The following is a 140,961-nucleotide window of genomic DNA, read 5'->3' as shown; positions in this document are numbered from 1 at the left end:
GCACCATGAGTTTCTACTAGTGGTGCACATCTGCACATGCCTCAGTGCATGTAACAAAATTTATTCCACACATGGATGGAAAAAAATAGAGAACATTGCAGGCAGCTCAGAGATACACATGGATGGAAAAAATTAGAGGGATCCTGCAGGCAGCTCAGAGACATCATTTTCTGCCACAAGGGAGAGAGAGAGACGGAGCCCGTGTGCTGACTGAGGCGTGAGCCTTGCTCCAAGTTCAGACCTTTCCTGCTGCCTGGAGAGAGAGTCCGAGACTGTACTGATCACGCCAAAAGTGTCGCTGCCCAATCAGCTCTTACCCCACCTCAGAGAAGCTGCGTGGGACAGGAACCCTGTGGGAAATTGATCCTTCCACACTCACTGCCCCCGGGGAGCAGAGACCCCGCCCTGCTCCAAAGGAAACATGGAGCATTTGTGCATGGGAAGCAGGGTGGGTGGGCTTAGGACTAATAGCCTGTGAGCACGGGGGCTGGATGGCTTGCGTGTTGGGCAGATCCTAGGCAGAGGGGGCAGGTTCCTAAAGGGAGCTGGCTGGAGTGAGGGGGTTGTGGGAGCGGACAGCACAAGGTGGGAGGTGAGCTGGGTGGGGTGGCCCGTTTTTTCACTGTCTCTGTGATGTGAGCTGTATAGACTCCGTACAATTCTAGCAGGAAAGGCTTCCGCAAACAGGCGCAGCAGTGGGCGGGCCCCAGATAACAACGAGTAATTTGCTGCTCAGTTTTAGTCTCTACGGTGCCCCAGGACTACTCCTGGTACAGACAAACAGAGCGACCCCTCTAAGATTTCTTTGCAAATAATTTACTCAGAAAACATTCCAGCTCTCTTCCTGCTGGAGCCAGCAAACTGCAATTCCTCTGGCCTGATGCCTGTGTGAAATCACTGGACACATTTTTTTTTTTGGTGGGGGTGTAATTCTTAGGATGGATGGTTTGTTATCAGCAATATTTGATGGCCCAGTCTCAGCTGCTTGGGTGAGTGGTGATTGGACACATAGAGTTTTCTCCGGTCCCTGGCACAAGAGGGAAAACTCATGCTGAGTACAGGGGCTTGAAGAAGTTCTCATAGGGAGAGAGACAGGTCAGCAGGGTAGGAGAGAAGTGGATTGGGACAGTAGATCATTTGCAACCTCTCCCTCAAGGCAACATTGGCTTCCCCTCCGGATAACTGAGGCTGCCGCCAGATTCATTGGCTGGACGCAGGCTTTCAGTGCCTCTTTCTCTTGCCATATTTGCACCCCGTAATCTCAGGTGCGACCAGGGTCCTCTCAGAGTGTGTCTGTGTCAGGGCTCCAGTGGGGATTTGGGAGCCCAGTCCCTGTCAGGATCTCAAATAAAACGGTGGTTACCGCCCACGAGCGCACCATGAAGAGGAATAATCACAGCAGCAGAGGCTGGAGAAACTCGTCCACCAAGCAGCCACGCTTAAGCCCCCGGCAACATGCAGCCAGCCTCAGCCACAGTGCCGGCCTAGGGCTGTCCTCACAGCCGTGCCTGACTGCCAGCCGCCGGTCACCCCGATCCACCAGGCAGAAATACAGCTTGGCTGAGCCCGCCGTAGCTGGTGTCCTAGGGGAGTCAGGCACCGGGGCATCCCTCTTCCTCCCAGAGGGGGTAGCGCAGGTTGTCAAGTCGGAGGCCGATGAGGATGGAGCCAGCGTGGCAGGGGAGGCAGGCTCGTCCGGGGGTGACACACTTTCAGGCTATTCCTCCGGGGTGGACGGGGAAGCTCCCAGTGAGCCAGCGACCCCGGAGGGCATGGAGGAGGAGGAGGACGAAGAAGAGGAGGAGGAGGACGAGGAGGAAGAGAGTGATAGGCTGGGGCGCCCTAGCCCGCAGGAAGGGGGCGCCCAGCATCCGATGCTGATTGCCTCGTATTTCACCGGTGTCCTGAAGCCGGGTGATCTGCCCCTCTGGAGCGGGGGCGACCTTAGTGCCGGGGCGCGGGCGAGCACAGGGAGTGGCAGGGCTGAGCGCTCATCCCACGGCATCGGCCCCCTGGCCACCTGCCTGCCTGCAGCGGCCACGCAGGGCCCTGCTCCCCGGAGGTACCACCGGCAGAAATCGTGGGTGTGGGAGTATTTCTCCATTGACCCCGGCAACCCCACCCGCGTCACTTGCATGATCTGCCAGCAGATGGTGAAGCGCGGGACGGACCCCAAGCGGCTGGGCACGTCCTCGCTGGGAAACCACATCAAGCACAACCACAGCGTCGTCTACATGCGTCAGAAGCACTTGGGGGGCCCGCAGCCTGGCGGGGCAGAGCCCCCCCATGCACCACGTGGGGCTGCCCCGAAGTGCAAGCAGCGGAGTGGCACAGGCCGGGCCCCCCCAGTGCCCAGGGCACCTGGGAGCATTTACGCCCAGCTGTCCCTCCAGGAGAGCTCCGCGAGGGGCAGCAAGTACCCGCGGGCCCACCCCCGGGCTCTGGCACTGAATGCCGCCTGTGCCAAGATGCTGGCCCTGGACCTCCTGCCTTTCTCCCACGTGGAGGGCGAGGGCTTCCGGGAGATGATGGCGGTGGCCGCCCCACGCTGGCAGGTGCCCAGTCGCTCCTTCTTCTCCAAGAAGGCTGTGCCGGAGCTGGGCCGGGCCGTGAAGATGGCGGCGCTCCAAGCCCTGGGGGGCTGCGAGGGCGGCCGCGTGCACCTGGCGGTGGATGTGTGGACGGGTGGGCAAAGCACCGACTACCTGTCCGTCAGCGCCCACTGGGTGAGCATGAGCAACAGCAGCATCTTGCGCCAGCACGCCACCCTCACCCTCTGCGGCCTGGAGAAGCCGCACAGCCCTGGGCAGGTGCTGGAGCGGCTGCGGGGGGTCGTCCGGGAGTGGCTGCTGCCTCTCTCCCTCTCCTCGGGCTTCGTGGCCTCGGACGACAGCCAGAGCGTGCGCCGGGCGCTGCGAGACGGCGGCTTCCCCCGTGTCTCCTGCCTGGCACGCTGCCTGGGCCGGGTGGTGCGGGAGTTCCTCCGCAGCAGCGAGGAGGTGGAGCGGGTGCTGGCGGCGGCGCGGACGATCTGTGCCCACGCAGGGCGCTCCGCCGCTGCCCGCCACTTGCTGCGGGAGCTGCAGGCGGAGAATCAGCTGCCGCGGCGCCGGCTGGAGAAGGAGGCGGGGGCGCAGTGGGGCTCCACCCTGCACATGCTGGAGCGGCTGTATGAGCAGCGGGCTGCTGTCCAGGCCTTCTGCCTGCGCCTTTCCGCCCCGCGGGATGCTGGGCTGCACCCGCCCCACTGGCCCCTCGTCCGCACCTTGTGCCAGATCCTGCGGCCTCTCGACGACGCCACTGCGCTGGTGAGCGGGGCCGAGGCCAGCCTCAGCCAAGCCATCCCGCTGCTGTGCCTGCTGGAGAAGAAGCTGCTGTCGCTGGTGCGGCAGTACGAGGGCGAGGGCGAGGAGACGGGCCAGGTGCTGGCCCACGGCTTGCTGCAAGCCCTGCGGGGCCACCGGCTGACGGCGGAGATCCGCACGCAGGAGCATTACATCCTGGCCACCTACCTGGACCCCCGCTTCAAGAACAGCATGGCCTCCTTCCTGCCCGAAGGGGAGGGCGGGCTGCCCCGCTGGACGCAGCGGCTCGTCGACGAGGTGGCCCAGAACATCCGGGTGGCCCGTGACCGGCGACAGGCCCCGCAGCAGCAGCAGCGCGAGGGCAGCCGGGGCCGGTCCCTGTGGGACAGCTTGGAGGACTTTGGCCTCATCCGGGCGGCCCCGGTGCTCATGGACTCCGCCAAGGCCCAGGCGGCCCAGATGGTGGAGGGCTACCTGCAGGACACCGTGGTCCTGTCGGCCAGCGCCGAGCCCTTGCTGTACTGGCAGCTCAAACGGGACGTGTGGCTGCCCCTCTTCCAAGTGGCTGTGCAGCACCTCAGCTGCCCGCCCTCCAGCCGCTACGCCGAGCAGCTCTTCGCCACGGGGGGGGCCATCGTGCGGAACAGGCGGGCGAGCCCGGCCACCGGCAGCGTGGAGAGCCTGGCCCTCATCAGAATGAACAAGCACCTGCTCCCACGGGCGTGCCAGGGGCGGGAGCATGCAGCCAGTGGCAGGGACTCGGCCACACAGGACGTGGAGGAGGAAGACGAGGAGGAGGAGGAAATAGAGGAGGAGGAGGAGGAGGAGGAGGAAGATGACATGGAGGGACTCTGATCCCTGATGCAAGCTCCTTAATGCTCTCGGGTGCCAGATTCATTTGCACCGAGCACCAACATTGTCTCTCTCTCTGGAGACCAGCTTTCATGCCGGGATGGGGGTGGGGCGGGTGAGACAGGGGTACAGAGCACAGAAACGGGCCAATCACAATCTCATTCCTCCCCGGCTTTGCTTTTGCTGGCACTTTGTGGACATTTATACAGAGCTTGGCAAAAGGTTTTGGTCAAATAGTTCACACTGAAAGGGCACCGTGGGGCAACGCGTGGCAAATTCAGGTCACGTTCTGCAAATGGTTTCAGCCGAATCAAAACCAATGAGTCAAAATGGTAGGAGGTTTTTTTTGACATTTTGAAAACAAAATGTTTTGACTTTTCATTTCAAACTGATGCTTCATGCGACATGTTGCTGGATTTAGTTTAACACGTGAGAATGAAATGGAAAACAGAAAATGGTGGCAGCTTAAGCTAAATGTTTTGCTTGATTAGAAATAATTTTTTTCTGATTTTTGGGGGTTGGGGGGAGTTCTGTTATGGTTGTATTCGGCTGCATATTTGTGTCCAGTGCTGGTGGGACGAGTGGTCCCATGGTTTTCACTGTACTTACCATTATCCCTCTCATTGTATATCTGTGTATATATGTAGATGTGTGCATAGATAGATCTATTTTGCAGTGTTTTAATCTGTCATGGGAAAATGTCGAGTTGGAATTTGCTGACAGAATCCTTCAATGTATGGGTATTCATTTGCATAAACATGTGACCAGCCACAGTCCTGCCACTGGTTTGGCCTGAACGGTCAGGAGTCCAAGAATGCCTTAGGGGAGGAAGGTGGGGTGTGAAAACAGCAAAGCCAATTACCGCTTTAGAAGCTCTGCATTATGGGCCTCCTGGCCTTTGATTTACAAGGCTTCAGCTCCCTGGCTGCAGGAAAACATGTCCTAGAAGGGATGAGATTCTGGAATCTTTTGGTGTGCGATCCCTGTGGCTGGTCTCTGAATTGTCTGAAGAAAATGAGCCGGAAATTAAGGTTGATATTTTCAAAACCTGGGTGATTTAGATGCTAGCATAGAGAGGAGAATTATGAAGTTTGCCGCTCATACCAAGCTGGGAGAGGTTGCAAGTGCTCTGGAGCATAGGGTCAAAATTCAAAAGGATCTGGACAGACTAGAGAAATGGTTTGAGGTCAATAGGATGAAGTTTAATAAAGACAAATGCAACATGCTCCACTTAGGAAGGAACAATCAGGTTAACATACGGAATGGGAAGTGACTGTCTAGGAAGGAGTACTGCCAAAAGTGATTTAGGGGTCATAGTTAACAACACGTTAAACATGAGCCAACCATGTGACACTTGCAAAAAGAAGCAAACAGGATTCTGGGCTGCATTTACAGGAGTGTTGTGAGCAAGACACGAGAAGTCATTCTTCCACTCTGCTCTGATTAGGCCTCAGTTGGAGTATTGTGTGCAGTTCTGGGCACTACGTTTCAAGAAAGAGGTGGAGAAATCAGAGAAGGTCCAGAGGAGAGCAACAAAAATGATGAAAGGCCTAGAAAACATGAGCTATGAGGGAAGGCTGAACAAATTGGGCTTGTTTAGTTTGGAAAGAAGACTGGGGGGGGGGGGGGACACAAGAGCAGTTTTCAAGTATCTAAAAGGGTGTTACAAGGAGGAGGGAGAAAAATGGTTCCCCTTGGCTTCTGAGGACAGGACAAGAAGCAATGGGCTTAAACTGCAGCAAGGGAGGTTTAGGTTGGACATTAGGAAAAAGTTCCTACCTGTCAGGGTGGTGAAACACTGGAATAAATTGCCTAGGGGGGTTGTGGAATCTCCATCCCTGGAGATATTGAAGAGCAGGTTGGACAGACACCTATCAGGGGTGGTCTAGATCAGGGGTGTCCAAACTTTTTTCAAAGAGGGCCAGATTTGATGAAGTGAACATGCGTGAGGGCCGACCATTTTGCCTGACATTTTTTGAACCATTAAAATTAAATGCAAATTAACTATTTTATGCAAAGTTTATTGCAAACGGCATACTTTTCATTTCGTCACATGGATGACAAATCTAAACAGGTGTTAAATCACTCTGCCTTTCATATCTGAAGGCCAGATGAAAAAAAATCCAGGAAGCTGAAATATATGTCAGGAACATTGTAAAGTACATTACATATTATTGGTAATAAAGGTTGTCTGTCAACTTTTAAGTTCAAAAAATATGAACAGGAACATAACACCAAGTATAATGTTGTGTCCAAATGTATTTATAACTGATTTAGACCAACTAACATTAACTGAGATTTTACAATGTATTCATCTCAATACATATGGATTCGTTGGGGGCCATAAAAGACAGATATTGCCAAATTACCTGTGGGGCCGTATTAAACCGGAACACGGGCCGCAATTGGCCCGCGGGCCGGACTTTGGACATGCCTGGTCTAGATGGTGCTTGGTCCTGCCGTGAAGGCAGGGGGCTGGACTCAAGGTCTGTTCTAGTCCTAATGTTCTACGATTCCATGATGCCAATTAGGGGTCTAACGGTGACATGTTTGAAAGGGTCTAAGCACGCGTCTGGCTGAGTTTCTGCTCCTAACGCCTGTAGATACTTTTATTCAAGAAAATGAATTCTGACTGGGGCAGGGCTACAGGGATGATCAGGAGAATGCAGACACTGACTCCCAGCAGGCGATCAAAGAGCTTAGCAGAGCCACGGCTGAGGAACGGGGATGCAGTTGCTCTCCCTAAATGTAGCCGGGAAGGGAGAGAAGCTACCAAAGCGAATATACAGACCAAATGGGGATAAATGGCAGCGAATGAATCCCTGCTGGAAATGAGGAGGCCAGTTCTAACCAAGAGAGGAGTGAGCTTCCTATGAGCATAGTGGGCTGCCTGCAGGGTTACCAGGTGGCTTCAAAACAAATACCAGACACACTTGATCTCAGATGGTGGGGGGCTGGCTGGGAGGAGGTGGGGAGGGAACCGGCCGGCAGGAAGGAGGGCTGGTTGGGGGAGCAGGGCTGTCCAGGGGAGGGGAGCAGGGGGAGAGAATTGGCCGGAGGGGAGCGGGACAGACCCGGGGTGCATGCAGATCCCGGGGTGCTGCCCATCCTGCACACGGTCCCGGGGAAGCATGAGGGAATCTGGCCCCAGAGAGTCCCTCCCGCCCTGGCCCGCCCCACCTCCCCCGTGTAGTTGCGTACTGCCTGGCTGGTAGACATACTCACATAGTGTGAGCGTTTCTACCAGCCAGGCAGTTCGCAACTACATACTGATACTCATGCTAATAATAAAACGTATCTAATTAGAACATACCGGACATTTTATATCAAATATCGGACTGTCTGGTTCAAAACCGGCCACCTGGCCACCCTAGCTGCCTGTGTAGCATGGGGCTAGTCTCAAGGACCCCCCAGGCCATAGACTCACCGACTCAGAGGGTTAGGAGGGACCACAAGACCCAGCTCGTCTAACCCCTGCCAAGGTGCCAGGTCTGTCATGAGTGAATCAGCCCAAACAGATGGTGCCAGCCTCCTTGTGAACTCCTCCCCACCAGTGAAGGAACATCCAGGAGATGTCTAAATTAGGAAATTATTTGAAATAACGAAATTCGAAATAACTCCCGACATAACGGTTTCAAAATCAGCTTATTCCCCAAGGCAAGCAGGAGTACAGCTTTCGAAATAATGGTAGTGCATAATAAGGACACTCCACTTATGATGTCAAATTAGGGGGGGAGGGTTATTTCAGAACAACTCCCTAGTGTAGAGCAGGCATGGATGGTCGGTAGGGAAGGCACAGTTGTCCCGAAACTACCTCCATGACCGACTGCCTAAGGCTGAGGCGGCTGCCAGGCTGGAACTGTGGCGCGGGTCGCCTGGCTCTACCCCCCGCCCCACCCCCCGGGGAAAAGCAGTCCAGCTCAGCAGCCTGGCCGCTGGGGGGATAGGGTCACGGTGGTGCAGCTTTCCCCTGCCACTGGAGAGGGCTAGGCCAGGGGCATCACGATAGCCCCAGCTCGCCACATGGCCAGGCAGGATCTGGCTGGGAGGGGGCGGGGCTTGGCTCCAGGGGCGGGGCCTCGGGCATAAGGAGCAGGGCTGGGTCTTGCCTGCCTCAGCTGGGCTTTCCCCCGATGCCCATGGACCAGGCACAGACTCCTGAGGCCGCTGGTCCATCGCCTGACTGGTTTTAGTTAGGAAGTTTGTCCCGCGATGTAATCTGCAGCGTCTCTGCTGGTTTGCGCCCCCTCCACAGCAAGCCAGATCAGCTTTGCTCCGCCTTGTGTATGGCCGCCTTTCGAATAGTGGCCTTTGTGCCTGTCCTGTAGCCGTGCGCATGGCTTTTCCCACTAAACACAGCCCATTTGTGCAGCCTTTGTACGTCATCCCTTGGCTCATTTTTCTTGCCCCACAGCCTTTCTCTGCACAGTTCACCGGAGCGGCCTACCCCACGCCAAGCAGCGCGAGCCTGTCTCCGCCTGAGCCGTGCATGCGAGGCCTCTGGTGATGTCACCTAAAACTGCATTTCCCTTTTCGGCACAGCCAGCTCATGCTGAGGTCCGGCTCCAGCACAGCTACAGAGCCTTTCCAGCCATGCTGCTGCCAAGCCTGTTCGTGCCCCTCCCCCGGCCCTGGCGCTGTACGTGTGCAATTGCAAACGTGCTCAGTAGGCTTCCTTTCTGTGAACAGTTGACTGCAACGCTGTATGATTATGGAGGTGCCGAATTATGGAATCAGATGCATAACGCTGGACACCAGTCTGTGACACTAATGGGCGGGGCATCTCCCAGCAATGCGCTTGGTGCTGTGTGCATAGTGCGTGTGCTTGCTGTGCAGTGCTGAATGGGTTCCTCCCCAATCATTTGCATAAAGGGTAGCTATTTGAAAGGCGCAGGCCTCCACCCAAAATACTTTAGGAACATAAATAAAAGACGGTTATTTGCTTTAATTTTGCATAAGTCCTGTGTTTGCTAGTGTCCTGTGAAGCCATTGACCCTGAGATAGTAGACTACTTATAAAGCAAGATTTGGCGCTGTGCTCTTTTGCTTGCCACAAACAGGAGTCTCATGTCACGTGCCAGAAATGATCTTTTCTGTGCCTTGCTGTCCAGAAGCCACCTGGGACTCTCGGCGCTATGGCGGGAAGTGGATGGCTGAAGTGCGCCTAGTACAGGGGCAGGCAATACTCTTTGATGGTTGGGGGGGGAGGCGCATGCCAAGAATTTGGAAAGGGGTCAAAAGCTGCACTGTCTGATAGTAAGGGAGGCGCTGCAGGGTCTAGGATGGAGGGTGGGTGCAGACGGGCACGTGGGGCAAGCGCTTGGGCTGCAGGAGGGCATCTGGAGTCTAGAGGGGAGTTTGGGTGAGTGTGAGCTAGGGCAGAGGATAGGGGTGCAGGGTCTGGGAGGGTGCATGGCGGCTGGATGCTGTGCTGGGGTGGGTTGGGCCAGGATGTGCGCAAGGGTGTGAAGGCTCAGGCTAGACCAGAGGGGTGGGCATGGGGACCCTTTTATGAGTCAGAGGCTGCTGACCCACAGAACTAGCAGTGGGGGGCCGTAGACAAGTGAGAGGCAAAGAAGAAACAAACAAAAGCCCTGCACTGACTGAGAAGGAGAAAGACACATTCTCCTCACACACCAGAGCTGGGGGGCCGGGGGGGGGGGGGGGTGCTGAGCCTAGTAGAGTGTCTGTGCTCCAGCCCCGTGTGGGGATAGCGGGGCAGCTGGAGGCCAGCGTGAATTCCCCAGTGCTGGGGGAGACGGGCCCTGTGCCTTGGGGGCTGGAGCCAGACACGCCAGGGGCCTCTGCGCCTTAGGGTTCCCACCCCTTGACTAGACAAAAGAAGCTGACACCCTGGAGCCATTTCCCCCACATTGTGTCCCCTGAGTTGTGTTTGTTTTATGGCCGCAGCACCTGGCCCGGTCTGGCTCCAGGCCCCCAGGCAGGATTGTTACCCCTTCCACAGCTGGGGCATTGAGAGCGGCAGAGGCTGGTGCTGGAGGCAGGAGCTGAACACAGTCCCCCCCCCAGAGCCCTGCCACCATGGGCCCCGCAGCTGCTGCTGACATACAAGCAGCCGCAGCCCAACATCCCCCCAGCGGTGACTTTCCCTCTTTTTCATCCCTAACCTGGGCCCAGGAGTCAGCAGGGCCGTTGCTGCCTGCCCCCCTCCCCCCATTCAATGACATTAGGGTGTAATGCAGCCCAGTGCAGTAACACCACCTCGGAACGGGGGCACATAACCCAGCCCTACAGGGGGACACGAGCCGGGAACGCAGCGACACTGGAAAGGGGCTAGTAGGGGACGTACTGGACAAGCAACTAACATGAGGTTTCCAGCGCAATGTGATCCCAGGGGAGTCGGGAGCTGCTATTACCTCTGAGGAGCCCAACACTAGAGTGTAAGAACGGCCAGACCGGGTCAGACCAAAGGTCCATCCAGCCCAATGTCCTGTCGTCTGACATTGGCCAGTACCTGGTGCCCCGAAGGGTGTGACCAGAACAGGGAATCAAGCGATCTCCCCTGTTGCCCGTTCCCAGCCCCTGACAAACAGAGGCCAGGGACACCATTCCTGCCCATCCTGGCTAATAGTTATTGATGGATCTGTCCTCCATTAATGTATCTAGTTCTTTTTTGAACCCTGTTAAATTCCTAGCCATCACAATATCTTCTGGCAAGGAGTTCCACTGGTTGGCTCTATGCTGCATAAAGAAAAACTTTGTTTTAAACCTGATCCCTATTCATTTCATTTGGTGACCCCCTCTAGTTCTTATGTGATGGGAACAAGTCAATCACTTTTCCTTATTCACTTTCTCCTCACCAGTCATGATTGTATAGACCTCTATCCTATCCCCCCTTAGGCTCCTCTTTTCTAAGATGAACAAGCCCAGTCTTCCAAATCGCTCTTCATATGGCTCCTGTTCAACGCCCCTAAAACGGCATCTTGTCCTGGTGTCCTCAGTTTAGACGAGCATGTGACAAACTGGAGTGGGTGCAGAAACGGGAGTCGATGCCCTGTGATGACATCATGCAGGAACTCAGGCTGTTCAGCGGCTCACAAGCTGTGCCATGGGTCCCCAAAGTGGGTTATGGCCCTGTTCCAATGTGGGGTCATCAGGCTGGATGAGACTTGCTGGGGCCCATGGCTGACCCCTGAGCCCCACTAACCGGGCCAGGGTCAAAGCCAGATTCCAAGGGTTTTAGCCCTGGGTGACAGGCTCTCTGCCTAGGGCTACAGCTTTGCCCTCCAGAGTGGCAGAGACTAAGTGGGGTCAGGCCCGCTCCTGGGCGCCTCTCCAGCTGGGATCCCCACCCTGCCACTGGCCTCTCTGCCACTAGCTCAGCCGGGGCTCCCTGGAATCTCAGTTTTCCATCCTGCAACCTCTGGACTGGGTCGCTCCAGCTGGCCCCACTGTTGCCAAGGCGCTCTGAGGTTCCTGAGCTCACCTGCCTTCTTGTTCTCTGGGGCTCCCCCACTTCCCTGTCCTGCTGGGACAGATCCCCTGGTCTCCCCCAGACAAGGCACCGAGTTGGGGTACCCACCCCCCTGCAGCGCAACGCAGACACTGAACTCAATTCAGCGCTAGGAGGATGCAGTTCTAGGACATCCAAGAAACCAACCCACAAAAGGGATCATCCCCCCCAAATAGACCTGTATTTCTGTGTGTAAAAGTTTTACACAGGGAATGCTCATGAGGCTGTTCGCCCGCTTGATCAATGAGAGTGACTATGCAAACTGATTGCTCCCCCCCAGCTAACAATTATTTACACCTGGCTTGAGAGTAAACAAGGGTGTTTTTATTAAGCACATACAGCAGGAGTTAAGTGATGCAAGTGAAACCAGACAGAACAAAGTAAGTTACTAAATTAAAATGAAAACACATAGCTAGTTCTAATTCACTAAAAACTTATTGCAAGCGGATTTCTACCCTAAAGAGCTGCTCTCATTTCAGGCATAGTCAGAGACAAAGCCTTCTACTCTGACTTGGGTCTTCAGCCCTCTGCGTGTATCCTTTTGGAGTGTGTCAGGTAAGCAGAAGACAAAGGGATGATAGCTGCCCATTGCTTAAATAGACTTTACCCCAGGTCAGGAATCTTTTGTTTTACATCCCCCTTCCATGGAAAAATACCAGGGTCAAGTGGTGTGGTCACATGTCTTAATAATCCAATCACCTTTGGACTCACAGGACAAACGTGCCTGTTTACAAATTGTTAAGTTTACTACCGAGATGTTAAGGCTTTGCGCGGGGAGGGGGGTGTAGGGGAGGATGCCTCCAGTAATGATTCCCTTTAGCACATTTAAAACTATACACAGTCTCATACTTCATATTTCTAACTTCTCACACAAGACTGATACATGCACCAAAATAGGATCTCCAGCTCCAGCCGAGTCTAATATTATAATTGATTGGTTACATGAGGTATTCAGTCCAAAGCATCACCCAGTTATGCGTATTTGTAGTCGTAAGCCAATTGCCATGAAGCTGGATTCAGAGCAGGAAAAAGGCACATTCTACCAGAGAGGGTGACTAGGTGGGAAGGAGCTGTGAGATGAGGGAGGAGAACAGAGACTTGGGGGGGAATGTGCAGGACGGGAGCATTGCCATGGACGGGTATAAGCTGCTCAAGGCAGACCAGGAGGGGGAGAAAAGGTAGAGGAGTTGCACTGTATGCAGGAGAGCATTAGGATCACTCAGGAGAGAAGCCCATTGAGAGTCAGTGGGTTCAAATTACAGATGAGAGTAATGAGGGTGATGTCATGGTGGGCGTCTGCTATCAGTCGTACCATCCGTAGGATGAATCGGAGCAGCCACCCCAGCTCCATGATGTTGGGGGTCCCGCGGTGGCTGCCCCAACCACCCTATGGATAGGAGTGACTGAGGGGGCTATAGGGCCCTCCATAATCCCCCAGGCTGCATTGCTCAGGGGAGGGGTTTGGGGAAGGCTGGGGGCGGAGCAGGGGTGGGGCTTGGAGAAGGGATGTAGCAGGGGCAGGGCCTGTGGAGAGGTTGCCCTGGGGCGGAAGAGTTGTACCAGGCCCTGCACCCCCTTCAGGATGGCCCTGTCTGCTATAGACAGGGAAGTGATTATTCCCCTTTATTCGGCTCCGGTGAGGCCACATCTGGAGCATTGTGTCCAGTTCTGGGGCCCCCACTACAGAAAGGATGTGGACACAATGAAGAGGGTCCAGCGGAGAGCAGCCAAAATGATTAAGGGTCTGGATCTCATGCCTTACGAGGAGAGGCTGAGGGATTTGGGCTTGTTTGGTCTGCAGAAGTGAAGACTGAGGGGGGATTCGATAGTAACGTTTAACTCCCTGAAGGGGGATTACATAGAGGATGGAGAGAGGCTGTTCTCAGTAGTGACGAATGGCAGAACAAGGAGCAATGGTCTCAAGTTGCAGTGGGGGAGGTCTAGGTTGGAGATTAGGAAAAACTATGGGTGGCGAAACACTCCATCCCTGGAGGTGTTTAAGTCCTGGCTTGACAAAGCCCCGGCTGGGATGACTGAGTTGGGGCTGGTCCTCCTTTGGGTGGGGGTTGGATCAGTTGGCCTCCTGAGGTCTCTTCCAGCCCTAATCTTCTTTTCAGTCACCACTGGAACGAACTCCCAAGCAAAGTGCCCATTCTCCATCTCTTGATGTCTTCACATCCAGGCTGGTGCCTTTCTGGAAGGGATGCTTCAGCCAAACCCAAAGCTCCTGGGCGTGATACGGATAACGGGGAGAAACGTAAAGGCCTGTTTAGACAGGTCAGAGTAAAGGGCCTAATGCTCCCTTCCGCCCTACACTCTCTGACTCAATGATCCATCTCTTGGACGGACCGAATCCCAAGTCAGCCTCTCCCGCTCGACCGGCAGCCCCAGCGGAAGGAAAAGACAATAGAAAATCCCCACCTGAAGGTCACAGGTGACTGAAGCTGTCTCATGGCCCAGCCAGCTGCACGGGAAGGCCCAACTGCTCCCTCTATATCATCTCAGGAAACTAACATTTTAGGGCCTGGGCTTGAGGAAGAGATTTGGGGCAGGTAGCTGAGCAGGAAACAGCGGATAAGAGACAGACTCGGGTTTCCATTTAATAACGATACTTTACAAAGGTGCACGTGACACACATCCAGCATCAGCGGAGCAGGACGAAGCAGAGCGTCGGCAGATACTAGAAGAGCATCGGCGGCGTCTATGCAAAACAGAAACCCTAGAGGAAGGGTACGTTCGGGCTGAGCAGAGAAATCAGGGTTTGGAGCAGGTAATGTGTCTGGCGGCTCTTGACTGCCCTACAAGCAGGCACCAACCATACTACAATGGGGGTAGTTTACACAGCACCTCATTTCGGTGTCATCCCTGTTCCCTGTGCTCATAACAGTCCAGATCTCAACAATGATGCAGGCTGGGGTATTCCAAGGTGCAAGAGGCTTTTCAATAGAACGTTCTCTATAAAGCGTCCTGTATTTAACATACTTTGCAACTACACACGTGGCATAAACAACAGAGACAGCGGGGAGCGCCCACACACCCAGACTCCCAGGGAGCAGCCGCTCCAGCTTTGGTCTCTGGGATTCTGCAGGTGCATCCCCTGAGCTGACCCAGGGGTGCAAAACCACAGCAGCATCGGGCTCCCTGTCCTGGGGCCCAGATGCCAATTAATGGGCCAGGCATGATATGAGGAGCAGGGTGACGATGGCTGGTGGGTGGGGTGATCGAAGGGGAACGTAACCCACCTCAAGGCACTTTGCTCCCACCTGGAGAATGGGGGAATCCCCAGGCCCTGGCTCCAGCATCTTCTCACTTCGGCTTCGACGCCAAGGCAAACTGGAGCTGGGGGTGATTTGGGGCCCAAAGTTTCCATCACTGGAGATTCATTTGCCTGAGGATGGAGCTCAGAGCCACATGCCACGGGCAGGCTGGGGGGCAGCACAGGGAGCCAGCAACATGGGGTGGGGGAGAACCTATTTACACAGGAAAGCAGGAGTGAGAAACCTTCTTTGCTAAAGGCATCAGCACTGATGGATCTGCCCATGTCGGGAATCAGTGCTGGGGAGAAGCCGAGCTGAATAGCCCCTTTGTACCCTCCCAGCAGGGACAGGAAGAGCAAGCTAAACCCAGACCAAGCTCCCAGTTTCATAGCTCCAGATGAAGTCTACAGGGCTTCCCTGTGGTTTGGGGCATTCAGATCTGCAGGGCTTCCTATGTGCCTCCTTTCTCTGTGGACTGTGTGCCAGGGGATCAGTTTGGTGGTATCCACTCGTGCTGTACACACCAGGCAAGCTGGGAACAGGGCTCCGCTCTCCGCCTCCACTCATCCTTCCCGGCCAATGACCACGTGAACCAAGTACAGAACCAGCTCTCTGCTGAGCCCCAAAGACCCGTCTCTTTATCTTACTGCTGTCCTGTGCCCTGGCTGTACCGTGGTAAAAACGACAGTCAGATCTCATCCTACAGGGCTTCAGCCGCTCCTCCGCAGGGGCCAGAGATGAATTTTTCCCCCGATGCACCAGTGGCCAGATGTATCTGGGTTTCTTGTTCATCTTCCCTGAAACCACAAGTCCCAGGACAGGGGAAGTGAGCCAGTGCTCTGAGGCAGCCAGATTCTCTCTCTAGATGCCTGGCTGGTGGCCTCGCTCGCATGCCCAGGATCAGACTGATATTCGGATGTGAGGTCAGGGAAGGACAGTCCCCTGGTGCAGAGACTTGGGGGGGTTTCACATTCCTTGGTGGCCCAGGGGATGGATCTTCCGCTGGGATCATCTCTCACCACCCATTGCAGGGGGTCCCTCGGTTTCTCCTGCTGCCTACTCGGACTCACAAGAATTTAGCCTCTTACGAGCTAAAAGTTTAAAGTAACCAGCCTTGATATAGTGACATTTGAGTGAGATTCACGATACAGGGGCTCAGACAATCTAACTCTTCCCTATTCTCTGTGCAGTGATGGTTGTTCCCTGGGTCTAAGTGCATTAGGCACCCAGATCCCATTGGCTCTTGGGAGGCAGGGAGCCTCTGTTGTGTTTGTGCTGCACTGAGCACAGAGACTTCCTGTCCGTGATTCAGGTGGCTGCACACTGCCACATCACAAAGAATAAGTAATACTCAGGGAATTTGAGCAGTTAATTCCTTACTGCTCTAATGAGACACACAACCCACGCCCCAAGCTCCCTGTGGCCCAGTCTTACAGGTCTCAAGATGTAGCTCCATTCTGCACCACAACGCCTAGCTGACTTAGGAACCTGGGTCTCATTGTAAGACAATGGGGATTTGCTATTGAATCACGCTGGGGCTTGTGAAAAACTTGGTTCCTGGGCTCTTAGCTCCCCGCTGCCCAGAACCAACGAGATCATTTCAGTATGTCTGGCTGGGGTAGGGCCACAAGGGCAGGAAGGACACGGGGTTCTCCCCAGAGTGGGTTCTCTCGTGTCTCTTGTGGTGGGAGCTGCGACTGAAGCTTTTCCCACAATAAGCACATGCATAGGGCTTCTCGCCTGTGTGGATCCGGTGGTGCTGGGTGAGGGTGGATTTGTCAGTGAAGCTTTTACCGCAGTCAGAGCATGTGTAGGGTTTCTCTCCCGTGTGGATCCTCTGGTGTCTGATCAGGTTGGAGCTGACGTTGAATCTTTTCCCGCAGTCGGGACACTCGTAGGGTTTCTCGCCCGTGTGGATCCGCATGTGTTTGACCAGGTCCGAGTTCTGGGTAAAGCTCTGCCAGCACTCGGCGCATGTGTTGGGGATCTCGATGGTCAGGTGTTTTTTCTTAGATACTTTAGTTTCTTTCACCTTCCCAACAGTGGCACTTTCCTGGTGGGTGCTTTTGTCCTGCCTCTTTGCCGGAGGGCTCCTCAGATGTTTCTTGTGCTGGGAGCTGCGGCTGAAGGTTTTCCCACAGTCGATGCATTTGTAGGGCTTCTCACCTGTGTGGATGCGCTGGTGCTGAGTCAGGGTCGACTTGTCTGTGAAGTTTTTCCCGCAGTCGGAGCAGTTGTAGGGTTTCTCCCCTGTGTGGGTTTTCTGGTGTCGACTCAGGTTGGAGCTGACACTGAAGTTTTTTCCGCAGTCGATGCATTTATAGGGCTTCTCCCCCGTGTGGGTTCTCTGATGGTTCAGAAGGTCTGAACTCTGGGTGAAGCTTTTCCCACACTCGATGCAGATGTTCAGCTTCTCTCCTGCATATGTTTTCTGGTGGATGACAGTGTCTTTGCTCTTCCTCACGCCTCTCCCTCGGATGGCAGATTTACCCAGATTGCTCTTCTGTAGCTTGTCTGACTTCTTCTGATTCTTGAGGGACTTCTTCTGGCTCAGCCCCTGTGAAACGTTTCCTTTGGTTCGCTTCGGAGGCATCTTGTCCTCAGCTGCTTTTTACCAGCACATGTGGATGAAGAGGTTTCCTGCTTGCTCTTGCTCACTGTGCTATCCCCTGCTGGGACAGAAAGAGAGAGTCATTCCCTGTGCCGGGGGAAAGGGTACCACAGAGCGGGAAAGGCAAAAGCAGCACCACCACACAAGAATTTGTGGATAGATAATGTTAGACTTAATTATGGGGCAGCTTTGGCCCCGCTCACCAAGACTCAAACCGCTGCCAAATTCTTAGCCTGCCTCTGAAGTCACAGTGTCTGATACAAACACTGCCAAAGAGCAGGCTCCATGGAGTCCGGAGAGGAGCAGGCTATTAGGAAAAACTATTTCCCTAGGAGGGTGGCGAAGCACTGGGCTGGGTTCCCTGGGGAGGGGGTGGAATCAGTCCCGGCTTGACAAAGCCCTGGCTGGGATGATGGAGTTGGGGCTGGTCCTGCTTTGGGCAGGGGGCTGGACTGGATGACTCCTGAGGTCTCTGCCAGGGTTCTATGGTCTATGAGCCACTTTGGGGGCGCTTCCTATCTTGACCCTGTCCCTACATCCCCCCAGCAGCGCGGGACCAGGCAGGGCCTGCCTTTTCCTCTCCCCGCTCCTCCCCTCGTCCCAGGACAGTCACTGCCCCGGGGGCTGCAGAGAATGGGGCTGGGTAGGGCCGGGAGCCGTCCCCCCCCCCCTGCCCGGCTCTGCCCTCCCGCCTTTGCCCGGGCGCGCCCCTCACCTGCACACTCGGGCTCTGGGCGCGCAGGGAGCGAGCTGGCTCCAGGGGCGCAGCGGGGCCCGGGCTGAGGCGCGCAGGGCCCAGGGCGCAGCGGGCGCAGGGGACGGGACGGGGCTCCCCGGGGCCGGCGCACGCAGGCAGCGCAAGGCTGACCCGGCAGCTCCGCCCCGGCCCAGTCGAGCCGCGGCACCAAGAGCGCGGAGCAGCCCCGGCCGCCCCGAGCTGCCGCCGGCAGAGCCACCTGGCGGCCACCGCGCGGCAGATCGCCCCCTCCCCTCCTCTGGGACGGGTCTGGCTCTGCCCGCGGCGGGGACCCGTCGGTTCTGCAGCCTCCCAGCGAGGCGCCCAGCCCCGGCCGATGGCTTCGCCTGGCTCTGGCGGCCTGGGCAGGGCTCCCCGACCGCCCCAGGGGGTCCCTTCCCACTGCCCCGATAGCCGGGCTGGAAAACAGCCCTTTGGGGGCTCCCCCGTTACAAACCTGCCCCCCGGCCTGCTGCTGTGCTGGGTGGGCTTTGGAGAGAATCCTAGAACACTAGAACTGGCCAGGTCAAGTCCAGCCCCTGCCCTGGCGGCAGCACCAAGCACCCTCTAGATCCCTGTTTCTCAACTTTTTTTATATAAAGTAGCCATCTTTCAAAAAAAAAAAAAAGTACCCCCCCAGTCAGGCACCCCCATCCTCCTCCCACTCTAACCCAATGCCCTCCCCTCCCCCAGAGCCAGGCACCCCCATCCCCCCACTCTAACCCAATGCCCTCCCCTCCCCCAGAGCCAGGCACCCCACCCCCACTCTAACCCAATGCCCTCCCCTCCCCCAGAGCCAGGCACCCCCATCCCCCCACTCTAACCCAATGCCCTCCCCTCCCCCACAGTCAGGCACCCCCATCCCCCTCCCACTCTAACCCAATGCCCTCCCCTCCCCCAGAGCCAGGCACCCCCATCCTCCCCCAATCTAACCCAATGCCCTCCCCTCCCCCAGAGCCAGGCAGCCCCACCCCCCCACTCTAACCCAATGCCCTCCCCTCCCCCAGAGCCAGGCACCCCACCCCCCACTCTAACCTAATGCCCTCCCCTCCCCCAGAGCCAGGCACCCCCATCCCCCCACTCTAACCCAATGCCCTCCCCTCCCCCAGAGCCAGGCACCCCCACCCCCGCACTCTAACCCAATGCCCTCCCCTCCCCCAGAGCCAGGCACCCCCACCCCCCACTCTAACCCAATGCCCTCCCCTCCCCGAGAGCCAGGCACCCCCATCCCCCCACTCTAACCCAATGCCCTCCCCTCCCCCAGAGCCAGGCACCCCCACCCCCACACTCTAACCCAATGCCCTCCCCTCCCCCAGAGCCAGGCACCCCCACCCTCCCACTCTAACCCAATGCCCTCCCCTCCCCCAGAGCCAGGCACCCCCATCCCCCCCACTCTAACCCAATGCCCTCCCCTCCCCCAGAGCCAGGCACCCCCACCCCCCCCTCTAACCCAATGCCCTCCCCTCCCCCAGAGCCAGGCACCCCCACCCCCGCACTCTAACCCAATGCCCTCCCCTCCCCCAGAGCCAGGCACCCCCACCCCCCACTCTAACCCAATGCCCTCCCCTCCCCCAGAGCCAGGCACCCCCATGCCCCCACTCTAACCCAATGCCCTCCCCTCCCCCGGAGCCAGGCAGCCCCACCCCCCCACTCTAACCCAATGCCCTCCCCTCCCCCAGAGCCAGGCACCCCCACCCCCCCACTCTAACCCAATGCCCTCCCCTCCCCCAGAGCCAGGCACCCCCACCCCCCCACTCTAACCCAATGCCCTCCCCTCCCCCAGAGCCAGGCACCCCCATGCCCCCACTCTAACCCAACACCCCTCCCCTCGAGCCAAGCACCAGACATATGATAACCCTGCCTTTGACGTGCCTGCTCCCTCCCTGGCTTGTCTGCAGGGAGCAAGTGGGCCACCAGCGCCAGGCTTGCTGCGTGGGACTGTGCACTCCCACCCCAGCCCAGCACCCCCCTAGCATGGTGTCTGGGGGCTACTTCCCCTTTGCCCCCTTCACTACGCCACTGATGTGGGGGGGCGTCCTTTGGAGCAAAGCTTATTGTGCCGCTTCACCGCCTTTTAGCTCCTCTCTGCAGCGCCACGGGGATGGAGTGATGGGGATGTGTTGTACTGAGCTGCTGGTGGGGGTGGGGGCGGGGGCAATGTGTGTCTCCAGGTTCAGCCGCCCTCCACGCTGGAGCACCCTGGGGAGGCTGCTGGAGAGGAAATGAACTAGAAGAGGCGGCCAGGAAAGTGATTTTTTTTCTCCCCGCCCAAACACGCCCCCCAACTTGGAACTGCCCTGGATCTCACCAGAGCCCCCGCCGCAGCCACACGCTTTCCCCGCCAGGCGCTGGGGCATGTGCACAGAGCGGCTCTTAACATCCAGGCACGTGGCTCCGAACGTTCAATCTGACAGGCACATGCCGCTGCCCCCTCCCTGAGCACTTTTGTGGGGCAAAATCCCTAACGTTTTTTGCCAAATTTCACTTGCGTTAGGGTACCCCCCAGACTTCTCTTGCATACCCCTAAGAGCACGCGCACCACTGGTTGAGAGACACTGATCTAATCACCCCAACAAGTGTCTGTATAATCTGCTCTTCTGCCTTCTGATGTCGTTCCTAATAGAGCACCCCTGGAGTGGGCATCATTAGGGTCTGATAGGAACGACATCAGCCAGAAAAGGACTGGCACCAGCACCTAGACACTCATTGTGTGCCGAGTTTCCTTGCTCCAGGGCCCAGGGATTCTAAAGGACCTGGGACTTTGGGTACTGCCACTGCAGCAGCAGCGCTGTCTGGAGCCCTGGGCCCTTTAAATTGCTGCTGGAGCCCTGCACAGCTGCTCTGGTCAGCACTAGGAGTTGGGGGAAGGGGGCAGGCACAGTCAGTTCCATGCTTTTCAGGGGGAGAGGGACAGACTACTGATTTTTGAGCATGAGGACACCAAAACTGCAAGAGTCTCCAGTAGAGCCAGGCCAAAAAAAAAAATCAACTTTCATTCACCAAAAATGCATTTTAGAGTACGTCAAATTATTTGTTGTATTTGAGTTGGATTCAACAAATTGTTTGTCAGAATTTTTTTAAAGACTTAAAATATTTTGCTTTGACTGTTTGGTTTGAAATGGGGCTTTGATTTTAAATTTGTCCAGCTTTTATTTTAAAAAAATCAAACAAAAGGCAAAAAAAACCCCACCTGAAATGACCAGAATGAAATGAAAAATGCAAAATAAAAATTCATTTTGAGTCAATTGAAAAGTTTTGGTTGATGCCAAATATTTTTTTCTTTTTTCAATTCAATAAAAAAATGAAAAATAAAATCTTTTGAATAGGACTTTTTGGTCCCGATTTCTCAGTTCATCTGTGATGTTGTTTGCTAGCTCAAGCCCTGCACTGTCCTCGCTATGTCCAAATACCAGCCTGCATTGGTGCTCACACCCATGGTGTCAGATGCTGCCTGGCAAGCCACTGTCCTAATGAAGTCAGCGCATCAGGAGGCTGATGAAATGAGGGCCAGATGTGCAGTCAGCAGAAAGCATCAAGTGGCATTGCTAGGGCCTGGGGACACGGGCAGCATTACCTCTATGTCACAGATGGGAACTGCCTGGTGCCAGGTGGAGAGATGAACTGGCTGGTTTTGCAGGCTTGTTCATTCAGCAAGGACTGAAATCGCATCTTGCACTCACACGACAATTGCACTCTGCTTCCCTGGCTGACAATTGGGTGATGCTTCAGAGTGGAACTTGGGAGGCTCGGCTAAACAGCTCCTAAGGTTTTATTACAGCCTGTGAGCCACAGGAAGGAGCAGGCGCTCGCCACCGCTGGGCCGCTGCCTGGTCCCCTCGCCACACAGCGTTCAGCAGCACAGGGTAATCTTTGTTCGTTCTGAATAGTAATATAGAGGTAGCCATGTTAGTGTGATCTTGCTAAAACAAAAGGAAAAACTATGTAGCACTTTAAAGACTAACAAGATGGATTAATAGGTGATGAGCTTTCGTGGGCCAGACCCACTTCCTCAAATCTGAGGAAGTGGGTCTGGCTCACGAAAGCTCATCACCTATTAATCCATCTTGTTAGTCTTTAAAGTGCTGCATATTTTTTCCTTTTCTTTGTTCATTCTGTTACACATCATGCACTATGCCTGAGCCCACAGGTCCAGGACAGGGTGGTGTTGGGCCTGTGTAACTCATGCTGTGTGCGGGCATGTTTTTAGCTCTGGCTGTCCAGTGCTAAATTTCTGGTGGTGACCAAGATGGCTTTGTTTACACAGTTGTATGCATGCAAACTGTTCGCGCCAATGTGCGGACCTGGTGCACGAGACTGCAGCTAGCCCCAGAGGACATATGGAACAAGGTTCATTCTATGCTTGATTTTAATGCAATGTCTGCAAAGCAAGAAAAGTGCAGGAAAACTTGCCACATTTCATTTTGGAGTTGGGCATCATTTTTTAAATGGATTTTTTTTCATACAAAAATAGCCTTTTTTTCTAAACTGAAATTTGTCTTGAAAATTTTTCAACATTGACATTTTTCCAGTTTCTACACAAAAAATGAAACATATTGATATTTTTATTGAAATTACTACTGAAAATGTGATTTTAGATTTTATTTTTTAAAATGAATACCCAGTTTTCGGTAAATGAAATGTTTCAATAATTCTTTTGGAAAAATGATTATATAAAAAAAAATTCGCAAAAAAAATCACTAAAAGAAAAAAAGTCAATTTCAGGTTCTTCAAAATGAAAAGACATTTAGTCATTTTTGGCAAAACATGTATCAGGGGTGATCTCGATGGTATTTGGTCCTGCCACGAGGGCAGAGGACTGAACTTGATGAACTCTCAAGGTCTCTTCCAGTTCTAGTATTCTAGTTTTCCTTTTTTTGACCAGCTCTGCTTCAGAGGTCACTTGGTTCTCTCTCTGTCTCTCTCTTTTTACTTGTCCCACATTAAAAAACAAATGTTGTGACTTTGTTAAACAGTGAGGACAATGTATTTTCCCACTCTTGAATAACTCCAAAGCAACTGAACAAACTGAGCTAAAATGTAAAAAAAAATAGGCAAAAGCAAAGCTTTGAAAATGTTAAAAGTTATTTGTGTTGCAGGGGTTATAATGGAAATATAATTAAGGATTACAACCTTAACTACAGAGGCCACAGCCAGATTTCACAATTATTAACTATTATCATTAAGAATAAACATATGGTGCCATAACATGGCATGGTGCTTTACAGAGATTAAAAATCTTTATATGCTTCCTGCCCCAAAGAGCTTACAATCTGTTTGATTTTAACAGTCCCATTGACTTTAGCAATGAAGGATCAGGATCTCTGCGAGCTATACCTTTGGACTACATCTAGACTGGCAAGTTTTTCCGCCAAAGCAAATGCTTTTGCGGAAAAACTTGCCAGCTGTCTACACTGGCTGCTTGAATTTCCGCAAGAACACTTGACGATCTCATGTAAGATTGTCAGTGTTCTTGCGGAAATGCTATGCTGCTCCCCTTTGGGCAAAAGCCCTCTTGCACAAATGCTTTTGCGCAAAAGGGCCAGTGTAGACAACGCGGTATTGTTTTGCGCAAAAAAGCCCCGATCGTGAAAATGGTGATCGGGGCTTTCTTGCGCAAAACCATGTCTAGCTTGGCACGGACGCTTTTCTGCAAAAAGTGCTTTTGCGGAAAAGCATCCATGCCAATCTAGACACTCTTTTCCGCAAATGCTTTTAACGGAAAAACTTTTCTGTTAAAAGCATTTGTGGAAAATCATGCCAGTCTAGACGTAGCCAGGATGTAAAGATAATCAAAGAAAGGAGGCCGGGAAAGGGAAGATGGGCATTAAGACAAATACAAAAGAACAAACACAATAACAACACCCGGTCATACACACGCTGATATTTCCAGAGATCAGGGTAGGAAAAAACAGCTCAAGATGTGGGAGTTGATGGTTTGGCATGGGGTGGTGACAGCTAAGCAATACACTGATTTTGTTGTGCATTCTGCCCACAAAGGGCATCTAATAATTGAACCCTCCAGATGCCTCAGGATTCCAGAGAAACATGTCCCGGTTTCTTCCAGGAGTTTAATTTCTTCTGTTTCACTGAACGGGCAACATTCAGAACCAGTCCTGTACTGAGAAGACTGGGGAAGGAGCTGGTTAACTTTGGACTTTTACTTTGCTAATGATCCTTCCTAGCTAGAATACAGAGCTTCCCAGTGGTTCTAGCCCTGGACTGTTCCAATTATTACCCTTCGTTAGCAGGCCCCAGCCATGGCCAGGCACCTGTTGGGCTCTACAGACACAGAACTGACGTCTGTGATCCCCCAAAAACTGACAGTTGAAGCTCTCCCGAGATATTGGACTTTAAAATCATGGCAGTAGTTTACAGCCAGCTTTAGAAGTAAGATGCATGAGTGCAGCGTCCCTCTCCCAGGGCGCCCTGCACAGTTACTCTTAAGGTACTGAGCCGGCCTAGTTTTAAAGGCAGAGGGATACGGAAAATAGCATTGACACAATCGTTGGAAAATGGCTTTAAGTGCAATATATGTAGACAGACAGGACTTCTGTGTTACAATTCAAATACTATTATGAAACTGTAAGAACTGGGGACAGATAAAAGTAGATTTCTCCCCAGTAGAAAGTCCCCATCAAGAAATAATGGGATAATGAGCTCTCCAGTTAAAAACAAAACAAAATCCAAGAGTTACATTGTCTGAACTAGTTCTTACATAGTTACAGGGATGTGTTAATGGGAGGTCAGGTTGGGGAAAGGAAATGACCTAGCAAATCTCCCTAGATTGGAAGGCTACAATGCTGTACTGCTTGAAATAGTGTAGGCTTCTCCTTCTAGAGAAATGATAAGATACTGGCACACAAAACAAAGTAGAGCCAAAGTTCTGATCCAAATCCTGGAGGGCACACCAGGGCATCAGAGGTTGTCTCTGTATCTTCTGGGATCACCCCAAGCCAGAAAGCTCCTGGTCTGATGTTGGAGAATGAATGCACAAGTTATTTCAGAAACCCATTCCCCAAATCTCGAACACTCTGGTGTCCAGGAAAGGTTCAAGGCTGCTGAAATGAAACAAAGGCAGAGGCCTATTTAGGATTTTTGTCGCTGCTTGCCAAAGGGTATAGAACAAAAGGGTGTCTGTGGGAAGGTGGGTGATCAGAAGAGCCAAGAAGCACCTCCCTGTCTGTGTGAGATTATCTGTGAATGCTCCAAGGCTACATTCACACTGCAGGTTTCTTGCGAAAGAACTGTTTTGTGAAAGAGTTTTTGTGTAAAATGTCTTCCACAAGAGAGCGTCCACACTGCCATGTGCTTTTGCACAACATCGTCCATGGCAGTGTGGACACGCTCTTGCGCAAGAAAGCTCTGATGGCCATTTTAACCATAGGGGCTTCTTGCACAAGAAATTCATCTTGCCTGTCTACACTGCCTTCTTGTGGAAGAGCTCTTGCGCAAGAGGGCTTATTCCTCGTGGGGAGAGGAATAACTCTTCCAGAAGAAGCCCTGTTTTCCAACACTGTGCTGTAAATTTACTTGCACAAGAACACGCGTGCAGTGTAGACGCTCTGCAAGTAACAGCTGTTCTTACGCAAAAAGCCTGCAGTGTAGACGTAGCCCAAGGGAAGATGGGGCAAATGAGTTGAACAGAAAAAATCAATACAATTTCTTCAACAATTTGGCTGCCTAGTGAAATGCAGAATGTGTTCAGGGCTGACCTTACCATGAGGCGAACTGAGGCGGCTGCCTCAGGCGGCAGACTGGGGGGGGGGGGGGGGCACCACTAGGACCCAGAGTATAGAAAATTGTGTCGGCTGCTGGTGCAGATGTATTCTCTCTGCTCTAGATGCACAGAGATGGTGGAGTGCTGTGCTGGAGGAAGAAGGGCATAAGAGACATAGCAGGCAGGCAGGAGAAAAGGGGGCATGGGGGCGTCATTTGAGCTCCCTGCCTCAGGTGCCAAAATGTTGTGGGCTGGCCCTGAATGTGTTCTGTCTCTGCTCGCCTGTAGTGCTTCACCTTTTGTATCTGTCACCTTAAAACAGTGCCCCTTTGGGAACCCCATCCACAGAACCTATCTCAGACCGCAGCATGGCCTGCTCTGCACACTCTCCATTAGAGGAAGCTGTACTTTCCACAGATGGAGTTCGTTGTAAGTGCAGTTTTGTTATCAGACTCACCATGAGCAAGCCAAAGGAGCCTGCATAGAGGAGAGACTTCTGCAGAGACTGTGATGTGAAGTTTCATTAGTGCCTTACCAGTGCATCCAACAGGGTATTTGATTTGGCCCCGCAATAATAAACAGCATCTTTAGGCTGAGGAGCATAAAAATCTGTAGGTGAAGAATTCCTCAAACTGAAGACCAGCTTTTAAATAGATTTGTGCATGCCCTGTTATTTGTGAACAGTTCTACAAACAAAACTTTGCCCAGACCAGCGTTCATGGTCAGAAGAAGAGATGAGTTCAAGGAAGGAACAAAATTTGTTTTGCAATGAAAGGCAATGAATTGTGGATGGAAGCCGTTTATAAAAGTCAGGTCAGTCCACCAGCTGGGGAGCAGAATCTGTACCATATGATATTCCCCTATACTGAAACACTGTGGAGGCGTTCATACACCATGGTGGCAGGAGCCATAGATAGATGACCCAGACAAATGACACAGCTCAAAGCAGGAAATCACAACCACTGAATAAGTGACAGAAAACTTGCTACATTTTGCAAACCCTATTTCAAATATGTCCATAAAGCCTACTTGAGCCATTTCAAATATATAACCATTAACTTAGAAACTGTCAGCTGGTGGCAGAGACTTTACTCACAGAGAAAACGGCTAACTCCGCAGGACTGCTGCTTTTGGCCAGTTCTCTGAAACATCAGCTTCCTTCCCGTGCTGCTGGCCAGCAGTCCTGCTAAGCACTGCAGACATGAAACCCAGCAGTTTGGCCATAACACAAAGGAGAATCCTGTGTCCAGCTGGAAATGCTGCAGGCGTTCCTGGGAGACAGAAGCCGATTGTGCCAACCCTTCCACGAGTGCTGCTCACCAGGATGTTCTGTTGCACAGTGAGCCCGGGCGGCATGGTGCTCCTTCCTGCATGCTGAGCTTTCAGATGCCACGTGGTCTCAGCAAATGGACTGACCATGCTGCAAGTTGGTGGCTCTGCTTAGGCCAAAAGGAACTTGTGTGTAGCTGCTCTCAGTCTAGGACAACAGAGACATGCAAGGCAAGCCCAGAGAGGGAACATCACAGGGACTGTCTGAGCCGGCAGCTGACACCACTCATCTTGTATTGCTGCAGCTTTCTTACGAAGAAAAGCAAATGCTCCCAAAGGGGCTACAAATGCCCAGTCAAAAGTCAGGGCCACAGTCTGGACATGACATGCCCAGGCTTCTAAGGACGCATCATGTTAGGGAAAAGACTCGATTTGTCTTTGTCCCTCACTTCTGCTCTGGAGATGCTGCCAGGGAGGAGACATGCTGCAGCCCAGCTGGGAGCATCCATGCACCCGGCCTCCCTGGGAACAGCCACTCCAGCTCTAAGCAGCCTCCAGGCCCCATACGGGCCCTGGGCTCCAGGGTTCTGCTGGCGCCATTGCAAGTCCCCTGAACTGACCCACTCTCCCAGGGAGGGAGGGGGAGGCACCAAGTCTGGAGACTGAGGCCCTAGGGAGTCGGAACCAGGGGAGCAGAACCACAGCAGCATCCAGCTCCCTGTGCTGGGTGGGGCAGAGATGTTAATTAATGTGCTGGGCCTGATATGGGGGCTGGGGCTTGAGTAAGGGAGTGTAACCTACCCTGGGGCACTTTGCCTCTGGCCGCAGAATCAGGGAATCCCCAGCCCACCAGCCTCTCGTCAGCTCAGCTCCGACACCAAGACAAACTGGAATGGGAGGGGGGTGATTTTTGGTTCAAAAATGTTAATGACAATTTGTACCCTCTGTGCATGCTGCTTGGCCCCAGGTGTCATGGATGGGACAAGGGGGGCTTCTCCCACTGCAACAGCTGAGGGTGCCAGCACAGGGACCACAGTGTTAATAAATGTGTGTGGGAGGAGGGGGTTATTTACACAGGAAGGCAGGAGCGACAGCCCCTCTTTTCTAAATGCAGCAGCACAGGGGGATCTGCAAGATTGCTGTCGGATCCGACCAGCTGCACAAGATAGGAGGCGGTGCTGGGGGGAGCAGCAGGGTTCAGTGGCCCTACATGATGCTCAGCAATGGCAGTGCACTCCAAACTGAGCATGCACGCACACACAAACACATACATACACACACACCCGCCCCAGCCACTCACACACTCTCTTCTTTCCTGTTCTGCAGGAGAAGACGGACGTTCAGTTTCTTCCCCATAAAGGCTTCTGCCTTCCAGCTGGCCCAGCTAGTCCTGAGCTTGATGCGGGGATGGTTTTGTTATGTAGATACCTGAGCCTTCTGGGGACAGGGCTGAGACCCTAGAACTCATTCCATACAGGCCAGTGATGTGTTAAAACAAAAGGCCTGGGTCTCACAGACACCAAAGCCCCGGTATGTAGCTTAGGCAATGGGCAGGAGCTTTATAGACTAACAGCATGTTGGGAGCCATCAGGAAATTGGTCAATAATAATGCAGGAAATATCATAATGCCTCTGTATAAAACTCTGGTTCGTCACACTTCCACTACTCTGTGCAGTTCAAGTCACTCCATCTCAAAAAATACAGAATTGGGAAAAAAGAGAAGGGCAACAAAAATGATGAGGAGACTGGAACAGCTTCCATCCAAGGAGAGATTAAAAAGACTGGGATAGAGCAGCTGGGAAAAGACATGCCTGAGGGGAGATGCAACAGATGTAAATAAAATTACAGGTGGTGTCGAGAAAGTGAATTAGGAAGTGTTATTTACTTCTTCACTTAACACACCAACTATGGTTTAAAAGAGATTAAAAACAAATATCAGGAAGTACTTGTTCACACCACACACAGTGGGCATGTGGAACTTGTTGCCAGGTAAGGTCCTCTTGGAAAGAAAGCCAAGGGAAAAAGGGAGTATAGTGAGTTGGCACTTTCTAAAAGAGACAATATTAAAGACTCACCGCCTGCCTCTAAGTAGAATAGCAAGATACCAATATAGCTGCACCAGGAGCTCTTTAATGACCCGAAAATCCAAAAGGCATGGTACAAAAGGTAGAAATAAGGACAAATTGCTAAGGATTAGTACAAAGAACAGCACAAGCATATAGGGACAAAATCTGAAAGGCTAAGGCACAAAATGAGTTACACCTAGCAAAAGACATAAAAGGCAACAAGAAGAAGTTCTGTAAATACATTAGAAGTATGAGTAAAAAGACAGAAAGTGCAGGTACAGTATTCAAAGGGGAATAAAGAGTAATAATGGATGACACATAAAAGGTTGAAGTGTTTAATGCCACTTTTCCTGCAGTTTTCACTAAAATGGTGAACTATGAGCAGGTGATTAACACTGTTAATATTAACAAGGGTTAGGAACACAAGCCAGCATAGGGGAAAATAAGTTAGATCAAGTATTCAAGTTGCCAGGGCCCGGTGAATTTCATCCTAGGGTGTTTAGGGAACAAGCTGACACAATCTCTGATCCATTAGAATTATTGTTGAGAATTCACAGAAGATGGGTGAACATGGTACCTATTTTTAAAAAGTGGTGCAAGGGCTGGGGGGGGGGGGGGGGAGAGGGGGAGGAATTATAGGCCAGGCACACTAACTTCAATATCCAGAGAGATAGGAAACAAATTATTGCACAAACAATTTGTAAGCACCTAATATGGGGTTCATAGGGTGAGTGATAGCCGACAAATCTTGCCAAATCAACCTAATTTCCTTTTTTGATAGGGTTACTGGCCTAGTGGCTGGGCAGAGGAAGTAGAAGTAATATGGCTTGACTTTTGACACGTTGTCATATGACATTGTCATAAGCAAACTAGAAAAATGGGGGTTTAGATGACATTATTACTATACAATGAGTGCACAACGGATCGAAAGACAGTATTCAAAGAGTAACTATCAAAGATTTGCTATCACACCAGGTATACGTATGAAGTAAGATCTCACAGGTCTGTTCTCAGTCCAGTACCATTCGATGTTTCTGTTAATGACTTGCATGATAACTTGTAAAATCTACAGATGACGCCACGGTGGGAGAAGCTGCAAGCACTATGAAGAAGAGGATTAGAACGCAAGATGACCGTGACATATTGGAGAACATGCCCAAAATTAGTAAAATGAAATTCAATAAAGACTTAGGAAGAAAAAAAAATGAAAATGCACAAAGACAAAATGAAGAATAACTGTCTAGGCAGCAGGATAGCAAGAAAGGGTCTGGGCTCATACTGGATCGCCAAGTGAATGAATCAACATGGTACAGCTGGAAAAAAACATAATTTCACTCTGGGACGTATTAACAGGAGTGTCAAAGGTAAGATATGGAAGGTGTTTGTTCCGCTCTATGCAGCTTTGGTGAGGCCTCAGCTGGAGTACTGTGACTAGTTTGAGAACCATAGTCAAATTGGAAAGCGTCCAGAGGACAGCAAGAACAATGGCAAGAGGTTTAAATTACAAGAACTAGGCCTGTTTAATCCCGAAAGGAGAAGACTGAGAGGAGGTCCAATAACAGTCCCCAAATGGCTGGTTTAAGAGGATGGTCATCCATCAAGGTCCACTGAAGGTGGGAGGAGAAGTAATTGGCTCAGCTTGCAGCAATGGAGATTTAGGTAAATATTAGGAAAAACTTTCTAACTATAAGGTAAGTTCAGCGCTGGAATAGGTTAGTAAGCAACTGCAGGGAGTTCCCATCAGTGGAGGTTTTAAAGAAGAGGTTAGAGCAGAGACAGTCTAGGCTTCAGAACAGGAGACAGATTATACGGGCTCTTGAGAGCCCTTTCAGCCAATGACTTTAATAATTCTGTAAAGCGCGCGCGTGCGCACACACACACACACACACACACCTCTGAAGCCATCAAATTTCAATATCGCTAGGGTCCTCACCAATCATTTGTCCTACAACCAGTTGTCCCCCACACAAGTCCCTCACATGAGCAGGCCAGACCATGCCCTCCCCTGTCCCCATAGCCCTTCCCTTCCCACCTCACCCCTGTCTCTGGGGGCTTTGTTGCCAGAGAGGTCAGTGACTCTAGAAGTTCTGGCCAGGGTAATGCCACAAGGGCAGGAAGGTATCAGGGTTCTCGCCGGAGTGGGTTCTCTCGTGTCTCTTGTGGTGGGAGCTGCGGCTGAAGCTTTTCCCGCAGTAGATGCAGATGTAGGGCTTCTCGCCCGTGTGGATGCGCTGGTGCTGGGTCAGGGTGGACTTGTCTGTGAAGCTCTTCCCGCAGTCGGGGCACTTGTAGGGTTTCTCCCCGGTGTGGATGCGCTGGTGCCGGGTCAGGTTGGAGCTGACGCTGAAACGCTTCCCGCAGTGGGTGCATTTGAAGGGCTTCTCGCCCGTGTGGATCCGCATGTGCTTTATCAGGTCTGAGTTCTGGTTAAAGCTCTGCCAGCACTCGGCACACGTGTTGGGGGTCTCGATGGTCGGTGCCCGCTTTTTGATCTTGATCTCTTTGGCCTTGGGCAGGGTGGCCTCCCCGCCACGGTGGGAGCATTTGCCCCGGCCTTTGGCCGGGGGGTTGCGCAGGTGCCGCTTGCGGTGGGAGCTGCGGCTGAAGCTCTTCCCGCAGTCAGCACACTTGTAGGGCTTCTCGCCGGTGTGGGTGCGCTGGTGCTGGGTCAGGGTGGACTTGTCCGTGAAGCTCTTCCCGCAGATGGGGCACTTGTAGGGCTTCTCGCCGGTGTGGATGCGCTGGTGCCGCACGAAGTTGGAGCTGACGCGGAAGCTCTTCCCGCAGTAGCTGCACTCATAGGGGGTCTCGCCGGTGTGGATGCGCTGGTGGGTGATGAGCGTGGAGCTCTGCCGGAAGCTCTTGCCACAGTCGGTGCAGATGAACGGTTTGTCACCCGTGTGGATGCGCTGGTGATTCACTAGGTCTGAGCTATGCAGGAAGCTCTTCCCGCACTCGGAGCACAGGTTGGGCCTGTCACCTTTGGGCGGCGGCTGGTAGACCAGGGTCTCCTCCTCAGGCGGGCTGCGCTTCGGCTTATCCGACTTGCGCTTGTTCTTGGGCTTCTTCTTCTCCAGGGCTTTGGCCACATTCCCCTTGGACTTTTTGGGCGACATCTCGGATGGTGATTGGCACCCCAGGTTTGGGGCCTGCGGAGAAATATTCACCTCCCTGTGCTCACTCACAGCGCTGTCATCTGCTGGAACAGAGAGAGAGCCTAGGCGTGAGCCATTACGTCAGGGCAGGGACTGTCCTCTGCTCTGTGCTTGTACAGCATGTGGGCCCCTCTCTTGGTTGGTGCTGGGTACCCTGGGTGCTGGGTGATAAATGTGATCATACCCCTTACAGTACTTCGAGATCCGGGTTCAAAAAGGGACTCGCTAAATGCATGGGGGGTTAGGTCCATCGATGGCTGCTAGCCAGGATGGGCAAGTGTCCCTAGGTTCTGTTTGTCAGAGACTGGGAATGGGTGACAGGGGAGGGATCACTTGATGGTTCCCTGTTCTATTCATTCCCTCTGGAGCACCAGGCGTTGGCCACGGTCAGAAGACAGGACACGGGGCTAGATGGGCCTTTGGTCTAACCCAGTGTTGTTGTGCTAGGCGCTGCACAGACACACCGTGGGGGAGGGTCCTTTCCCAAGATCCCACAGCAGGAATAGAAAGTAGGTGTCCAGGCTCCCAGACCGGACTTCAGGCCACTGGTTCGCATTGCCTCTGTCTGCTTAGCGAGGTATTTATATAGCCCCTATCACTGCAACCACTCAGCACCTCGCACGGTTTAATGTATTTCCCCTCACATCCCTCCAGGAGGCAGGGCACAGCTCCTCTCCTCCCCCACTCCCCGGCAGAAGGGAACAGAGACACGGAGAGACTGCCCACGGTCATACAGAGCATCTGCCCATGCTGGAAATGTAAATTAAGACTGGGAGTCATGTTCAGAACACTGTGCTTGGTTCAAACACGAGTCACTAAGCTTGATTTACCTGGGAGGGTCCCCAGCCCACGTGGTGCAGATCAGAGTAGAAAAGCACCATGGGCCCTTCTGGCCTTAGCCTCAATAAGCCAAACACACTTTATTCCAGCCCACAGCACTCTACTAGCCCAGCCCCTCGACCCAGGACTGGAAGACAGAAACCTGAGTTTCTGAGAGGGAGGGGAAATGCGAAAACAAATGAGAATCCTTTGTCTTGGCATTCCCTAGGGTCTTCCCAGCACTAGTCAGAAAACCAACCCTCCAGGGAACAGAGTCTGACTCAAAGCAGTCGCTTTGAGGGATCCCCCCAGTACTATCCCCAGGGCAGCTCATTCCCGCAGCAGCACAAGGACTAGGCAGAAGCAAGACCAGTTAAACCTGCCTGTCTGGGCAAGTCATTCATCATTTCTCATTTGCAGGGCTCAGATAGCATGCTGATGGGCACAGCCACGAACCTGAGCAGAACGGTGCATTTTCCCAGGTTTCCTTTACACAGACTGTCCTTGGACAGGCAGAAAAATGCTCAAACCTGCTTGTTCTTCAAAATCAAGGGCACAAGGTGACAACCGCTGCCACAGCAGATGGACCCACGGGTCCCATGTAGCCTGGTACCCCACTCTCGGACCAGTGGTCCCTCTCCATCTCCCCACTGCATTGGCTCAAGCCGTGATCACATCAGTTTCCAAAAGCAGAGAGCTGAGAGGAAAGTGAGAGGAATCCAGTCACAGGCAACTACAGAATAACCTGCACACAAGGATGCAGTTTCTCTAAGCCCTGGCAGTCAGAGGCTGATTTATGCCTGGAAGCAGGAGCACAGATGTCCTTTATACACTCGCCCAGCTAATGTCACTGGCAGTGTTCTTCAGGGAGTTGATCTGGGCTCACAGACTGTTCTGAGTGGCGAGCACTGTGGGTGCTATGCATGCTGATTTTGATCACTACGATGGTGGTGATAAAAAATAACAACTTACCTCTTGGACCAAGTCACATGGTGTTGCTTCTATTCCCCGATTGGATGGCGAGGCTTTTCACGGCAGGAGCCCTGTATAGCTAACACCCAGCAGATCCCAGCAGAATATGACAGCCAATGCTACGAGATGAAATTGGTTGGTTAGATCCATGAATCAAGTTGAGAAGAAGCAACACTACATGACCCCATGAGTAACCAGTTTTGAACTGCACCATATATGGTTAGCTTTGTGTTGGCCTTGTCTATCAAAACATCTCTACAGCATCCATCAGCAATGAAAATGAGCACCCTCCAGTGTGCCCTCCCCACTCCTGTTGAGGTACCACAGGGAAATGTTATCTCTGTTTTACAGATGGCTAAACAGAGGCACAGAGAAATTCAAGGCCAGTAATTTCTGAGGTGAATAATGATTTTGGGTTGCCAACTTGCCACACATGAAAGGGGCCTGATTTTTACCAACCAAGTGCAGAGCAGCCACCTGCTGAAAATCAGACCAAACATTTTGTCCTGGCTCAAGCTGTCACTTAGAAATCACTAGTCACTTCCAGAGCTCTTTGTGCAGGTGAGGTGCCCATGCAGGTGCGGGGAGCCTCAGACATAGCTGGACCCACCCGGTCTGAGAGTCCTGCAGAATCCTATGCACAAGTCAGACCAGCTTTGCAGCAGGAGAAACTGCAAATGAGCCAGAGGGACAAACAAGCCTTTCCCAAAGGCGCTGGGGGTGCCCAGATGTTCAGGGGCACGGCCTGGGCAGCTGGACAGGGGCAGAAGAGAGGCAGGGATGTGGCTGGGACGTAGCTCAGGAGCAATGCCTCTGAGTGAATGCACCCCAGGGCAGGGGGAGGCTGTCCTGGCAGCACTTCCACCCCGCCGCTGCCACAGGGCGTCGGTGCGGGCAGCAACCCCCGCCCGCCCCCGGGAGTAGGGTTGGGGCGAGGAGGGGCCGGGGAGGGGCAGAGTCACGTCCCTGCCCGGCCCAGCGCTGTGCGCGCCCCTCACCTGCAGGCTGCGGCTCCGGGGCTGGGCGCGGGGCTGGCTCCAGCCCGGCCGGGCGCCGCGGGGCGCTGGGATCGGGGCTCTCTCCCCGCCCGCTCGCTGGCGCACACCCCGCGGGGAGCAGCGGATCAGCTGCGGGCAGGAATCCGGGCTCACAATGGAGGCAGCAGCAGCCTCTGACCCAGGAAGCTCAACCCCCATCCTGAGCGGAGAACAGAGAGAGCCGCCTCCCCGCGCCAGAGACCTCTAGCGACAACGCGCAAGGGCCCGGCTCCGGCAGAAGCACGTGCTCCAGGAAGGGGCAAGAGCAGACGTGTGGAAACCTGCCCCCAGGGCGCCTCTCACCCTGCGCTCTCGCAGCCTCCATGGGGTGAGCGCGCGTGCGTGCTAATGCCCCTCCAGAAAGGTTTGCTGCGGGTGATTATGGGACCCCTGGATAGCCTTGCTTCTCCATGGCAATGTCCCGTCCTGCTAAATCCCTGGTTCTCAACCATTTCCTGAGGCAGTGAGTTCCCACGCTGTGAAAACAGCATTTTCCCTTCGTTGGCTTTGAGCTTCTCACCTTTTAATGTTGTGGGGGGTGTCCCTTGTTCTCGTATTATAAATCCGGGAGAGCAGAGACCCAATCCCCCGTCGCCAGATGGCAGAACAAGGAACAGCCGTCTCAAGTTACAGTGGGGGAGATCTAGGTTGGATATTAGGAAAAACTATTTCCCATGGAGGGTGAAGCACTGGGATGGGTTCTCTAGGGAGGGGGTGGAATCTCCATCCCTAGAGATTTTTCAGTCCCAGCCTGACAAAGCCCTGGCTGGGATGGTGGAGTTGGGGTTGGTCCTGCTCTGGGCAGGGGCTGGACTCAATGACTCCTGGCAAGAATGGGGGCTTCAGGGCTACACCAAGGGACCTGGGACACTTGGAAGGTCTCCACAGCAACCCTCCCTGTCTCACAAAATAATTTGCCCACCAAGTGTTCTCCTGTGTCCTTCACCTTCCCTTGCACCCACCATCTCCCTGGCTCCTTCTCTGCCTTGTAACAAGATAGTGGAGAGCTGCTTTTCCCTGCAGGTGGCTGGCTTCTGCCACACTGGCAACAACGGGAGGCAGCTGCCCTCCGCTCGCCTCCATGACACTTGCAAAGTGGCAGCCGTCTTCACGGACGTTCTGCTGAGAACAATGCGGGGAAGTGGGGAGCACTCTGAAGATGGGCAGGGCTGTGTGAGTTTGCTCTTCGTTATCCTCAGATAGTGAGAAAGTTTAAAAACACACAGATGTGATATTGTGAGTCACCATAACATCACCAGTTTTCAGCCCATCGCCCCCAGCCTGGGACCAGAGAGTTAGTGCCCCTACAGAGCAAAGGCCCCATGTCCTATTCTTCACCCCAAAGCCAGCCAGTTCCCCCATTTGGGGCCAGACTGGATCCAATGCCTCCTAGAGGGGAAAAGCCCCATGTCCCATTCCTCTGCTCTGAGCCAGTCAGTCCTCCCACACTGGGACTCCATCAGAGCCAGTGCCCCTACAGCGGAAAGTCACCATGTCCCATTCCCCACTCTTGAACCAGCCCATTCCCTTACCTTGGGACTAGATAGGAGGCAGAGCCCTTGAAAAGTCCCTGTATCCAACTTCCCACCTCCCTGAGCCATCTCCTGAAGAAAGAAAGAAGCTGAAAAGTTAGTGAGAGCAGCCCAGTGTGGTTAAATGCCAAGGTAGAAGTTTATTTGCGCTCAGCAGAAATCACACAGTGTAAAGCCAGCCTGTGGGCAGCCAACAGAGAGGAACTTACATGGCGAGGTGGGAATTGAGAGGGAGGACAGGCAATCTGGAGGGTCAAAGACATAAAGACACACATCTGGAAATGCCTCACAAACCCCAGAAGCAGAATGGCTGCGCAAGTCCATGGGCCCATTCGACCTCGACCTCTCAAATCTTATCACACCTCTTAACAGATTGTCTTGTGTCCAATTTCCTATCCTGATCCCCATTGCCCAACCCCCACCTCCCATCCCGTTTCCTGACACCACTCCTATTTCCTCTTCCTTTATGTACAGGGGCAGCTAGCCTGGCTCCTCCTCTTTATTCCCAGTGACTTTTCAAGGCTGTCAGGCTCTTCTTTGCCAGCCACAGACATCTGGGGAAGTAGCTGTTGGCAAGCCAGGAAACAGCCAGCTGTCTGGACAAAAGGCCAGAGTTCCTTGGCTGAACTTGGGGAATAACTGTCCCAACACCTGGCTGAAATAGCAGCTCTCTCGGAGGGCAAGGACTTTGCCAGGAAGCCGTGGAATTTCTCTGCACTAGGCTTCACCCCAGGGAGTGTTGTGGAGCCCAGGCTCTCTCTGCAGGTAGCAAAGATAAGGCACTGTCAGAGACTGAGGTGTCAAAAGAGGAGGTTCTGGCACAAACACATCTTTTGCACTACACTAGTGCTACCTCCCAAAGTCCTGAAAGATGTGGCTGAGCTGCTACCCAAAATGCTGAAATATAATGTGAATCCATTCAAGTCACCTTCCATAGAGGAGGAACCAAAGGGGGCTGTATTACAAGATTTTACAGAGGAGGCAGAGATTACAGACCAGCTTCCGAACCAGCTACATGGACTGAAACAATCCAAACCTAGGTGAAACGAATATGAGGGGATCTGACCAAATGAACCTACTGGGATTCACTAGAGTGCCTCAGCAAGATGAAGAAGAGCCGGGTGATGCTCTTAATTCCAGCTTCCAGAAAGCCATTGGCAAAGTTCCTCCAAGCGCCATAAAGGAAACAGAGGCATCATGGGGTGACTGGTGAAGCATTGTCATGGCCTGGATACTGGGAAGGGCCAGGGCATGAAGAGCAGAGCTCACAGGTCAGTTTTCCAACCCAGAAGAAGGTTGGCAGCGGGAGGACAGTGGCAGGGGTTGCTGACTGATGCGTGGGAAGCAGCGTGGTCCAATGAATGAAGCATTGGCCTGGGACCCATAGACTGCTCTGTTCCTGGCTCTACGCTTGACCTGCTCTGTGACTTTGGACAAGTTACTTTTCCTCCCTCATCTATTTGGATAATAAGCTTTATATACAGACAAGAGGATTATACGGAGAAAATGCCAACCCTCTCCATACAGCTTTTGGAGGGGCTATGATGCCTCATTCTTCGGAACAAACATGATTTGGGGTTGAGAGGAAACTATTCCTGGAGTGAGTTGAGCCTGTAACTGCTCACTGCAGAAATTCTTCACCTTCCTCAGAGGCATATGAACTGGCCACTATTGGAGGCTGGACTAGATGGATCATAGAATCATAGAGCTGGAAGAGACCTCAGGAGGTTTGGGTCACCATGATTTGACCCAGCCTGCCAATTCCCATAGCCCCATGTTCTTTGGGGCAGGGTCTGTCTCTCACTGTGTGTCTGTGTAGCGTCCAGAACGAAATTTTGATTGGGGTTTCTAGGCACTTATCTAATACTAATGAAATATATGGACTAGCGTTATACTGTGAAGGTCTATCATCAGCCACATTCCTAAATGCAGACAGAGAGTTGTTGACTGGATGAGGCCCAAGTTAACCATTTGGAAGGAGTTCAGTTAGCATCTCTGATGGATGCGTAAGACACTTCTTGTGGATCTGTCCACAAAATCCTGGGTAATTGCCTGTGTGAGGGGCGTCAATGACTGAGAATCACTAACCAAGACATATATCAAAAGAACTGAAATACTGGGAAGTTCTTTCTTGAAATACAGATCACAGCAGGGAAAGACCTGGGGGGTTAAAAGAGATGGATGGAGGACATCTGAGCTCTGACAAACAGAATATTAGGCCCTAAAAACAGGAAAGGTTTTTTTTGTATGGGTTAAGGTGTGAATTAAAGTCAGCATATATATCACACCACATGGACAACATTCCAGTTAAAACCAATTTGTTTCTGGTTTACTTTATGTCCCTTGGGACAGGTTTTAAAATAAGCTGAAAAAAATCACTCCTATACTAAAATAAAACTTTCTACATGGGGGTTTAACTGGTATAATAGAACAACGTTTATTGCTGGTAAAACTTTCCTGTGTAGAGAAGGAAGGGGCACTGCTTTTTAGAAATTCAACATATTTTCCTTTTAGTCTTCTGTTACCAAGAGCATATCATCTACTGAAGATTACAAGCGATTTAAATCTAGATATATCATGCAATTAGATTCTTTGGATTTACTAGAATAGTTTCTCTATTTTGAGTGTATCTGGCTTGTTTTTAAGGAGATGGTAGGAGTAAGAATGAGTAAGAACAATATTCTTTGGGTCATTTCACTATGAATACCCCGAGAGCAAAAACAATCTATTCCAGTCCTGCCACTGGTCTGCTGGGAGACCTTGGGCAAGTCCTTTACTGCTCTCTGGGTCTCTGGTCAAGTCTACACTATAAACTTACATCAGTAGAACTACGTTGCTCAAAGGTTTGAAAAAATCCACAGCCCGAGCGACACAGTTAAACTGACCTAACTCCTGCTGAAGCAAAATGCAGGACAATGTAGCACTTTAAAGACTAACAAGATGGTTTATTAGGTGATGAGCTTTCATGGGCCAGACCCACTTCCTCAGATCAAATAGTGGAAGAAAATAGTCACAACCATATATACCAAAGGATACAATTAAAAAAAATGAACACATATGAAAAGGACAAATCACATTTCAGAACAGGAGGGGGATGCGGGGGGAGGAGGGGAGGAAGGAAGGTAAGTGTCTGTGAATTGATGATATTAGAGGTGGGGAGAGTGGGACGTCTGTGAGCTAATGGTCTGGCCCAGAAAGCTCATCATCTAATAAACCATCTTGTTAGTCTTTAAAGTGCTACATTGTCCTGCATTTTGCTTCAGCTACACCAGACTAACACGGCTACATTTCTATCACTAACTCCTGCTGTTACCTACCACTTCTTGCAGAGGTGGATTAATTACTCCAATGGGAGAAGCTTGCCCATTGGCCTAGTAGTAGTGTCTTCACTGAAACTGCTGCAGCATTTTAAGTGTAGACCTGCCCTCTGTCCTGCTCCCACCAATCACACTTTGTCTGTCTTGTCCACATAGCCTGTGAGCTCTTTGGGGCAGGCCCTGCTCAGTGGGGCCCTGGTCTCCATTAGGGACCCTAGGCTGGACTGTAATGCAAACTGAGCATGCTGACAGCTCCTACAGCCCCACTCCCTGGCTCCCAGGGAAGGAGAGGGATTAAGAAGGCTGTGAAGGGGAGCGGTGGGTCACAACAAGGCACGGAGGGAGGCTGAGGCAGCAAAGAGGAAATGAGAGAGGTGATGAAGCTGACAGGTAGGGCACCCTGTGGTTCAGATTTAGGGCTTGTATTTAATTTATTTATTACTGATCTAATGAAGAAGGGGAGCAGTGATGTGGCAACAGTTGCAGATGACAATTATTTTAGGCTAGTCTCATACAAAGGAGGATGAGTAACTACAGAGGGATCTAGCGAAGCTGGGGCAATGTGACAGGCAGAGGGAATTCAGTGCAGATAAGGGTGAGGTAATGCACTGGACAACAGCATGCCTTCATTTTTAATTAAGATTCAGTTTAGCTAGGAAGTGCTTAGATACTACAGTGATGGGTGCTATAAAAACCCTACTATTGAAAGATAAGAGATATCTCCATTCATTTGATAAGGAAGTGCTGCTTAAAAAGGAATGGCAGTACATGGCCAATGAAAAGGAACAACATCTGTGAAGAAAGACCTACAAGTCTTGGTGAATGAAAATCTCTGAGCAATATGCAGCCGGGGCTAACAAAGAAACACGCACACAGAAGACATATAAACAGTTGGACAGAAAATAATACTGAGAATATTCTAATGCCACTATATAAATTAGTGATGTGTGCAGTTCTGGTCACCCCATCTCAAAGAGGCTACAGGAGAAATGGAAGGTATTCCGAGATGGGTAACAAGAATAATTACAGGCCTGGAAGAGACTTTTTGTAGGACAAGAGACTGAAAAGACTGGAACTGCAGCAGAGAAGAGATGAATGGTATATAGAAAATGCTCTTATTTGCCCTCTCTCTTCATACAAAAGCAAGGGAACAGTCAGTGAAATTGAGAGACAGAAAATGTAAAACCGACAGACATGCTATGCTACACACTGCATAAATACAGGCTGTCCTCGCTATAAGTCCAAGCTATGTCCCAAAAAAACTTGGACTTATAGTGAAACAACTTAAAGCGAGTAATTTTTTTTCCCACGGCTGACTTCTATTTAAGTAAATTGGGCTTGGGGTTTTTTTGTGCAAGTTATAGTGAGGAATGGGAGGACTTATAATGCATCAGTTCCTACAAACGTTAACTATTTTAGTGTGAAATGGATGTATAATGGGACACCCTGTAACCTGTGCAAATCTCCGCCATAAGATGCGTGGAGGCCAACAGTAACACTGACATTAGACACTGATGTGAACGACAGAAATATCAGCCTAGTAGTTACAATGGCTAAGGGGAACTTTTATAAGAAATGCTTATGTGAAGAGTAGAAGCCAACTACTCATTTCCCGGGTAGATGCAGCATGTCCCCCTATGAGTAGGCTACTGGAAAACATTTCATTAGGGGAGTTTTACACCTTCCTTCAAGGAGGGGTAATAGCCACTTTTGGAGACAGGTGATGGTGGTAGCAGAACAATTGCTCTGATCCTATGGAAGAGAGACCACTCTGGATGCTGGGTCCAGTTCCGATGTCCACACTTTAAAAAGGCTATTGTGAAACTGGAGAGGGTTCAGAGAAGGGCTACACAGAATGACCTGTAACATGCCTTACAGCGAGAGGAAACTCAGGGAGCTCGAGCTATAGAAGGGTAGATAGAGAGGTGATCTGAGCACAGTCTCGTGGTACCTACACGAAGATCATACTGCTGACACCAAAGGGCTCTTTGCTCTAGCAGACCACAGTCCAGGGGCTGGGAGATGAGGTCAGCAGTGTTCAAACAGCAAATAAGAGATAGGATTTTACAGGATTGTAGTGAACCCCGGGAATGGATCCCAAAGGCTGTGGTAGGGTCTCCATCACTTGGAGCCTCTAAACTGAGTTTGGATGCCTCTTTCTAAGACACATTTTCTCACTCAACCACAAGTTACTGGGCTGGATGCTGGGTGAGATTCTCAGGCATGTGATGCACAGGAAGTCAGACTAGATGATCTAATGGCCCCTTCTGTTCTGAGCATCTATGAAATCTCTGTGGCAGTTCCTAATCTCCAGAAGACAAATCCTCGCCATGCAGGCAGCTCCCCCGAGTGGGGCCCACACTGATCCCTGCAGGGTTCTCGAACATGGGGCTGATCAGAATGTCTGGGAAGGGAAGGTCAGTAGAGGGTTCTCACCCTTGTGGATTTTCTCGTGTCTCTTGTGGTGGGAGCTGTGGCTGAAGCCCTTCCCACAGAAGGTGCAGATATAGGGCTTCTCGCCCGTGTGGATGCGCTGGTGCTGGGTCAAGGTGGACTTGTCTGTGAAGCTCTTCCCGCAGTCAGAGCATGTGTAGGGTTTCTCCCCAGTGTGGATGCGCTGGTGCCGGAAGAGGTTGGAGCTGACGCTGAAGCTCTTCCCACAATCGGTACATTTGAAGGGCTTCTCGCCCGTGTGGATCCGCATGTGCTTGATGAGATCGGCATTCTGGCTGAAGGTCTGCCAGCACTCGGTGCACGTGTTCAGCACCTCCACCTTCCTCCTGGCCTTGGCCTTCCCCCCAGTGCCCTCACGCTGCTGCGGTGATGAGCACTTGCCTGGCCTCTTGCCCAATAGGTGCCGCAAGTGTTTCTTCCGGTGGGAGCTGCGGCTGAAGCTCTTCCCGCAGTCAATGCACTTGTAGGGCTTCTCACCAGTGTGGACGCGCTGGTGCTGGGTCAGGTTGGACTTGTCGCTGAAGCTCTTTCCGCAGTCGGGGCAGGCATAAGGTTTCTCCCCAGTGTGGATGCGCTGGTGGCGGCTGAGGCTGGAGCTGACGCCAAAGCATTTCCCACAGTCGGGGCACTTGTAGGGCTTTTCGTCTGTGTGGGTTCTGCGGTGGTTGATCAGGCTACTGTTCTGGGTAAAGCTTTTCCCACACTCGATGCAGATGTTGGGGCTCTCCTCTGTCTGGGTTCCCTGGTGCACTACAAAGTCCTTTCGCTTCTTAATTCCTTGGAGGAGTTTCACTGGCCTCTTCTCCACAGACTCTGGCTCAGGCTCCGGCTCCTCTGGCCTACGTTGGCTCTCACCAGGTTTGTCCTGCTCAGGACTCGAGTTCATGTTCCTCTTGGACTTTCTGGGTGACATCTTCAGCGTCTTGGCTTCCGCTGGATAACGTTTCGGCTCTTCACGCTCACCTGCACCCCAGTGCCAGCTGCAAAATCAAAACAACTCTTTGATTAAATTCTTCTCAAATGTACTGGCATGCATGGGTCATCATCCATCAGGAACACCCGCTCAGAGGTGACATTCTGAGCCCCTTTATTACAGTGCAAAACCATCGCCTAGCCCCAAGACTGCGCCCGCTGAGACATTTTAACAACCCAGTAACAGATTCTCTGACTCAAACACTAGAAAGAGAGCAGACCCCAAGGAGCGGCTTTGGGGGCTACCCTGCCCCGGCCCCCAGGGCAGCACATTCCCCCAGCACTGGGGACCAGGCAGAGGTAGGACCTGGCTTTTCCTCCCCCTGCACCTCAACTTGTCCCAGGACAGTCACTCTGCCTGGGGCATTGGATGGGGTGTATGCAGGGGATGGGGTTAGGAACCAGGAACCTCCCTCGCCCCCCCCCCCCCCATTGCTCCCGCTGCCCCTAGCTCAGTCCTACCCCCGTCCCCCTCGGGCTGGGAGACTCAGGCCCTGGCCTGGCCCGGCTGCTTCCCCGAGGCTGGCTCGGCTACTGCGGGCGCTCCGGGGGGAGAACAGCGCTGGAACCCGCACCCCCGCCCGACCCCCCGAGAGCAGCGCTGGGCGGAGAGGAGGCAGAGTCACGTCCCTGCCCGGCCCCGTGCCCAGGGCGCGCCTCTCACCTGCAGGCTGGGCGCGCAGGGAGCCGAGCAGGCTCCAGCCCGGCCGTGCGCAGCGGGGCGCTGGGGAAGCCCGCGGGGAGCAGCCGCGGCGCAGCCCGGGCACCCGGCTCACAATGGAGGCGGCTGCAGCAGCGTCTGACCCGGGAAGCCCAACCCCCGATGTGCCGAGCAGACAGAGAGCAGCCGCCTCCCTCCCTCCGTCCCTTAGCTACAGCCAGGGCCCTCTAGCGACCACACTCCATGCAAACCCGCTCCCTCGGGACTGGAATGCATCAGGTACGGATCTGGCCAGAATCCTGCCCTCCCTCCTAAGCAGAGAGTCCTGGTCCGGAGACGGAGCCCCAGCGAAACCTGCTCCCAGCTCCTAGCCAGGGCTTCAGGGCGCCCTGGGGTCTTTAGTTCAGAAAACTCCTGGCTGGTGTTCCAGTGTCTCTCTTCCTTCCTGTCCCCACCCACTGTGTCCCTGCTTGCTATGCAAAGCCATCTCTTTGGCAGCCTCCTCCACCCAAGTCAATTGGGCCAAGAAATGGTGGTCCGAGGTGGAAGGCAGGTGGGATCCAACCCATGCCATGGGACAGGGTGTGGACTGGTTTATCTGCTACTATGGTCACTCACCTGTTCCCAGAATAGGGGATCTTCCAGTACCTCTGGGCAAGGCCTGAGCCTGTTCCTCCCAGCATGACCTTGGACATGAAATCATGCCAATGCACTGCATCCCCTGTCCTACACTGGGGGAAAACTATTTCTGGTTTTGTTCTGAGTATGGCATGGGATAGAAATCCTAGAAAAGCAGAACTGTCCCAAGTGGCCTGCCTACTCTCTGGGCATGTACCTTTCTGCCAGCGATCCCTCCCTGATCCAGAGGCCAGGCTGTCTGGTCATGGAGGTCCCCTCCAAGGGTCCCACACAACTGAAAGCTCTTTTATCTCCACCCTAGAAGTCTCTGAGCTGCCTGTCTTTTACCCAAGATCTCTTCAGGACCTGGAAGCTATTTTCAGAAACCATGTCGGCAACAGCTGTTGAGTGGGAGAAACTCCTGGCAGAGCCCCTGCTGCACAATCCGCACCTCACTGTGAAGTGGTGGAGTTCCCCTGGGTGTGCTGGATGCCAGTCCTGGCTGGTGCCACCAGACTCAAACAATGGAGGGAGGAGATGGACTAGCCAGTGTATGGGACTGCCTGCTCTGCGTGGTCCTGTCATGTGCCCTAGCATTGCTTCGTGCTTCCCTTGCTTGAGCAAGTCCGATGGGAGAGTCAGGGCTTCCTGTCTGTCTCTCACCCTGGACCCTCAAACTCATCATTGGGTCCCTGACCCCGGCCAGTCTCCCCAAGTCCCTGAGTCAGCTGCATGACATCCAGCCGGTACGTGTTCATGCTTCACACCCTCCATTTCCTTGCACACATCCCACCCCAACACCACGTGGTGGGACCTGCTGCTGCCTGAGGAGGGGAAGGAACCCTGGTGTCTCCACTCCTCTCCTTCGCCAGGGATATTAATTGGCAGCCCCTCCATGGAGCCATAAGCACTGGCACGTACCTGGAACAGGTCATGAACTCACCTAATCCCTGACCCTTCACAGAAAGACGGAGACTCTGGCACACATCTACATGGTGGTGAGGGGCACAGAGCGTACGTCTGGTGGGCCTGGCCACTTGGGCACTGACAGAGGAAATACACTTTGGGTGCCTGGGGACCGGGTATGGATCTCTGAGTGAGGATCTCACATTCACTGGAAAGAAGTACAGTCATCACAGGAGAGTCACCAGGGAGAGACGAAGGTGAGATAGAGCTGGATTCTGTAGCTAGAAAGAGGAGGAGCTGGCTCCCTCCTGGAGTCATGCAGCATGGTGTTGAAACACTTCTATTGTGAATGATGATTACAGTTTACTGTTTCCTAAGTATTTGCTGTTACTTTCTATTCTATTTTGTCTTTACAAAGTTTAAAATGTAAGGTAATCTCCATGGTGTGGTTTTGCCTCTACCTCTCCTCAGAATAGGCATAACCTATCTGGAGTCTGGGTTACAGCACCTACACCTCTCAAGAGAGGGCTAACCACTGGAATATTTTGATACAGGGCTCCCTCAAATTTTCTTGGTCCACTGTGTATAGATAACCAGATTTATCAGGTTCTTAATTAATGTTTGTTTTTTGGAAAATAAAATGAAAATGTGCATGCTTCACATAAATCCTTGCTCTCAGGTAGGGCTGGGATAAGTGGTTTGGCCTCTCTCACCACTGCAGTGTGGGGCCAGGTGAAAAGCACCTCTCCATGGCTGTTGCAGACACAGCTGAGGGAAGGGTGCATGTCCGGATATTCGGCTATCAGAAATAGTCATACACAGTAGGAGCACATTTTAACTTACCTGGGCACTCATTAATGGATTTAAAAGTAGCCATTCTACAAAGGAATTTAAAAAAACAACTACAGAAGGAAATTGCAGAACTGGCTTTCCTATGCAAATCTGACACTCTCTCTCATAGACTGAACAAAGACATGAACAGGATGGGCTGTTATATTCAACACCCAATTGACAGAAAAAGTTAAGTATGGGACACTTGCAGCCCACTCAATTAACCTCATTAGCACCAGCACTACAATAGAGAGGTATTTTTTTCTTCCCCTCTCTTCTTTTTCTGTTGTATATTGTGAGGCTCCCCCTTTTTTCTCCACTTTCATCTGAGCAAGTGTCTTGCCCGCGTAATCTCATGATACTCTCTCTATATATATATATTTGTTAGTCTCTAAGATGTTACAGGACTGCTTCTTTTTGTATAGTTACAGATTAACATAGCTACCCTGCTGAGATCTCTGAAATATATAATAGATAAGACCATAAGAAAGGCCATGCTGGGACAGACAAATGGTCCATCTAGCCCAGTAGCCTGTCTGCCGACAGTGGCCAGCACCAGATGCCCCGGAGGGGGTGGACTGAAGACAATGATCAAGCGATTTGTCTCGTACTATCCATCTCCAGCCTCTGACACACAAAGGCCAGGGACACCATTCCTACTCCCTGGCAAATAGCCTTTTATGGACTTGACCTCCATGAATTTATATAGCTTCTCTTTAAACTGTTATAGTTCTAGCCTTCACAGCCTCCTCTGGCAAGGAGTTCCACAGGTTGACTATGTGCTGTGTGAAGAACTTTCCCTTATTAGTTTTAAACCTGCTACCCATTAATTTCATTTGGTGTCCTCTAGTCCTTATATTATGGGAACTAATAAATAACTTTTCTTTATTCACCCTTTCCACACCACTCATAATTTTATATACCTCTATCATATCCCCCCTAAGTCTCCTCTTTTCCAAACTGAAAAGTCCCAGTCGCTTTAGCCTCTCTTCATATGGGACCTGTTCCAAACCCCTCAGCATTTTAGTTGCCCTTTTCTGAACCCTTTTCAAGGCCAAAATATCTTTTTTGAGGTGAGGAGACCACATCTGTACACAGTACTCAAGATGTGGGAGTACCATAGTTCTATACAGGGGCAGTAAGATATTCTGGGTCTTATTTTCTATCCCTTTCTTAAAAATTCCTAACATTCTATTTGCCTTTTTGACCACCGCAGCACACTTTGTGGACATTTTCAGAGAACTATCCACGATAACTCCAAGATCTCTTTCCTGTTTTGTCGTAGCCAAATTAGCCCCCATCATACTATATGTATAGTTGGGGTTATTTTTTCCAACGTGCATTATTTTACACTTATCCTCATTAAACTTCATTTGCCATTTTGTTGCTCAGTCACTCAGTTTGGTGAGATCTTTTTGAAGTTTTTCACAGTCTGCTTCTGTCTTGACTATCCTAAACAGTTTAGTATCATCCGCAAACTTTACTACCTCACTGCTTACCCCTTTCTCCAGATCATTTATGAATAAGTTGAATAGGATTGGTCCTAGGACTGACCCTTGGAGGACACCACTAGTTACCCCTCTCCATTCTGAAAATTTACAATTTATTCCTACCCTTTGTTTCCTGTCTTTTAACCAGTTATCAATCCATGAAAGGACCTTCCCTCTTATCCCATGACAATGTAATTTACACAAGAGCCTTTGGTGAGGGACTTTGTCAAAGGCTTTCTTAAAATCTAAGTATACTACATCTACTGGATCCCCCTTGGCCACATATTTGTTAACCCCTTCATAGAACTCTAACAGATTAGTAAGACATGATTTCCCTTTACAGAAACCATGTTGACTTTTGCCCAACAAACTATGTTCTTCTATGTGCCTAACAATTTTATTGTTAACTATTGTTTCGACTAATTTGCCCGGTACCAATATTAGACTTACTGGTCTGTAATTGCCAGGATCCCCTTTAGAGACCTTTTTAAATATTAGTGTCACGTTAGCTATTTTCAGTCAGTAGGTACGGAAGCCGATTTAAAGGATAGATTACAAACCACAGTTAACAGTTCTGAAATTTCCCATTTGAGTTCGTTTAGATCTCTTGGGTGAATACTATCTGGTCCCGGTGATTTGTTAACGTTAAGTTTTTCTATTTGTTCCAAAACCTCCTCTAATGACACTTCAATCTGGGACAGTTCCTCAGATTCATCTCCCACAAAGGGCGGTGCAGGTTTGGGAATCTCCCCAACATCCTCAGCCGTGAAGACTGATGCAAAGAAATCATTTAGTTTCTCCGCAATGGCTTTATCGTCCTTGATTGGTCCTTTTGTATTGTCTAGGGGACCCACTAGTTTTTTTGCAGGCTTCCTGCTTCTAATGTACTTAAAAATATTTTGCTATTGCTTTTTTGAGTTTTTGGCTAGCTGTTCCTCAAAATCTTTTTTTGCTTTTCTTATTACATTTTTTACACTTAATTTGACAGTGTTTATGTTCCTTTCTATTTATCTCACTGGGATTGGACTTCCATTTCTTGAAAGATGCCTTTTTGTCCCTCACTGCTTCTTTTACATGGTGGGTAAGCCACGGTGACTTTTTTAGGTCTCTTACTATGTTTTCTAATTTGGGGTATACATTTAAGTTGGGCCTCTATTATGGTGTCTTTAAAAAGTTTCCATGCAGCTTGCAGGGATTTGGCTCTCATCACTGTGCCTTTTAATTTCTGTTTAACCAACCTCCTCATTTTTGTGTAATTCCCCTTTTTGAAATTAAATGCCAGAGTGCTGGACTTCTGAGGTGTTCTTCCCACCACAGGAATGTTAAATGTTATTATATTATGGTCACTGTTCCCAAGCGGTCCTGTAATAGTTACCTCCTGGACCTGATCCTGCACTCCACTCAGGACTAAATCGAGAATTGCCTCTCCCCTTGTGGGTTCCTGTACCAGCTGCTCCAAGAAGCAGTCATTTAAGCCATTGAGAAATTTTATCTCTGCATCTCTTCCTGAGGTGCCATGTACCTAGTCAATATGGGGATAATTGAAATCCCCCATTATTATAGAGTTTTTTATTTTGGTAGCCTCTCTAATCTCCTTTAGCATTTCAATGTCAGTATCACTGTCCTGGTCAGGTGGTCGATAATATATCCCTACTGCTATATTCTTATTTTTGGAGCATGGAATTACTATCCGTAGTGATTCTATTGAACATATTGATTCATTTAAGATTTTTATTTGAATGATAGCTATTTATATGAATGATAGCTATTCCTTTCTCCATCTCTGCCCCCTGCTGGCCCAATAGGGTTATAGCTGTCCTGGTCCCAATCTATAGCACCTTGCTGCCTCCCTGTGGTCATTCTACAGTATAACTCCCTCCTACCAGACCCCTCCCATTCCATTTTGAGAAAGCACCAAACTCCAGGCACATCCCATTATCCTGGCACAACCAATCCCTTACCTCTCTTTAAGTTATGATAAGAGGAAGCTGAATCCCCAATTTAGTGGTCCTAGCTCTTACCATTTAGGAGGGGTTCTTGGACAAATGGACTCAAAGACAGATGCACATTTCTAAAATATATAGTATAATAGATTAAGGGGTCACGACACCAAAGAAATAAAGTGACTCTGTAGCCTAGTTTTTCAAGGTGGATGGCCCAGGGTCAAATCCTCCTGCTTCTTCGAATCTAGGCTTTTCCTTCTATGTGACCCACGACCTAAAGAGAGATGTAGCTATTTGTGATACAGCAGTGGAATGTTGAGAATCAGGGCTTCTGGCAGAGAAATATGTTTAGAGCCTGGGTTACTGACAGGGTAATCAAGTACATAGAAATGGCCTGTGTATTCTGAAAGACACCACTGGTAAAGGCATGAAAGTTGGACCTGGCATCATAGGGATCTCAGATCTATTTCCGGGATCTAGTTTAGCCAAACCAGTTGTGAACAACAGAAATGACAACATGACTCACAGAAATGTGCATAGAGCTTAGTCCCCTGGCTCACAACCCAGTGCACCTTCTCCTGGGCCAAGTGATATTTTGTGTGAGTCCCTCTCACACATGAGATTTTGTGTGAGATACAGGCAGACCTGCCAGGGCTGCAGATGCAAGTGTTGGCAGGTTGGGGCAATTTGTCCACTTCAGGCCAAAGTCTAAAGACAAAGAATCTGAACTAATCTGTACAGCCTGATCTAGAGGAATGCTTTGATTGTTTATCAACAAAAACTAATATACACACTGGTTCTCATTTATCTAATTTATTTAGACTTTCAAAAAAACCTTTTGACAAAGTCCCTCAGCAGAGGCTCTTAAGGCAGCCATGTAGTCAAGGGATGAATGAGAAATGTACTGTTATGAACTGGACACTGGCTAAGAGGCAGAAAATAAAAATGATAAATAGTCAGTTTTTCAATGTGGCAAGAGGTTAACAGTGTGATTCTTTCACAGTCCTGTATTAGGACTAGTTAGGGGGACTGGATAGCAGGTGTGAAAAATCAGGGCATCAGAGGTGTCAATGCAAGTGGTAGGGAGAAAAAAATCCTATGTAAGACAAAGCGCCTGATAAGAGGGACAGTCCTGATAAAATTGGGACATCTGGTCACCCTTGCACCATAGGCATAGTTTGACTTCTATATTTGGAGGGCAGCTCCAGTCAGGCCAAGGGGAACACACTTGGGGGACAAGAGGGGACACCAAATTCTACACCTGCCTGAGGCTTGCTCTTTGGTGGGGGGATGCTTCTTGCCCCTCCTAAACTACATCCGTGCCTAGGACTAATGCTGCTTAATGTGAGAACGGAGGTGGCAAATTTTGCAGAGAATACAACATTCCTTTGTGAATAAAGGCAGCTGAGTAACTTAGAGGGGATCTAACAACACTAGATGAACTAGACAACATGACAGCAGATGCAATTCAGTGCAGGTAAGTGCAATACAGTGCACTTTGATCCATATCATACCATCAGTTTAAAATCAGATTTCATTCTTCTGGGAAGTGTTGAAATACTACAGTGATGAGGTCTATGAAAAAACCTTATGATTCACAGAGAAGCTGAGATTTTTCAAAACTATTTAAAGGATTTGGACACCCAGCTCTGGAAATGGGGATGAAATTTTCAAAAATGCATAAAGGCCATATTTTTACAGTTATTTAGGCATCTAAAGGGAATTTCACAATCACCTACATGTCTAACACCCATTCATTTGAGGGGGTTTGTCGAGACCCCCACTAGACACCTATCTGAATCTCTAGGTGCCTAAATACCTTTGAAAAAGTGGCCTGAAGTGACACAGGAGAACAACTTTTCTTGTTGGGATTGGCCCTGCTTTGCACAGGGGCTGGACTCGATGACCTCCTGAGGTCTCTTCCAGCGCTGGGATTCTATGATTCTATGACTTTCAGGAGGAATTAGATTCTTAAGTGCTTAAGTCAACTTTGAAAATGAGATAGTGATGCAATGTTGAATAGAACAATGCCTAAATACCATTACGGATCTGGGCCTAAATCACTTAGGAGCTTTTAAAAACCCCACCTTGGGCATCCAAACTCCTTAGGCTGCTTTGAAAGTCTCTGCCAATATAGATATCTATTTAATTTCCCTATTCACTTCAAAAGGGAGAGTTTTGCTTGGAAATGGCTGGCACCATGTGGCCCATTAACAGGGACGATATCATCTACTCATACAAACAGCTAGGATCTAAATTAAGTGCAAGAACTAAGGAAAGAGATGCAGGTGTCATGCTAGACAGATGAATGAAAACCTCTCCACAATGCATGATAGTGGATAAAAATAAAGTATGGATAAACACTTGGATAGAAAATAATACTGAATATTCTAATGCCACTATGTAAATTGATGGGACACCCAAAGCAGGAATACTGCATTCAGATCCGGTCATCCCACCTCAAAAAGGATAGAGCAGAATTAGAGGGGGTTCAGAGACAGAAGACAAACATTGTTAGAGCGCAGAAGAGACTTCTTTATGAGAAGGGGATGAAAAGACTGGAACTATTTAGACTACAGAGATGATGAAAAAGAGGGCACGTGATGTAGGTGTATAAACAGGAGAGAGAAAGTACCAGTAAATTAGGTTCCCAACTCTCCCTCTCATATTACAAGAAAAAGGAGATGGCCAGTGAAATAAAGGGTACTAAAACCAGCAGCAAGAAATACTGTTCTACACAATGCATGACTAGCATGTGGAACTCACTGCCACAACATGTTATCGAGGCAAAGAATAGGATGCCAAAAAAGGAGAATTAAACAAAGCTATGGGAATGATAAAAATATCCAAAGTTGCCATGGTTAGGATAAAGATTTCTAAGGGATCTTTATATTGAGGCCATAAGCCAACTAATTAACATCCTGGGAACAAGCAGCCACTTTCCCCCCATGGACATGTTATTGCAAAATTGTCCCTTATGGGAGTTTCACACCTTCCTTTGAGGTATGTGGTTCATAGCCACTTTTAGAAAAAGGGGACTGGAGTAGTTTGACTGCTGGTCTGATGACATGTAGCAATTTCTACTCTCCAGGCCACACAGTGCTGTCTTTCTCTCTCTCTGTAGTTCACACCAATCCCACCTCGGGCTCTTTAGTATGCACCCTGCGCTCTAGAATGTCTGAGTGGGGTAGGGCCATAATGGCAGGAAGGACACCGAATTCCTTCCTTTATGGATTTTCTCATGTCTCTTGTGGTGGGAGCTGTGACTAAAGCTTTTCCCGCAATAAGCACATATATAGGGTTTCTCGCCCGTGTGGATCCGGTAATGCTGGGTGAGGGTGGATTTGTCAGTGAAGCTTTTCCCGCAGTCAGAGCACGTGTAGGGTTTCTCTCCCGTGTGGATCCTCTGGTGTCTGATCAGGTTAGAGCTGACGTTGAATCTTTTCCCGCAGTCGGGACACTCATAGGGTTTCTCGCCCGTGTGGATCCGCATGTGTTTGACCAGGTCCGAGTTCTGGCTAAAGCTCTGCCAGCACTCGGCGCATGTGTTGGGGATCTCGATGGCTGAGGTTCTCTTCTTTGATGCTTTGGTTTCTTTCACCTTCCCAACAGCAGTGCTTTCCCGGTGGGTGCATTTACCTTGCCTCTTCCCTGGAGGGCTCCTCAGATGTCTCTTGTGGTGGGAGCTGCGGCTAAAGCTCTTCCCGCAGTCGATGCACATGTAGGGCTTCTCACCCGTGTGGACGCGCTGGTGTTGAGTCAGGGTCGACTTGTCCGTGAAGTTTTTCCCACAGTCAGGGCAGTTGTAGGGTTTCTCCCCTGTGTGGGTTCTCTGGTGCCGGATGAGGTTTGAGCTGACGCTGAAGCTTTTCCCACAGTCAATGCATTTATAGGGCTTCTCCCCTGTGTGGATTCGCCGATGATTAATAAGGTCTGAACTCTGAAGGAAGCTTTTCCCACACTCAATGCAGATGTTGGGCCTTTCCCCCATGAATGTTCTCCGGCGGACAATGGTACCTTTGCGTTTCCTCACACCTTGCATGCTGTGAGCAGACTTACTTTCCTCTGGAGTGTTTTGCTGCTGTGCTTCTGATTCATCTGGACTCCTAGGGGATTTTTCCTGCTCAGGGCTCTCAGAAACACTGCCTTTGGATCTTATCAGAGACATCTTATATGGTTCCTCCATCTCAGACCGTTCTCCTTGTCACTCACAGCTGGAATAAAGAGAGAATCCAGAAATGAGACATTGCCTATGCTGGGGGGAAAGGGAACCTCAGAAGGGGAACAGGAAATCCAACGCCTCTGACAAATTATCTTTGAATTTATCACAATAAAAAAACCTTCACCTTTCATGAGCCCTACATTCATGAAAGCATCATGGACCTAGCAAAGCCACTACACTCTTCCAAGACTCCACTGTCATCATGCCTACAAGCATCTCAGTAATTGTAAGCTATGACCACTCTTTATCACACTGGTCACAATTACCTAACTGTTCCTTTGGGCATCCCCCAGTTTGCTGTGTTTGCAGATTGTACTTCAGATTGTACACACTCTTAGGAGCAGCAACTGTCTATACACAATGTGTAGCACAACAGAACTGGGCGCCCACAGGACAATTACTAATGCTAAAAGCTGTGGGTGCTCTGCACCTCTCAAAATCTGCCCTTCTATTTACAGAGGGGAACATTTTAAGTACTGAAATAAATTACCTAGAGTCCAGGGAGGATGAGGAATCTCCATCATTGGAGGTTTTTTGCAAACAGGTTAGACAAATACCTGTCAGAGATGGTGTACATCAGAGGTGGGAACCTCAGGCCCAGGGGCTGGAAGTGGCCCCTGGCTTGCCTAGATACAGCCCCCAAGGCTCAGGACCGCCCCCAGCACTGGGGAGCCCTCCAGCCCCTCCCCCCCCCCCCACCGCGAGGATGGAGCACACAAAATATAGTAGGCTGGGCCTCCCTAGGCTCTGGTGTGCAAGGGAAATGTGGTGAGCCTCTTTCTCCTTCTCACGCGGGAGCTACATCATTGAGGGGGAGTTGTGTTTGTTGTTTTGTTGTTGTTTCTGCTTCTCACTTGTGTGTGGTCCCAGACTGATTTTTCTTGATGTCAGAGGCCCTTGACCCAAAAAAGTTTCCCCACCCCTGATGTGGGACCTCCTGAGGTCCCTTCTATTCCACGTTTCTATGATTTCTATGATGACTCCAACTTTCAAAAGCATCTAAGAGATAGATTTTCAAAGGTGTTTACGAGCCTAAAGATGCCAATAGATGCTACTGAAAAGCTCACTGGGTGCATAAACACATTAGATGCCTAACTCTCACTCAAAGACTCCTAAATGTCCATGGAGATTTTGAAGATTGTATCCACTCTTTAAACATTAAAAATAAATTGATATGATACAATGACCAAAATGCACCCATGCCTTACTAAGTAATCCTCTGAACTTATTATAATTCCCTTTGTCCCTTCTGTCCCCCACTGCTTCTGCCATGACACTCACTTGTGTCACGTCTGAACGCTGGATCCAATCCTGCATGCAGTTAAGCAAGCGATTAACTTATAGCACTGATTTAATTACTTGCATAAGCAATTATTCGCATACAAAAATTTTGCAAGATTGGGCAACTAGGTTGACCTAGGTTACAAGAACCATGTTGGTAATAGAAAGGAATAAAGAAATGAAAACAAGACCCACTCAATCAAAATTAAAAGAGGATAACATAATGCCAATCAACATAGTGTTAGGGACAACAGATCTTGTCAAATAAACTTGATATCATTTTTAAGAAGATTACAAGTTGGGTGATAAAGGAAGAAAACATAAAGTAACTGCTGGCAAAGTATGACTCAAAAATTAGTAGAGTAGTAAAAAATGATGAATATAGGTAGGTCAATATTTTAGGAGGACTGGGTTCTCTTGGTAAGATGAGCTCATCTGAAATCCTCTCTAGTCCAGCATTCTCTGGTCCGGCAACATCCATGGTCCGTCATGATTTTAGTTAGATGGATGACCACTTATCATGCATGTGGCCAAGTTTCCCGTAGCCCCATAAAGTTTGTTTACAGCCACCCATGCTGGCTGTCAGTGTTCTGTGCTGTTATTTCATTCTAATTTACACCCAAAATGTCTTTTAAGAGCCCTGTAAGCAGTGGAAGTGTTGGTAATGCTATTAGACAATATTGATCTCCTATGCTTTGGCAAATTCTCTGGTTCGGCATGGGTCAGGTTCCAAGGGTGCCAGACTAGAGATGTTCAAGCTGCATATTTGTTTTAATACAGTCAAAGGTAAAGTTATACATCTAAGAATAAATGTATGTCATGCTTACAGACTGAGGGTCTGTACCCTAGACAGCAGGAACTCTGAAAGGGACTTTGGGGTTCTGGAGAAATCAGCTAACATGAGCTCCCAGCATGATGCTGTAGCTAAGAGATTCAATATGACCCATGGAGGGATAAGCTAGAAATGTTAAATATCGGTTACTTCAATAGTCGATTAACCTCATTAATTCTTATCGGTTACTCGACTATTCTATAGTCCCTGGGGGCGAGGCCAAGCAGCCAGTACGCTCTGGCCCCACTCCTGAGGAGCCCCCTGCCACTATGCTGCTGCCTCTGTATCAGAGGTGGGGGTGCCAGGTGTCCAGTTTTGAACTGGACAGTCCAGTATTTGAGCTTTCTGTTCAGGAAACAAATGGAGAAAATATAAATGAGAAAATAAAAATGTCCGGTATTTTCTAAATAAGATGTAATGTAGATTGTGATGTAATGTCAAGTGTGTCTGGTATTTTTGTTGAAACCATCTGGCAACCCAGAGACAGCAGTGCAGGGTGCCAGGCGGAAGCTGGTCCATAAGGGAAGCCAGTTTAAAAACCAGCCCCCGTCCGGGGTGAGGGACACCTGAGCTCCTGGACCCAGCATGAGCTGGAACTGAGCTGGGCTGCCCTGCCCGCCTGGCTCCTAGTACACTTTAAATGCAGAGCTGCAGTGAGGGTAAGTCTTGGACCCAGCACAAGCCAGAACTGAGCTGGGCTGCTGGCCAGCCTGCTAAAAAATTTACTGGTGGGGGGGGGGGGGGAAGGGAGCCTATACAGGAAGGATGGGCTCCACCTAAACCAGGGTGGAACCAGACTGCTGGCACTAAACATTAAAAAGGCCGTAGAGCAGTTTTTAAACTAAAAGATGGGGGAAAGCCGATTGGTGCGGAGAAGCATGTAAATCGGATGGAGACTTCTCTTAGAGGAGAATCCATTGATAGAGATTCTCTAGGATGTAGTCAGAAAGAGAGGAGGAGAGAGGACAAACAATGGGCCAGAGCAGACAAACAACTGCATATAAAGGAATCCAATGCATCAGGGAAGGGCAGACAAATAACCAGTGGCAATTTTTTAAAGCACTTCTACACAAATGCTAGGAGTCTGACTAATAAGATGGATGAACTAGAGTATCTCGTATTACAGGAGGAGATTGACATAATAGGCATCACTGAAACCTGGTGGAATGAGGAAAATCTGTGGGACACAATCATACCAGGATATAAAATATATCGGAAGGATAGAGCAGGTCGTGTGGTTGGCGGAGTGGCACTGTATGTGAAAGATAAAGTAGAATCAAATGAAATAAAAATATTAAATGAATCAACATCTTCAATAGAATCACTATGGATAATAATTCCATGCTCCAATAATAATAATTTAGCAGTAGGGATATATTATCGACCACCCGACCAGGACAGTGATACTGACATTGAAATGCTAAGGGAGATTAGAGAGGCTACCAAAATAAAGAACTCTATAATAATGAGAGATTTTAATTATGCCCATATTGACTGGGTACCTGTCAACTCAGGAACAGAAGCAGAGATAAAATTTCTCAATAGCTTAAATGACTGCTTCTTGGAGCAGCTGGTACAGGAACCCACAAGGGGAGAGGCAATTCTCGATTTAGTCCTGAGTGGAGCGCAGGATCCCGTCCAGGATATAACTATTACAGGACCGCTTGGGAACAGTGACCATAATATAATAACATTTAACATTCCTGTGGTGGGAAGAACACCTCAGCAGTCCAGCACTCTGGCATTTAATTTAAAAAAGGGGAATTACATAAAAATGAGGAGGTTAGTTAAATGGAAATTAAAAGGCAGAATGACTAGAGCCAAATCCCTGCAAACTACATGGAAACTTTTTAAAGACAAAGCCCTCACTAAAGGCTCTTGTGTAAATTACATTGCCATGGGATAAGAGGGAAGGTCCTTTCATGGATTGATAACTGGTTAAAAGACAGGAAACAAAGGGTAGGAATAAATTGTAAATTTTCAGAATGGAGAGGGGTAACTAGTGGTGTCCCCCAGGGGTCAGTCCTAGGAACAATTCTGTTCAACGTATTCATAAATGATCTGGAGAAAGAGGTAAGGAGTGAGGTAGTAAAGTTTGCAGATGGACTATCTACCTATACCTCATTCTGCAAAGCACCCAGAACACTTGTGTGCCTGAAAAGAACAACAACAATAATAATCAACATAAAAGCAGGATCAAAGGAGCAGCTTTGGAGGATTCTTGCTGGCACTGCCAGGGGCTGGCTTTTCCTCTCTCTGCTCTTTACCCTGTTACCAAGAAAATGTATCTGCTTAGGGTAGGATGCTGCAGAAAAGGGTTTGAGGCAGGCGTGAGCACTGGGAACCTCCCTCCCTCCTGCTGCCTTCGGTAGGCTCAGTCTCCAGGGCCAGAAAATGGGGTATTGTTTTTACATGATAACAAATGACATTTGCCAACTCTTGGTAACATGCCAGTGGGGATAGGATGCAATCAGATTTTACTGCACTGTAGCTTGTGGAGACCAACAGTATCTTCCTCCCCCCACCCTCCACTCCTGGGTTTGTCTTTGCTTAGCTACATAATGGTACAAATTAGAGTCTTTTCTCCACCAGGATTTTAGAGCAGGGAAACAAAACTGTCTTAGTTATTATTCTCCTCTGTAAAAACACCACCTTTGCTGGCAGCAAAGGCAGCCTCACCCTTTCTTCAGTTCTCTGCAAGATTTTCAATAGAGCTCAGCCCCCAAGCAACCGCAACAATGCTCCATGGAAAGGGGGCACCTCCCCCCAACTCTTCTACATGGGGAGGTGTTGGTCCCGGAGCACTTTTGAAAATCTGGCCCTGAATGGGTGTCTCCATCCCGCCGGAAATGCTGTCCTCTCCCTACTGCCTTCTCTGCCCTCCTCGGGCAGGGAGACTCGGGCCCTGGCCCGGCCCGGGGCGATCCCTCTCCCAGGGCTGGCTGGGCTCCTGCAGGCGCACCGGGAGGTAAAGGCCCGCCCCCCGGGAGCAGCGCTGGAGGACGAGGGGCAGGGGGGGGGGGGCAGAGTCACTTCCCTGCCCGGCCCTGTGCCCGGGGCGCGCCCCTCACCTGCAGGCTGCGGCTCCGGGGCAGGGCGCGCGGGGCTGGCTCCAGCCGGGCCGGGCGCCGCTGGGGACTGGACCCGGCTCCCCGCACCCCCCGCCAGCTGATCCGCGCGGGCTCCGGGCTCACAATGGAGGCGGCGGCGGCGTCTGACCCAGGAAGTCCAACCCCAGTCTCCAGCGCAGACAGCCCGAGAGCAGCCTCCCCTCCGCAGCCACCGCCAGGGCCCTCTGCTGGCACCAGCCCCGCTCGGGGGGAGCCCGCCCCGGGCGCTGCCCACGTCCGGACCCATGGAGCAGAGCCAGCCCCGCGCAGGGGCGCTCCCCTGGCCGGCCCCACAGCTGCTCCGGGCAGGGGCCGATCGCTTCGGCGGCCCCCAGGGGAGGAGCGTGGGGAGGTGGCCGCAGGGTGAGACCCGAGACACGCAGGGCCGCAAACACTGCAAGCCAGGCAATGGTATGAGCGACCCCCCCCCCCCCCACACACACACATATACACACACAAGTGCAGGGGTCACTGTGTGAGGATGTGACATGGTACTTGTAACAGCTGCGCACACACAGAACACGTTAAATATTGGTTAATGGAATAGTTGATGAACCTCATGAATTCTTATTGGTTACTCCACTATTCTATAGTCTATATTAGAGGCAGCAGTGTGGGGTGCCAGGCAGGAACAAGTCTGCCAGGGGAGCCAGTTTAAAAACCGGTGGTGAGGGTAGGGGTGGGGGGCGGAATGCATGTAGAGTATAGCATTAGCCTATAAGCTTTTGCTTATCGGTTAATCGATTGACTACACTATTACATTCATATCATAAATAAGGTACATTCTTTTGAAGCTGATTATTAAAGCAGAATGAATGCTTTTTTTTAACAATACCATATTCACTTTATATGAGATTTTGAATCTCACATATGTTCTGCATCATATACCATTCCATCAGCATCTTAGCTATGGAAAATGCAGTAGTGCTGGACCACCTATGGTATAGCTAACAGTACATCTACATGTTTTATTAGTCTTTAAAGTGCTACCAGACTATTTGTTGTTTTAAAGTAATAATAACAATAATAGAAACATTCTGGATATTTCTTTGTAACAAATTTATACATTAGACACAGTAACCGACAAATGAAATTAAAAGTAAGGCTATTCAGGAATGAGTTTCATGAACCATGGACTTTCCATAGATACTGTTTGCATGGGGACACAGTAACTCATCTGGGGACTGTCCCTGGAAAGCGGCAAATGCATGGCCACCCTGCCGTGGAGGCATTATTGGCAGGGGAAGAAGGGCAGAGGCAGAGAGGGCATATGAGGAGGTTGACATGCTTGGGGGGAAGAAGGGTACTAACTCAGGATCTGATATTAGCTATGGTCATGTTCTGAGGGTGTCTGTTACTTCTGGGACTGATAAAAACAAAGAATTCAGGGGCAAGTGCAGCACAGGGAAGGATGAGAAATTAATAAAAGGGAAACAGATTGAGGGCCAGGGGAAGGAATATGAGGGAGAGAGCCCCATTACTCCAGTGCTGCCTTTTGAAACTCCTTTTTCTCCAAAGATGGCCAGAAAAGTTACATGTGGATCTGCACAAACTGTGGCTGCACCATGGAGACTCCCAGGCATTTGGGTGAATGTGGCCACTTCTTCTTAAAGAGGCTTAAAACTCCAGCCGCAGAAGTTGTGCCTGAAGTCCAAGATCTGCATGGGGCAGGAAGATGAAAAAGTGTAGAAAGAATGCAGGACATGGACAAGGGAGGTACATGTACATGAACTCCACAGCATGAGAACATGGAGGCAACTCCAGGCAACTGTTTCCATCCAAAACAAGAAGCATTTTTCTGGAGTTTAAAAAGGGTGGGGAGCCCACATATCTGAAGGGATTTTGGAATTATTAATATCTACTATATATTTGAGAGAGTTTGTGCATCTGTCTGAGTGTCCATCCATTCGTCTGTGAGTCTGTTCAAGAACTTGTCCTAAGTGGTAAGACTAGGCCCACCAAATTTCATATGCAGCTTCCTCTTATCATAACATAAAGCAAGGTCAGGGTTTGGTTGTGCCAGGACAATGGAAGGTACATGGAATGCGAGCATTTCTCATCCAACGGAAAGGGAGGGCTGTGATAGCAGGGACACAGAGGGGCAGCAAATGCCACAGTCCCAGGGAGCAGCCATCTGCCCCGCCTGGCCCCAGGGAGCAGCCATTGGTAAGGCTGTATAATGCTGAAAAGAAAAAAGGGTGAATATTTGTCACAGATGAGCTTGAGATTTCCACGCACCACCAGACTGTGGGTGGGGTTGTGCTCTTTAAGGAGCAGGCAGTATGCTGGAGATGTCTGCTTGTAGGTTGTGTAGTCTCGTTGCCCTGTTTCAGACCCTGTGATGCCCATAACTTTGAGCCCCACCAGTCCTGTAAGTTCAGTTTTGGCATTGAAAGAATACGACAGCAACAAAGGCTACATTTCCTCTTCATAGTGACATGTCTCCCTCAAAAGATTAATGTTGACTATCAATATCAAATAATTAGACAGAAAAGGGCAAAATCTGAGGAGATTTTATTTGAATCATTGATAGAAAGCATGATGGGGTGAAATCTGAGGGGATTTTTACTCAATAGTCAATGATCAGAGAACAGGGGAAATCTGAGGGCCGTGATCAATGTCTGACAGCCAGCGAGAGGAAAGGCCAGTATCTGAGGGGACTGTCAGGAGTGTACAAATGATCAAACCTGAGGAGAAAATAATATTTGTCATCAATATTTGTTTATTACAGCGGGGGAGGGAATTTATCTTCTCCTGCTCGTCCATTTCCTGTGGAGATTTTCTATCAATTGTCAATAAATAACTAGAAAGTGCTTGACATGGGCAGCAGGGAGCCCTGGGCCATGCTGCTCAACTGGGCGAGGGGTGGAGAAGAAGCCAGAAAGTTCCTGGCAGTTGCAAGGGGGCAGCAGTAGGGGGAGGGGGTGGAGGTGGAAGGTTCCATGGCAGTTGGAAGGGGGCAGCAGTAGGGGAGGAGGGGTGGAGGTGGAGGTTCCATGGCAGTTGGAAGGGGGCAGCAGTAGGGAAGGAGGTGGAGGTGGAAGGTTCCATGGCAGTTGGAAGGGGGCAACAGTAGGAGAGGGGGGTGGAGGTGGAAGGTTCCATGGCAGTTGGAAGGGAGCAACAGTAGGGTAGGGGGTAGATGTGGAAGGTTCCATGGCAGTTGCAAGGGGGCAGCAGTAGGGGGAGGGGGTGGAGGTGGAAAGTTCCATGGCAGTTGAAAGGGGGCAGCAGTAGGGGAGGGGGTGGAGGTGGAAGGTTCCATGGCAGTTGCAAGGGGGCAGCAGTAGGGGGAGAGGGGTGGAGGTGGAAGGGTCCATGGCAGTTGGAAGGGGGCAACAGTAGGGGAGGGGGTGGAGGTGGAAGGGTCCATGGCAGTTGGAAGGGGGCAGCAGTAGGGGGAGGGGGTGGAGGTGGAAGGTTCCATGGCAGTTGGAAGGGGGCAGCAGTAGGGGGAGGGGGTGGAGGTGAAAGGTTCCATGGCAGTTGGAAGGGGGCAGCAGTAGGGGGAGGGGGTGGAGGTGGAAGGTTCCATGGCAGTTGGAAGGGGGCAGCAGTAGGGGAGGGAGTGGAGGTGGAAGGTTCCATGGCAGTTGGAAGGGGGCAGCAGTAGGGGAGGGGGTGGAGGTGGAAGGTTCCATGGCAGTTGCAAGGGGGCTGCAGTAGGGGGAGAGGGGTGGAGGTGGAAGGTTCCATGGCAGTTGCAAGGGGGCAGCAGTAGGGGGAGGGGGGTGGAGGTGGAAGGTTCCATGGCAGTTGGAAGGGGGCAACAGTAGGGGAGGGGGTGGAGTTGGAAGGTTCCATGGCAGTTGGAAGGGGGCAGCAGTAGGGAAGGAGGTGGAGGTGGAAGGTTCCATGGCAGTTGGAAGGGGGCAGCAGTAGGGGGAGGGGGTGGAGGTGGAAGGTTCCATGGCAGTTGGAAGGGGGCAACAGTAGGGGAGGGGGTGGAGTTGGAAGGTTCCATGGCAGTTGGAAGGGGGCAGCAGTAGGGAAGGAGGTGGAGGTGGAAGGTTCCATGGCAGTTGGAAGGGGGCAGCAGTAGGGGGAGGGGGTGGAGGTGGAAGGTTCCATGGCATTTGGAAGGGAGCAACAGTAGGAGAGGGGGTAGATGTGGAAGGTTCCATGGCAGTTGGAAGGGGGCAGCAGTAGGGGGAGGGGGAGGGAGGTGGAAGGTTCCATGGCAGTTGGAAGGGAGCAACAGTAGGAGAGGGGGTAGATGTGGAAGGTTCCATGGCAGTTGGAAGGGGGCAGCAGTAGGGGAGGAGGTGGAGGTGGAAGGTTCCATGGCAGTTGGAAGGGGGCAGCAGTAGGGGAGGAGGTGGAGGTGGAAGGTTCCATGGCAGTTGGAAGGGGGCAGCAGTAGGGGAGGGGGTGGAGGTGGAAGGTTCCATGGCAGTTGGAAGGGGGCAGCAGTAGGGGAGGGGGAGGCAGGTGGAAGGTTCCATGGCAGTTGGAAAGGGGCAGCAGAAGGAGAGGGGGTAGATGTGGAAGGTTCTGTGGCAGTTGGTGGGGGACAGCCGTGGGGGAAGGGCAGGGGATGGAGGGCTGGAGATGCTGTGTGGGGTAAAGGGCTTGGGATGGGGAAAACTGGGCTGGTCAGCCTCAGGTCCATTGCCCTTCTTTCCCCCCCTCCTCCTATGTCCCTTTAAGGAATCTGAGGAGAGAAAGTTGATCCATGGGGACTGTAACCTCCCTACCCCCGTCCCCATGGGGTAATGACCCACAGCAGCAGTTTCCCTCCAAAACGACCCAGGTTGGACTGGGATTTCTGTCACAAATGAGAGAGATAATTTTGAGGGGATTTTTATGTCACTAGTTGATAGTTAGAACAATTGGACAAGGCCTGGAGGATTGTGGTATCAATATTTTCTTGTGAGGTAAAGCCCACCGAATTCTGGAGAAACCCACATTGCTGGGGGTGGAGGAGAACCCTCACTTCAGGGTGCAGGCACTTACTCCTGATGGGCTGGGGTGTTGCTGGAGGCATTACAGGGCTTGGACCAGCGGTTCTGGTGGAACATCCCCGCAACATGGCACTCGAGTCGTGTCCTAAGTTCCTGCTAAGCTGTGTGGCCATGCAGCTTCCCATTAATCCCTGCCCAGGGGCTCAGGGTTACAGTGTGGAGAGATGCCTCTCCCTGAGTCCTGAAGCTTCTGTCACCGTAGCCCCAGAATGGAGCAGACGCAGGCAGGAGAGAGGGAACCCTCCCCGCCCGCCCCAGCAGGAAGTGCTATGGCCGGGTCAGCTCTGTGGTGGGGCCAGAGACCTCACTCCCTCTTACACCCCAACCTTCTGCCTCAACCTGCAGCCTCCTCCTGTGGTCTGAATTCCTCACTCCCACTCCCCTGCCTGGAACCCCCTCTTGCCCCTCATTCCCAGGGCCCTTGCACCCCAATCCCCTGTCCCAGCCCTGAGCCCCTCATCCTTGGCCAATCCCGAGACCCTGCATCCCCAGCCTGAGCCCTCACACCTCTGCACCTCCAGGCCTGAGCTCCCTCCCACGCTTGAGGGGAGAGGCTCCTGTTGAAGTTCTAGTGACAGTCTGTGTGGGGCAACCCTCACTGCACAGCTATTCAGCAGTAGCTTTCTACGTGGGTGTGATACAGGAATCACAATGGTTTCATTCCAGAGGAGTTACTCTGCTTTGAGATAGTGTCCTTGGGGGACTAGTGCAGGGCAAAGATCACATGTCTGTAGCCTGGATCAAATGTGTGGAGGGCCCAATGTCTGTACTCAGGAGTCACTGAGTAATCAGGTGCAAAGCAGGTACAATCAGGTAAAGACACGACCTTGGGCATGTCAGAAGTCCAATACTGAGTAATCAGGTGCAAAGCAGGTACAATCAGGTAAAGACACAACCTTGGGCATGTCAGAGATCCAACAAACTACCATTAAAGGTATCTGGTTTGGGATTACTGTCTATATTCTTGAAACCTAGGAGGGAATGAAACTTCCTGCCTGGGGCTCAAGCCAATTGCCACATTTATAGTGATCGTATCCCCTAAGCCAGGGGTGTCCAAACTTTTTTCAAAGAGGGCCAGATTTGATGAAGTGAACATGCGTGAGGGCCGACCATTTTGCCTGACATTCTTTGAACCATTAAAATTAAATGCAAATTAACTATCTTATGCAAAGTTTATTGCAAACGGCATACTTTTCATTTCGTCACATGGATGACAAATCTAAACAGGTGTTAAATCACTCAGCCTTTATTAGCTGAAAAATGTGGATTTTTAAGATTTTTATCCAATATTTTTGGGGTTTATCATGGAAAACTAGGTCCCTGTTTATTACTAAGCTGGAACCAGATCCTTAGTGGAAAAGCCACCTCACCCATCCACTGAGCCAGCTAGTGCCCCATGCTGGGGCTGGATGGGAGCTAGCGCCCCCTGCAAGAGGGAGGGAGAAGGGTGGTGACCTCACTGCACCTGGCCCTGTCTTGTGCTGAGCGTTAGAGGGCTCCAGCAGAACCTTTGTTTCTTTCCTTGTCCTCTGCTCTGCTGCCGCCTCCGTGGTGCGCCGGAGCCCACTGCGCCTGGCTGGGCTGGAGTGACTCTTCCCCGCCTCCCGGCCCCTCCTCACCTCAGTGCTGATCCCGAGGAGTTGGTGGGGGGCACTGAGTCCCAGCGCTGCTGCCCTCCCGGGACCCAGGCTACTATACCCTGCAGAAGCCAAGTCAGCCCCGCGGGTCTGTAACCCCAGGAACGCCTTTGTGCTTGTGTGTGTTTTTCTCTGTTCTTTGCAGATGGCACTTGTGCACCCCTACTGGAAGGGTGAACTTGTGTCAACAACCCCCAAGCTACTCACATGGGGGACAGGCCTCTGGGGCTCTGCTGTTAGGTATGAGAGAGGAATGAAGTCGCGGTCTGAGCAGGAATGGGAGAGAGGACTCCTAGGCTCTGTTGCTGGTTCTGGAGGGGGAGTATGAATGATTCTGTATCTGGTGGGAGAGTGAGACCTAGAGGTCAAAGCAGAGGGGTTGGGAGTCAGGATTCCTGTGTATCATGAAGTTTCAAGGCAGAGGGGACCATTAGATCATTACTAGTGAGCTCCAATCTAACAAGCCAGAAACTTTTTCACCCTGGCTTCTGTCTCCAGTTCTGACACTAACTGGTTGTGTCGCCTTGGGAATATCACTTAGTCTCTGGAGGTGGGGGGGTCACATTTATGCTCTGCAAAAGGAAGATCCACTGATGACTAGATGGAGGCTTTACAGGCAAAAAAGAGACAGTGCCTCCATCCCAAGAACAAGGTGCCTGAGAGCTGTGGACAGCCCCCAGTGCAGGGGTGGGAGTTTGCAGGCACAGGAGAATGAAAGCAAAAACATTGAGGTGATTCTGCATAGAGAGGGTAACCTCTCCCCCAACTACCATTTTCTTTCTGCCTTTGTATTCATCAACCTCCTTTGTCACACATGTAGAAGGCCCAATTCCCTGTTCTCTTGGGCACTCATTTGCACCCAGCGTGAGAGGGTGTAAATCACTCCTGACTGGGCATCGCAGCCTTCTGCACCTACTGGTCATGGCTGTCAATGGTCCAGCACTTCCTACAATGGGAGTGGGCACACACATGCACTTACCTTATCCCTGTGCCTGTTTTCTGGCAGCCCTGTGGCTAGTGCCCTCTCAGGATTCTGCCCTGTGGAATCCTGGCTTTGCTGGCCACGTCTGCATTGTGATAAAGTACCCAGGACTAGCCCGGCTCAGATGGCTTTGGCTTGTGGGGTGTGGATTGCAGGTCTCTGGAATTGCAAAGTGGGCATTAATGCTTGGGCTGGAACCCTAGGCTCTGGGACCTTTCTTGCCATCTCAGGCTCCAGCCTCAATCTGAACATCTCCATTGCAGCTGTACAGCTCTGCTGCCTGAGCCCCGTGACATGGGCTAGCCACCAGTGTTTTATTGCAGAATAGACTCTCAGTTTCCTCCCCCAGCCCCTCATACTTGGCAGAAGCTCTCTTCCCACCAGCCTCCTTCCCATGAGGGCTTGGGTGGGATGTGAAGGCAGAATTGGTCCCCTCCTGTCTCTCGTCTGGGGGAAGGTTTGCGGGATTCAGCAACACAATGGTTATTTGGGCTTGGTCTGCCCTTTCCTAGCTCCCGTGTGAGCTTCCCTTCTCCTGGCACAGGGACTGACTCTTGGCTGTGCGCACTCTGTCCAGGCAGGCAACAGGACGGCGAGTGAGAATGAGCAGAACCTCCAGCAGGAAAGTCCCCAGTGAGTGGAGCCACACAGAGAGCTGCTGGGAAATGTTTAGCATCTCCTACAGTCCTGGATGGGCCCTTGCCCCAGAGACAACAGCTGGACATGTACCAGCAAGACCATATGGGTCAGCATGATAGACGGGGTCAGCCCCAAGAGTCTGACACTGGACACGTGTTCTGTACACGTCACAGCCAAGTAGGGGCTGAAGGAGAATGGGGTGGTTTGGAGAAGGCACAGGGGGTCCCACTCCTAGGGCTGCAGGGGGGGGGGGGGGAGTCCATGGGGAGGAGTCTGTCTGGATCCATCTCCGATTTGTCCCAAATGTAAACATTTTTGCCTTTCAGCTGCGAGAACTTTTGCGTGACCAATCAAGAACCAGCTCTGTAGCAGCACAGCAGAGGGGCAAAAATAGCTCTTTGACCTGTTGGCTCTGAATCTCAGAGTTGTCCCACCTCCTACCTGCACTAAAGTGTTTACCACAATTACTGAGAGCAGGAGCCAGAGTGGATGGGAGGTCTGTTGCTTCCCATCGCTGTCCATGGCTTTCAGCTCCCAAATACTGCTCCATCCTCCATTTGGTCGGGACCTAGCCAGGGCTGCTGGAACAGTTTGTAGCGTTGGGGGAGGGGAGGGGGTTATAGAATGAGAGTAATCGAACCAAACTGTAAACACTGGATCTAACACTCTCACCCTAGTTCCTGCACCTGTGGGAGTAGCATCAGGCTGCCCTGTGTGAGTGGTGACCCCTGACTCTGCTTATCCAAGCACCTCTCTTCACCGCTGCAGCGCCAGATGCCTCCCAGTCCTGCCTCAGTGTGGGGATGAGATGGGCCAAGGAAACAGCATCCCTAGGGAGACTCCACATTGTCCTGGGCTGGCCCCTCCCGTGGCCCACTCAAGGGAGACTGATTAGCAAAGCATCCACAACTAAGATTTTTGTTTCTACTGGTTGTGCACATTGGCACATGCCTTGGTGCACATTTATGCTGCACATGAATGGAAAAGATTAGTGGGCACTTTGCCATAGGGCTACATTAATTGTCCCCTAGCCCTCTCAAATCTGCTCAAGCCTTTTGCCAGTTGCGGTGGCTCTGGTACTGTGCCCATCCACATTCCAGTATTGGCCCCAGCTCTGCAGGCCCAAGTCCCTCCCAGGCCAGTAACAAAACTGGCCTGTTCTGCTGGAGACAGACCAGTCAGACAAGGTTCTGTGAAGTCCACGGCTGGCCCTGGAGCTCTAGGACGGCAGTTCCCTAAAGGCAAGATGTGGTATAGAATCATAGAATCATAGGACTGGTGTTGTATTGCTGCTGCCATACAGACCTGAACACATCACGGCATGTCTTCTGCCACTGAAGCAGTCTGCAGACTGCATAGAAAGCGAGTAGCGATAAACAGGAGTCCAGTTGAATGGAAGCTGGAATCATAGCAGCACCGAGCTCAGATTTTTAAAACACAATCTGGTGACATCACTCGCTCTCTGAGTACAGTGATAACCTGCAAGAGCTAGGTATGTTTACCATGATCATAGAATCATAGGACTGGAAGGGACCTCGACAGGTCATCGAGTCCAGTCCCTTGCCCTCATGGCAGGACCAAATACTGTCTGGACCATCCCTGATAGACATTTATCTAACCTACTCTTAAATATCTTCACAGATGGAGATTCCACAACTCCCTGGGCAATTTATTCCAGTGTTTGACTACCCTGACAGTTAGGAACTTTTTCCTAATGTCCAACCTAAACCTCCCTTGCTGCAGTTTAAGCCCATTGCTTCTTGTTCTATCCCCAGAGGCCAAGATGAACAAGTTTTCTCCCTCCTCCTTGTGACACTCTTTTAGATATCTGAAAACTGCTATCATGTCCCCCCTCAATCTTCTCTTTTTTAAACTAAACAAACCTAATTCCTTCAGCCTTCCCTCATAGGTCATGTTCTCTAGACCTTTAATCATTCTCATTGCTCTTCTCTGGACCCTCTCTAATTTCTCCACATCTTTCCTGAAATGCGGTGCCCAGAACTGAACACAATACTCCAATTGAGGCCTAACCAGCGCAGAGTAGAGCGGAAGAATGACTTCTCATGTCTTGCTCACAACACACCTGTTAATGCATCCCAGAATCCTGTTTGCTTTCTTTGCAACAGCATCACACTGCTGACTCATATTCAACTTGTGGTCCACTATAACCCCTAGATCCCTTTCTGCCGTACTCCTTCCCAGACAGTCGCTTCCCATTCTGTATGTATGAAACTGATTGTTCCTTCCTAAGTGGAGCACTTTGTATTTGTCTTTATTAAACTTCATCCTATTTATCTCAGACCATTTCTCCAATTTGTCCTGGTCATTTTGAATTATGATCTTATCCTCCAGATTAGTCACAACCCCTCCCAGCTTGGTATCATCTGCAAACTTAATAAACATACTTTCTATACCAATATCTAAATCGTTGATGAAGATATTGAACAGAGCCGGTCCCAAAACAGACCCCTGCGGAATCCCACTTGTTATGCCTTTCCAGCAGGATTGTGAACCATTAATAACTACTCTCTGAGTATGGTTTTCCAGCCAGTTATGCACCCACCTTATAGTAGCCCCATGTAAGTTGTATTTACCTAGTTTATTGATAAGAATATCATGCGAGACCATATCAAACCCCTTACTAAAGTCTAAGTATACCACATCTACCGCTTCTCCCTTATCCACAAGACTTGTTATCCCATCAAAGAAAGCTATCAGATTGGTTTGACATGATTTGTTCTTTACAAATCCATGCTGGCTGTTCCCTATCACCTTGCCACTTTCCAAGTGTTCACAGATGATTTCCTTAATTACTTGCTCCATTATCTTCCCTGGCACAGAAGTTAAACTAACTGGTCTGTAGTTTCCTGGGTTGTTCTTATTTCCCTTTTTATAAATGGGCAGTATATTTGCCCTTTTCCAGTCCTCTGGAATCTCTCCTGTGTCCCATGATTTTCCAAAGATGATAGCTAGAGGCTCAGATACCTCCTCTATCAGCTCCTTGAGTATTCTAGGATGCATTTCATCAGGCCCTGGTGCCTTGCAGGCATCTAACTTTTCTAGGTGATTTTTAAAGTGTTCTTTTTTTATTTTACCTTCTAAAACTACCCCCTTCCCACTAGCATGTCACTATGGGTATGTCTACACTACAGCACTAATTTGAACGTACTTAATTCAAATTAGTTAATTCAAACTAAGCTAATGCGAATGAGTGCATCTAGACTATTTTCATGAATTTCCACTACATGCATCTGACGAAGTAGGTCTTTGCCCACGGAAGCTTATGCTCCAATAAATCTGTTAGTCATAAGGTGCCACAGGACTTCTAGTTGTTTTTGCAGATTCACACTAACAAGGCTACCCCTCTGATACATATGGCAACAGAGGCTCTTCAACTTGTAACATATTTTGATAACAGTTCTCCAGCAAAATCCTATAATGTTATACATACTAATGATATCCACCTTTGGACAGAACAACAGGTTTCAGCAGATCACGACTTTTTATATGATAGTTTTGGTCAGCCTGCCTCCCTGGGCAATGCCTTTACCTCATCTTGATGAGCCAAGCCCTCTGGCCTTCTCCAGCACTGACACAGAGATGGGGTCACAGACCTATGCACAGTACTACAGATGCTGAGATCAGCTCCGTTCTGGAAAGGCTCAGTCAAAAGGGCTTGACACAGCCCTCGGGTGCACAGCCGCAGTGGGAGCAGGCTGCTAGATACATCTGTCTGTATAAAGTTTTATACAGAGCAAGCTTCTTATCATCTGCTCTCTTTCTTATGTAAAAGGAGAGATATGCACAGCTGCCCCCGCAGGTAACATTTACACTGGGTTTATTAATAAACAAAAGTGAGCTTATTAAGCATGAAGGAAAAGGTAGGATTTAACTGGTCAGAAGAGACTGAAGACAGAACAATGTAGGTTATTAAACAAAATCAAACAGAATGTGCAAGCTAAGTTTTCCTTCCCTTAATGTCTCTTACTAGCTCATTTTAAAGATACAAGTTTTGTGAAAATTATTTAATTCTCCCCAGTGAATTGAGACACAAAGAATCCAACCAACCAACCCACCCCTCATAACAGACCATTCATTCAAGTCCTACACTGATAGGCTGGATTAAAGGAGGGATCACCTGATGACTGCCTTATTCTGTTTGTTCCCTCTGACATAGATGGCAGCCATTGCTGGAAGAGAGGATGCTGGGTTAGATGGTCTGAACCCGCAGGGTCATTCCTATTACAATAATATCATTCCCTGTGCCTCTGGCAAGCAGGACTCAGTCACTCGGTTAGATGTGGATCAGTCCTGAACGTGTGTCCGTGGGGGGACATGTCAGGGTGAGCATGTGAGCTCCGGTGCATCTAGGACCTGGAGAAGCAGCGTCTGACTTTAATTCTGAATTCCATGAGTTCCAGGCCTTGTGTGTCTCATGATGGGGAGTGTCCCAGGCTGGCCTTGACTGTTGTGATCACAGATCAGCAGCACACATGGCTGGTTGGCTGGTACCCATGAGGTGGGTGAGGGAGAGCTGTATCCCAGTGATCCAGGCCCTGTCCCACGGTGCCAGTACAGACTGCAGTCTGAGGGAGCCACCCAAGGTGACCTGCATGGCTGAGCCCCAGGGATGTTGCACTTGGCACCAACAGGACAAGAGGCTTTGCTCCCAGCTACAAGCAGTGCCAAGCTCAGATGACACACAAGCTGCTACAGCACTCTCCTTTCCCCAGAAGACCCCTCCCCACGCAGTCCTTCAGGGCCCCGGTGCACTAACCTGCTGGCCTGTTTCTTCAGATGGGAGGGGAACGGTACAAGGGCTGGATGGGGGTAAATACAAGCTGGTGCACGAAGCACTGGCCCCGTGTTGCAGGCTACTTGGCATCTGGGGGAGCCAGCTTGATTTGGACTCTGGAGCCCCACACTCCAAAGAAAGGGAAAATTTTCTCTGTGGCAAAGGAGGCTGTGAAATTGAAGATGGGAACCTCATTCTCAGCATCATAAAATGCCACCAGCCCTGCTTCATAATCCAAGTAAATTCGAATCCTCGCAGGGCTCCCCTCCAGGAGCACAGTGTTCTTTGGGGAGGTGCGAGCCTTGAACCCGTTGAACTGCTCATGCACAGCCCAGATCCCCTCCTCAGGATGAAGGCTCAGACTGCTCTTCCTCAGCACAGACTGTCTGGCCACCCCTACTGCCCAGCCAGACCTCCCTGTTAACTCCACCACCCAGAAATGTCTCCCTGAGTTGAATCCCTCCATACCCAGCACACATGGCTCAAGGTCAAATCTGTTGGGGTTCCTGACCAGCCTTTGCACATAGTCTCCCATCCTCACAACCTTTCCATCTTCAGACAGGATGAGCTTGGGGTTTGCCGTGTCCTGGTCCAGCACTACATTGGCTGCAGAGAGAGAGAGAATCAGAGCTTTAGAGACCCAGGCCTGGCATGACCCAGAATGGACCCAACTCCAACCAGAGACCTGCAAAGTGCCTGCCAGTCCCACTCCCCATGCAGAGCCAGGCTAGGGGCCTAGCAATATGATTGGGTGGGCCAGGCCACTGGAACTAGGCAGTCTGCGTTTGCCACATTCAGCCTTGTTTGGCTTCAAGAGGTGTGTGTCAAGCAGCCCTGGTACCTGGGTAGTTCCTGTGAAGTGTGTGCAACCATGTGGGATGAACTGGTGGAAAAACAATGAAGACTTTTAGTAGGAGATTTTGAAATGGCCCGTGTCCCGCAGGTTCAAAATGGAATGATTTCACATTTATTAAAAGTTGTTCTGAAAAATGTTCAGTTTTCAAGGGTTTGTTTTTCATTTTCTTCCCTTATTACCACCAAAAAAGTAAAATGAACAAAAAGCAAAACAAAACTCAAAGAAAAAGCCCAAACTCAAACATTTTTGTAGGTAAAATAAAACCTAGACATTTTTTAAAACACTTATTTTTTCATACAAATGCCCTTGTTTGACAATGCTGTTTTCTAGGGGAAAGCCTCCTCCCAGCTCTCATTCTGAAATTGTCCCTGCTGTCAGGGGATTATTCTGAAGGACTCTGGTGATCGTGTTTGGCAAACCAAGGTCTGTGCTGGGCATTTCTGGGCATAGGATGCATGTGTTCCACTGAGATATGCAGCTCACTAGATCGTCACTTATTTCATTACTAGTACACATAGTATGGTAACACACTGAAGCCCCAACCTAGATTTCTAGATTCTGAGACCAGAAGGGGCCACCTTTTATCTAACATGTATTTTCCAAGCCCACATAGGCCTGATCTACATTGAATTCTCTCTTTTACTTCAGGGGTGTCATTTTCTACAGAAACAGATAAATTAATATAACGCCTAGTGTGGATGCAGTTATACCAGGATAACGGTGCTCTACCCAGCTTATTCCCTTCCGTTACAGGAATAAGGCCTGGAATCACTATTTGGGTAAAGGGAGTGATTTTTACCAAAATAGTCACTGGTACATCTCTTAGTTCAGACATAGTTATACTGGCATGAAGGTGCTTTATAGAGAGACAGCTTATCTGGCTTCCAGAACAAGTCAAAGCACTTTTAGACTACATCTACGCTGGGAAGGTTCATTGACAAAAGTGCTGTAAACATGCAAAAGTTTCTGAAAGTGAAAACTGGTCAAACTGATTTTTCTGCCTCCTATTGTCGACATTTCCTGACCACATTGCTAGCTCCCCTGTCGGGAGCAAAACATTGTGGATAAGGATCCCACAGTGCAGTGTAGGGGGAAATCAGAGCTGATCTCTGAGCTGAGGAATGTCAAAGCAGCACAGCAGTCTCTCCAGCCCTCCCACTGCAGCAGCAGTCAGCTTGCCACAGGGCAGAACAGAAGCATTCCAATGATTTGCTCTTTGTTTGTTCCCCCAATGGAGCTGCTCACTCAGCTGTCAGACACTTCCTGGAGCTTTGAAAGGGGAGGGGCCCACAGGGCAGCAGAGATCACACTACACTGAGCACAGCTATCACTGCAGGCCTCGTGGGATGCTGGCAGAAGCCTCTTCTGTGGACAAAAAAACCCAGCAGCATTTACACTGGCCCTTTGTCAGCAATAAAAGGAGAGGAAAAGCCAAAAGTCTCTGGCAGGGCTGGAAGTTTTTTTCCGCCAAAACTAGGTGTTTATTTGCCAGGCTGCATATAATATATGGGGGCAAGGCTCCAACTTACCAAATTTGGCAGGGTAAGTCCCTAAAAAAGAAACAGAAATAAACATATGATTAATAAGAGCATCTTTTTTCAGGAATGTACATTGAAATGATGGTGTAAGGCCTGGTCTACTCACTGTGCTTGTGTCGATGGGAGTGTGTTGATTAGAAGTGTGATTATTAAGTGATATAATGGTGCAAATGTAGATGCAGTTACTGGTGTAATTTATTCCCAGTCCCCAAAGGAACAAGCTACACCAGTACAATCATCTTTAAACCAGTACCCTATAGTAGGGATTGTGCTGCTGATTGGATGTTGCTGAGGGGATGTGCTGCCCTGGTGGCAGTGTCAAAAGAACCCCCCACAAAAGCAGCTCCTTTACCCTGCTTTTTTCTAGTGTTTGGTTCAGAACCTTGGGGTTCTCTCTTTAGCCCTATCTGCTAGGGAAGACCTCGCCATGTTTCAGCTCTGTTCAGAGGGTTTTCAAAAAACCCTCATTAGAAATTGGTTATGTTGTATACGTAGGTTGTTTATAACTTGTCTAAGATATGTTTTAGAGAGTCTGCCTCTCTGTTCAAGAACTTCTCTAAAGGGCCAAAGCTCGAGCCACCAAATTCAGTATGCAGCTTCCTCTAATCATCACTTAAAGCAAGGTCAGGGTGTGCTTGTGCCAGGAAAACAGGATGTGCCTGGAAAGGGATTGCTGCTCATAAAGCCAAACAGAAGAGAGACAGACTCATCAAAGCAAGTACAGTCCTCAAAACCGACCTAACTGGGCGAATACTGAAAGAAGGCTGAGGGCGGGCTCAGGGAGAATGCGCAGAATGCCACCTCTGCCCACCAGCCCCAGCATAGAGCTGCTGCACCAGCTTCATTCTAGGCCAGCTAATGTTTGTGCTTCCCCCCTAGCTGGGGCAGTTTAGCATTGGGGCCGGGGAAGGGGAGTCTCAATGCCCCCACCCTGGCCATGGCATCCAACCCAGAGCTGCTGCTGCTGCTGGGGGATCAGTGGCCCCACCCAACCTTACCTGGACCTGCCCCAGCTGGTGGACATGCACCCCTCCCTTGACTGTGCTCAGTGGAGCTGCAGTGGCCATGGAGAGGTGCTTCTCACCTGGGCCCAAGCTGCTGTGCTGAGAGAGGGCTAGGGTTTGTCCTCTCTCCCCAGGGCAGCCTGCATCCTGAACCCCTCACTCCCAGCCCCAGCCAGAGCAATGATTTAAGTGAAGCATGAAACAAAAATTAATTGAGCTAAGGATCTGAGCAACGCCGGGTAAATCTGCTCGTTTATAATAAATGATTAATGGGTATTTTAATAGAGGCTTGTTAAATTGCTATAGGCTGCTACTGAGTCCAGCAGGTAGTTCACTTCTAGTGAGTGCAGAACCATCTCTGATACATACTGCTCCGGTCTGGATCATGCTTAGGACATCTAGCTGTCAGTTCATAAGCCAGCTGTAAATGAGCCTTAGCGAAACGTGTGAATGAAAACCCATTCCCAGCCAGGGTTCTCTGCCCCCCATCTTTCTGCCAGTTCAGCAAGTCTCCACTAGTGATTCTTACCATGTATTTTGAGCAGACAAACTGCCAGGGCAATGCAAACAGCCAGGACTGCACATTTATTCCTCGTCCAGGGAAGGACTTGCAAGGAAAAGGAACCTGGAACACACAACCCCGCGCTCACATTAGTTGGAAATCAAGAGGTTTATTCCAGAGAAGTTCATCCCCGCAGGGTTCATGTGAGCCAAGTGGAAATCTGGCCCTGAAGGTACTAAGGAGAAACATGAGATGGAATTTTCAAAAGCACTTTAGTGTTGCAGGAACACTGATGCCATTGGAAGTCAGAAACCATTAAAACATGAATCTGTGACCTGTTCGGGAAGGAGAGCCATGCTAGGAAAAGCCGCCTAGCAGAGACACAGTTACACAGACAACTCTGCACTTTTACTTTGGCTTCACAGTTTCACTGGTGTGGGTTGGGATTTACAAAGTGCCTACATGCCTTTTGCAGATGAGATCCAGGTGCCTAAATCTGCTAGGCATTGCTATTCTAAACACATGACTTACCCACATAACGTCCTGAAGAAGTCCCTGATAGCACAAGAAATTGAACACACATTTCTCAAGTGAGTGCCCTACCCCTGGGTCCATCCTTCCTCTGCAGGCCATGCTCTCAGGCCCCTCAAACTGTGCCGCACAACACACCTCACCTCCTGGATGCACTTCACTCCACAACTATTTTGCACGGCACTCAAGATGCCTTTACGTAATGGCTCTGGACTGAGCTGTGTACCAACAGGCCAGTGGCACAAAAGGAGCCACAAAAAACTTCACAAGCAACCTCAAAGAGGTTTTCTAGACACAGAAATGGCACAGCCGTGAAGGCTGATGTTCCCCCCGAAGTATCGGATCACGAAATCTTGTGCCTTGAATGTGTCATGTGGGGTGGGAGAGAAACACGCCACATTTCTCTGCAGCCACCAGGCCGTCCTCACTCTCATCGCTTTCCCCTCTGACCTCTGGGACGCATTCCACAGTTGGGGAATGGAGGCACATTAAGTGACTTGGCTAAGGTCAGCGAGGACGTCTGTGCCAGAGCTGAGAATTAAACTCAGAGAAGAAAAAGTTTCTAGCATCAAATAAAACCCCTCAGAGGCTACAGGAGTAGGTTGGTGTGCTGTCAGTGCACAGGTATAGCAGGGGGCTCAGAGCCCTGGGAAGTTAGAGGGGGTGGGGACAAGTGTTCCTGCCAGGAGGGCTGGGGCGACACATGGGGGGATATAAGGGGCCAGTAGGGGACTATGCGGGGGGACCTGGTGCCTGTAGGAGTGGTTCACAACCCTTACCCCCACTCCCCGGCAGCAGCAAGGGAAGCAGAGAAAGGCACCTCCAGCTGCTTTGCTCTCCTGGTTGTGCCGCTCCAGGGGAGGGGGTAAGACCGGTGGGAAGTGGACCGATGAGGCCAGGGAGCAAAGCAGCTGGGGCCACCTTTCTCTGCTTCCCCTGCTGGTGCTGCTGCTGTTGCTGGGAAGTGTGGGGGGGTGGACCCCGCTTTGCTCTACTTCCCCTACTGCTGCTGGGGAGTGCAGAGGGGAGGGGGAGGACAGGAAGGGACCAGGAGGGACCGTGGTATCCCAATGCTTGAGGCCTGGGAACTGAGTAGGTGGGAAGTGGTCAGACAATCCCAGTAGGTGATCCATGCCCCATGCCACAGAGGAAGCTGATCTCCCCCATCTCAAGGTCCTGCCAGTCTGAGCTAGGGCCCAATTCCTTCCCAGACTCTAGCTCGGTGATCAGTCTGACCCTGAGCATATGAGAAGGACCCACCAGCCAAGTATCCAGACAGAGGATTCTCTGTCCTGCCTCAAAGCATTGTGCCACCTACCTAGAATCCCATCTCCAGCTGTTGCCCATCCCTGATACTTTAAAGGAAAGCAAAAAACAAACATAAAAATCCAGAATACATCTGACCAAGTCTGCACTGGGGAAATAAATTCCTTCCTGACCCCTGCATGCAACTGAATGAAAGCTTGAAGCATGAGAGTGAATTGTACTCAGCGACAGATAGGTAGGTAGGCAGATAGATAGATGGATAGATCTCCATATCCCCAGCTCCCTGGCATTTCCCCTGGGAGGCCTCCCCACCCTGCTTTCACACTGCTCAGAGAATGAGTTTTACCCACAAATCCCCCAAGCGCTGTCAGCAGTCTGCTCCCTCGAGGAAATGCCCAGCTCCTCCTGCCCAGCTTCTGGGAAATGAGCATCAAATGCTGTGAAGTCACCTTCTCAGCCCTGCAGGGGATACAAAAGTGTTTGTTCATCTCATGGCTGTGTCCTAAATCCCCAGCCCTTCCAGCAGCTACGAGGGTCTTTGGGGTGAAAGGCAGCCCCACAGCCTGGGGACTGATCCCCTCAGGTAGCCTGGCCCCCAGGCAGGGCTTTCCATCCCAGAGACCGTGGGTCAATCCCTTCCACAAGGATGGGCCATGGCAGAAACACTTTGGGGTGAGGGGGAGAGAGCGTGAGACCACGGCATGGGGTGCTGGATCTATAGCCTGGTCTCTGAGCCTCTTCCCAGCATGACAGGGCACAAGGGACAGGCAGAGCCCGGACGTACCTGCTCACGGTGCTTCTGACACCCTAGAAGGGAATGAGAGACAGAGCAGAGTCAATGCCCATGGTCCAGCTCAGACCCCTGCCCCACGCAGGCCCCTGGCTCTCCCAGCCCCTGTCCTGCCTGCTGGGCAACTGCTCATTCCCAGGCTTCCAAAGCATTGGGTTCATGTTGGAATTGAACGGGGCATCTCCTGGCCAGGGTTTCCAGCAGGGCCTGCGAGAGTCAGGGGCCCAGGTCCCAGGGGAAGTCAGTAGGAGCTGGGGGCTTCACAGTCCCTTTGGAACACCAGCTTTTGGTAGGCAGAGCAGCCTACTAGATGTGGGAATCCGGACACCTGGGGCCTGACACAGTGCCGGAAGAGTCCCTGCCTGCCTTGGTTTCCCCTGCCACCCTGGTCTGGTCAGCTGAGTGTGAGCCCCTCAGGGCCAGAGTGGACTGTGCAGGTCCTGGTACAATGCAGCCCTGATCCCAACCATGGCTGCCGGGTTCCCACTGACACGAGTTAACGGAACAATAAACTGAATGTCTCAAACAAGTTGAGGCATCAAAACAAAACAGCTGTCCTGTGGAGACGTGCAGCGCCCACCCGAATGTGTTGTCATGGCTACAGGTTAGCTGCCCACTGCCCTCTTCTCCGGGCGCTCTAAGAGAACATCTACACTGTGAAAATAGACCCTTGGCAGCAATTCTCAGAGATTGGGCCCACTCACACAGGTTTGTGCTGCAGTGTAGACCTGGCTGGGGCCCCGCAGAGTCTACAGGACTATTTTTAACCCAGCAGCGCAAGCCTAGCCTAGGGAGCCAGGCTCTGAGACTCCCGGGTGTGGGTCTGTTTTTGCAATGTAGATGTGCTCCAAGTGGCTGTAAGGCCTCGCACCTTTACTTCCACGGGGTGGGCTCGGATCAGGTTTTGGGGTCCAGGGGCCAGTGGCCGCAGGGCCACGAGCGTTTGGTACCTGCAGTTCTGCCCTGGAGAGCTGTTTACAGTTAGCAACAGCAGCAAAGCCAAACAGAAGGAGAAAAGTTGCCAAAACAAGAGGCCCTTGGCATGTCCCAAACAGCTCACTCCTGGGCAGAGAGCCCTGGCAGAAGCCCAAGCACCACTGACATGCTCGAGTTCTGCACCTGGAATCTGGGCTTGCTGTGGGCAAGTCTGAGCACAAGCTCAGGGCCCGTAGTTCTCCTGTTTTCCGAGTTAAAGCAGTTTGACCAGCTCAGCGAATGCTGGAAGGCCATAGCCAAGGGGATGTGTACTGAGCCCTCCCTAGCTGTCTGCCATGAGGTGGTAAACACCAATCCTGCCCCCCCCCCCCCCCCCCGGGGCACTGGGGCGCGGACGGCACAGCCCCACCTGCAGGAATTCAGGGGCGGGTTGCTGGCACTTCCCTTCCAGCTCCACGATCAGGGCACTGAGGCGTGAAATCTCCTCCCCCAGGCGGGTGACACTTTCCTTCTTCCTCCTGGTGATCATGCTGTCCAGCTCGCCCAGCTGGGCCAGCCGCAGGCCCTCTTCTTTGGCCAGGAGCTGGCGGAGCTGCTCACACTCAGATGTCACCCGCTGCCTTTCGAGCGCCACCTGCCGCTGGGGGGAAAGAAGGGGGCCAGGAGAGGGCGGAGTGGGGTCCCGGGGGGTGAAAGGAGGGGGAGTCATGGGAAGGCACAGCACAGGATGGCCATCTGCACTGCAGGGGTCCCACCCCAGAGCATCTCTGTGCCTGTCCCCTGGGAACCAGCTTGGCGGGTGGAGGGAGAAGTCTTTCTCCTCCCCCACTACAGCCTCCTGCCTCCCTTGTGCCCACCAAAGCAGAGTGTGGGACTTTAGGCAGCTACTCCTGCCCCACTCCCTGGGAGACATCCCACAGGGGTCACCCGCAGAGCTCAGCAGCCCCACTTCCCCCCCGGCACAACAAGCTGGGATCACTCCCTGGAGTGGCCTGGGGCCAGCCATTCGGTCTCTCCATGCTGCTGTTCCCCCAGGGTACACAAGGGCCTGCCAGGGTACACAAGGGCCTGCTGCTGTTCCCCCAGGGTACACAAGGGCTACCTACCAAGTGTCTCCCAGGTGGCAAGGGGCTCAGAGCGAGCCATGGGGCCCAGAGTGGAACCCCAGGGAGAACCAGGGGCTGTGTGTATAATGGGAGCGCCCACAGGCCCGGGGAAGAGAGGGAGCTGAGGAGCCGCAAGTATTTACAAGATGCAAACAAGGAGAAAGAGGCAGCCCTGTTCCCAGACTGACAGACACGGCAGGAGGGAGGCAGAGGCAGAGGGATGGGCCTCCCAGGAACTGAGCCCTCTGCACTGCCTCTTCCCACCTCTCACTGCACCGGGGCTACTGTGTAGGTGCAGATCCCTACACAGTGGGGTGCTGGTCACACTTGGGCCCAAGCCTGCAGGCTGACCACATGTAGAGCTCTTATGTCCATGGCTGAAGGCCCGGGCTCAGCTGTGGGGCAGGACATCTGGCGCCTACCATCAGCTTCTCGCTTGCCTTCTCCTCAGCCGATTGAAATCCCAGCAGCTCCCACCTCTCTTTCCTCAAACGCTGCAAGTGGCTCTGGATCTGGTCCTGCAAATGGGGATGGGGGAAGCTTTGAGCGGCTCATGCCTTAAGGCAGTAATAGTGTCAACGGCCAGCCAGAGGTTTTGTTCAAACCCACCCCCTTGCACAAGGGACTCCAGGGAACGCCGGGAGGCTGGGCAGAGCTGGGCCCCTGAACTCAGTATCCCAGACGGACACTTGCTGCACGTCTCCCACTAAGCCAGCCCCCTGGCCCAGGGAAGACACATGGGGACCCAACGGCTCTGCTGGTGAGTGGCATAAACACGCCATTACCCTGCTTAGCGACTGGGCTCTCCTCTCCCAACCAGAGGGGAAGGCCAGGATCACCCCACATGTCACACAGACGAGGAAGGGCAAAGCTCTTTCAGCCAGAATGGGGAGCAGCCTCTGTGTCCCTCCGAGTGCATCTGCTCCGCAGCTGGGAGCAGGCTCCACTCTGATTCCAGGGACCCCGGTGCCCTGCTGTATGCCAGGCAAAGTGTGTCACTCCCTGTCATGCCTGGCCCACTCAGAGGATAACAGCCTATTACTGCTGCATATTACTCCTTCAGCTCTAGTGCAATGTGGCTGTGTGGAACCAGCTCGCACTACTGCATCCCTGGCACTGCACACTCCCCCCCCCCCCCCGCCGCCCCAACGGTGACTCCCTACCTTGTACTCCTGGGCAGCCTCTTCCATGGGGAGCACAGGGTGTGTGCGGTGAGCTCGGGACTCCCGGCACACCAAGCAGATGGGCATCTGATCCTCCTCGCAGAAGAGCTTCAGAGCTTCCTGGTGTCTGTCGCACACCCTCTCCCCCTCCGGCTCGTGCGCCACCTGTGAGCTCAGATCTCTCACCGACCCCACCATATTCCTCAGCTCCTTGCTGGGCCGCAGGTTCCCCTGGGGGCAGGTCTCTCCGCACTGGGGGCAGCAGAAGTTTGACTCCAGTTGCCCCCAGTACTGACTAATACAGTCCTGACAGAAGCTGTGCCCACAGTCTGTAGTCACCGGCTCTTTGAAACCCTCCAGACAGACGGAGCAAGTCACTTCAGCCTGGGCTCTGGTGGCCAGCTCCCCAGCAGCCATGGCTTCTTGCAGAGAAGAGAGCCCGCAGGGTTGAGTTTCGGGTTCCTGAGCTCACACAGCTCTTTGAAAGGCAGGAGCTAAGGGGCGTTTCCAGCACTTGCTTGGTTTCCTGTTTGTACAAAAGGCCTCGTTTAGGCTCACTAACTCCCTCTTCTGAATAGCAGCCTTTGGAAGCTTGAAAGGGAATACAGCTGCTGAATGGCTCCCTAACTCCCTGGGAGGTCCCAGTGCCCTTATCTGTTTAGCTCTCTGCCAGCAACGCCACCATTGCAGCAAGGCAGAACAGAGACTGTGCTCAGGTGCGAGCCTCATGCAGCCTCACACTGGTGCGCTCAGAGCCAGGCTGTCCGTGTCAAACTGCTAGTCCTGTGCACACATTTATCCATTTCCCATGTGCAAGAGAAAGATTGAAAACCTGCCCTAAGTGCATCCTGGGCTCCACGCGGCATTTCGATCTTTGAAATGCACTAGGGCCCCCGCTGAGGCTCCTGTATATTTCAAAGGTGGAACGCCACACGGCATTTCCGCCTCTGAACTGTAGCAACAGCTGGGTGAGCTCTTGCTACATTTCAAAGCAGAAGCGCCCTTCTTGACTAATCGAATAGTCAATGGAAATACCATCAACTATTCGATTAGTTGATTAATCTAATTTTAACATCCCTATTCTGCAGTATCCCTTCCTAGACAGTCGCTTCCCATTCTGTATGTGTGAAAATTGATTTTTCCTTCCTAAGTGGAGCATTTTGCTTTTGTCCTTATTGAACCCCATTCTGTTTACCTCAGGCCATTTCTCCAGTTTGTCCAGATCATTTTGAGTTATGACTCTATCCTCCAAAGCACTTGCCACCCCTCCCAGCTTGGTACCATCTGCAAACTTAATAATTGTACTCTCTATGCCAATATCTAAATCGCTGATGAAGATATTGAACAGAACGGGTCCCAAAACAGACTCCTGTGGAACGTCACTTTTTATGTTCTTCCAGCAGGATTGAAGCGACGAGGGGTCCTGTGGCACCTTACAGACTAACTGAAGTGTAGGAGCATAAGCTTTCGTGGGCAAAGACCCACTTCGTCAGATGCATGTAGTGGAAATTTCCAGAGGCAGGAATAAATATGCAGGCCAGGATCAGGCTGGAGATGACCAGGTGGATCCAATCAAGGAGGATGAGGCCCACTTCTAGCAGCTGATCTGGAGGTGTGAATTCCAAGAGAACAGAAGCTGCTTTTGTAGTTAGCAAGCCATTCACAGTCTTTGTTTAATCCAGAGTTGATTGTGTCAAACTTAAAGATGAACTGTAGCTCAGCAGTTTCTCTTTGAAGTCTGGTCCTGAAGTTTTTTTGCTGCAGGATGGCTACTTTTAGATCTGCAATTGTGTGTCCAGGAAGATTGAAGTGTTCCCCTACAGGTTTTTGTATGTTGCCATTCCTAATATCAGATTTGTGTCCATTGATTCTTTTACGTAGGGACTGTCCTGTTTGGCCGATGTATATAGCAGTGGGGCATTGTTGGCACATGATGGCATATATTACATTGGTGGATGTGCAGGAGAATGTACCAGTGACAGTATGGCTGATCTGGTTAGGTCCTGTGATGGTGTTGCTGGTGTATATATGTGGGCAGAGTTGGCACCGAGGTTTGTTGCAAGGATTGGTTCCTGAGTTCGAGTTATTATGGTGCGGTGTGTAGTTGCTGGTGAGAATATGCTTCAGGTTGGCGGGTTGTCTGTGGGCAAGGACCGGCCTACCTCCCAAGGCCTGTGAAAGCGAGGGATCATTGTCCAGGATGGGCTGAAGATCACTAATGAACCAGCAGGATTGTGAACCATTAATGACTCTCTGAGAACAGTTATCCAGCCAGTTATGCCCCCACCTTACTGTAATCCCATCTAGGTTGTATTTCCCTATTTTACAGATAAGGTCATATGAGGATGTATCAAATACTTTACTAAAGTCTAGGTATACCATGCCTATACTGCTTCCCCCTTAACCATAAGTCTTGTTATCCTATCAAAGAAAGCTAACAGAATAGTTTGACTTGATTTGTTCTTTACAAATCCCTGCTGGCTGTTACCTATCACCTTATTAACTTCCAGAGGTTTGCAGATGAACTCCTTAATTATTTGCTCCATTATCTTTCCTGGCACAGATGTTCAGCTGACGGGTCTGTAAATTTCTAGTTGTCCTTATTTCCCTTTCTATAGATGGGCACTATGTTTTGCCGTTTTCCAGTCTTGTGGAATCTCTCCTGACTTCCATGACTTTTCAAAGATGATAGTTAATGGCTCAGATACCTCCTCTAGGAGCTCCTTGTGTATTCTCGGATGCATTTCATCAGGCCCTGGTGACGTGAAGACATCTATCTTTTCTAAGTAATTTTTAGCTTGTTCTTTTTCTATTTTAACTTCTAAACATACCCATAACCCATCCCTCCTGGTCCCTTTATATTTGATCCCCCTAGCCCAAGTATCCCTCTCCTAGTTTTCATGGAAGTTGACATCACTCTGGGAAGGGCAGGGGGGAAAGAACTTCATCCAGGCAGAGAGAGCTTCTGGAGGAAGGTGAGAGGTTTCCCTCAGGGTGCTACCTGGAATTGGGGTTCCACTGAGGCCTCTAACCCATCCCCTGGTCTCCCTTTCACACTGTAGATAGCTCCAGGTGTCCTACCTTTCCACCAGAATTTCCCTAGGCAGGGATACATCCAGCTGCAGTTACATGCAAACTGACCAGCCACTGCATGAACCAACAAGAGGCTACAGCCAAAATAACCCCCAGTAATCTACGCCTCCCGAGCTGTACTGTCCTGCCCCGGTGAAAACTCCAAAGCAGCATGAATTTATTGCTGGGTTGGCACCTCCTTTAATGTGGAGAGGAATGTGCACAATTGTACACTCCAAAGCACACTGGTTCAGGTTAACACATGCAAATAAGATGATTAAGTACAGACAATACTCATTAAGTGATATCAAACAGATTAAAGGAGGTTACCTACTAAATAAACAAAAGCCACAAACTAAGCCTAAAAGACTAGAAAGATTGGATATGAATTCGCAATTTCGCTCCCTGATTGAGGACTTTAACTCCCTACCCCCGTTCCAACTCTTCTTTTTTTGGCATTTGAGGTTTTTGTTGTTGTTGTTGTTTTCTGGGTGTTCAATAAGAGCTGTTCCAAATGCTGAGAAGCCTCTTTCAGATCACTTTGTGGAAAAACACAGGCACCCAAAATGAAGATCAGCGTCCTGTGAGCTGCTCACCTGTCCTTGCTAAGTCACAGCACCCATTGCTCATAGGCTATCTGGAGCTCTCTCAGGGAAGCTCACCAAGCGGGGGAGACGATGAAGACCCATTTACCTAGAATAGGGCCTTTCCCAACCAGCAGTCTGGACTGGAAACAGCTTGCCTTGCAGGGTCACCCCGGGGTAGCTACATTTGAAACACAGAATCAATATCAATAACTTCAGCTACCAAAATGCACACAACTACTCATATTCAGCAGATTACGACTTCTCCAATGACTTCCTACACTCCCACCTTGTCAAAAATGCATCATCATAATGCCAGACTAATACTAAAGTAATGTTACTATGACAAATATAGTGTGGTGTCACAAACAGTTTCTCTCTTCCTTCTCCCAGCAGGTTAGCAGCCAGGACCGCAGCAGGGACGAGGGGAGGGGTCATCCGGACTTTTCCTCCAGGCATAGCCAGAGAGTCACTGATCGCTCCAACTGGAACCTGCCCTCAGTAGGGATGTTAAAATGTGTTTATTTAGGTAAACGTGTAGCAGCTCAACATTTCAGTGGTAACATGTTTTTTACATGTTTACATGGAGCTGTCTGGGCGTCCCCACCCCCACCCCCTGCTGCCTCTGCAGACTGTGTGTAATTGTGCACACCAGTACATTTTCACATCCCTAACCCCTAGAGATGGGCAGCTGGAAACTTGGGAGCCAAATTCCATTGCTATATATGAAAATGAGGAAGTAGAAAATTTCCCACAAGCCAAGCAGTCATGGGGTTTCTCTCTTATGTGGACTGTCTGATATCAAGCATGGCTTGATCTTCAAATGAAACTTTTTCCAGTTAAAGCATTTATAGATTGAGAATCCACACAAAACAGATATTTAGAATGTTATGAGTGAGACCTGAAACTCTCCTCTTCATCCAACCCTTTATGGGATTTTTTTCTTGTGTGGATTCTCCCATGCCTAACAAGGTTTGAATTATTACTGAAGCTTTTCCCACAATCCAAGCATTTATAAGGGTTATCTTCCATGTGGATTCTCCCATGAATAAAAAGGCTCGAGCTTTCACTGAAACTTTTCCCACACTTCAGACATGTAAAGGGTTTCTCTCCTGCATGGATTCTCCCATGCCTAATAAGGCTTTTGTGCTGATTGAAACTTTTCTCACAGTCCAGGCATTTGTAAGGTTTTTCTCCTGTGTGGATTCTCTGATGTACAGTAAGGGATGATGGTGCACTGAAACTTTTCCCACACTCAGGGCATTTATATGGGCCCTCTCCTGTGTGGATTCTCCTATGAGTTATAAGGCCAGAATGCTGACAGAAACATTTCTCACAGTCTAGGCATTTGTAAGGTTTTTCTCCCGTGTGGATTCTCTGATGTACAAGAAGGGATGATGGTGCACCAAAACTTTTCCCACACTCAAGGCATTTATATGGTCCCTCTCCAGTGTGGATTTTTCTATGGCTAAGAAGGCCAGAGCGCTGATTGAAACGTTTCCCACAGTCTAGGCATTTATAAGGTTTTTCTCCTGTGTGGATTCTCTGATGTACAGTAAGGGATGATGGTGCACTGAAACTTTTCCCACACTCAAGACATTTACATGGCCTCTCTCCAGTGTGGATTCTCCCGTGATAAATAAGACCAAACAGCCCATTGAAGCTTTTCCCACATTCAAGGCATCTATAGGGTCGCTCGCCTGTGTGGATTCTCTCATGGCTAACAAGGCCTGCACGCTGAGTAAAGGCTTTCCCACAGTTCAAGCATTCATAGGGTCTCTCTCCTGTGTGTAGTCTCCTGTGATTTCTGAGGTGTGAGGACTGAGTGAAGTTTTTCCCACAGGTCAAGCAATGATAGGGTCTCTCTCCCGTGTGAATTCTCCGATGGTTGTAAAGGCCAGACCGCAGACGGAAGCTTTTCTCACAGTACAAACATTGATAGGATTTCTTTTTCTTGTCATTTGTTTGCTGGGCTGTGGTTTCCTTGGGATCCTGGCCTTCTCTCCCACATTCAGTGGATTCATTCACTTTCTTCCTTAGGCTGTTTCCCAGCTTCCTTTCTGACTCATGCCAATTACTCCAGGCTTTGGTCTGTTCTGAGCAATGGGGGGAAAAATGTCCAGATCTTCTCAGAAAGGTTCCCGGCACTTCTACTTGTTTAGGCTCATCTTGCCATGGATTAACCTCCACGTTCTCTCTCGTGATGTCATGGCCTGCTGGGGGAGAAAGAGAATCCAGGGAGTCAGTGTCCCAGTAGAAAGGATAGAAAGGGGACTAGAGGGAAAACACATCAGTCGGGCAGACTGAGAAATTGGATTGCTTCCAGATCCCGTCCAAACACTCCTAGGGAAAACTGACAGAGAACAGGATGGCTGGGAAGCCATGAGCAATATCTGCCAGGATGACAGGACACCTGCTGACTGCAACATCACCTGGGTGAGAGGAGGCAGAGCTGAGGGGGCTCACACCACAGTCTGGGGGATTTTCAGCTTTTTTCTCTCCATTTGCGGGATACTTTGTATGCGAGTGTCACGGACTCCTCACCTGTGCTGGTGCCTCTTGGGATCTTCCTTTCCTCGGAGGCCTGGAGATCTGGGACCCACGGCTCTTCCCCTGCTTCCAGCTGGGTGATCAGTGCAGGTTTGGGAATGTGGAGTCCTGCTTGGGGGTGAAATCAGGCATGAGCAGATTGGGGGTTGGAGTCGATGACCTCCTGAGGTCTCCTCCGACTCTATTATTCTATGTACTGAGGACTGGGGCTCTGTTTCTCACACAGGGCACAGTGTGAGTTTAGCCTGACCCCAGGATTTGCTGCACGGTTGTGGCATGGGAACATGGTCACTGAGCCCCCTTTGGGAGAGGCCAATGTCTGGAGGGAAGCTGTCTCACCCTCACTAGGAGTTCTATAGCTCTGGGGGATTTGCTCAGGCGCACACAGCTCTGGGGTTAAACCCCTGCCTATGTCTGAGTCCCCAGAGCCCTCCCCACAGATGGAGCTAGTCCCAAGGGGGTGTCCAGAGATCCTGTGTGTCAGGGAGAATCTATGCAGATTGGTTTCTACACTGTTCCTGCCCCAGTGACAGCTGGAGGGGTGGAGATGAATTAGCATGTTCGTTAGGTTCATGACTCCCCTGTCCTGCTGGGGGAGGTATGGAGGTGAATGGCTCTCACACTGTGGCTGTGAACAATGTGACCCATTCCCCTCTCATCTAACAACCAATGAAGAACCTGACCAAATATAAGCCCCATGGCTTCAAATACCAGTAGGGAAGGGAATCCCGTACCCAGCGAGGTCACCGTCTCGTAGTTCTCCTGCATGACGGCCCTGTAGAGGGCTCTCTGACCTGGGTCCAGCAGAGCCCCCTGCACCTGGGTGAAATACACAGCCACCTCCTCGAAGGTCACCAGCATCTGGAACAACAAGAGCCCCCGCTCAGTCCCTGCTGCCCCAGCCACAGCCCTGCTAGTCACGGGAAATGGGTCCTGGAGAAGCAGAATCCTGCCCCCCACCCCACTCAGAGCAGCCAGGAGGCTGCAGGGGTGGGGAGAGCTCCTTGTGCCCCCAGCGGCAGCGCAGGGCAGGGTCTGCCCATTCCCCATGTCTGCTAACCCCAGTCTCTGGCCAGTTGGGTCAGGCTCCAGGTTTTGGTCAGTTTTCCCAGCCCTACCCAGGGGTTGTTTCCTGCTTCCGAAATGCGGGAATGTTCTCTCCCTCCAATGAGTTTATTCATAAATCAGGCCCTAGGCCAGGCAGGTCCCAGCAGGTTTATTGCACCCTCCCTGTTTGTTTCCTGCCCCTCCCCCTCTACAACAACCCTCCCTGGCAGCTCCCCCCAAAATCTCCTACCTGAGCCATTTCCCTGCCCTGGAACCAAGGGAGATGGGATTATCTGGAGCAAAATGGGGTAGTTATTCTGCAACCTCCAGGCTGAAAAGGGAAAAAAACTGGGGAGGTTTCTGAAGTATCATCAGTCCATTTCATACCCCAACCCTCTACTCCCCCCCCCCCCCCAAGCTTCTCCCTGCAGGCAGACTCCCTAGGCCAGTGATGGGCAACTGAAGCTAGTGAGTGAGTGGGTGCATGGGCAGAAGGGACAAGGGATATTTGCCTGGTGAATTCTGAGCCCTTAGTAGGAAAAGGTTCCCCACTGGCTGCTGGGGGGCGGGGGGCAGCCCTGCCCCACGGGCTGGGAGAGCTGCCAGTGTATTTCACACCCTTCCTCCCTGCCTCTCCCCATATTCCCTCCCGCCATGCCTTTGCCTCCCTTTATCCCCCACTCAGAATTTCCCTCTGTCCCAGCTCTGTTCCACCCTCCCCATAGCTCTCCCCAGCCTCCTTCCAGCGTGTCACATCCCCTCCTGCCCCCCACATCCCCGTTCCCCGCTCCTGCCTTGTCCCGTAGCCCTTCCCCGGGCTCTCACAGCCCCTTCCCCCCGCCACGCCCCTCTGCCTCCCCACATGTGGCTGCTCCACTCCCTGCAAACCTGGGGGCTGACAGCAGCTTCCCTCTGCCCCACCGGGAGCAGCCTGGGGCAGCCCCTGCCCTGCACACAAGCAGCGCTCCCGCGGGGCGGACGGACGGACAAATTTCACCTTCTCCCCGCTATGGGGGCTGCCTGGGGGCAGGGGCAAGGGGGGTCGGGCTGGGGTCTCTGCGCTGGGACAGTCTCCGCAAGTCCCGCCTGCGCCCAGGCTGCGTGAGCGGAGCTGGCGGCGCCCGCTGGGTCCTAGCGAGATTGTTTGGGGCGGGTCTGGCTGTTGTTTATTGCATCCTGCCGACGGGGGCAGGGGGCCGTTCCCCGGGGACTGGAGGTGTGGTTTTAAATACAGTGCAAGATAAAATACGCGGCCACCACTTCTGCTTGGGGATAAACGTTGTGCCCTGGAGACCTCAGCCTTCTCGGGGCGCCGACTGTTCTGCTGGGGGGGGGGGGCGGTGCGCATGCTCAGTGCACCCAAGGTCGCAAATTTGGAGAGGTTAGTGTTTCGGTCGCTGCAGCCTGTTTCCCCCTTCTTTCTACCTCCGCTGAAGTTTCCCCTTCCCCCCACTTGCTAGCTTTGCTGGCTTTGCTTAGCTGAGATGTGAAATCCTATTGTCTTTCCAGGTGGAGAAACCACATTCCTTTGTTTAGGGCCAGTCACTCTGGTTTGACTGGAAACCCATTTTAAGAATGTGCCACACATGGGAGAAAGGGAAAAACCACACACACAAAAACCCCCAAACAAATCTCTGCTACTTGCAAATTCTACCTGGAGACCCTGAGTGAGGCTTAATTTTACCCATAAACTATGACTCTTTGGATCAGCTGACATGTCTGCTCTAGCCAGACTGGATTGTACCCAGGACATGACACAGCCAGGGCCAGATTGACTCTTCTAGGGGGCTGTGGCTATTAGATTTTGTGGGGGGCCCTAAGCTCTGGGATGGGGCCTAAATGAGAGGTTAAGAGTGCAGGAGGAGGCTGTGGGTTGCAGCAGGAGGGTGGATGCAGGAAGTGGATGAGGGCTACAACAGCAGGTGTGGGCTCTGGGGAGGGGATGAGGTATTTGGGGTGCAGGAGGGGGCCAAGCGATTTACAGTGTCAGAGCAGGCTCAGGACTGGAGGTCCTGGGTGAGCTCGCCTTTGGGGTGGAGGGGAAGATGGTGGCTCAGTGAGTGCTGTGTAGGGACAGGCCTCCCTACCCCCATGCTCCCAGTAATGTGGCTTCAGTGGCTGGTGAGTGTCCTAAAGTGAATCTCTCACTGGTCCAAGGATAGTCCCCACCTGGGCTGGGCACAGGGGGCTGCTCAGGACAGACACAGTTCCTCAGAAAGTGGATGAGGACTACAACAAAAGGGAAAAGCTTCAATAGGAGTGCAAATCTTGTTACTCACCAGAGATTGCATAGGGGAGAGAGACCATATGTCCTGAGTGTGGGAAAAGCTTCAATCATAGCTCACATCTTAAAAAACACCAGAGAGTGCATACAAGGGAGAGATCCTATAAATCATAGACTCATGGAACTGGAAGAAAGCTTGAAAGGTCATCACGTCCAGTACCCTGCTCTCATGGCAGCAATAAACCCACCGTCTAGATCAGAGGTGGCCAACCCGTTCCAGACAAAGAGCCAAAATAGCAGTGGATACAGCACGAAGAGCCGGGGCAAAGTTGTTGTGAAAAAAACCCAACCAATCAACCAACCAACCAAACAAACAAAAAAAGGAAGCCCCCAGAGTTGTTGAGAAAAAAAAGGACTTACTGTTTAAGAAATGTGTTTAAAGGCCACATCAGGCTCCAGCCGGCCACCACCATCTTGGAGACACCATTTTGAATGGCCATGCTGGACAGCTCCCCTGCCTAGGGCTTCCAGGTGTCCGTTATTGACCCAGACAGTCCAGTATTTTCGCCTCCTGTCCATTAAAAAAATTCAGAAAATGCCAGACACCTAAAATGTCCGGTATTTTCTGTTTTTTTCCCTGCCAGGAGGTGAAAATACCGGACACCTGGCAACTCTACGACACACTCAGCAACTGGGCACAGCCCCTGGCCTCCCCCCTGCCACTGGACACCAGCCCCTGGCCTCCCTGCTTACCTCAAATGGGGAGAGTGGGGGGGAGAGGAAGGGGCTTGATCAAGAAAACAAGATGGCCGCCAGCAAAAAGCCCTGAAGCAAGGGGAAGCAATGCCTTTCCTGGGTTTTAGTGCTCAGCCTCTCCCATCTCACACATAAAGGGGCCATGCTCTTTTAATGCTGTTTTATTTTATTTGCTTTTATTCTTTTTGCTTAATAACTTTCAGGGTCCTTTTTTTTTATCAACATTTTTGGTCTTCCCTCTTCCCCCCCCCCAATAGAATTTTTTCCCCGGTATTTTTCTTGGGGGGGTGTGTGTTTGGTATTTTTGGTTAAATCATCTGGCAACTCTATCCCTGCACAGGAAGCCGGGATGCAGGGGAGTCTTCGCGAGACGTGCGGGCAGCTTCATGAGACGCGGAAGCAGCTTCGTGAGCCGCACTTTTTGGGGGGGGAATGCTGCATGTGGCTCACAAGTCGCAGGTTGGCCACCCCCTTTCTAGATCAGTGGTTCTCAGATTTTTTGGCGTATGGTCCACCCCACTCAATGCAGCCCTTTCTACGGACCACCAGTTGCTAATGGAAACTCGACGTTAATTACTCGACCAGACTCAGCCTGTGAGCATGGCCCCCCCGAAACCCAAAGGGCTGGGAATGGCACCCACAAGGAAAGCACATGGGAGGGGCACAGCCTCTTCCCAGGGCTGAGAGGGGAGGCTGAGCAGAGGCAAGGAGGGGGCTGGGGATGGGCCTGTCACAGGCCTGCCCAGCCCTTTAGCCAGCCCCATCACCCAGCCCCAGGGTAGGGTCTGACAGCCCAAGGCAGCATCCTCTGATTGAGCCTGAGGGCACAGCGAAGGGCAATGGCTTCAGCAGAGTGACTGCGCATGCGCTGCGCACCCTGGCTGGCCTATTGCGGACGGGAGCCCAGGGCAGCCGCTGTCAGTGCGCATGCGCCGAGCTCCCTACATCTCGCGGTCGGCTTGGTGTCCGCGGCGGTCTCTGCTGCTTGTCGGGCAGCTGGAGGAGCAGAAGTGAGGAGGGGGCGGGGCATCCCTGGGGGCGGGGCCAGAGGCTGCGTGTATGGGGGGGCTTGTAGAGTTTTAAAGTGTGTCTGTGATTGGGACACAGCCCAGGCTGCTGGCTCCCCTGCCCAGGGGAGAGCTGGGATTATGCTGGAGACAGGGACAGTGTGCAAAGCCCCCCCCTCCAGGAACTCATGGCCCCTGCAGCTGGCTGCTTTGAGCAGGGTGCAGAAGTAGGGTTGTTAAATATCAGTTAATTGAATAGGCAATTAACCTCATGAATTACTTGACTGTTCTACAGCCTTCGGGGTGGGGAGGGGCAGGTAGCCAGTGCTATCTGGCCCTGCTCCCGAGAAGCCCCCCTGCTATTCCATGCTGCTGCCTGTGTTTAAAAACTGGCTGCCTGTTGCCCAGCACTGATGCCTTTGATACAGGTGGCAACAGCCCCTGTGCAGGGTGGGTCTGAGCTCCTAATACACTTTAAATGCAGACCTACAGCAGGGATAGGTCCCAGACCAAGCACAAACTGGGATTAAGCCAGGCTGCTGGCCAGCCAGCTAAAAAAATTACTTGTGTGGGGGGGAGGAATATATGTAATCTATAGCACTAACCTAGAAGCTTTTGCTAATTGGTTAATTGATTACACCATTACATTCCTATGCAGAAGGCAGGGAGCTGTCCCAGGCTCCCGTTGGGCCGTGGGATGGTGGTGGGCTGAAGCAGCCTGTGACATTTTGTAAACCCAGTCTAGGTAATACATAGGTCTGTCACGAACGCAGGGGCCTAGACTGTGTCCTGCTGGCAAAGAACGGCTACAGGCTTTGTCTAGACTGCACCCCTTTTGTGGAAAAGGGATGCAGATTAGACACCGCGCAATTGCAAATGAAGCGGGGATTTAAATATTCCCCGCTTCATTCCTTTTTTTAAGAAGAACAAGGGATCTTTCGGAAAAGGCTTTATTTTCTGAAAGATCCCTGTCTAGACTGGTGCTTTTTGCCGGCAAAGCCCCGAGCCGGAAAAAAGCGGCAGCTGTGTTCATGCAAATGAAGCGGGGATTATTTAAATCCCCGCTTCACTTGCAATTGCGCTGTGTCTAATCTGCATCCCTTTTCTGCAAAAGGGGTGCAGTTTAGACACAGCCCCAGAGTAAATCTTACTGTGGCACAACTCTGCTGCTGTAAAGTCCAAAGTGTAGAAATAGCCTCAAAATTATCCTGGCTACTTCACGGAAACCATCTGCTGTGAGTGCAGCAACAGTGCTAAAAGGGAACAGAGTGCTGGGAGCCATTTGGAATGGGATAGACATTGAAACCGAAAATGTCACGTTGCTGTTCTATAAATTGATGGTATGCCCACTTTCCAGAAAGGTATTAGAAGTGGAAGAGGTACAGAGAAGAGAAATGAGGTAGGGGTATATAACAGCTTCTGCATCAACCTAAGGTTAAAAATGGGAACTGGGGAGTTTAGCAAAGACAAGTAAATGTGGGATGCGATGGAAGCCTATAAAATCATGACTGGTGTGAAGAAACTGAAAAGGGAAGTGTTATTTACCCCTTCACATAACACAAAGAAGGGAGTCACCTTTAGGTGGCAGGCAAGGAAGGGGATCACTCAATGAAATAAGTAGGCAGCAGACTTAAAACAAACAAAAGGAAATATGTCTTTACAGACTGCCCAGTCGAGCTGTATAACTTCTCATAAAGGCTAAAAGGGTAACTGGATCCAAAAAATAAGAGAATTTTCCGGAGGACAGGTCTATCAATGGCTATTAGCTGTGATCGTCAGGGGTGCAAGCCCATGCTCCAGGTGTTCTTAAGTCTCCAGTTGCCAAAATCAAGTGAAATGGCCACTGTTGGAAGACAGAATGCTGGGCTAGCTGGACCATTGGTCTGCCCCATTGTGGCCATTCTTATGCTCTTCTATTTCTCAGGATAGTTGTGTTATTTGGTGACAGTTGGGTCAGCAGCTGTAAGGTGCCTGAAGGAAAGGCTGTTTGTCTGGGATTTTTAGAATGACCTGTGTGTATGTGTATTTCTGTTGTAATAAAATCCTTACTATGCCAACGCCTTTTGTAAGTGTGACACAATGAAATCTCATCTCACTACTTCTTTTATTCCCTTCAGACATCCTTCCATTTGAAATGGAGAGGGATTGTTGGAAATTGGTTGTGTTTACATTTAGAGAACTCACATATAAAAACTTTTTTGTTCAGGCAATGTAACACACAACTCAAAACATCCACTTATTAGAAACATCACTGACCACCAGCCCCCTGATGCCTCATCTCAACACATAAGATTCTCCAGCCAAGATTTAGTAAAGATCTCCAGATGTTCTTGTCCCATTCCGTATTGTATTTTAGAGTTAAGTCAGTGAAGTAGTCGTAAATAGTTAAAGCTGAATCCAACAATCATCTCCATGAGCTTTGGTTTTGACTGTTTTCTAGGTACGGCTGTATTACTGGGCTGGAATAGCAAGGAATTCTAAAGCATGTTTCCCCCACAATGCCACAACATGGCTGCAAAAGTTTTGGGAATGTGAAAAGGTCACCATAGATAGGTGTAAGCTGAGTATCCAGCTGGGCCACTTTACACATTTAGCTAGAGGTTTATGTGGAGGCAGTTTAATCTGCAAGGTGGTCACTTCCCATCCAGATTTGTCAAGTCAGTTCAGAGGGTGGATGTTGTTATAAACACGACAACTTGAAACCTTTTATCCTCCCTCACACATGCTGTGCCACCTGAATTGGATTAAAGCAGTCTGATCTGGTGCAATCACAAAGAGGGAGCGATGCCAGGTGGAGATTTTCTTGCCAAGGAGAACAATTTCTCACAGAAACATCAGAATGCCCACATAGGTAAAATAACAAGCCAGAAACATGCCTCTAACAAGAAACTTATCCTGCACTGAGGTGATCCCAAACCAAAATCAAACAAACAATCCTGACACTGCCCTGATCACACAGTGCATGCTCACAATGCAGAACAGAAATGGCTTTCCCTGCACCCGTGGCCTTCCTCCTCTGGGCTATGGCAGGGCTGTCTCTCACAGTACCACATCCTCCACTGTGCGGTCTGGAACGGCTCCTTGCTAATGCCACGTCTTCCCCTCTTCTGCCAGGACGTGGAAGGGAGGGTGGCTTCCAAAGGTTTTAAATCTGTGCCCAGCCTCCTCAACTCCCTGCCTGCAGAGTCAGTCTCTTTCCTCCATGTCTCTACTGCTTTGTTTCTGGGGGTGAAATAGAGGAATGACTCAGGTGCCCAGGAGCTGCCTGGGATCCAGGCCTGTCCCAGCCAGAGTGAGGCAGTATGAGGAAGCTTCCCAGCTGCCCCAGGGCTCAACTCTGCCTCTCACGTTCGGCTTTTCTCTCTCTGCAGCCAACGTGACTCTGGACCCGGACACGGCTCATTCCATCCTGCTTCTGTCTGAGGACGGGAAAAGCGTGAGCTGAGCAGACACGTTGCAGGATCTGCCTGACATCCCTGAGCGATTTGACACCAGTCACTGTGTGCTGGGCTCAGAGGGGTTCAGCTCGGGGCGACATTACTGGGCTGTGGGGGTGGCCAGAGTCTGTGAGAAGGAAGGGACGGATCTACCCCAGCCCCGAGGAGGGGATCTGGGCTATGGGGCTCCACCAGGACATAGGATCTTTAAATCTGTACCATCTTCACGCTTCCATGCCAGTCCGATTGAGCTCAAGCTATACCGTAAGGCGGATAGGAGTTTCTCTAGATTACGAAGCAGGGCAGGTGGCATTTTTGGATGCTGATTGGAAGTCCCTCTTGTTCTCTATCCCTCTGGCCTCTTTCAGTGGGGAATAGATCGGCCCTTACTTCTGGGTGCAGGGATCCCCGCTCAAGTTGTGTTCTTGAAATATGAGCTGGAGGTATGGGCCCAACCCCTATGACCCTGTAGGAGCCCCCCCCATCTCCCCCAGTCCCTTCACTGTCCCCCTGCCAGAAATGGCAATATCTCAGCATGTCTTTTGTCATGTTGTTTGATTTTAAAGTGAACAGACCTCACTGATGCACCCACGGGAGGGGGTGTGCCCCACATTCGTGCAAAGTGGGCCATGTGAGGTGTCAAATGAAAGCTTTATGCTCTGCCCATTCTGTGTATGACACTCATGTATTTGCAGGGCTCGACAAATAATGCAATCTACTCACCCATGGCGAGTAGATTGCAACCTGGAAGAGACTGGTTTGGGTGACAGAAGAGACGGTTCGGCGAGCCCTGTGTATTTGTATGACTTTTGTATGTGGAGTTATGAGTATGGGCTCTGTCCTTGTATTGTAAATATTCTACCTGGGAGGGAGCAATGGGCCTGGACTGCCTATTGTGAGGAAGGATTGTTCAGTGAATGGCTGTGCTAACTAAAAATGCAGAGGGGCAGCATGAGGATTGTCCTGAGACCTGGCGGGGGACCAGAGACTGAGCAGAGTGGCAACTGGGAGCTGTGCTTAGACACAGCCTGAGCGAGAAGTAAGCGTTTAAAGTGCCCTTCCTTAATGACTAGTCAATGGAAATTCCATCAACTACTCGACTAGGAAATTAATCGATACTTAACATCCTTAGCCTAGACACAGCCTCTGTTTCTCTGAAGGTGGGTGACAGAGGAGGAATCCCGTGCAGATTACCTGTTGTGTTCCCTCCTTCTGGGGCATCTGGCATTGGTCACTATCGGCAGACAGGATGTTGGGCTTTGGTCTGACCCAATGTGGCTGTTCTTAACACAAAACAATACAAAAGCAATTAATAGAAGATTTATTATATTACAGTTGAGGTCGTGGTCCCTTTTACTCCCCCTCGTTGGGACACCATGCACTGCTGCAGCTGATGTGAAGGGTCTATTTACTTCTTGTTACAACAAACAGGACCTGTGGGTCAATTGTGCTTCCTGCCTCCCTTTGATTCGTCTTACTAAGCCCATTTTATAGCAAAGCGGGACTTGGTCATTCAAATAATATTTAGCAACCAACTGCATATTATGTGTGAGACCTACAATGCCCAGTGTCCTGAATTGAGGTATATCCCGCTACTTCAGGATGTTAACCACGCATGTAGTTTTTGTAATAGTTTTATGGCTGTGTCTTATACTTTTGCTTATCAGAATAGAAATACCAGTACAGCGTTGATCGTCGCGTGTTCTTGATGCGGCCTCACTGTACCTGCACGATTATGCAAAACCTTCCTGCTTCGGAATGCTTCCCCCACCTCAGCCTTGCCTGTGTGCTTACATGCACCAGATGTGACAGAGGCCTGGATTTTGCAGACATTATTGTCAAGGCGGGGCTGTCGAGGCTTCCCTATGGTAATGTATAGAGAGCTGTTTTTCCAGGTGTACTGTCACAACAGGTTTTTTGCATGAGACCGTTAAATGTATGGGGAGGAGGGGCAGGTTACTTCTCTTTTCCCTCCACTGGAAACTGTGTCCCCCCTTCTGAAGGGGAGATATCCTAAGATCTCTGCAGATGCCCTTTTGCCCCATCTCTGTCCAGAGATCTCACAACAGGGGCAACTCACTGAGCAGGTCATAGAATCATAGGACTGGAAGGGACCTCAAGAGGTCATCGAGTCCAGCCCCCCACCCTCAAGGCAGGACCAAGCTCCGTCTACACCATCCCTGACAGATGTCTATCTAACCTGTTCTTAAATATCTCCAGAGAGGGAGATTCCACCACCTCCCTTGGCAATTTATTCCAATATTTGACCACCCTGACAGTTAGGAATTTTTTCCTAATGTCCAATCTAAACCTCCCCTGCTGCACTTTAAGCCCATTACTCCTTGTCCTGTCCTCAGAAACCAAGAGGAACAAATTTTCTCCTTCCTCCTTGACACCCTTTTAGATATTTGAAAACCGCTCTCATGTCCCCCCTTAATCTTCTTCTTTCCAAACTAAACAAGCCCAGTTCATGAAGCCTGGCTTCATAGGTCATGTTCTCTAAACCTTTAATCATTCTTGTCGCTCTTCTCTGTACCCTTTCCAATTTCTCCACATCTTTCTTGAAATGTAGCGCCCAGAACTGGACACAGTACTCCAGCTGAGGCCTAACTAGTGCAGAGTAGAGCGGCAGAATGACTTCACGAGTTTTGCTTACAACACACCTGTTGATACAACCTAGAATCATATTTGCTTTTTTTGCAACAGCATCACACTGTTGACTCATATTCAAGTTGTGGTCCACTATGATCCCTAGATCCCTTTCCTCCATGCTCCTTCCTAGACAGTCGCTTCCCATCTTGTATGTATGGAACTGATTGTTCCTTCCTAAGTGGAGCACTTTGCATTTCTCTTTATTAAACCTCATCCTGTTTACCTCTGACCATTTCTCTAACTTGCTAAGGTCATTTTGAATTATGTCCCTATCCTCCAAAGAAGTTGCAACCCCACCCAGTTTGGTATCATCTGCAAACTTAATAAGCGTACTCTCTATCCCAATATCTACATCATTGATGAAGATATTGAACAGTACAGGTCCCAAAACAGACCCTTGAGGAACTCCACTTGTTATCCCTTTCCAGCAGGATTTAGAACCGTTAACAACAACTCTCTGACTACGGTTATCCAGCCAATTATGCACCCACCTTATCGTGGCCCTATCTAAGTTATATTTGCCTAGTTTATCAATAAGAATATCATGCGAGACCGTATCAAATGCCTTACTAAAGTCTAGGTATATGACATCCACCGCTTCTCCCTTATCCACAAGGCTCGTTATCCTATCAAAGAAAGCTATCAGATTAGTTTGGCATGACTTGTTCTTCACAAACCCATGCTGGCTATTCCCTATCACTTTATTACCTTCCAAGTATTTGCATATGATTTCCTTAATTACCTGCTCCATTATCTTCCCTGGGACAGACGTTAAACTGACCGGTCTGTAGTTTCCTGGGTTGTTCTTATTCCCCTTTTTATAGATGGGCACAATATTTGCCCTTTTCCAGTCTTCTGGAATCTCCCCTGTCTGCCATGATTTTTCAAAAATCATAGCTAAAGGCTCAGATACTTCCTCTATCACTCCTTGAGTATCCTGGGATGCATTTCATCAGGACCTGGTGACTTGCTGACATCTAACTTTCCTAAGTGATTTTTAACTTGTTCTTTGTGTATCCTATCTTCTAAACTTACTCTCTCTCTGCTTGTATTCACTACGTAGGCACACCTCCAGACTTCTCGGTGAAGACCGAAACAAAGAAGTCATTGAGCATCTCTGCCATTTCCAAGTTTCCTGTTACTGCTTCTCCCTCCTCACTGAGCAGTGGGTCTTCCTCTTGCTTTTCATGTATTTATAAAAGGTCTTCTTGTTTCCCTTTATGCCTGTAGCTAGTTTGATCTCATTTTGTGCCTTTGCCTTTCTAATCTTGCCCCTGCATTCCCGTGTTGCTTGCTTATATTCATCCTTTGTTATTTGTCCTAGTTTCCATTTTTTATATGACTCCTTTTTTATTTTGAGATCATGCAAGACCTCCTTGTTAAGCCAAGCTGGTCTTTTGCCATATTTTCTATCTTTCCTACACAGCGGAATTGTTTGCTTTTGGGCCCTTAACAATGTCCCTTTGAAATACTTCCAACTCTCCTCAGTTGTTTTTCCCTTCAGTCTTGCTTCCCATGGGACCTTACCTACAAGTTCTCTGAGCTTATCAAAATCTGCCTTCCTGAAATCCATTACCTTAATTGTGCTGGTCTCCCTTCTACCTTTCCTTAAGATCATGAACTCTATTATTTCATGATTACTGTCCCCTATACTGTCTTCCACTTTCAAGTTCTCAGCTAGTTCCTCCCTATTTGTTAAAACCAAATCCAGAACAGCTTCTCCTCTGGTAGCTTTTTCAACCTTCTGAAACAGAAAGTTGTCTCCAATGCAGTCCCAAAACTTATTGGATAGCCTGTGCCCCGCTGTGTTAGTTTCCCAACATATGTCTGGATAGTTGAAGTCCCCCATCACCACCAAATCTTGGGCTTTGGATAGTTTTGTTAATTGTTTAAAAAAGGCCTCATCCACCTCTTCCACCTGGCTAGGTGGCCTGTAGTAGACTCCTAGCATGACATCACCCTCATTTTTTACCCCTTTTAGCTTAACCCAGAGACTCTCTACACAGCTATCTCCTACATTCATCTCCACTTCAGTCCAAGTGTGTACATTTTTAATATACAAGGTGTGACAGGGCGCCTGCCCTGCACTGGGCCTTTAAGCCCAAGGCTCAGGCCTCGAGCCTTAGGGTGGCTGGAAGAACCCAGCTGAAATGGTTAGGCTAATGAGCCCCCAGCTGTCAGAGATCTGGGAAGCCCGGGTGGCTAGGCAAGCCCAGCTGCCAGCTATAAAGGGAGAAGCCCAGTTTGCTGGGGGGAAAGGCAGTGTAGGGCTGACTGCAGAGGCAGCAGGAGCTCCTGGGAGGGAGACAGCTGCAGGAGACGGACTGGAGAGGGAAGCTCTCCCTCAGCAGTTGCTGGGGACCCCAGGATAGGCCTGGAGGAAGGCGGAGGCGAGTTGGTGGTACCTGGAGACTACCTGCCGAGGGGACGCCGGCCTGGAGATCGCAGCCAGCTGGGCAAAGCCAGGTAGGAAGTGGCCCAGGGCAGGAGCGGGAGCCGCCCCTCCTGACCCGAGAGCCTCGGTGTGTTTCGGCTATCTAGCCCCACCGAGGGAGTGACCCTATACCCGGTCGCTCACAGGGCCCTGGGCTGGGACCCGGTGGAGTAGGGTGGGCCCGGGTCTCCCTACCTGGGGTGTGCCCCGCTACAACGATAATCCGTTTCGTGGACTCGGCCTTGTTTAAAGGGCCAGTGTAAACTGCTGCATGGCCGATGATGAGCAACCCATACAGACTGTAACTTGCCCTGAGAGGGACCATGTGAAGACAGTCAAGGGGGCACTGAGGCTACTGGGGGGCGTGCGCTCCTGACAGATGGTGGAGAACATGGGTATCAATCCCAACCGCAAGGTAAAAGCGGGGTCTTCGTGAACAAATAGTGGTCCATCGGCCACAGGACTAGAACGGGGAGTTGGGGAAAAAAAAATTTTTTTTATAAGAATGAATAAGTATTGGAGGGCCTGGGAGGCCCTACAGGCTTGGCCATGGGAAAAGGGGAGCCGGCCACGGAAAAGAGGTGACCCTGGACTCCATAATAAACCAGGGCCGAGCCTGAAAACGTGTTTTGCCTGTGGGCACAAGGGACACGTGAGGAGGGAGTGCCCCTATGGGGCGGGAGCCAGGAGGCCCCACCCAGCTAATAGGAACAAAGGGAGAGCAGCCCCGGTGAAGGCAACAGGGGAGGCACGGACATGCTGGGCCTGTGGGGAGCCCGGACACCTACGGAGGGCATGTCCGAGGAGGACCGGGGAAGTCCCAGCCTGCCCGAGGGGAAGGATGAAGAGCCAAAGCCCCGGGAGGAGGCCGGGGGACCACCAGCCCTTGACGTTAAGGGGAACCGAAGGGTGAACAGAAGGTGGTTTGGACCCAGGTGAAATCAATGAGCAGGGGAGCTCAGGCGGGAAGCCCTCCCAGAGGTCGTACGGGTCGGAACCAATAGGACCCTGGCAAGCCGGCGACGCCCATACCGAGGGTGTGTATGGCCAGGTGATGGCTGAGGACCTCCGGGCGAGACCACAGGATAGGACAAAGATTACCCTACAGGTAAAGCTGGAGGGGAAGCCAGTGACCGCCCTGGTGGACTCTGGGTGCAGCCAGACAATGGTACGGACAGAGCTGGTCCCAGAGTGGGAGGCAGCAGGGGGAAACATCGCCATGCAATGCATACATGGAGATGTCAGGACCTACCCCACGGGGTGGGTTCGCCTGTCAGATGGGGTGGACGAAGCAATCTGCCGGGTAGCGTTAGCCCCGAAACTGGTATACCCGGTACTACTGGGCCGGGACTGGCCGGGGTTCAGACGCATCCTGCATGAATGGGATGCGCAGGAGCAACCGCCACCAGCTGGGGTGGCAAACTCGAAAAGGGGCACGTCCCAAGGGCCAAGGGAGGAGCCCGAACCGGAGAAAACCCTCGCTTCAGAGGAGGTAGGAGGGGAAGAGGACTTCCAAAGAGACCAGCGAGAAGACCCCTCCTTAACCCATGCCTGGGAACAAGCGGCTGGAGAGAACGGAGACCCCGACGGGACAGCGCCCCGACCAACCCCGCGATTTGAGGTAAGAGCCGACCGATTATATCGGGTCGCGCGGATGGCTGAAGGGCAGACGGAGGTTACCCAGTTGTTGGTCCCGGCAAGATACCGAAGGCGGGTATTAGACCTTGCGCATGCTAATCCCTGGGCAGGCCATTTGGGGCGTGAAAAAACCCTACAGCACATAACACAAAGATTCTTTTGGCCGGGGATTTATAAGGAAGTCCGAGACTTTTGTGAGTCCTGCCCAGAGTGCCAGAAGACGGGACAGGGAGGGGTGCCAAAAGCCCCTTTAGTCCCCCTCCCCGTGGTAGAGGTACCATTCGACCGGGTGGCTTTAGACCTAGTAGGACCCCTAGAGAGGTCCCGAAGAGGACATCAATATATACTGGTTATAATTGACTATGCCACCCGATACCCTGCGGCTGTCCCTCTTAAGAATACGACAGCGTCAACGCTGGCACAGGAATTGGTGCAAGTATTCTCCTGTGTGGGAATCCCGAGGGCGATATTAACAGACCAAGGGACCAATGTGACCTCTAAGCTGATGGCAGAACTTTGCCGCCTATTAAACATTAAGGCATTGCGTACCTCAGTTTACCATCCCCAGACAGATGGACTTGTCGAACGCTTTAACAAGACACTAAAGGGGATGTTGTGGCGGTTTGTGGAGCTAGACCCAAAGGACTGGGACCGGTTACTACCGGCCTTATTATTTGCAGTCCGGGAGGTGCCCCAGGCCTCAACGGGATTTTCCCCATTTGAATTGCTGTATGGCCGACAACCCCGGGGGATATTGGACTTAGTGCGGGAGGCATGGGAGGAACAGGATTCAAGGGTGAAGGGTACGGTACCGTATATTTTGGACTTACAAAAACGACTCTGAACCGTAGGCGAACTGGCTAAAGAGAATCTTCTCCAAGCCCAAAATAGGCAGGCCCAATATTATAATCGAGGGGCCAAATCCAGAACTTTTCAACCAGGCGACAGGGTACTCCTGCTGTTACCAACACCAGACTCGAAATTATTGGCCAAATGGCAAGGACCCTTCGAGGTCATATGGCAGGTGGGGCCAGTTGATTATGAGATCAAATTATCAGGAAAACGGAAAGACAAGCAGATCTATCATGTCAATTTACTAAAGAAGTGGAACGCACGGGAGGGTATGCTTGTCACCTTACAGCGACCAGAGCCGGAGCTTGGACCCTGGGGAAGCGACTTGGAGGCAGAAGGGGCAACGCATATCGGGGCAGAGTTGACGGAGGAACAACGCCGAGAGATGAACGCCCTTCTGCGGGAATACAAACAGGTCTTAACTACACAACCGGGTAAGACCCCCTTGACGAGCCACCATATCGCGACAACCCCAGGTAAAAAGATCTGGGACCACATACGGCCCCTCCCAAGGAAAATGTGGGAGCCCATTCGGGAAGAGCTGCAACGGATGTTGCAAATGGGGGTGGTCAGGGAGTCGAGAAGCGAGTGGCGCAGTCCCATCATATTGGTGCCTAAGCCCGACGGCACGATGCGCTTCTGCATAGACTTCCGGAAAGTCAACGCAATTTCGCGATTTGACGCATATCCTATGCCCAGAGTAAATGAACTGTTGGAACGGTTGGGTAAAGCACATTACATCTCTACGCTCGACCTCACTAAGGGGTATTGGCAGATTCCCCTGACGCCAGCCTCTGAGGATAAGACCGCATTTGCCACACCATTTGGCCTGTTCCAGTTCATCACAATGCCATTTGGATTGAACGGAGCAGCAGCGACGTTCCAGAGGTTGATGGACAAGGTATTATACAAACATCAGGAGTATGCTGCTGCATATATTGATGACATTGTCATTTATAGTGAAACATGGCTGGAACATCTGCAACATCTAAAGGCGGTCCTTGGAGCCCTAGCCGACGCCAAACTCACAGCTAACCCCGGTAAGTGCCACTTTGGACAAAGGGAAGTATCCTATTTAGGTTATGTGGTGAGGCGGGGAAGGATAAAACCGCAGGTGGACAAGGTAGAGGCCCTACGGAGCTACAAAGCCCCCACCACAAAAAGGCAAGTCCGCCAATTCCTGGGATTAGCCAGTTACTATCGGCGGTTCATCCCGGATTTTGCCACGATTGCGGCGCCCTTGACAGACTTGACCCAAAATACACGACCCCAAAGGGTCCAGTGGACCGCGCAATGTGAGAAAGCGTTCCAAACGTTAAAGCACCGATTGATGCAGACACCGGTTCTCCATCAACCTGACTTTACTAAACCATTTATAGTACAGACAGACGCGTCAGAGCGAGGGCTAGGAGCCGTCCTCTCGCAGGAGCAGGAAGGGGAGGAACACCCCATCCTGTATTTGAGCAGGAAATTACTACCTCGGGAGCTACAATATGCCACGATCGAGAAAGAGGCCCTGGCAGCTAAGTGGGCAATAGAGGCACTACGCTATTATCTGTTAGGGGGGACCTTCACCTTGATAACAGACCACGCACCATTACGATGGATCCAGACGATGAAGGAAACCAATCTGCGGATCATGAGATGGTACTTAGCCTTACAGCCTTATAAATTTGAGGTCTGTCACAGGCCGGGGAGAACCCATAACAATGCAGATTTTTTTTCTAGGTCCCTAGCCAATGGCGAGGCGGCGGAAGGGGATGGAGCCCTGGGAGGAGGGGCGAGAGAGGGGGCAGTGGTGTCCCATACCAACATTGGCGGGGTGACCCTCTGGGGAGCACGCCTGCCGCCCCGCCGACATTGCGGCGCATGCTCAGAGGCCGCGAGGGCAAGCCCGAAGGCAGTTAAGGCCTCCAGGGGAAACCAGACCCCGAGGGAAGGGATAGTAGAGGCCCGGCTGGGGCTGGTGGAAGAAGGGAAGCACGAGCCGAAGGGGAAGGTGTGTGACAGGGCGCCTGCCCTGCACTGGGCCTTTAAGCCCAAGGCTCAGGCCTCGAGCCTTAGGGTGGCTGGAAGAACCCAGCTGAAATGGTTAGGCTAATGAGCCCCCAGCTGTCAGAGATCTGGGAAGCCCGGGTGGCTAGGCAAGCCCAGCTGCCAGCTATAAAGGGAGAAGCCCAGTTTGCTGGGGGGAAAGGCAGTGTAGGGCTGACTGCAGAGGCAGCAGGAGACGGACTGGAGAGGGAAGCTCTCCCTCAGCAGTTGCTGGGGACCCCAGGAGAGGCCTGGAGGAAGGCGGAGGCGAGTTGGTGGTACCTGGAGACTACCTGCCGAGGGGACGCCGGCCTGGAGATCGCAGCCAGCTGGGCAAAGCCAGGTAGGAAGTGGCCCAGGGCAGGAGCGGGAGCTGCCCCTCCTGACCCGAGAGCCTCGGTGTGTTTCGGCTATCTAGCCCCACCGAGGGAGTGACCCTATACCCGGTCGCTCACAGGGCCCTGGGCTGGGACCCGGTGGAGTAGGGTGGGCCCGGGTCCCCCTACCTGGGGTGTGCCCCGCTACAACGATAATCCGTTTCGTGGACTCGGCCTTGTTTAAAGGGCCAGTGTAAACTGCTGCATGGCTGATGATGAGCAACCCATACAGACTGTAACTTGCCCTGAGAGGGACCATGTGAAAACAGTCAAAGGGGCACTGAGGCTACTGGGGGGCGTGCGCTCCTGACACAAGGCAACCCCTCCTCCCTTTTTTCCCTGTCTGTCCCTTTGTCCCTTTGTCTTTTCCCTTTGTCCCTTCCTGAGCAAGCCGTACCCTTCCATACCAACATTCCAATCATGCGTCCCATCCCACCAGATTTCTGTAATACCAATGATATCATAGTTGTATTTATTGGTTAGCAATTCCAGTTCTTCCTGCTTATTACCCATACTTCTTGCATTTGTATATAGGCATCTAAGATACTGATTTGATCTTGCCTCCCTGTTGTGCCCTGACCCTCCTTTCTCCTTGCCATTATAGGCCGTAGTCCCCCCCCCATTTCCAACCCATCTCCCAGTCCTGCACATTCAGCACTTACCTGTGGGCTTTGCTCACCTGTCCCCGTCGAACCTAGTTTAAAGCCCTCCTCACAAGGTTAGCCAGTCTGTGTCCAAACAAGGCCTTCCCGCTCCTGGAAAGGTGAACTCCATCTCTGCCAAGCAGTCCTTCCTGGAAGAGCACCCCGTGATCAAGGAAGCCGAATCCCTCCTGGCGACTCCATCTTCGCAGCCAGGCATTCACCTCCAGGATGCACCTCTCTCCACCTGGGCCCCTACCTTTGACAGGAAGGATCAAAGAGAATACCACCTGCGCTCCAAACTCCTTCACCCGTACTCCCAAAGCCCTGTAGTCACACTTGATCCGCTCAGTGTCACACCTGGCAGTATCATTTGTGCCCACGTGGATGAGTAGCATGGGGTAGTAGTCAGAGGGCTGGATAATCCTCGACAATGCCTCCGTAACATCTTGGATACGGGCCCCTGGCAGACAGCATACCTCTCGAGATGAACTGTCAGGGCGACAGATGGGTGCCTCTGTTCCCCTCAGAAGAGAGTCTTCAACCACCACTACCCTACGTTTCTTCCTCGCAGTGGTGGCAGGAGACTGCTCAACCTTGGTGGTGCAAGGCCTGGTCTCCTCCACTGTGGGGGGTGACCAGTGCTCACCCTGCACCACCGCCTCCTCCATAAGTGGCTGGTCAACAGTCCCACATCCTAGGACAGTGACCTCAGTGGACTCCACAGGAATACTGTCCAGAAACTCCTTATGGCCTCGAATGCTCCTCAGCCTGGCCACCTCCTCCTGTAGCTCTCCCACCTGTTGCCTGAGAGATTCCACCAGCAGGCACCTTTCACAACGGTTGTCTCCCCCAGCCTGGAGATCACTCAGTGGGAATTGCAAGCCACAAATACTGCAAGACCACACCAGGACCTGGGTAGAGGCATCCATGCTCAGGTTCTCTGTCTGGATACAGGCACAGGTGGAGGAGACAGGAGAAGTATTGGCACAAGCGCTTCGGGTCTTCATCACCATCAGTCACTCCCTCTTCAACTCCCCTGTCTGCAGTCCCCTGGTCGCACTGCTCTGGCTTTTTAAAGCCTGCTTGCCTAGATCAGGCCTGCCCCCTTCTGAGTCACACAGGGGAAGGCTGAGCCTGAAGCTAATCAGAGGCAATCAAGGGAACAATGGCAGGCTCTCAGTCCCAACTGCCACAGAAGCTGAAACTGAAACTGCTAGCACTCACCTGGAATCAGACTCTCAATTCACACTTCAAACAGTCAGGCGCACACACACACCACAGCTTGTACTCTCACCGGGTAGCCTCTTCGGCGGTGGGGTCGCTTTGCTCTCCCTCTTCAACTCCCCTGTCCGCTTTGCTGAATTAAAAAGGTGGCTGAATTAAAGAGAGAAAAAGGCCTATGGGTGGCATGGGGAGAGATGTAGGGCATGAGCCTTCACAGCCCACCAGAAAGGGGTATGTAGTCTCCCCTATGTCAGGGCTGGGCATCAGCTGTGGGTGCTGCAGTTTGATAGGCATCAGTCCAGCCCACTGGGCTGTGTGTGTGTGGCAGGTTGGGGGGGGAGAGCAGAGTGCATGGGGGTGGGTGGAAAAGGGGGGGTGTCGGTGCAGTACCGAGGGTGTTGGGGGGAGTAGAGGGTGTGGGGGGCTTTACACCACACGCACACACACTGCTCCCTCTGCCCCGCAGACACCAAACCCTGCCCTCTATTCCCACCAACACCCTCTGCATTGCACCGACACGAGCAGTGTGTGTGGGGATGGGTGAGGAAGGAGGTGCTGGTGTCGGTGCAATGCAGAGGGTGTTGGGGGGAGTAGAGGGCAGGGGGCTGGTGTCTGCAATGCAGAGGGAGCAGAGTGTGTGGGGGTGGGTGAGGAAGGGGGTGCTGGTGTTCGTGCAATGCAGAGGGTGTTTGGGGGAGTAGAGTGCAGGGATCTGGTGTCTGCAGTGCAGAGGGAGCAGAGTGTGTGGGTGTGGTGTAATGCAGAGGGTGTTGGGGGGAGTAGAGTGCAGGGATCTGGTGTCTGCAGGGCAGAGGGAGCAGAGTGTGTGGGGGTGGGTGAGGAAGGGGGTGTAGGTGTGGTGCAATGCAGAGGGTGTCGGGGGGAGTAGAGGATAGGGGGCAGGTGTCTGCAGGTCAGAGGGAGCAGTGCGTGTGGGGGTGGGTGAGGAAGGGGGTGCTGGTGTCGGCGCAATGCAGAGGGTGTTGGGGGGAGTAGAGGGCAGGGGGCTGGTGTCTGCAGGGCAGAGGGAGCAGAGTCTGTGGGGGTGCGTGAGGAAGGGGGTGCTTGTTTCGGTGTAATGCAGAGGGTGTTCGGGGGAGTAGAGGGCGGGGGGCTGGTGTCTGCATTGCACAGGGAGCAGTGTGTGTGGGGGTGGGTGAGGAAGGGGGTGCTGGTGTGGGTGCAATACAGAGGGTATTGGGGGGAGTAGAGGGCAGGGGGCTGGTGTCTGCATTGCAGAGGGAGCAGTGTGTCTGGGGGTGGGTGAGGAAGGGGGCGTGGGTGTCGGTGCAATGCAGACGGTGTTGGGGGGAGTAGAGAGGAGGGGGCTGGTGTCTGCAGCGCAGAGGGAGCAGAGTGTGTGGGGGTGGGTGAGGAAGGGGGTGCTGGTGTCGGTGCAATGCAGAGGCTGTTGGGGGGAGTAGAGGGCAGGGGGCTGTTTGCAGAGCAGAGGGAGTAGTGTGTGTGGGGCTGGGTGAGGAAGTGGGTGCTGGTGTCTTTGCAATACAGAGGGTGTTGGGGGAGTAGAGAGCGGGGGCTGGTGTCTGCAGGGCAGAGGGAGCCGTGTGTGTGGGGGTGGGTGAGGTAGGGGGTGTGGGTGTGGTGCAATGCCGTGGGTGTTGGGGGGAGTAGAGGGCGGGGGGCTGGTGTCTGCAGGGCAGAGGGAGCAGAGTGTGTGTGGGGGTAGGTGAGGGAGGGGGTGCTGGTGTCGGTGCAATGCAGAGGGTTTTAGGGGAGTAGAGGGCAGGGGGTTGGTGTCTGCAGGGCAGGGGGAGGAGAGTGTGTGGGGGTGGGTGAGGTAGGGGGTGCTGGTGTCAGTGTAATGCAGAGGGTGTTGAGTGGAGTAGGGGGCGGGGGGCTGTTGTCGCCAGGGAAGGGGGAGCAGAGTGTGTGGGGGTGGGTGAGGAAGGGGGTGCTGGTGTCGGTGCAATGCAGAGGGTGTTGGGGGGGAGTAGAGTGCAGAGGGCTGGTTTCTGCAGGGCAGAGGGAGCAGAGTGTGTGGGGGTGGGTGAGGTAGGGGGTGTGGGTCTGGAGCAATGCAGAGGGTGTTGTGAAGCGTAGGGGGAGGAGGGACTGGTGTCTGCAGTGTAGAGGGAGCAGAGTGTGTGGGGGTGGGTGAGGAAGGTGGGTGCTGGTGTCGGTGCAATGCAGAGGGTGATGGGGGGAGTAGAGGGCGGGGGGGCTGGTGTCTGCAGGGCAGAGGGAGCAGAGTGTGGGGCTGGGTGAGGTAGGGGGTGCTGGTGTCGGTGTAATGCAGAGGGTGTTGGGGGAGTAGAGGGCAGGGGGCTGGTGTCTCCAGGGCAGAGGGAGCAGAGTGTGTGGGGGTGGGTGAGGAAGGGGGTGCTGGTGTCGGTGCAATGCAGAGGGTGTTTGGGGGGAGTAGAGGGCGGGGGGCTGGTGTCTGCAGGGCAGAGGGAGCAGAGTGTGTGGGGGTGGGTGAGGAAGGTGGGTGCTGGTGTCCGTGCAATGCAGAGGGTGTTGGGGGGAGTAGAGGGTGGGAGGCTGGTTTCTGCAGGGCAGAGGGAGGAGAGTGTGTGGGGGTGGGTGAGGTAGGGGGTGTGGGTGTCGGTGCAATGCAGAGGGTGCTGTCCGCAGGGCAGAGGGAGCAGAGTGTGTGGGGGTGGGTGAGGAAGGGGGTGCTGGTGTCGGTGCAATGCAGAGGCTCTTGGGGGGAGTAGAGGACGGGGGGCGGGTGTCTGCAGGGCAGAGGGATCAGTGGGGTTGGGTTAGGAAGGGAGTGTCGGTGAAGTGCGGGGGGAGCAGAGTGCAGTGGTGGGTGAGGAAGGGGGTGCTGCTGTCGGTGCAGTGCAGAGGGTATTCGGGGGAGTAGAGCGCGGGGGGGGGGTGTCTGCAGGGCAGAGGGAGCAGTGCGTGTGGGGGTGGGTGAGGAAGGGGGTGCTGGTGTGGGTGCAATGCAGAGGGTGTTGGGGGACTAGGGTGCGGTGGGGCTGGTGTCTGCAGGGCAGAGGGAGCAGTGTGTGTGGGGGTGGGTGAGGAAGGGGGTGCTGGTGTCGGTGGAATGCAGACGGTGTTGGGGGGAGTAGAGGGCGGAGGGCAGCTGTCTGCAGGGCAGAGGGAGAAGAATGTGGGGGGGTGGGTGAGGAAGGGGTTGCTGGTGTCGGTGCAATGCAGAGTGTGTGGGGGTGGGTGAGGAAGGGGGTGCTGGTGTCGGTGCAATGCAGAGTGTGTGGGGGTGGGTGAGGAAGGGGGTGCTGGTGTCGGTGCAATGCAGAGGGTGTTGGGAGGAGTAGAGGGCGGGGGGCTGGTGTCTGCAGGGCAGAGGGAGCAGAGTGTGTGGGGGTGGGTGAGGAAGGGGGTGCTGGTGTCGGTGCAATGTAGAGGGTGTTGGGGGAGTAGAGGGCGGGGGGCTGGTGTTGGTGCAATGTAGAGGGTGTTGGGGGGAGTAGAGGGCAGGGGGCTGGTGTCTGCAGGGCAGAGGGAGCAGAGTGTGTGGGGGTGGGTGAGGAAGGGGGTGCTGGTGTCGGTGCAATGTAGAGGGTGTTGGGGGAGTAGAGGGCGGGGGGCTGGTGTTGGTGCAATGTAGAGGGTGTTGGGGGAGTAGAGGGCAGGGGGCTGGTGTCTGCAGGGCAGAGGGAGCAGAGTGTGTGTGGGGGTGGGTGAGGAAGGGGGTGCTGGTGTCGGTGCAATGCAGAGTGTGTGGGGGTGGGTGAGGAAGGGGGTGCTGGTGTCAGTGCAATGCAGAGGCTGTTGGGGGGAGTAGAGGGCAGGGGGCTGGTGTCTGCAGGGCAGAGGGAGCAGAGTGTGTGGGGGTGGGTGAGGAAGGGGGTGCTGGTGTCGGTGCAATGCAGAGTGTGTGGGGGTGGGTGAGGAAGGGGGTGCTGGTGTCGGTGCAATGCAGAGGGTGTTGGGGGGAGTAGAGGGCAGGGGGCTGGTGTCTGCAGGGCAGAGGGAGCAGAGTGTTTGGGGGTGGGTGAGGAAGGGGGTGCTGGTGTTGGTGCAATGTAGAGGGTGTTGGGGGAGTAGAGGGCGGGGGGCTGGTGTCTGCAGGGCAGAGGGAGCAGAGTGTGTTGGGGGAGTTGAGGGTGGGGGGGCTGGTGTCGGTGCAATGCAGAGGGAGCAGTGGGGGTGGGTGAGGAAGGGGGTGCTGGTGTTGGTGCAATGCAGAGGGTGTTGGGGGAGTAGAGGGCAGGGGGCTGGTGTCTGCAGGGCAGAGGGAGCAGAGTGTGTGGGGGTGGGTGAGGTAGGGGGTGCTGGTGTTGGTGCAATGCAGAGGGTGTTGGGGGAGTAGAGGGCAGGGGGCTGGTGTCTGCAGGGCAGAGGGAGCAGAGTGTGTGGGAGTGGGTGAGGAAGGGGGTGCTGGTGTCGGTGCAATGCAGCGGGTGTTTGGGGGAGTAGAGGGCAGGGGGCTGGTGTCTGCAGGGCAGAGGGAGCAGTGTGTGGGGAGTGGGTGAGGAAGGGGGTGCTGGTGTCGGTGCAATGCAGAGGGTGTTGGGGGAGTAGAGGGCGGGGTGCTGGTGTGTGCAGGGCAGAGGGAGCAGAGTGTGTGGGGGTGGGTGAGGAAGGGGGTGCTGGTGTCGGTGCAATGCAGAGGGTGTTGGGGGGGAGTAGAGGGCGGGAGGGGTGCTGGTGTCGGTGCAATGCAGAGGGTGTTGGGGGGAGTAGAGGGCGGGGGGCTGGTGTCTGCAGGGCAGAGGGAGCAGAGTGTGTGGGGGTGGGTGAGGAAGGGGGTGCTGGTGTCGGTGCAATGCAGAGGGTGTTGGGGGAGTAGAGGGCAGGAGGCTGGTGTCTGCAGGGCAGAGGGAGCAGAGTGTGTGGGGGTGGGTGAGGAAGGGGGTGCTGGTGTCGGTGCAATGCAGAGGCTGTTGGGGGTGGGTGAGGAAGGGGGTGCTGGTGTCGGTGCAATGCAGAGGGAGCAGTGGGGGGTGGGTGAGGAAGGGGGGGCTGGTGTCGGTGCAATGCAGAGGGAGCAGTGGGTGTGGGAGGGGGGGCTGGTGTCGGTGCAATGCAGAGGGAGCAGTGGGGGTGGGTGAGGAAGGGGGTGCTGGTGTCGGTGCAATGCAGAGGGAGCAGTGGGGGTGGGTGAGGAAGGGGGTGCTGGTGCAGTGCGGGGGGGGGAGCAGAGTGCGGGGGGGGAGCTGCAGCTCTCGGCCCTCCCCGCCGCCCAACTTGTTTAGCGGCTTGTGGGAAACGTCGCGTGCCCGAGTCCGCAGCTCCCATCGGCCATTGCGGGAGGGACCGGGGGGCTCGCTCCTTTGTTCACTGGGAAAGGGGGAGCGGAAGTGGCGTCAGCAGTCTGTGCACTGACGCCGGTGCGTCAAGGGGTGCATCTCAATAAGCATGAGTCGCTTCCGGCCAGAGCGATCCATCCTGGGACTTGTAGTTCTCACTGTGCTGCATCCCGGGGCATGTCTGTCAGTCCGCCCGGCCCCTCATAGCCCCGCCCCGAGCGACGGCCCAACTCGTGCTGTGCTCTCCCCGTGCCATGTCCTGCCAGCCCTGGGCCCTCACAGCTCCCCCTGCATCCCCATTTCCCCAGCCCCCCTGAACCCCCAGTCCCCACCTTCAGCCCCCTTGCACCCCCATTCCCCCAGCCCAACCTGCACCCCCATTTCCCCAGCCCCCCTGCACCCCCAGTCCCCACCTTCAGCCCCCTTGCACCCCCATTCCTCCATCCCAACCTGCATCCCCATTTCCCCAGCCCCCCTGCACCTCCATTCCCCACCTTCAGCCCTCCTGCAACACCATTTTCCCCAGCCCCCTTGCACCTCCATTCCCCACCTTCAGCCCCCCTGCACCCCCAGCCCAACCTGCACCCCCATTTCCCCAGCCCAACCTGCACCCCCATTCCCCACCTTCAGCCCCCTTGCACCCCCATTCCTCCAGCCCAACCTGCACCCCCATTCCCCCAGACCCCTGCACCCCATTCCCCACCTTCAGCCCCCTTGCACCCCCATTCCTCCAGCCCAACCTGCACCCCCATTTCCCCAGCCCCCTTGCACCTCCATTCCCCACCTTCAGCCCCCTTGCACCCCCATTCCTCCAGCCCAACCTGCACCCCCATTTCCCCAGCCCCCCTGCACCTCCATTCCCCACCTTCAGCCCTCCTGCAACACCATTTCCCCAGCCCAACCTGCACCCCCATTTCCCCAGCCCCCTTGCACCCCCATTCCCCCAGCCCCTCTGCACCTCCATTCCCCACTTTCAGCCCTCCTGCAACACCATTCCCTACCGCCATTACCCCAGCCCAACCTGCATCCCCATTTCCTACCTTCAGCCCCTCTGCACCCCCATTCCTCCAGCCCAACCTGCACCCCTATTCCCCACCTTCAGCCCCCCTGCAACACCATTCCCCCAGCCCGACCTGCACCCCCATTCCCCACCTTCAGCCCCCCTGCAACACCATTCCCCAGCCCGACCTGCACCCCCATTTTCCACCTTAACCCCCCTTGCACCTCCATTTCCCCAGCACAACCTGCACCCCCATTCCCCACCTTCAGCCCCACCTGCACTCCATTCCCCACAGCCATTCCCCCAGCCCAAACTGCACCCCCATTCTCCCAACCCAACCCTGCACCCTCAGTTCCCCTACCCCCATTCTCCACCTTCAGCCCTCATGCACACCATTCCCCCATCCCAACCTGCACCCCCATTCTCCACCTTCAGCCCCCTTGCACCTCCATTCCTCCAGCCCAACCTGCACCCCTATTCCCCACCTTCAGCCCTCCTGCAACACCATTCCCTACCGCCATTACCCCAGCCCAACCTGCATCCCCATTCCCTACCTTCAGCCCCTCTGCACCCCCATTCCTCCAGCCCAACCTGCACCCCTATTCCCCACCTTCAGCCCTCCTGCAACACCATTCCCTATTGCCATTACCCCAGCCCAACCTGCACCCCCATTTCGCACCTTCAGCCCCCTTGCATCCCCATTCCCCCAGCCCAACCTGCACCCCCATTCCCTACCTTCAGCCCCTCTGCATCCCCATTCCTCCAGCCCAACCTGCACCCCCATTCCCCACCTTCAGCCCCCCTGCAACACCATTCCCCAGCCCGACCTGCACCCCCATTCTCCACCTTAACCCCCCTTGCACCTCCATTTCCCCAGCACAACCTGCACCCCCATTCCCCACCTTCAGCCCCACCTGCACTCCATTCCCCACAGCCATTCCCCCAGCCCAAACTGCACCCCCATTCTCCCAGCCCAACCCTGCACCCTCAGTTCCCCTACCCCCATTCTCCGCCTTCAGCCCTCATCACGCCATTCCCCCAGCCCAACCTGCACCCCCATTCTCCCCACAATTCCCCCCACCACCATTCCCCACCTTCAGCCCCCCTGCCCTCCATTCCCCCACCCCCATTCCCCCAGCCCAGCCTGCACCCCCATTCCCCCACCCCCATTCCCCAGCCCAACGTGCACCCCCATTCCTCCCACCCCCTTTTGCCAAGCCCAAGCTGCACCCCCATTCCTCCAGCCCAACCTGCACCCCAATTCCCCCCCTTCAGCCCACCTGCACCCTCATTCCCCCAGCCCAACCTGCACCCCCATTCCCCACCTTCAGCCCTCCTGCAACACCATTCCCCACCGCCATTCCCCCAGCCCAACCTGCACCCTCATTCGCCCAGCCCATTCCCTACCTTCAGCCCCCCTGCATCCCCATTCCCCCAGACGAACCTGCACCCTCAGTCCCCACCTTCAGCCCCCCTGCAACACCATTCCCCACCGCCATTCCCCCAGCCCAACCTGCACCCCCATTCACCGCCTTCAGCCCCCCTGCACCCCCATTCACCACCTTCAGCCCCCCTGCACCCCCATTCCCCCAGCCCAACCTGCACCCCTATTCCCCACCTTCAGGCCCCCTGCACCTCCATTCCCCCAGCCCAACCTGCACACCCATTCCCCACATTCAGCCCCCCTGCAACACCATTCCCCACTGCTATTCGCCCAGCCCAACCTGCACCCTCATTCGCCCAGCCCATTCCCCCTTCCCCCAGCCCAACCTGCACCCCCATTCCCCACCTTCAGGCCCCCTGCACCTCCATTCCTCCAGCCCAACCTGCACCCCCATTCCCCCATCCTCATTCTCCACCTTCAGCCCTCCTGCACCCCATTCCCCCATCGCCATTCCTCCAGCCCAACCTGCACCCTCATTCCCCCCGCAATTCCCCCCACCGCCATTCTCTACCTTCAGCCCCCCTGCCCTCCATTTCTCTACTGCCATTCCCTGAGCCCAGCCTGCCCCCCATTCCTCCACCCCCATTCCGCCAGCCCAATCCCCCACCCCCATTCCGCCAGCCCAATCCCCCACCCCCATTCCGCCAGCCCAACCTGCACCCACATTCCCCACCTTCAGCCCAATCTGCACCCCATTCCCCCACCATTTCCCCAGCCCGACCTGCACCCCCATTCACCACGCCATTCCCCCCACCGCCATTCCCCAACTTCAGCCCCCCTGCCCTCCCATTCTCCCAACCTACACCCCCATTCCTCCAACCCCCATTCGCCCAGTCCGACCTGCACCCCCTTTCCCCACCCCCATTCCTCTAGGCTAGTGTTTCCCAATTGGTGCTCCGTGGAACCCTGGGGTTCCGCAGAGCAAAACGAGGGGTTCCGCGAGGAGCCGGCGCGCTCCCACCCCCTCTGAAAGAGAGAGAGAGAGCCGGCTAGCCAGCAGAGGTATGGGCGGTGAGTTGTGTGGGCTTGTGGTGCCCACGCTCCCGCAATATTTGGAGCTGGAGCTGGAGCGGGTCCCGACCCCCCCGTGCGCGTCCTCCCACCCGGCGTCTCTCCCCCGTCCCCGGACCCGTCCCTGCCGTGCGCAACCTTCCCTAAGCTCTCCCTCACTGGCTGCTGCTGCCCTGCACAGCACGCTCAAACCAGTTGGTGGAGAGACGCCGGGACGTGACATAATGTCACGGCCTGGGATTTTAAACCTGCTGGGCGCTGTGGTGCGCCGCATGGCTGAGTTGCGGGTTCGGAGTCCGGGGACAGAGCACAGACTCGGGCCCCACAAAGTGGAAGGCAGAAGGTACGGTAGAGGGAAAGGGAGAGGGAGGGAAGAGAAAGGGAAGGGGCTTATGCAGAGGGAAAGGGGAAGGGCTGGGAGAGGAAGGTGCTTCTGCAGAGGCGGAGGGGAAGGGGAAGGCATCAAAGGGACAGGGGTGGAGGAGAGACAAATGGCAGGGGGCCAAGCGCAAACAATGAGGAAAAGGGCAGGAGGGGAGAGGTGTCAGTGGGAGGGGAGAAGGTAAGGGCATTGGGGGCTAGAGGGGTGAGGGGAGGTGCTGGGAGAAGGCTTGAAAGAAGGGGTGGGCATGAGGAAGGCTGGGATGGAGCAAGTCATGTGAGGGCACAGGGGCATGAGGGGAATGGGGGCAGAGGGTGGTGAGGGGGTGGGCATCAGGGAAAAATGGAGCAAAGGGGGCAGGGGAAGTGAGGGAAGGGGGAGGCACCAGGAGGGTGCAGGGGTAAGAGAAGGTGCAGGTGCCAGGAGATTCTAGGCAGACACCTGCAGGGGAGGGACCAGCACCAGAGGAGAGACGCAGGGCAGGTTTGTAGAGGGAGGTGTTAGAAGAGGGGATGAGGAGGGGTAGCTCATATGATCAGAGTGGGGCTACTGGAGAAGTGGGCACAGGGGGGAGAGAAGTGCTGGCGGAGGGGGGCAGGTTGAAGGAGGGCTGAGGACAGTGAGAAGAGCAGGAGTCAGGACAGCAGAGGAGGGTGAGGAGTGGGGGGGCAGCAGGCACCAGGGGAGCTGACATGGCAGCAGAGGGAAAAGGTAGAGGTTTAAAAATATTTATTAATAACTTGGGTGGCACATCCAAACAAGCCACATGAACTCAATACTGGTGCATAACACAATTCATTTTGCTCATGTGAGGAAACTCTCAGGCTATGTCTACACTGGTTGTTTCTTGAGCAAGAACATCTTGCGCAAGTGTTCTTGTGCAAGAACACATCCACTCTTCCATGTGCGAGCTGTGCTTTTGCACAAGAGCATCTATGTCAGTGTCGACACTCTCTTGCCCAAGAAAGTGCCGATGGCCATTTTAGCCATAGGGCTTTCTTGTGCAAGAAATTCATGTTGCCTGTCTACACTGGCCTCTTGCGCAAGAATAGTTGCTCAAAAGGGCTTATTCCTGAGTGGGAGCATCGTAGTTCTTGCGGAAGAAGCCCTGATTTCATACATGAGAACGTTAGTGTACTTGCGCAAGAACACACGGCCAGTGTAGACAGGCAGCAAATTTTTGCACAAGAGCGGCCACTTTGGCGCAAGATCGTGCCAGTGTAGACACAGCCGGAGGGAGGAAGGCAGGGGCAGGGAATCAGCACTGGCTCAGCATGTCTACATGGTTTGGGGGAAGGTGCAGGGAAATTGAGCTCAGCTGGGTTGCAGAGTGGGGAGGTCTGGGGAGCTGGGCTGGGGGGTGGGGGGTGTGTGTGTGTGTGTGTGTGTGTGTGTGTGGAGCTCAGAGCTCAGTTTGTCTGCAGGAGGAGGGAGGTGCCAGGAACCAGGGCTAGACTCAAGGGGAGGGAGAGACAGGGAATCGGCTCTTGGCTCAGCAGTTTTGTGGGGCTTGGAGGAGGTGCAGGGAAACGGGGATCAGCTGTGCTGTGGGGGAGGCATGCAGGGAACCAGTGCAGGGCTCAGCTGGGCTAAGGTGGATGAGGGAGGGCATACAGAACAGACGGGCAGCTCCGCTGGGCTGTGAGGGGCTGCAGGGAACTGGTGCTGCACTCCCTTGGATTGTGACGGATGGTTTTGGGGGAAGTGCAGGGAATCAGCAGGGGTGGGCAGCTTAGTTCGATTGCAGGGGATAGAGGTGCAAAGAAGCCTAGTGGGGAAAGGGGGGGGGACCAGGAGCCCTGAAATGACCTCCCCTGGTCCAAAAATTCCTCATCTGGGACCAGTCAGGTCTAGAGGGTGCCAGATCAGGGAGGTCCAACTCCTACCCAAGTCCCCTCCTCGCACCCTCCCTCGTAGCCAGACACCCTACATCCAGCCTGCTTCTGCACCCTATCTATCTGGTCTGCACCCTACCCAGCCTTGTCCCCTTCCACCCTCCAGCTCCCTCCCAGATCCTGCACCCCATCCCTATCCCGCTTCTTGGCAGCCCTGCCATCCACCCTAGCACCGCCCTGGCCCCAGCACCTTGCCTCACACCCCAGGACTCAGCACTGCCCTGGCCCTGGCCCTGGCCCCGGCCCCCAGCCATCTACGCTAGCACCCAGCAGCACCCTGTTCCTTGTCCCAGCACCCTGCCAGTCACCCTAGTGCCTAGCAGGACCATGTCCCTGACCCCAGCACCCTGCCACCTGCCTGTCCCAGCACCTTGCCCCAGCACCCTGCCACCTGAGCCAGCATCCTTCCACCCAGCAGCACCCTGTCCCCAGCCCCAGCACCCTGTCCCCAGCCCCAGCACATTTGGGACCACATTAGTGAGGCTTGGGGGTTTTTGGAGGAGCTTTTTTTTTGTTTTTTTGCATCTCACTTGTGTGGCCCCAACTGACTTGTCTGTGGGTCAGTGACCTTTGACTCAAAACAGGTTTCTCACCCCTCTCATATATAAAGACAATGCTAAACCTTTTGAGTTTGACATAATATCTTATTTAAAAATGAAGCCAGGCCAACAAGCCCCCAATTGGGACCAAACCCCCATTTCACTGCAGCATCATAACACTCCTGCACCACCTGACCTCAAATCTGAGCCTATCATACACTGGAACCCCTGTTCTGAGCCTCTTACATCCCCACACTCCTGCATCCCCGCATCCTCAGTCTTCTGCCACAACATTCCTCCACCATCCACACATCACAAATCTGTGTCCTGAGCCCATCATACTCACAAACTTCTTGCCCTGAGTCCCTCACATATCCAGCCCAAACTCCTGCACCCTCACAGCCACAAGCCCTGGCTTGCTCAGCACCCCAACCTTCCACTTGAACCCAACACTCCCCAGCCTAGAGCCCCCTCCCTGAGTCAACAGCCCCTTCTCCTGCATCCAAATTCCCTCCCAGAGCTTGTACTTCTCACCCCTTCCCACACCCAAATCCCTCATTCCCACCCCACACATCACTCTCACTAGGTTGAGACAAGTATAAGGGCTGGGTATAGCAAGTGATGGATAGGAGGGGAACAGAGTGGATGAGGCCTCACAGAAGGGAGATGGGGGTGGTCTTAGGGAAGGAATGTGGTGGGTCCCTCTCTCCTCCCCCACCCCCCCCTTTTTTTTTTGCTTGACAAACCTAGGGTTCCTTGAAATTTTGAAAAGCTGAAAAAGGTTCCTCAGCCAAATAAAATTGGGAAACACTGCTCTAGGCCAACCTGCACCTCCATTCTCCCCACCCCCCTTTCTCCAACCCAACCTGCACCCCCATTTCCCCAGCCCCATTCCCCCACCCCAACCTGAACCCACATTCCCGCAACCCCATTCCCCCAGCACAACCTGCATCCCCATTCCCCCAGCCCTTCTCAACCTACACCCCCATTCCCTGACCCCAGCCCCATTGCCCCCAGCCCAACCTGCACCTCCATTCCCCCAATCCAACCTGCACCCCCATTTTTCCCAGCCCAATCACCTCAGCCCAACCTGCAGCCCCAATTCACCCACCCACATTCCCCCCAGCCGGACCTGTACCCCCATTCCCCCCGCCCATTCCCCCCAGCCCAGCCTAGACCCCCATTCCTCCACCCACAGCCCTACCTCCTTCCCCACCTGCACCCCCATTTCCCCCATTCCTCTAGCCCAACCCAACCTGCACCCCCATTCCTCCACCCCCAACTCCACCTACTTCCCCAGCTGCACCCCCATTTTGCCCTCCCCCATTTCCCTATCCCCAGCGCAACCTGCACCCTCATTCCCCTCAGAGGAACCCAACCTGCAACTCCATTCCCCCAGCCCCACCTCCTTTGTCACCTGCACCCCCATTTCTCCCACCCCCAGCCCAACCTGCACTCCCATTTCCCCGAGCCCCACCTGCACTCCCATTTCCCCATCTCTAGCTTAATCTGCACCCCAATTTTTCCACCTCAGCCCAATTGCACCCCCATTTCCTGCCCCCAGTCCATTCCCCCAGCCCAACCTGAACCCCCATTTCCCCATCTCAGCCAAACCTGCACCCCCACTTCCCCTCCCCAGCCCAACCTGCCCCCCATTTCCCCCCCAGTCCATTCATCACCCCCAGCCCAGCCTGCACCCTCATTTCTCCCACCCTGGCCCAACCTGTATTCCCATTTCCCCCACCCCCATTTTCCTACCCCAGCCCAACCTGCACCCAAGCCCAGCCTGCACCCTCATTTCCTCCAGCCCCACCTGCACCTCCATTACCCCCACTTCAGCCCAACCTGCACCTCCATTCCTCCACCCCCACTCCCCAGTGCATTCAACATCCCCAGCCAACCTACACTCCCTTTCCTCCCCACTCCCTAGTCCATTCAACACCCCCAGGACAACCTACACTCCCATCAGTGCCCTCCCCCACCCCCAGCCATATTCTTATCCTTGGGGCATCTCAGTTTCCTTCTTCTCCACAACACCAAAACCAAACCTGCACCCTTAGCTAATCCCTTCATTCATGGGGTCCATCAGTTCCCCCTAGTTCACCCTGACCTGCACCCTATCCCTGGTCATGGGATCTCTCAGCCCTGTTTCCTTCCTTCCCAATCCGCACACCCCTATCTCGCCAGGCCTGCACCCTCTCAGCCTCCCTTATTGCTTCCTTCCTTCCTTTGCACCAGCAAGTTGTACTCCTACTCCCTCATTCCCCCTGCTTCCCAACACTCCCACCCTGCCATATCCTTCATTAATCTGCCCCTCGTTGATCCCTCTATTCATGAGCTCTCTTAACCCCAAACTCTTCCCAATTCCAATTATTGTTCCCCATGAACTTGCCAAGTTGGCTTTGCCTTTCAACCTGGGGCTCTCAAACAGTCCTCCACCCTGCCTTTCATTGCTGAGACCTCTAAATCCCCCAAACTCTCAGTGCACCTGGGATCCTTAGACTTCTTCACAGTGCGGCCCCCAATACCATATATTCAAGACAGTCACACTTATGTAGAGACCCAAAATAGCAAGTGAACTTCTCCATTGATCAGCCCCATAGAGATTCTACCCTTTGGTGTCCTGCTGTCTCCCTCCACAGTACATGGGCAGGTCTGTTGGGTGAGCATCTCAGCATCCCCCAAAAAAGTAGGGGACAACTGGCAGTCGGTTTCTTCAGAGGCCATGAGCTTCTTTTTGGATACGGGGCCCTGAAGCGTCTGCTCTGCAAAGAGATTATTTTGGATATTGACTCAAAACACTCTTCTGTACTTGTATAACTACAGTGATAGTGAGACGGGAAGGCGGAGGGTAGAGGCCAACAGAAGAAGTTACGTGACGTTACTAAGATATCAGCTTGTTCACTTTTCCTTAAAGTGCTGGATTTAGAACCAAGGGAGAAAGTCAACTGTTGGAGTCTCCTCCAATTCTGCAATGAAAAGAGCGAGATCAGTGAGCCGGTGAGCAAAATAGATGCAACGCACGAGCAATCCATCTGGGAGCACAGCAGCCACCACTGAGATAAGTAATTGGTTTGGATGAGTCTCTGATGACCTGGATCCGCATCGGTTTGCCCAGTTGGCTTAGACAAACAGCCCTACGTGAGGTTCCCAATAAGCGGCTTTGATTGTGGCAGAAAGAGGGTTCCTGTTTGTCAGGGCTGCTGGTTTCTCTGCTCAGCACATACTTGGATCGAGGAGGAAGACTTAAGGTGGTTAGGTTTCTGGCTGCCTCTCCTGTGTTTCTCATGTGTTGCTCTCTCGTATTGGCCAATACATTTCATCTCTCTGTTTCTGTCTGTGTCTTTGTCCTTGCTCTGCTTCTGCCGTGTCCTTCTACAGGACACTTGCAGGCATTCTAGGTGAGCATCTGCACGGGTTAAGGTCACAGGAGCCAACGGGAATTATGCAGGTATGCCAGTCGCGCAAGGTAGAGCGGTGGTGTGTCATGGGTGACTCACTCAGTGTACTTGTAGTGGGCCTGATACAGAGGGACGAGGGGGAAAGGGCTAAAGGATAAAATTCCTGCAGCCACAGACCTTAGTGAGCAAGAAGTCACGCTGGGCTTTTTTTGCCGCGCTTGCAGAAGAATCAGTGCCGGGCCGTGGCCAGAGAAGAAACCGTCCGAGATGGACTTGAGCAGCCTGGCCGTGAAGGGTCACATGAAGGGTCCTCAGCGTTCGGGCTTCCCATCGCTGTGTGTGAGTAAGAGATGCTTGCTTTGAAATCTTCACGCGTCCTGGCAGTAGGTTTCTTCTGAGGCAGAGAGCTTCCTGTTTGGGCTTGGGGGCTGGTGAAGGGACAGTAGTCGGTTTAACAGTGTGGATACCGATTCAAGCATTCCTTTCTCGCTGTGTTCCTGCAGTAGCAGCGGGACGGGGTGGCCGATAGTGGGAAGCTGGGGAGCGTTATAAGGGAGAAGAAGAGATGACGCGTCCTTGCGTACTGAGACGCTACGTGGTTTGTTTTTTTGTTTGCTTTTCCCCTTTTGCTGGGTTCGGTAGCAAACGATAAGAAGTCAACTGTCCTGGCGTCCTCCCCTCTGGGGATGGAAAAAACACGAGACCAGTGAGCTCAGGAGCTTGCTTGAAGCACATTGAGAACCGTCCGGCTGGGAGCGGAGCAGCCATGGCTGTCGCAGAGATAAGTGTCTGGTTTGGAAATCTCTAGGGTTACGGCCCACTGGGTTCTAGGAAGGGAAGTCACGTTTGCTTAGACAGTGAATCCAAGCTGAGGTTGCTGAGGTGCTGTCTTGATTGTAAGAGAAACAGGGCTCCCCTTTGTCAGGGGTGCGGGTTTCTCTGGAACACGGTGTCCTTGTCAGCAGACGCTTGGATCTGGATCGAGGAGGAAGACGCAAGGTGATAAGGTTTCTGGCTGCCTCTCCTGTGTTCCTTTTGTGGAGGCAGGAAAAGGGAATAAGGGAATTTGTGAGCAGCCATCTTGGTCTTGTTAACAAGAGAGCAAGAGTCAGGCTAAGTCTGTGGCCTGACAACGCGAGATCTGTAATTAGACGCTGCCTTTGCTTCTCGCCTCCATACGGAGATAAGGATAGAATGCTGACTCTGGCAGGGACCTTGAGATAAGGAGCATCTGGGTGGAACTAAATAACTGTTAGCCATTGGTGTTTGTAATGGGAAGGAGACTAATTGTTATTGTTATTATATCTAATAGACAGTATATAAACTGCTTCATAATTGCTTGTATTCGAAGATCTGCCTCGGTGGGGTGGGGGTGGGGGGCTTCCCCCCTGTCCGAACCAGTTTTTCCCTTGCTGCAGCTCATAATAAAACTGCCTTTGGCTACTTGTTGCTTACAAACTCAGAGTGAGGACAATGTTTTCTTCCACACTTTCTTGTTGCTCTCTCATATTGGCCAATACGTTCTGTCTGTCTGTTTCTGTCTGTGTCTTTGTCCTTGCTCTGCTTCTGCTGTGTCCTTCTCCAGGAGACTTGCAGGCATTCTAGGTGAGCATCTGCAGAGGGTTAAGGTCTCAGTAGCCAACAGGAATTATGCAGCTACGCCAATTGCGCAAATTAGAGCGGTGGTGTGTCATGTCTGACTCACAGATTGTTCTTGAAGTGGGCCCGATTTTGATGGGCAAGGGATGCAGGGACGAAGGGAAGAATTCCTAGAGTAATAGAGCTTAATGTAGTGATAGTTTATGCTGGAGTTTTTCTGGTGCGCTTGCAGAGGAGTGAATCCAGGAACCATGGCCAGAGGAGGAGCTGGGAGAAGAGGCTGATAGCAGGCTGGACGTCCTTGTAAGGTGACAGCTCACAATTATTCATACGTGTCTTCCTTGTAACTGGCTGAGAGCAAAATATCAGGTTGTGAATTGTTCGTCTGTCCTCACGCTAGGATTTTTCACAAGGTGTTGCTACCTCTTTGAGCACAGGGCTCTCTGGAATTGAATCGAGGGCACGGACAATAGTCTGCTTTGCAAAGGGACTATATTGCATGTACGTGTGAAGGGCTCAATTCTAGTTGTACTCCTGCTCTGGTAATGGGAGGTGGTGCCAGTGCCCTGTGACGTGTTCAATGCAAGCAGAGGGAATACAGGACAGTGCCATCCGAGATGCTTACTTTGTGCCCCTTCTCTTTATTTTAGGTTTAGTAGCAAGGGAAAAGAAGTAATTTGTCAGAATCTTCTCCCATCGTCGGATGGAACACGAGAGAGACTCACGAGCCTGCGAGCACGATCGATGCCTGGCAAGATCCATCCAGCTGGGTTTGGAGCAGCCGCCGCTGTCACTGAGGTAAGTGTCTGGTTTGGCGAGGGCTCTGCCCATGGCCCACTGAGCTGTAGTTAGAGACTAGGGCTGGGTTTGAGAGCAGAGGTTGCTGAGTAGCAGCTGTGGTTGCTAGGGAGCTGAGGTCCACAATTTTAAGCACTGCTCTATTCCCTGCTCAGGATGGGTGGGTCCTTGTTAGCCGACAGGTGGATCCAGGAGAATTACTCCAGGTGGGGAATTTCCTGCCTTCCTCCTGTGTTTCTCTGTCTCCCCTGTCTTCTCTTTGTGGAGTTGGCTGACACAGATCCATGTGCTCTGTCTTATGGCCTCTCCTGGCGTTGTTTCACTCCACAGGAAGTGGGGTGGGTAGTGTTTGTGCATCTCTCTGGCTTGGACTCTAGTTCATGGAGGATGAGTGGGATGGGATGGGACGGGAGTCAGAGTTCCCATGTCCGGGGGGGGGGGTCTAAGTCCAATTGACCCATCGGTGTCCAGTCTGTGTCCTGTGCTGGAATGGCTGTGTCATGGAAGGGTTGGAGAGGGCAACAGGCATTGGAAGGGCCGGTGCAGCGGTAGCGTGATTGGCAGCGATGGTTCTTCTGAGGGTTAGTGGATGTTCTTGCGAGGCTGTTGCAGGCCCATGGAGCCCCTCTGGAGCCCCGGCTGGATGAGGCACATCTGCAGGAAGTGAGCCTGAGCCCCACTTGGCCGTGGAGCTGAGGAACACTCTGGTGACGGTACAGGAGCTGGTGCAAGTTCTCTGAAATTCTCTTTAGCCAGTGTCTGTGCAGTGAGGTGCCTCCTTGGGAGCGGATGCCTGTGATTTCCATGGGACGGGTCCTGGGGAAGGCAGAGCTCTGCCTGTGGCTGGGCATTGTCTGGGATTGTCCTTTCCTCCACATGACTAACTGCACGCAGGGCACCCTCCTTCACTTAGAGAGATGCTCCGTAGTTTGCAGTCCCACCCACCGCATCTCTGGTTTTGAGTCCCAGGACGTCACATTGAGCCTGAGACCGGAGAACTTAAGAACATAAGAACGGCCACACTGGGTCAGACCAAAGGTCCATCCAACCCAGTGTCCTGTCTGTCGACAGTGGCCAATGCCAGGTGCCCTAGAGGGAGTGAACCGAACAGGTAATGATCAAACCGCCTCTCTCCTGCCATCCATCTCCACCCTCTGACAAACAAACTAGGGACACCATTCCTTACCCATCCTGGCTAATAGGCATTGATTGACTTCCCTCCATTAATTTATCTAGTTCTTTTTTAAACCCTGGTACAGTCCTAGCCTTCACATCCTCCTCAGGCAAGGAGTTCCACAGGTTGACTGTGCGCCGTATGAAGAAGAACTTCCTTTTATTTGTTTTAAATCTGCTGACCCTTCATTTCATTTGCCTCTTCATTTCATTTACTTGTTCCCATTTATATTATGGGAACAAGTAAAGAACTTTTCCTTATACACTTTCTCCACGCCACTCATGATTTTATAGACCTCTATCCTAACCCCCTTAGTCTCCTCTTCTCGAAGCTGAAAAGTCCTATTCTCTTTAATCTCTCCTCATATGGGACCCGTTCCAAATCCCTAATCATTTTAGTTGCCCTTTTCTGAACCTTTTCTAATACCAGTATATCTTTTTGAGATGAGGAGACCACATCTGTACCCAGTATTCGAGATGTGAGCAAACCATGGATTTATATAAAGGCAATACGATGTTCTCCGTCTTATTCTCTATTCCTTTTTAAATGACTTCTAACATCCTGTTTGCTTTTTTGACTGTCTCTGCACAGTCTGTGGAAGTCTTTAGAGAACGATCCACGATAACTCCAAGATCTCTTTCCAGATTAGTTGTAGCTAAATTAGCTTCCATCATATTGTATGTATAGTTGGGGTTATTTTTGCCAATGTGCATTACTTTACATTTATCCACATTAAATTTAATTTGCCATTTTGTTGCCCAGTCACTTAGTTTGGTGAGATCTTTTTGAAGTTCTTCACAGTCTGCTTTGGTCTTATCTACCTTGAGCAGTTTAGTATCTTCTGCAAACTTTGCCACCTCACTGTTTACCCCTTTCTCTAGATAACTTATGAATAAATTGAATAGGATTGGTCCTAGGACTGACCCTTGGGGAACACCACTAGTTACCCCTTTCCATTCTGACAATTTACCATTTATTCCTACCCTTTATTTTCTGTCTTTTAACCAGTTCTCAATCCATGAAAGGATCTTCCCTCTTATCCCATGACTACTTAGATTTCCAGAAAGCCTTTGACAAGGTCCCTCACCAAAGGCTCTTATGTAAATTAAGTACACTATGTTACCAGATTTGCCCAATACTCTGGGGTATGCTCATTTATCAGGGTTACCCTTATGGGACTGGGGGAAGGTTAACAGTTCTATCAGTGTGCTGTTGGTGCTTACTTGGGCTCTCATATGGAGCTGAATTCTCCCTGCTGCCAATTCCCCCTCCCACTGGAGCTCTCCTGCAGGAACTAGGTTCCTCAGGATGGGGTTCTTCCCACCTTAGCAACACACACAGACACTCACACCCACTAATCAGAGCACGTCTGAGAGGACTGGGTACTCAGCACTCACAAGCTGACCCCCTCATATGTCCCTGGACTCAGCTGGCTGGGTTTCACAGCAATGCCACACTGCACCCTCATGTGCCTTTGGACTCCGTGGGCTGGATTAAACAACACTTTAAGCTGCCATCCTCATAAGCCCCCAGGTTCAGCACTCCCTATCCCCACTTTCACACCACAGTCATTCACAGGTAAACCACACGATGAGCAAACCCCACAGGATTTTGGGCACTACAGGGATCTTTTGCTTGGGTACAAGAAGCGTTGTTGCAGAGCGAATGGGGAAGCCAAAACAACACCCCTTAAGGAAGAGTGAGCAAAAGAGAAAGAAAGAGAGAGAAGCAACTAGCTTAACAATGAAAGTGATTTATTTCTGAGTAGTGAATAGATATCAAACAGTTACAATATTAAATCTAACAATTACAGTATTAAATCTAAATTGAAGCTGATTACAAATGTTAGGTAACCATATAACAGTTTACACAGGGCAGGGTCAGGAGGCTATGCTTAGAGAGATAGTTGAGAGAGAGAAAGAGAGAGAGACCTCACCACTCCACGGAGCTTGCACTGATCGGGGTTCCCAGATGATGATGGTAGCCGGGGGTCCAGAGGGCAGGAGAAAAGCAGGACAGAGCCCCCAGCATGATCAGACAGGAGATGAAGAAGTCTCAATGGAACTGATGCAGTTTAAGTCCAGGTATCAGAACAGTTTTCTTGGGACAAGGATAGGAGTTTTTATAGGGATAGTTCAAAGAGAAAGAGGAGAGACAATAGAGACTGATCACACCTGGTTATGGGGGATGTTCCTTGAACGAGCTCACAATGCAACTTGGCAGTTTCAGTATTTTAGATGTCAATAGGATCGTTACTAGAATTGGTCTGATAATGACTAATTTGGGTGTGAGCAGGCTTAGTTCATTAGCATCTGGAGCAGGGATTTCCCATCAGGCAGTGCTTCTCTGCTTTCGGTGTCCCATAGTTCAGTGCGGTTCCTGCCTTGGAAGAGCTGCTCTCCATTCTGTATACTAATGAGATGTCCCTCTGTTCCATCTTTAATGCAAATGAGGCTGGGGTGTTTCCTTAATTGTATCACCCTTGTCTGAAGCAGTTTAGGTGTGTCTTCCCCGGCCTTTTCATTGCTTTGTCTTTGATTCTAGCAGAGGCCTGAGGGAGGGGAATGGTTTTCCATGAGTGTCACTCCCTGACTCCCCAAGAGCACAAGGCTGACAGGTGACCATGTTCTGGTTCCCCAATAATCACAGAGCTGGTGGGTAACAACTATGTCTACTGGATCCTCCTTGTCTACATGTTTGTTGACCCCTTCAGAGAACTCTAATAGATTAGTAAGACATGATTTCCCTTTACAGAAACCATGTTGACTTTTGCCCAACAAATTATGTTCTTCTATGTATCTTGACAATTCTATTATTTAATATTGTTTCAGCTAATTTGCTAGGTACTGATGTTAGGCTTACAGGTCTGTAATTCCCTGGATCGCCTCTAGAGCCCTTTTTAAATATTGGCGTTACATTAGCTATCTTCCAGTCATTGGGTACAGAAGCTGTTTTAAAGGCTAGGTTACAAACCATTGCTAATAGTTTCGCATTTGAGTTCTTTCAGAACTCTTGGGTGAATGCCATCTGGTCCTGGTGACTTGTTACTGTTAAGTTTATCAATTAATTCAAAACCTCCTCTAATGACACTTCAATCTGTGACAATTCCTGAGATTTGTCACCTACGAAGGACAGGTCAGGTTCAGGAATCTCCCTAAAATCCTCAGCTGTGAAGACTGAAGCAAAGAATTCATTTAGTTTCTCCGCAATGACTTTATCATCTTTAAGTGCTCCTTTTGTATTTCGATTGTCTGGGTCCCCACTGGCTGTTTAGCAGGCTTCCTGCTTCTGACGTACACATTTTGTTATGCCTTTTGAGGTTTTGGCTAGCTGTTCTTCAAATGCCTCTTATTGCATTTTTACACTTAATTTGGCAGTGTTAATGATCCTTTCTCTTTTCCTCACTAGGATTTGACTTCCACTTTTTAAAAAATGCCTTTTTATCTCTCACTGCTTCTTTTACTTGGTTAAGCCAAGTCAGGGTGGCTCTTTTTTGAGCGTGACCAGGAACAGGTAACAGGAGAGTTTGGAGAGGGAGTTCTCCAGGTAAAAGAGGAGTACAAACGGGACCCTTGTGGTAAGTGGCTGTCTGGAGTGTGTGTTTGTGTGGGGGGGAGTTATTTGCAGTGTGCTGAGCTTGTGTTTGGTTGGTTGGTTGGTTTGTTTGTTTGGTTTGTTTGTTTGAAGGAGCTTCTAAAAGGTTTGAAATCTAGAAGCCTCTGTTAATTGGCTGAGCCTCAGTCAGGGGGAGGGGCTACCAGAGCTATATAAGCCTGTGACTCAGCGACCAGGAACAGGTAACAGGAGAGTTTGGAGAGGGAGTTCTCCAGGTAAAAGAGGAGTAAAAACGGGACCCTTGTGGTAAGTGGCTGTCTGGAGTGTGTGTTTGTGTGTGGGGGAGTTATTTGCAGTGTGCTGAGCTTGTGTTTATTTGGTTGGTTTGTTTGTTTGAAGGAGCTTCTAAAAGGTTTGAAATCTAGAAGCCTCTGTTAATTGGCTGAGCCTCAGTCAGGGGGAGGGGCTACCAGAGCTATATAAGCCTGTGACTCAGCAACCAGGGAGAGCGTGACCAGGAACAGGTAACAGGAGAGTTTGGAGAGGGAGTTTAGAGGGCACGAGTGACTTGTGTCCTTCTTTAAAACCTAACTCTTAGAATAATCTATACTCCAGAAGTTTAAAAAGAATCCCAGTTTGTACTTAAACTTATTCATTACAAACATGGAGACAGAAGCCCAGCAGCAGAGTGGGGGCTATCCTGTTTATTGCGTCGAGTGTAACATGTATGATTACCTGCCCTGTGGGCGGGTGGCGTATGTGTGCACCCGTTGCAAGGAGCTCCTGACCCTCAGAGACCGAGTTCGGGCTTTGGAGGACAGGGTGGCTGAACTGGAGGAGCTAAGGGAGCTAGAGAGCTATGTTGATTAGACTTTCCGGGACACTGTAGTACTGTCCCACCTCCAGTCTGAGAGCTCCAGTGTTCTTAAGGAGGATGAAAATCTCAAGGGAACAGAGCATTTAATGGGAGCAGAGGGAAACCATCCCGTAGTTGGGACCCTCCTCCCAGATGATGTTGCGGTATCCTCTTGCACTGAGGATACCTCTGATAGGGAGGGAATGCCAGCTAGGAAGAGGCAGGTGTTAGTAGTGGGTGATTCGATCATTAGAAACATAGATAGTTGGGTTTGTGATGACCGGAAGAACCGTATGGTCACTTGCCTGCCTGGTGCGAAGGTTGCGGATCTCTCGAGGCATCTAGATAGACTTATGTGTACTGCTGGGGAGGAGCCGGTGGTCGTGGTACATGTAGGTACCAATGACATAGGGAAGGGTAGGAGAGATGTCCTGGAGGCCAAATTTAGGCTGCTAGGAAAGAGACTGAAATCCAGGACCTCTATGGTGGCGTTCTCGGAAATGCTTCCAGTTCCACGCGCAGGGCCAGATAGGCAGGCAGAGCTTCAGAGTCTCAATGCGTGGATGAGACGATGGTGTAGGGAAGAGGGGTTTAGATTTATTAGGAACTGGGGACACTTTTGGGAGAGGGGGAGCCTATACAGGAAGGATGGGCTCCACCTAAACCAGGGTGGAACCAGACTGCTGGCACTAAACATTAATAAGGCCGTAGAGCAGTTTTTAAACTAAGAGATGGGGGAAAGCCGATTGGTGCGGAGATGCACGTAAATCAGAGAGAGACTTCTCTTAGAGGAGAATCCGTTGATAGAGATTCTCTAAGCTGTAGTCGGAAAGAGAGGAGGGGAGAGGGCAAACCATTGGCCAGAGCTGACAAACAACCGCATAGAAAGGAATCCAATGCATCAGGGAAGGGCAGACAAATAACCAGTGGCAAATTTTTAAAGTGCTTGTACACAAATGCTAGGAGTCTGACTAATAAGATGGGTGAACTAGAGTACCTCGTATTAAATGAGGAGATAGACATAATAGGCATCACTGAAACCTGGTGGAATGAGGAAAATCTGTGGGACACAATCATACCGGGATATAAAATATATAGAAAGGATAGACCAGGCCGGGTGGGTGGCAGAGTGGCACTATATGTGAAAGATAATGTAGAATCAAATGAAATAAAAATATTAAGTGAATCAACATGTTCCATAGAATCGCTATGGATAGTAATTCCATGCTCCAATAATAAGAAATTAGCAGTAGGGATATATTACCGACCACCTGACCAGGACAGCGATACTGACATAGAAATGCTAAGGGAGATTAGAGAGGCTACCAAAATAGAGAACTCTATAATAATGGGGGATTTTAATTACCCCCATATTGACTGGATACATGTCAGCTCAGGAAGAGAAATGGAGATAAAATTTCTCAATGGCTTAAATGACTGCTTCTCGGAGCAGCTAGTGCAGGAACCCACAAGGGGAAAGGCAATTCTCGATTTAGTCCTGAGTGGAGTGCAGGATCAGGTCCAGGATATAACCGTTATAGGACCTCTTGGGAATAGTGACCATAATATAATAACATTCAACATTCCTGTGGTGGGAAGAACACCTCAGCAGTCCAGTACCCTGGCATTTAATTTCAAAAAGGGGAATTACGCAAAAATGAGGGTAACCAATGCTCGAGGGTAACCCATGCTCCTTTAACAAAGAAGCCAGCCGGCATTTCTCAATCTCGACAGCCCTCGGCACCGCAGCCGCAGCCGGCACCGGGGCTTCTTAAAGAGCCAGCTACAGCGGCACCAGTCTTATCGGTGCTGGGTGCTGAAATGCCTGCAATCACTGCCCCTCACAGGGAGCTCTCTTTAGCACCGGCAGGGGAACAGCATACTCCTGCCCAGATGCTTCCTTCAGAGACTTTAACCCTTCAGTCTCCAGGCTCTGCACAGCCTCTAGCAGCAGAAAAATCAAATACCGCTGCGAATCTCCCTGCGTACCTCGCCAGGGTCGTATCGGGAACCATCTCCTCACCCTTGTGCTTCTACGCACCATACAAGAGATCACGGGGATTATTATCACCGCAGTCTCTCATCTCGTCACCATTATTACAGAGAGCGTAGCTGTTCACACCAGAGATGTTCTAGATCTCCTCCTCCTGCAAGACGCTCACGCTCACCAACTCGTTCACCACGAAGCACCTATTATGTCAGGTACGGCAGTGCTAGATCTTCTAGACGTTCGTCGCCTGCAGGGTCTGACCAGCGTTATACGCATCGTCATAGACCGGACTATGTTGATCATCTCATCACAGTCACTCTCCATCTCATCGCAGGTCTCCATGTTCCTGTCGGTCAATTAGCCCACACTCTGTGCTTTCAGAGATTCCCAAACATTCTCAGCTACAACGTACGATACCTTCTCGTTCTCCGATGCACCAATCACAAATGTCAGACCTAGAGGAAGGGCAACTCTCGGAAGCTGACCCGGACATGTCGCCTAATACCTGTTCACCATTGCCTTCTAGGGATGAACCGCTGTCTCTGGGCGAGACGTCACCTCCGGACGATCTTAAAGAATTCCAAGACCTGTTTAAACATGCCGCACAATCCCAGGAGGTGCAACTTACTGAGTCTCAGGTTAAGCAGCATAAGTTATTTAAGAATTTACACCCTAAACAACAAAGAAAGATTGCCCTCCCAATAGATGACGCTATCTTGGAGGTAGCACAGGACATCTGGCAGACGCCAACATCAATACCGCCCACAAATAAGAAAATGGATAAAAAGTATTTTGTCTCGTCCAAAGGTTTGGAATTTCTTTTCAATCACCCGCAGCCGAATTCCCTGATAGTGGATGCAGTTCGCCATAAGAGCAAGATGTCCCAATTTAAGAATTCCCTACCGGATAGGGATACAAAGAAATTGGATTATTTTGGTCGAAAAGTTTACTCCTCCTCAACCTTGCTACTGCGGGTTGCCTATTATGCTGCTCTTTTGTCAAACCATAACTTTGACAATTACTCCAAGCTCCCGGAACTTATGCAACATCTCCCTGACAATAAGAGGTCTCTCCTTAAAGCCGTTGTCCAGGAAGGGTTCACTGCATGTAGAACATCGCTTCAGATTGCTGCAGACATTGCCAACACAGCCGCTCGAGTGATGGCAACAGGTATCGCGATGAGAAGAGCTTCCTGGTTATTGTCAGCGGGAGCCCCTAAGGAGTTGCAGTCCAAAGTGGAAGATTTACCCTTTGACTGTCAAAAGCTGTTTGCTTCTACTACCGATGAGGTTCTCCATTCTGGCAAGGACTCTCGTACTACCCTTCGATCTCTAGAGATGTACACGCCACCTTTCAAACGCAGGCGGTACTACCCCTTCCAGAGGAGATATGATTACTTCTCCTATAAGCAGCAACAGCGACGTGGATCCGACCAGCCTAGATTTAGACAGCGCCCTCAATGCAAACGTCAGCAGCAGAATCGCTCTTCAGCTCGGCCTTCCCAGAAGCAGCAGGTTTGACTCCTGTGCGGGGGACTCGAACACATCTCCACCGGTCAACACACTAAAGCCTGCCACCACCTTATTCCGCCAACGCCTGAGGCCATTTCTTCGTCAATGGGCCACCATTACCTCAGACTGATGGGTCCTAGAGGTTATATCATCAGACCTAACGATCCCGTTTGCTTCAATTCCCCCTACTACTCTTCCCACCCCATTCCTTCTCAGGGACCCATATCACGGGGCCGCTCTTCGAGAAGTTTTTCACCTGCTCGAGATCGGAGCCATAGAGAGAGTACCTGATGAATTCCGGGGAAAGGGTTTTACTCCAGGTATTTCCTAGTCCCCAAAAAATCCGGGGGGTGGAGACTCATCCTCGATCTGAGGGCTCTAAATCATTTAATCCGAAAGCAGTGCTTCAAAATGACCACACTGGCCAAGATCATGCCAGCACTAAACAAAGGAGACTGGTTCGCAGTCCTAGATTTGCAAGACGCATATTTCCATGTGACAATACACATAGCACACAGGCGTTTTCTGAGATTCGTAGTGGGCGATGACCATTTTCAATACAGGGTACTGCCTTTCGGCCTCATTTCAGCCCCAAGGGTGTTCTCCAAATCACTAGCGGTAGTGGCTGCCCATCTACGAAGGATAGGAGTCTCTATCTTCCCCTACCTCGACGACTGCCTCATCAAGGGACGCACCCAGTCAGAGGCACTTCACATGGTAGTTGCAACTCGGGATTTGTTCGATTCCCTCAGCCTTATTGTGAACATTCAAAAATCACGTCCACAACCAACACAAATTCTAAACTTCATAGGAGCGCGTCTCGACTCCCAGTTAGAGAGAGTTCATCTGCCAGTCGAGCATTTTCAACTAATACAAGACCTGATAAAAACAGTCTTGCAAGCTCCAACGCTCCCAGTACGTGTATACCTCCAGCTTCTGGGTCATATGGCTTCAACAACAATCATAGTGCGCCACACAAGGCTACACCTCAGGTGTCTGCAGCATTGGCTGAGCACGGTGTACAAGCCTACAAGGCACAGCATCCGCAAGACTGTGGTACTTCCAGCACATGTCAAGGACTCTCTATTATGGTGGACCAATCACAACAACATGCTGTCAGGAGTCCCCTTCCACGCATTGCAACCATCAGTGGAGATAACCACAGACGCTTCTCTCATCGGCTGGGGTGCCCACATGGGCGCAAAAACAGTTCAGGGTCGTTGGTTCACAACGGAGATGATGCTCCATATCAATCTTCTCGAGCTACGAGCCATGTTTCATGCCTGCAAACACTTCAAGTTATACATAAGAGGCACTGTCACCAGAATTCTCACAGACAATGTAGTGGCGATGTACTATGTGAACAGACAGGGAGGTGCCCGATCCCGTTCACTTTGTGCAGAAGTGATCCGCCTCTGGAAATGGTGCATTCAAAACAACATTTCTATAGTCGCGTCATACTTACCAGGTGTGAACAATACCACGGCGGATGCGCTGAGCAGGCATTTCCCTCAAGACCATGAGTGGGTTATCCGCACGGATGTCCTCTTACCTCTCTTCCATCGGTGGGGCTTTCTGGTGATAGATCTCTTCGCTACATGTGCCAACGCGAAATGCAGAGCTTACTGTTCCAGAGCAGGAGTGGGTGCTCACTCTCTGGGAGATGCATTTCTCCTTCATTGAGGCACATCACTCTTGTATGCATTCCCCCCTGTTGTACTTATTCCCAGAGTACTCGAGAAGATCGTGATGGACAGGGCACGAGTGATACTCATAGCCCCAGACAGCCATGGTACTCAACTCTTCTGCAGCTCTCTGTACGAGCACCGCGCCGATTACCTTTCTTACTGGACTTGCTGACACAACAGAAAGGCTCCCTTCTTCACTCAAAGCTGGATACTCTGCACCTCACTGCATGGATGGTACATGGTTCAGCGAGTCCGAGAATCTTTGTTCGGACCAGGTGAAGCGTGTTCTCTGGCACAGCAGGAGGGATTCCACCAGGAAAACTTACCTGTCCAAGTGGTCTAGATTCGTGCGATGGTGCGCTCCTAAGCTTCTAGACCCTCTGGTTTCACCAATGCATGTCTTACTGGACTATGTCCTCCAGCTACAGTCAACTGGACTCTCCATTTCATCACTTAAAGTCCATGTAGCGGCGATAGCTGCTTTTCACTACCCCGTTGAAGGCAAGTCAGTGTTTTCTCATCCCATGATGACTAGATTTCTCAAAGGATTGGCTAACCTCAACCCACCACGTAGGCCTCTGCCACCTGCATGGAGTCTTGACCTGGTGCTTGATGTCCTAACTAGACCACCGTTTGAACCGTTGGCCACGGTACCGGTGTCGATGCTTACAATGAAGGTACTCTTTCTTCTTGCCATAACATCGGCACGTAGGGTGAGTGAATTATCCGCACTAATGTCAACACCTCCCTATACAGTCTTCAACGCGGAATCAGTGATACTGAGGTCTCATCCAGCCTTTCTATCTAAAGCAGGCATGTCCAAAGTCCGGCCCGCGGGCCAATTGCGGCCCGTGTTCCGGTTTAATACGGCCCCACAGGTAATTTGGCAATATCTATCTTTTATGGCCCCCAACGAATCCATATGTATTGAGATGAATACATTGTAAAATCTCAGTTAATGTCAGTTGGTCTAAATCAGTTATAAATATATTTGGACACAACATGTATACTTGGTGTTATGTTCCTGTTCATATTTTTTGAACTTAAAAGTTGACAGACAACCTTTATTACCAATAATATGTAATGTACTTTACAATGTTCCTGACATATATTTCAGCTTCCTGGATTTTTTTTCATCTGGCCTTCAGATATGAAAGGCAGAGTGATTTAACACCTGTTTAGATTTGTCATCCATGTGACGAAATGAAAAGTATGCCGTTTGCAATAAACTTTGCATAAAATAGTTAATTTGCATTTAATTTTAATGGTTCAAAGAATGTCAGGCAAAATGGTCGGCCCTCACGCATGTTCACTTCATCAAATCTGGCCCTCTTTGAAAAAAGTTTGGACACCCCTGATCTAAAGTCTGCACAGATTTTCATATAAATGAACCAATCGTTCTGCCATGTTTCTATCCAAAACCTCATACCTCTCAGCGTGATGCTCTCCTGCATACGCTCAATGTGCGTAGAGCCTTAGCATTCTATATAGACAGAACCCGTACTCTATGTAAGACGGATCGCCTCTTCATTTCGACATCAGGGCCTTCTACGGGCAAGCCCTTATCCGCCCAGCGCATTTCTAAATTGGTTGTCTCTTGTATCACGACTTGCTATACTATCTGTAAGAAGCCGCTCACATCGCAGCCTAGGGCACACTCAACACGAGCAGTTGCTACGTCTGCAGCTTTCGTGAAAGGAGTCCCTCTGCGGGACATCTGCCGGGCGGCGACTTGGTCTTCTACTTCCACCTTTTCAAGGCATTATGCGATTGTTCAGCACTTCGCCTCTGACTCAGCGGTAGCCTTGGCAGTGCTGCCTGCCGCTCAGAATCCCGATTCCGAAGCCCACGTCTAACTGAGATTACTGCTTCGGAGTCACCAGACGTGGAGCACCCATGGGGACTACCCGAAGAAGAAGAGGAAGTTACTCACTTTGTGCAGTAACGATCGTTCTTCGAGGTGTGTCCCCGTGGTTGCTCCACGACCTGCCCTCCTCCCTGCTTCGGAATCTTGTCTTTCTGTCTTTCAGATAGGCGGTGAGATGAACTGGCGGGCACCGGACCGTGCGCGGCAGGTGAAAGGCGCAAAACCGGCTTGCACGTGCATGGTCCGGCCATACACACACACACACAGCTCTGTCAAGCTCCAATTTGCGGTGCCGGGACCAGCCTGACACCAGACGTGGAGCACCCACGGGGGGACACCTCGAAGAACGATCGTTACTGCACAAAGTGAGTAACTTCCTTTTCTTGATCTTATAACTCACTTGGTTAGGTCCAATAATGGTATCAGCAGAGTGAATATGTGGACAAAGCTGGCAACGGGGTTTGTTGCAAGGGAAGGTACCAGGGTTGGTATTAGTGTAGTATGTCCTGTGGTTGTTGGTAAGAATAATCTTGAGGTTAGGTGGTTGTGTATAGGAGACTATGGGTCTGTCTCCCAGAGCCTCTTGGAGTTTAGTATCCTGTTCCAGTATAGGCTGAAGTTTATTGATAATGTGTTGGACAGGTTTAAGTTCCGGGCTGTAGGTGATGACAAGTGGTGTTCTATTGTTGGTTTTCTTGGGTCTGTCTTGAAGTAGATGGTTTCTAAGTATTCGTCTGGCTCTTTCAATTTGCTTTTTTATTTCTCCGAGGGGGTAGTTGAGGTTTATAAATGCTTGGAAGAGATCCTGAAGTTTCTGGTCTCTGTCAGTGGGATTAGAGCAGATGCGGTTGTATCGAAGGGCTTGGCTATAGATGATGGATTGTATGGTGTGTGCTGGATGGGAGCTGGAAGCATGTAGGTAACTGTATGAGTCAGTGGGTTTTCTGTAGAGGGTGGTGTCTAATTTTCCATTGTTGATTTGTACTGTGGTGTCGAGGAAATGGATCTCTCGTGTAGAATGGTCCAGGCTGAGGTTGATGGGGTGTAGGTTGTTGAAATCTCTGTGGAATGTCTCCCAGTGTTTCTTGGCCATGCGTCCAGACCATAAAGATGTCCTCGATGTAGCGTAAGTAGAGAAGGGTAAAAGGGGACGGGAGCTGAGGAAACATTCTAGGTCAGCCATAAAGATATTAGCATACTGTGGGGCCATGCGTGTACCCATGGCTGTGCCGCTGATCTGGAGGTATAAGTTGTTCTCAAACTGGAAATAATTGTGGGTGAGAACAAAGTTACGTAGGTCTGCTATCAGGCTGGCAGTGGTGTCCTCTGGGATAGTGTTTCTAATTGCTTGTAATCCATCTTCATGTGGGATGTTGGTGTATAGAGCTTCTACATCCATGGTGGCAAGGATGGTGTTATTGGGGAGGTTATCGATGTTTTGTAGTTTCCTTAGGAAGTCAGTAGTGTCTTGGAGATAGCTGGGGGTGTTGGTTGCGTAGGGTTTGAGGAGAGAGTCTACATAGCTGGATAGACCAGTAGTGAGCGTGCCAATACCAGAGATGATGGGACGTCCGGGGTGTCCAGGTTTATGGATGTGCTGCACATTCCATGGAGCCCAAGCAGCAGCAGCTTCTGTCCACGGGGGAGGGGGGGGGGGCGCTGACTGCACGGAGTAGGGGGGAGCAGAGTTGGGGGGTTGGGAGGGAGCAGACTGCAGGGGGGTTTGGTGGGGGGAGTAGACTGCAGGGAGTAGGGGGGAGCAGAGTGGGGAGTTGGGGGAGCAGACTGGGGGGGTTGGCAAGTCCTGACGCCACAGGACAAGCCAGCTGGGCAGTTTGGTGGGGGGGGGGGGGTCTCTGAGACGGGCGGAATCGGGGGGAGCAGGGAAAGTAGCCGCGGTGGCTTGTGGGAAACGTTCCGTGCCCCAATCTGCAGCTCCCATGGGCTGTTTGATTGGGCGGGCGCAGCGGAAGTGACATCACAGTCCAGCCACTGATCCAGGGGTTGGTCTTGCGCGTGTGTCATTCCCAGCTTGAGCGATGCATCCTGGGATTTGTAGTTCCCAGTTGTAGTTCCCAGAGTGCGGCCTCCTGGGGCGTGTCTCAGTCTGCCCTGCCCCTATCATAGCCCTGCCCATCATAGCCCCTCCCAGCTTCAACTTATTGGTCAATCCTGTCGATTACATGCATTCTCCCCTCTCACCTGCTGTCTCTGTCAGAGGCAGCAAGGAGGGAGGAGGCATGAGCTGATACCTGTGGGAAGCCAGCTTTTGTCAGCTTGTGTCACAAGAGGGCGCAGTTGTACAGTTGATCAGCACCCCACAAGCATTGGATTGGCCTGTTCCCCCACCTCTCTGCTGCTGCCTCTGATACAGAGGAAGCAG

At 51.7% G+C, this 140,961-nt stretch overlaps 5 protein-coding genes across 8 annotated transcripts in view; 1 reads left to right on the top strand and 4 right to left on the bottom strand.

Moving 5' to 3' along the window:
• The window catches only part of LOC106731406 (zinc finger BED domain-containing protein 6-like), an 8,265-nt gene extending 3,653 nt beyond the window's left edge, over positions 1 to 4,612 (top strand). For all 3 annotated transcript variants that reach the window (XM_075913557.1, XM_075913555.1, XM_075913556.1), the window contains one exon: positions 1 to 4,612. This exon is cut by the window's left edge and continues 260 nt beyond it. In XM_075913557.1, the coding sequence (XP_075769672.1) occupies positions 1,380 to 4,160 (2,781 nt within the window). In that variant the 5' untranslated portion in view covers positions 1 to 1,379 and the 3' untranslated portion in view covers positions 4,161 to 4,612.
• A 7,320-nt stretch (positions 4,613 to 11,932) lies between these two features.
• Positions 11,933 to 18,464, bottom strand: LOC142823164 (uncharacterized). 2 transcript variants are annotated; one of them, XM_075913730.1, is made up of 2 exons: positions 18,214 to 18,464; positions 11,933 to 17,559 (listed from the first exon to the last, which is right to left on the bottom strand). In XM_075913730.1, the coding sequence occupies exon 2, from the start codon at positions 17,478 to 17,480 to the stop codon at positions 16,488 to 16,490; it is 993 nt and encodes a 330-aa protein (XP_075769845.1). In that variant the 5' UTR covers positions 17,481 to 17,559; positions 18,214 to 18,464; the 3' UTR covers positions 11,933 to 16,487. The 2 variants fall into 2 exon arrangements, with proteins under 2 accessions (XP_075769845.1, XP_075769846.1); XM_075913731.1 differs by having other exon boundaries at positions 11,933 to 17,556.
• Positions 18,465 to 28,571: 10,107 nt separating this feature from the next.
• On the bottom strand, positions 28,572 to 90,536 carry LOC142823068 (uncharacterized). The gene is made up of 9 exons (XM_075913348.1): positions 90,398 to 90,536; positions 89,651 to 89,731; positions 89,088 to 89,214; positions 88,348 to 88,464; positions 86,695 to 88,019; positions 44,209 to 44,432; positions 42,516 to 43,552; positions 33,791 to 33,919; positions 28,572 to 32,485 (listed from the first exon to the last, which is right to left on the bottom strand). Exons 2-9 carry the CDS (start codon positions 89,657 to 89,659, stop codon positions 31,365 to 31,367), a joined length of 4,089 nt encoding a protein of 1,362 aa, XP_075769463.1. The 5' UTR covers positions 89,660 to 89,731; positions 90,398 to 90,536; the 3' UTR covers positions 28,572 to 31,364.
• LOC142823163 (uncharacterized) lies at positions 50,115 to 59,539 on the bottom strand. The gene is made up of 2 exons (XM_075913726.1): positions 59,400 to 59,539; positions 50,115 to 54,207 (listed from the first exon to the last, which is right to left on the bottom strand). The coding sequence occupies exon 2, from the start codon at positions 54,177 to 54,179 to the stop codon at positions 53,163 to 53,165; it is 1,017 nt and encodes a 338-aa protein (XP_075769841.1). The 5' UTR covers positions 54,180 to 54,207; positions 59,400 to 59,539; the 3' UTR covers positions 50,115 to 53,162.
• On the bottom strand, positions 71,482 to 83,052 carry LOC102461133 (E3 ubiquitin-protein ligase TRIM39-like). The gene is made up of 8 exons (XM_006114590.4): positions 82,148 to 83,052; positions 81,407 to 81,502; positions 80,288 to 80,518; positions 78,937 to 78,959; positions 78,499 to 78,611; positions 76,383 to 76,478; positions 74,841 to 74,861; positions 71,482 to 73,061 (listed from the first exon to the last, which is right to left on the bottom strand). The coding sequence occupies exons 1-8, from the start codon at positions 82,562 to 82,564 to the stop codon at positions 72,535 to 72,537; spliced, it is 1,524 nt and encodes a 507-aa protein (XP_006114652.2). The 5' UTR covers positions 82,565 to 83,052; the 3' UTR covers positions 71,482 to 72,534.
• Positions 90,537 to 140,961: the final 50,425 nt, after the last annotated feature.

The sequence above is a fragment of the Pelodiscus sinensis genome, chromosome 32 (assembly GCF_049634645.1).
Source record: "Pelodiscus sinensis isolate JC-2024 chromosome 32, ASM4963464v1, whole genome shotgun sequence".
Lineage (NCBI taxonomy): Eukaryota > Metazoa > Chordata > Testudines > Trionychidae > Pelodiscus > Pelodiscus sinensis.
The sequence above is the reverse complement of the archived record's forward strand: the minus strand, read 5'-3'. Positions and strand labels throughout refer to the sequence as shown.

Excerpts from the sequence above, each read along its gene's own strand:
- LOC142823164 (XM_075913730.1), bottom strand. The coding sequence starts at position 17,480 with ATGCCTCCGAAGCGAACCAAAGGAAACGTTTCACAGGGGCTGAGCCAG.
- LOC142823163 (XM_075913726.1), bottom strand. The coding sequence starts at position 54,179 with ATGGAGGAACCATATAAGATGTCTCTGATAAGATCCAAAGGCAGTGTT.
- LOC102461133 (XM_006114590.4), bottom strand. The coding sequence starts at position 82,564 with ATGGCTGCTGGGGAGCTGGCCACCAGAGCCCAGGCTGAAGTGACTTGC. Across the intron at positions 80,519-81,406 it reads AGGCAAGCGAGAAGCTGATG|CGGCAGGTGGCGCTCGAAAG; the intron begins GTAGGCGCCAGA and ends CTTTCCCCCCAG. Across the intron at positions 73,062-74,840 it reads GACTTACCCTGCCAAATTTG|CCAATGTAGTGCTGGACCAG; the intron begins GTAAGTTGGAGC and ends CTCTCTCTGCAG.
- LOC142823068 (XM_075913348.1), bottom strand. Across the intron at positions 88,465-89,087 it reads CGAGACGGTGACCTCGCTGG|CAGGACTCCACATTCCCAAA; the intron begins GTACGGGATTCC and ends TTCACCCCCAAG. Across the intron at positions 43,553-44,208 it reads CCTGCGCGCCCAGCCTGCAG|CTGGCACTGGGGTGCAGGTG; the intron begins GTGAGAGGCGCG and ends TTGATTTTGCAG.